This window comes from Podarcis filfolensis, assembly GCF_964270895.1.
Source record: "Podarcis filfolensis genome assembly, chromosome: Z".
Classification (NCBI taxonomy): Eukaryota; Metazoa; Chordata; class Lepidosauria; order Squamata; family Lacertidae; genus Podarcis; species Podarcis filfolensis.
The window spans coordinates 47578923-47711426 of NC_139617.1; the positions used below are offsets into that span (position 1 = coordinate 47578923).

The 132504-nt window shown below is 47.3% G+C and overlaps 5 protein-coding genes across 7 annotated transcripts; 3 read left to right on the plus strand and 2 right to left on the minus strand.

Moving 5' to 3' along the window:
* Nucleotides 1-18362: 18362 nt before the first annotated feature.
* SAPCD2 (suppressor APC domain containing 2) lies at nucleotides 18363-32123 on the minus strand. The gene is made up of 7 exons (XM_083597398.1): nucleotides 31604-32123; nucleotides 29925-30076; nucleotides 26101-26247; nucleotides 25113-25208; nucleotides 23117-23239; nucleotides 20651-22108; nucleotides 18363-19823 (listed from the first exon to the last, which is right to left on the minus strand). Exons 1-6 carry the CDS (start codon nucleotides 32064-32066, stop codon nucleotides 21980-21982), a joined length of 1110 nt encoding a protein of 369 aa, XP_083453524.1. The 5' UTR covers nucleotides 32067-32123; the 3' UTR covers nucleotides 18363-19823; nucleotides 20651-21979.
* A 5582-nt stretch (nucleotides 32124-37705) lies between these two features.
* Nucleotides 37706-56701, plus strand: UAP1L1 (UDP-N-acetylglucosamine pyrophosphorylase 1 like 1). The gene is made up of 9 exons (XM_083597352.1): nucleotides 37706-38434; nucleotides 40365-40569; nucleotides 43499-43674; nucleotides 44786-44958; nucleotides 47501-47694; nucleotides 50021-50161; nucleotides 52022-52207; nucleotides 54083-54149; nucleotides 55540-56701. The coding sequence occupies exons 1-9, from the start codon at nucleotides 38140-38142 to the stop codon at nucleotides 55624-55626; spliced, it is 1524 nt and encodes a 507-aa protein (XP_083453478.1). The 5' UTR covers nucleotides 37706-38139; the 3' UTR covers nucleotides 55627-56701.
* Nucleotides 56702-60146: 3445 nt separating this feature from the next.
* Nucleotides 60147-88334, plus strand: MAN1B1 (mannosidase alpha class 1B member 1). 3 transcript variants are annotated; one of them, XM_083597304.1, is made up of 13 exons: nucleotides 60147-60557; nucleotides 64386-64494; nucleotides 66789-66916; nucleotides 70949-71109; nucleotides 71524-71633; nucleotides 73430-73615; nucleotides 74691-74839; nucleotides 79636-79824; nucleotides 80582-80772; nucleotides 81374-81494; nucleotides 82400-82597; nucleotides 83445-83576; nucleotides 84384-88334. In XM_083597304.1, the coding sequence occupies exons 1-13, from the start codon at nucleotides 60396-60398 to the stop codon at nucleotides 84585-84587; spliced, it is 2040 nt and encodes a 679-aa protein (XP_083453430.1). In that variant the 5' UTR covers nucleotides 60147-60395; the 3' UTR covers nucleotides 84588-88334. The 3 variants fall into 3 exon arrangements, with proteins under 3 accessions (XP_083453430.1, XP_083453432.1, XP_083453431.1); XM_083597305.1 differs by lacking the exon at nucleotides 60147-60557 and adding an exon at nucleotides 62410-62760; XM_083597306.1 differs by lacking the exons at nucleotides 80582-80772; nucleotides 81374-81494 and having other exon boundaries at nucleotides 60273-60557.
* Nucleotides 88335-89058: 724 nt separating this feature from the next.
* Nucleotides 89059-116056, minus strand: DPP7 (dipeptidyl peptidase 7). The gene is made up of 13 exons (XM_083597362.1): nucleotides 115902-116056; nucleotides 114371-114484; nucleotides 113022-113161; nucleotides 112748-112911; nucleotides 111491-111626; nucleotides 111233-111314; nucleotides 110604-110770; nucleotides 109305-109365; nucleotides 94986-95104; nucleotides 91521-91677; nucleotides 90873-90937; nucleotides 90698-90768; nucleotides 89059-89340 (listed from the first exon to the last, which is right to left on the minus strand). Exons 1-13 carry the CDS (start codon nucleotides 115966-115968, stop codon nucleotides 89205-89207), a joined length of 1479 nt encoding a protein of 492 aa, XP_083453488.1. The 5' UTR covers nucleotides 115969-116056; the 3' UTR covers nucleotides 89059-89204.
* On the plus strand, nucleotides 97227-109521 carry LOC310754859 (kelch-like protein 9). Its single transcript, XM_083597321.1, has 4 exons — nucleotides 97227-98812; nucleotides 104087-104339; nucleotides 106431-106591; nucleotides 108368-109521. Exons 1-4 carry the CDS (start codon nucleotides 97757-97759, stop codon nucleotides 108803-108805), a joined length of 1908 nt encoding a protein of 635 aa, XP_083453447.1. The 5' UTR covers nucleotides 97227-97756; the 3' UTR covers nucleotides 108806-109521.
* Nucleotides 116057-132504: the final 16448 nt, after the last annotated feature.

Below are 132504 nucleotides of genomic sequence, written 5' to 3' on the forward strand. Positions count from 1 at the left end.
GCAGTGGTTGAGCACCCTGGGATGGCTAGTACGAGTGGGGTGAGGATCTCGTTCCTCAGGTCTTTGTAGAGAGTGCAAGACAGGAGGACATGTGCTGCTGTTTCGGTGCTACCGTCTCCACAGGGGCAAAGACGTTTCTCAGGCGGGATCTTTTGGAATCGAACCTCCAGTACCACAGATGGCGATACATCCAGTCTTGCAAGTGTAAAAGCACGTCTGTATTTTGGGATAATAAGTTTGTGCCAATATGGGGCCAGAGAATCAAAATGGAGAGGTGGAAAATGAACATACCAAGGGCAGAATTTCCTTATAGTGGCCAGGTTGTTCTGATGCTTGATATCTTTTAGACGTTGACCAGTTAGACTGTTTGCTTTAGTAGGGTCCATAGTGAGTAGGTGTTGTGGGGATACGTGAGTTGAATGTATAAGTGGAGAGATGCCTGTACTGTACATAGTGTGGTTCATGCTAGACTGTACATACAGGTTAACTATTATAGATCTGTTTAACATCCTTGCCACGGATTTTTGGACACATTCAAACCATACATTTAAAGTGCTATGATAACACTTTAAACAGGCATGGTTTCACTAAAGAATTCTGGGAGCCATAGTTTAAGGATGCTCAGAGCTGCTTGGAGGAGAGAGACTTCATCAGGCAAGGCCTTCTTCCACCTGCCTTGACCCACCTTCCAGTCGCCGCTTCTTAATTTTTATTTTATTATTTTATGCACTGTGGCTTGCCATTGTTTCATTGCTTGTACAGTCATACCTCATGTTACGTTTGCTTCATGATATGTTTTTTCAGGTTGCGTCCCACGGCAACCTGGAAGTACTGGAAAGGGTTACTTCCGGGTTTCACCACTCGCGCATGCGCACAAGCGCCAAATCGTGCCACTCACCTGCGCAGATATGGCGCTTCAGGTTGTGGGCTTTTCATGTTGCGAACAGGCCTCCGGAACAGATCCCGTTCGCAACCAGAGGTACCACTGTAGTTTCGAAATTATTTATTGCAATTGTTAAGAGTGGGTTTCTGTTTAATTTTTATGTGATGATATTAGTATTCTACACTATTCTAATGATTGCTGAATGTTACTTTATTTGATGTAGCTTACTTATTTTAAAGCCATGTTTTATTATCACATTTTTGTATTGCATTAGATTGTTATAAGGTGTACATTCTTTGTCTCTTCAGCTTGTAAACCGCCTGGAGTATTGTAAGATAGAAAGGCGGTATACAAATTAAAAGTGATGGTGATTCCCCTCTCAGAGCTACAATTCCCAGAGTTTCCTGGGAAGAGGGAGTGATTGTTGAAGCACCCTGGGAGCTGGTGCTCTGGGAGGAGAATGCGGGGGTGTGTGTGTGTGTGTCTCCTAATAACTCACAGCAGCCTTAGCAAACTACAGCTCCCATAATTATTTTGGGGAAGCCATGACTGCTAAAGTGGTACTGTGGTGCTTTAAATGCATAGTGTGAATGTGGCCTTTTATTTGTATTTCTGAAGCATTTCAGCTGGAACAAATGACGCATGCCCAAGGGTATATCAAGGAGTCGGCCATCACCCCCCAAAACAAGGACAGAGAACAGAAAAGCCTTTGTCACACTAAATATCCCTCCCTGTGTGGGGCGGTGGGGGGTGGTGGATAACAGACTCACTAATTATAGCCATTTCCTCCTAGAATCTTCCTTTGTTTTACTTCTCTTCCACAATTAGCCTGACAAACACATGGCCTCCGCAATTCATTGAAAGTGGCCTTCGTGGAAATAACTTGCTAGAGGAAGGAGGAGGAATTCCCTGGCCCACCCCCCACCAGATTGTACAGGCTGCCCTTCGGTTGGCATTTTAAAAGGTCCCCGAAGGCCAGTCCGTTGGGGCTGGAAGATGACAGTTCTTAATGTCCCAACCACACAAGACAGAGAAGGGGACGTCTGGCAAAGTATGCCCAGCGGCAAAGATGGCAGAAACTGAGAAATATTTGTTTGAAGAGGATCAGAAGGCTTTTCACTCACCACCTCCCGCCATCACCATACGAGCACAGAACAAAATGTCCACTAGACAGAACCACTGGTACTCTGCTCCCACATTTTGTTCTCAATGGGTCTTCGCTAGAAGCTTCCAAGAAACCCAGAAGATGGGCTCATTGGAGCTTTTCCCAACCGGGTACCCTCCAAACATTTGAACCAAGCACTTCCAGTGACCTTATACAGCTGTGCTGGCTGGTGAACATGGTGGTCTGGAACATCTGGAGGGCAGCCCAAGTTGGGGAAGGCTGGCTTAATGGTATGTCCCCAGAATCTGACACTCTGGGATCACCCACACTTCTGCTTCACTCAATGCTCCCCACCAGCCAGAAAACCTGTAGCACTGATGATTTAGCAAATACTCTGATTCAGCATTTAAGAGCAGGTTTTCTGAGGGAATGCAGTGAGGCAAAGGCAAAACTTGTGCTTAGAAAGTGCTCTTTTCTACACTTGAGGTTTGGCCCCATGTGTTTCCGCTGACTGAAGTTCAGCATGTGGCTATCACGTGACAGTATGTGCCAATATGGACCTTTTAAGTGGTTTACTGCTGTAGATCAGTGCTTCCTGAACTTTTTCTGCTCACCACCCCCTGCTTCCATGAACTCATCTTCAGTGCCTGCTACCCTACAAAAGATAGTAAAGGGACCCCTGACCATTAGGTCCAGTCGTGACTGACTCTGGGGTTGCGCCACTCATCTTGCTTTATTGGCCAAGGGAGCCGGCGTACAGCTTCCGGGTCATGTGGCCAGCATGACTAAGCCGCTTCTGGTGAACTAGAGCAGCACACGGAAACGCCGTTTACCTTCCCGCCAGAGCGGTACCTATTTATCTACTTGCACTTTGACGTGCTTTTGAACTGCTAGGTTGGCAGGAGCAGGGACTGAGCAATGGGAGCTCACTCCGTCACGGGGATTCAAACCGCCGACCTTCTAATCAGCAAGTCCTAGGCTTTGTGGTTTAACCCACAGCACCACCCGCGTTTGTACGAACAACAAAATTGAAAACAGCAATAATTAATAGCACATTTATTCAAAATCCAATTAAAACTAACAAAATTCAACAAAATTGATTAACTTTATCCAGTGATACCAGCTTTTCAAAGTCTGATAGTTCTTTGGGGTCCTTTCCAATGCTACATCCAGCACCCCTTGCCCCCTACTTACCCCTTAGCATCCCCCCTAGTAATTCCACTGCCCCCCCAAGGTGTAGATCATGGCATCCATACAGCTGCATAACGTGTGTGTGTGTATACACACACACGTCAGGCACCAGGCCCACTGGCAGACCAACTGTGCCCTACAAACTTTGGCAATGGTGATGGATGCTCTTTGCAGCCTTTGAGAGTTATTGGTTTAGACTTTAGAGAAAAGGAGAGGAAGAGAGGAGGTGATAGATGGGTATGCATGGTTCAAGGAGAAGGGAGTTTTTGTCCTGCATTGTTTTAGAACTCCTTGAAGACATCTGGAGAAGATGAATGCCGGAAGATGCAGGACAGACAAAATGAAACAGATTACAGAACCATAGGAATTTTAGATTTGGAAGTAGTCTAAAGGAAAGGGTTATCTAGTAAAAAAACCCCTGCTTTGCAGGAATGCTAAAGAATATCCAGCTAAAATCTTCTCATTGAAATTAATGAACCCAAGTTCATGGATGTAAACTTCAATGGCTTAAGTAGGGCCAACATTGGATACAACCCAAAGCACTTCTTCATACAGCACGTATTTAAGCTATGGAATTTGTTCCCATTTGATGTTGAGATGGCCACCATCTTGGATGGAGCAGACCCGCCAATCGTCCCTATTTTCCAGGGACATCCCTGATCTAGAGAAGCTGTCCCAGTTCCTGATTCAGTCCTGGAATGTCCCACTTTTCCTTAGGATGTCCCTATTTTCGTTGGAGAAATGTTGGAGGGTATGGAGTTATCTGACCCCCGAGCCGTCTGAAGGCAATTCTGTATAGGGAAGGTTTTTTTTTAATGTTTAATGTTTTATTATGTTTTTATATATGTTGGAAGCTGCCCAGAGTGTCTGGGGCAACCCAGTAAGATGTGCAGGGTATAAACAGCAAAATTATCATTATGGAATGGGACGTCCCTATTTTCATTGGAGAAATGTTGGAGGATATGGATGGAGACTCCATGATCACTGCAAAAGGCGACAGCATTCACGAAATTAAAAGACGCCTGCTTCTTGGGAGAAAAGCAATGACAAACCTAGACAGCATCTTAAAAAGCAGAGACATCACCTTGCCAACAAAGGTCCGTATAGTTAAAGCCATGGTTTTCCCAGTAGTGATGTATGGAAGTGGGAGCTGGACCATAAAGAAGGCTGATCGCCAAAGAATTGATGCTTTTGAATTCTGATGCTGGAGGAGACTCTTGAGAGTCCCATGGACTGCAAGAAGATCAAAAGTATCCACTCTTAAGGAAATCAGTCCTGAGTGCTCACTGGAAGGACAGATCCTGAAGCTGAGGCTCCAATACTTTGGCCACCTCATGAGAAGAGAAGACTCCCTGGAAAAGACCCTGATGTTGGGAAAGATGGAGGGCACAAGGAGAAGGGGACGACAGAGGACGCGATGGTTGGACAGTGTTCTGGAAGCTACCAGCATGAGTTTGACCAAACTGCGGGAGGCAGTGGAAGACAGGAGTGCCTGGCGTGCTCTGGTCCAGGGGGTCACAAAGAGTCGGACACGACTAAATGACTAAACAAACATGGATGGAGGAGGCTATCAGTGGCCCCTAGCCATGATCACTATGTTCTACATCCACTGTTAGAGACAGTAGGCTTCCAAATACCAGATGTTGGGAATCACAGGTGGGGAGACAGCTGTTGTGCTAGGGTCCTGCTTGCAGGCTTCTCATTGGGTCACCTGGTTGGCCACTGTAAGAACAGGTGGCTTGACCAGATAGGCCTTTGGCCTGATCCAGCTGCAGAGTTCTTCTGGTATTCTTTAACAACTAGCAAAATGTGTTCCTTGATGCCAGGACTTCAGCTGATTTATCCTCCCAGCAAACATATGAAAAGATTTCAGCGCTAACTAAAACAAATGAAATGAAACACAAATTGTCCTTGTTGCTTTTGCAAACAAGATTAGACACTCCAGACACCAGTGCAGCCGAGCAGGGAACAAACACACAGAGGTTCAGCTGTGGCATACCTACTTTCCTGGAAGGACAAAATGATCTGTTCTTCCAAGGCAGGCAAGGCTGTTGTGTTTATTTGAGCACTTTGTGGAGAAGAGGGCAGGATCCTGGAAATCTTACAAAGGCAATGTCCCTTCCTCCAAACACACCCATAACATGTTGATTCTCACAGTTGGGAAGGAAGGATAAAGAAAAGACAACAAAATGAAATGAAAGAAGCTATTGACAGGACAGCTTTGTTCATCTTTTACATTCATTGGACTGTTTTGGGATTAACCAGATCTTTTTTTTATGACTGGCGCTGAAGACACAAAGAGGGAAAGGTCACCAGGCAGCAGACTTCATGGAAAGTGAACAAAAAGGGTGAACTACAGGTTGAAGTGGCCTCAGTTAGGTTAGAGTTTCCGTTTTTTAAAATAACTATTGATCTTTGAAAGTAACAAACAAAAACACTAGTTTACAGTTATTCATATAATTAAGAACGTAAGAAAAGCCCTCCTGCTGGATCAGGCCAGTGGCCCATCTGTTCCAGCATCCTGTTCTCACAGTGACTAACTAGATGCCCACTGTGGGAAACCTGCAAGCAGGACTTGAGTGCAAGAGAACGCTCCCCTCCTGTGGTATTCAGAAGCATTGGTGCCTCCAACCGCGGAGACAGAGCAGAGCCATCATAGCTAGTAGCTATTGGTATTCTCCATGAATTCGTCCAATTTTCTTTTAAAGGCATCTAAGCTGGTGATAAGGGACACGGGTGACGCTGTGGGTTAAACCACAGAGCCTAGGGCTTGCAGATCAGAAGGTCGGCAGTTCGAATCCCCGTGATGGGGTGAGCTCCCGTTGCTAAGCCCCAGCTCCTGCCAACCTAGCAGTTCGAAAGCACATCAGAGTAAAGGTAAAGGGACGCCTGACCATTAGGTCCATTCGTGGCCGACTCTGGGGTTGCGGCACTCATCTCGCTTTATTGGCCGAGGGAGCCAGCGTGCAGCTTCTGGGTTATGTGGCCAGCATGACTAAGCTGCTTCTGGGAAACCAGAGCAGCGCACAGAAAACCATTTACCTTCCCGCTGGAGCGGTACCTGTTTATCTACTTGCACTTTGACGTGCTTTCGAACTGCTAGGTTGGCAGAAGCAGGGACCGAGTAACTGGAGCTCACCCCGATGCGTCAGAGTACAAGTAGATAAATAGGTACTGTTCCAGCGGGAAGGTAAACGGCGTTTCCGTGCTCTGCGCTGGTTCACACACACACACACACACAGAGCTTTTTTTCTGGGGGGACACAGGGGTACGCATACCCCTAAACATTTTGTGAATCTAAGTTTAGCCTCATTGAGAGGCAGTATTACAATAAGAGTAGGAAAATGAGAGTACCCCTAAACATTCTTTTTAGAAAAAAAGCACTGTATATATGTGTGGGGTGTCTGTGTGTCTATACACAGTGCTCCCCATATATATATATGGGGTACGTTTCGTACCTGGCCATGCCTACCACTGGCTTGGGACCAGTGCCGGATTTACGTATCAGATAAACAAGCTATAGCTTAGGGCCCCACTCTCTTGGGGGGCCCCCAAAAAATTAAAGGGGAAAAAACTGGATGTACATTTCCAAAATATAAGGAAAAAAAATAAAATAAAACCTACATACTGCAACAGTGACAAATGGCTTTAGATACCTATTAGGTCCATAAATTACCATATAGCATATATTCAACACACAAAAAAGTGACAATTTGTTGTTGACAAAGGACAGCTGGACGTATAAAGGACCCCATTACCTTCAGTAGCTTAGGGCCACATCAAACCTAAATCCGGCCCTGCCTGGGACTACACCTCCCCTCAATGATGGGGGGCAGGCGGGTGGAATTCACTGGAAACTATGGGATAACTGTGGACTGGTGTGCAGTCATCTAACAATCTTGCAAACAAATCAGAACCAATACACTGTGAAAACTTTGTGCAAATAAAGCAGGATATAAATAATCAGAAGGTGACTAGGCAGGGCTGCAAGTGGGATTGTAAAATATACGGTTTATATATATATATATAGGGAAAAGAAACTTAAACGGTTGGGAAGCAGATTCTAGGGAGGATTTCTGGAGGCTTTTGTTTCCCATATGTGTTTGTGCTGAAGTGCACAGCTGCCAGTTCTAGTAAGGCATTCCAGTCTTGCCTACAGGGAAGGATCGAAAATCCTGGCTGCTGCGAGAGGCTGGTGTGAGTCACACTTACAGGGAACTTCTGGTGGTTAAAACCAAAAGGGCATAAGGGCATCCACAGAGGAAGTGGAACGGTGTGGGGTGGAGAGACCCATAATTCTGGATGGAGAAGTGGAGAACCAGCTCAGAGAGAGAGAGAGAGATTCTTTGCCATTGGAGTGAACTAAAAACTGGGGAGATCCATCGTGCAGGAAACGATTCTCAAGATTTTGCTGACTTGCGTTTTCCATCACAGGGTTCCTGCAGTTTCAGGGAGTGATTTATATCAGAAAAATAATACAAAAGGGAAGGACGAATTGCTCTTCTCCTCTCTGCCCCTGCCCTGATCCAGTTCTCTGCCACCTGCTACAGCCACTTCTGGTTCGAATGAAAACACTTGCAAGCCTTCATGCAAGGAGCAGTGGTCAACCACCTGACCAATGGCTTTTGCTTAAAAAATACATTTTATTGGTTTTAAATAATACATGTTATTGTTTTTTCAAAGAGGCACAGAAATAAGTTTTATAATAATAATATAATAATAATTTATTATTTATACCCCGCCCATCTGGCTGGGTTTCCCCAGCCACTCTGGGCGGCTTCCAACAAAACACTAAAATACAGTAACCTATTAAACATTAAAAGCTTCCCTAAACAGGGCTGCCTTCAGATGTCTTCTAAAAGTTTGGTAGTTATTTTTCTCTTTGACATCTGGTGGGAGGGCGTTCCACAGGGCGGGGGCCACTACCGAGAAGGCCCTCTGTTTTCACAAAACACAGCAAATGTCTCCTACCGGAACAATTATTGACCAATTACTTAGAGCAGGGGTAGGCAAACTAAGGCCCGGGGGCCAGATCCGGCCCAATCGCCTTCTCAATCCGGCCCGCGGACGGTCCTGGAATCAGCGTGTTTTTACGCGAGTAGAATGTGTCCTTTTATTTCAAATGTATCTCTGGGTTGTTTGTGGAGCTTGCCTGGTGTTTTTACATGAGTAGAATGTGTGCTTTTATTTCAAATGCATCTCTGAGTTATTTTGGGGGCATAGAAATTCGTTCATTCCTCCCCCAAAAAATATACTCCGGCCCCTCCACATGGCCTGAGGGACAGTGGACCGTCCCCCTGCTGGAAAAGTTTGCTGACCCTTGACTTAGAGCAAAGGACTCCCCATGCTCTAAGCTTTCAATTTCCTGCATGGAGTAAGGGCTTGCACCAAGAGGTGGCCCACCAGCCTCCCCCAAATTGAAGCTTCTGATTCGGCTGGTTTTGCTGCCAACTGAGCCTGAGGCCACAGGCATGCCTGGGCTACCATCAAGCCCCCTTGAGCAGCGCCCATTTCATGGACTGGCTGGATGCAGAGGAACGGTGGGAGGCAACAGCTGGGGAACCCCCAAGGGAGGCAGGCTCAGAGCCAGGGGTTGGTGGTGGGATGATGATGAGTGGTCACAGGGGCAAGAGGCAGCAGACTGGGAGGAGGCGGAGGTGTGGGAAGCTGAAGAGGCAACAGGGTTTAGTGAGTGTGGGGAGTTTGTGACAGACAGTAGTCCAGAACCAGAGGCAAATGGGGAGGCTAGAGAGGAGGGAGGCCAAGTGGGAAGATAGGAGTCAGGCTGCTGAAGACGTCAGGGTGTCCCCCCTTCTGCTGCAACAAGCTCTCCTCACTCAGAACCAGAAGAAGAATGAAGAGGCCAGAGCAGAGACAGACAAGATGTCAGAGGAGGAGGAGACTTAGGGAGCTGTGGGAAGGTCCCCACAACTGCCACATAAGGGCAAGATCTACTGAAACACATTGCTATGCTCACTAGACCTGGCCTCCTGAGCTGGCCTTGTTTCCTTGAATAAAGGGTTAACTTCACTGAGGCTGGCCTTCTCCAGGCAACTGCTCCAAACAACCATAGCCCTGGGCAAAACCCACCTTGATCAGCACCCAACAGTATCAGGGAACCCACAGAACAACCTGTGTGGCCCAGAGCTTGGGCAGCAAGCAGCCTTTCCCAGACAAAAGTAAGGGTCCCATCCTCCTAGCATGCCCTTTCATGGCTTGTAAAGCAGCTGCACTTGCTTGATGCCAGGAAGGGCGGAGGTGTGCGTGTGCAGGGGCTCAGGACCAGAGCACCTGCTTTGCATGAAGCTGATCCAAGGTTTGATCCCCAATGGCACTTCCATGGTAGGGCTGGGAAAGGCCAGTGCAGGGGATCCTGGAGAGCCACTGCCAGTCAGTGCCATGAACTGGCAGGACAACAGAGAGGAGGAAGAGGATCTTGGTGAAGGGTGCAGCCACGACTGGGACCCACTGGGGCAAGCTGTGGCTAGGAGAGTGGAGTGTGGGGTTGTGGAAAGTACACATGGGATGGCAGAGGACGGTGAGGGGGGTGAGGGGTTAGTGTGCAGGGACCAGAAGATCAGGGCCCTTCATCAGAGCCACAGAGGCCCCCATCTCCGTGCTCAAGGTGGGCTCTGAGACATAGGGAGCAGCAGGAGGTTACACTCCGGGAGACTGAGGCAGGCAAGGGCCCACAGCCCAAGTGGGGCTCATTAGCTCAGGGAGGCAGTGTGTGATTCCCCAGCTGGAGCGGGCTCACAACCAGTGAGGGTCACCTGCCTCGCCAAGCCCAGATGCTGCAATCAACAGGCAAGGTATAAAAGGCGCTTGGTCTGCTCAACTGCCCATGTTAATGGAACTTGGCTTGGCTGCTCCAGGACTTATGGTATACGGGACTGTGCTTTGGGTTTGACTCTGGACTGCATTTCCTAACCATTAAACTGTTGACTTGACATACTGTTAGGGTTGCAGAGACATCACCTTGCCAACAAAGGTCCATATAGTTACAGCTATGGTTTTCCCAGTAGTGATGTATGGAAGTGCGAGCTGGACCATAAAGAAGGCTGATCGCCGAAGAAATGATGCTTTTGAATTCTGGTGCTGGAGGAGACTCTTGAGAGTCCCATGGACTGCAAGACAATCAAACCTCTCCATTCTGAAGGAAATCAGCCCTGAGTGCTCACTGGAAGGACAGATCCTGAAGCTGAGGCTCCAATACTTTGGCCACCTCATGAGAAGAGAAGACTCCCTGGAAAAGACCCTGATGTTGGGAAAGATAGAGGGCACAAGGAGAAGGGGACGACAGAGGACGAGATGGTTGGACAGTGTTCTCGAAGCTACCAGCATGAGTTTGACCAAACTGCGGGAGGCAGTGGAAGACAGGAGTGCCTGGCGTGCTCTGGTCCAGGGGGTCACGAAGAGTCGGACATGACTAAACGACTAAACAACAACAACAACAAAATTTGAAGAGCAAAAAAGAGGACAGCCCGAGCTGCTGCCAGCCCGAGCTGGGGAAAGAGGTGCATGGGCATGCACTTGTGGGGCTACCGCCACAGCACCTGCACACTTCCATCTCCGGCTTGGCCTGACAGCAGCTGTGGCGTGCAGAGCAGTCCACACCCTAGCCTGTGCCTGAGCCTCCTGCGCCCGAGCCAAAAGACCCAACCCCTCACCCCAAATCCCGGACATTTCCTTTAAAATGTAAAAATCCCCTCGGATGGGCCTGTTGGCCCCCCAAAAGAGGACATGTCTGGGATTTCCCAGACATATAGCAGCCCTACATACTGTGTAGACCAGCAGTACTTGCCACCAGGGGGTACAAGACAGTCAGAGTAGACCAATCTATGCTAGACAGATGTCCCCAAAGTAGATCTTCACTCCCCACTTGTTCCCGATGTAGATCTTCACTCCACCCCCTTCTTCACTGGCAGGTGAGGCACCATTCTGTGGTTCTCCTCAGGTGCCAAAATGTCCTGGGCCAGCCCTGAGCGGCAACAACAGCAAAAACTTTTACTGCCTGCATAGGCCGTTATGAGTAATGGCAGAGAACAGATATGCTTTCCCCAGCCCCTTCAATTAAAGGGGAGAACACCCCATGGATCCTAAAAGGCAAAACTGGGCAGGGAGTTTAACAGGGATGGACACAAAAAATGGGCCTGTCTATGGTAAAAAGGGATGGATGGGTTGTGGGCCAGGTGTTTGTTGGGGCAAGGGAGCTGTCTGGCAAGCAACTCAGCTGTACGTGACCTACAGCAGAGCAGGAGGAGAAGAAAGGTTTGGATTTCATATCCTGCTTTATCACTACCCGAAGGAGTCTCAAAGCAGCTCACAATCTCCTTTCCCTCCCTCCCCAACAACAAACACTCTGTGAGGCGACTGGCGCTGAGAGACTTCAAAGAAGTGTGACTGGCCCAAGGTTACCCAGCCGCTGCATGTGGAGGAGCAGAGACACAAACCCTGTTCCCTAGATTACAAGACTACCCCTCCTAACCACTACACCACACTGGCCTGATGCAGCAGTTTCACAGGACCACCCAGATGCCTCTAAAACCACTTTCCTCCATTGCTGACCCTGTCTACCCACGTTGCAATGTGTATGTTGAACCCACAAGCCATGCACACTCCCAAGAGGCGAAGGATCTTTTGCTGGAGTTAAAAAAGGGCACCTGTTATGAATATGTGTCCCCATGTTCAACATTCCACCCCCCCCCAAGGAATTCACATACCACAGAAATAAAGGAAGCATAGTTTCCTGAAAACTTGCATGAAATGAAAGTGACAGAGTAACTGGTGCTGCCTTCAGACAGCAATATCACAATATAAGCAGGCAGCACATCACACAGCACAAGCACACCTTAAGGCAAAGAGTGAAAAAGGATCCCTAACCATCTCAGGAACCTAGAGAGCAAATGTGACCATTTGCCATTCTTCCCTACCAGAGATGTTAGCTTAACTTTGCCAGCAATGCAAGATTTGTGTACTGACCTTTGTTTTAGGCATTAGGAACCCAGGAATTTCCCCACACCACCTTTTATTTATTTATAGACTGCTGTTTCATAAACTGCAGTTTCCTTGTCCCTCTATGGGTTGCCCCCTTTCAGAAATGGACCAATTGCATTTCTAAGCTTCTTCCCACTCAAAATAATCCCCAAACAGCTGAGAGACATCACACATAGCATTGGAATATCACAACATAACACAAAACTTCTTAATTACAATGCCTGGGCCACTAAGAGCAGAGCCTACCGTGTCTTCAGAATAGGCTTGGAATAAGTTCGGAATAGAGTAGTTGCTCTGGAAGATAATCATCAGGCATCCGCACAACATGACCAGTTAATGTTGAAGAATCATTGCTTCAACACTGGTGATCTTTGCTTCTTCCAGTATGCTGGTATTAGTTTGTCTGTCTTTCCAAGTGATGTGTAAAATTTTTCGGAGACACGGTGATGGAATCTTGGTTGGAGAGTTGGAGATGGCATTTATAAGTGGTCCATGTTTCACAAGCATACAGTAAGGTTGGTAGTACAATAGCTTTGTAAACAAGCATTTTGGTTTTCCTGCGACTGTCATGGTCCTCAAACACTCTGCACTTCAATCGGGAGAAAGCCGCACTCACAGAGCTCAGGCGATGCTGGATTTCGGCATCAATGTTGGCCCTTGTGGGAAGATAACTGCCCAGGTAGGAGAAGTGATTGACATTTTCCAGCATTACACCATTGAGTTGGATTTGTGGCGCTGCAGAAGGGTTATTTTGTACTTGCTGGTGCAGCACTTTGGTTTTTTGAATGTTGAGTGATGGGCCAAGCTTTTCATAAGCTTCTGCAAAGATATTTAAGATGGTCTGGAGGTCATCCTCTGAACGCGTGAACGCTACGTTGTCATCAGCATACTGAAGCTCTATGACAGAAGTTATGGTAACCTTACTCTTTGCTTTCAGCCTGTTCAGAATGAAGAGCTTTCCATCTGTTCAATATATTTTTTCTATATATATATATCTGTTCGATAAACAGTGGTACCTCGGGTTAAGTACTTAATTCGTTCTGGAGGTCCGTTCTTAACCTGAAACTGTTCTTAACCTGAAGCACCACTTTAGCTAATGGGGCCTCCTGCTGCAAAGTTCTTAACCTGAGGTACTATTTCTGGGTTAGCGGAGTCTGTTACCTGAAGCGTATGTAACCTGAAGCGTATGTAACCTGAGGTACCACTGTATATTTGCTGTGTTCGACACAGCAAAAATAAAACAGCATCTATGAATGTAAACGTTATTAACATACCAAGTTCCTCAGTAACCATTCACTCTACCCAATTCATTGAAATGCAGAGCCCAAGACACAGAAGGTGACCCTGACCCAAGAATAGGGATGCAGACAACCAGAAGCTGACCAGGATGTACACAGTTTCCTATACAGGGCCTAAACCTCACCCAGGGCAGCCCTTTCCATAATTGTGCTGTTTTCCGATCTTGTGAGGGAAATCCAGGATGGCAGGGCGACTACAGTCCAGACAATATCTGTGGCATCCACCTTTTATACCATTTATTCCCCTTTCAGACTGTGCGCCTCTTAAAGTGATTTCTAATGGTTTCAGGGGATGGGGCTGTAGCTCAGTACTGGGGCATCTGCTTTGCATGCAGAAGGTTCCAGGTTCAATCCGCAGTGGCATGGACGTAGCCGGGGGGGGGGGCAGGGAGGAGCAGCTGCTCCCCCCTAGATCAAGTAAAACAATAGAAACACTTAACTAACTGGCCAATCACATCAGTTCTGCCTGCCTAACAAAAGTCCTGCCCCACCCCCAACAAAGTCCTGGGTGCAAGTGGGAAATGGACTGGATCCCAAAGTGTTGTGGGTCTGGCAGAGACATCCTGGCGGAATTGGTCATGAGTGCTAAGCCAAAGCAGACTGACATGTCCCTAGTAGCACCTCCTAGCAGTGAAGAGGTGTCTGGGATTCCATCACACGGTGAGCTGGCCCTATCAACTCTGTCTCCCATCACCAAGGATGTGGACACAGCTGTGCTGGTGCAAACAGACTTGGCAAACTCAGCCTGCTCAGAGGAGTGCCTGCTTGCTTGCTTTCTCAAGTTCTGTGGGTGCCAACCATTTCAGGAGCAAAGATTTCGGGGAATGTCTTGGCTTAAAGGTAAAGGGACCCCTGACCATTAGGTCCAGTCATGACTGACTCTGGGGTTGCGGCACTCATCTCGCTTTACTGGCCGAGGGAGCCGGCGTGCAGCTTCCGGGTCATGTGGCCAGCATGACTAAGCCACTTCTGGCGAACCAGAGCAGTGCACGGAAATGCCGTTTACCTTCCCACCAGAGTGGTACCTATTTATCTACTTGCACTTTGACGTGCTTTCAAACTGCTAGGTTGGCAGGAGCAGGGACAGAGCAAGGGGAGCTCACCCTGTCGTGGGGATTCGAAGTGCCAGCCTTCTGATCAGCAAGTCCTAGGCTCTGTAGTTTAACCCACAGTGCCACCCGTGTCCCTTGTCTTGGCTTACTCCTGGCCATGGGTAGTTGCTGCACCCATTGACCTGAGAGCTTTGTCACCTGACTTATGTACCCAAGTGACTTATGCATTAAAAGAGGGGTCAGCAAACTTTTTTCCAGCAGGGGACCGGTCCACTGTCCCTCAGACCTGGGGGTGGGGGGTGGACTGGACTATATTTTGAAGGGGAAAAATGAAGAAATTCCTATGCCCCACAAATAACCCAGAACAGATAGGTAGCCGTGTTGGTCTGCCACAGTCAAAACAAAAAATTTTTTTTCCTTCCAGTAGCACCTTAAAGACCAACTAAGTTAGTTCTTGGTATGAGCTTTCGTGTGCATGCACACTTCTTCAGATATCTGAAGAAGTGTGCATGCACACGAAAGCTCATACCAAGAACTAACTTAGTTGGTCTTTAAGGTGCTACTGGAAGGAAAAAATTTTTTTTGAAATAACCCAGAAATGCATTTTAAATAAAAGGACACATTTTACTCATGTAAAAACAGCAGGCAGGCTCCACAAATAACCCAGAGATGTATTTTAAATAAAAGCACATATTCTATTTATGTAAAAACACAGTGATTCCCGGACCGTCCACGGGCCGGATTTGGAAGGTGATTTGGCCGGATCCCGCCCCCGGGCCTTAGTTTGCATACCTCTGCAAACTAAATTGGGGTGTGTGTGTGTCCCAATATACGTGGGGATACAGGGCATAGCCCATAAATGGCTGTGCTCTTTTATCTCTGGTCGGGGACAGAGGGCGGCACTAGGGAGGGAGATGTCGTCGCATCACTCCTTGGTGTGTGGAGTGCCGCAGGGCGCAATTCTCTCCCCGATGCTTTTTAACATCTTTATGCACCCCCTTGCCCAGATTGTCCGGAGCTTTGGGCTGGGCTGTCACCAATATGCTGATGACACTCAGCTCTATCTGCTGATGGATGGCCACACCGACTCGGCCCCGAACACACTGACCAGATGCTTGGAAGCTGTGGCTGGATGGTTTCATGGCAGCCGATTGAAACTAAATCCTTCGAAGACAGAGGTCCTATGGCTGGGTTGGGATGGCATGGGGATGAGGGACCAACTCCCTTCTCTTGCAGGGGCCCAATTAGTGCCATTGCCTACCGTTAAGAGTTTGGGTGTAATCCTTGACGCCTCCCTTTCCATGGAGGTTCAGGTCACAGCAACAGCCAAGGCGACATTTTCCCACCTTCGCCGCATCAAGCAGTTGGTCCCTTACCTTTCCCGCCCCGACCTGGCCACAGTGATCCATGCGACAGTCACCTCCAGGCTTGACTACTGTAATTCGCTCTACGCGGGGCTGCCCTTGAAGCTGTCCCAGAAACTCCAGCGGGTGCAGAATGCTGCAGTGAGGCTCCTCACGGGGTCTCTGCCATGGGAGCATATTCACCCAGTGCTTTTCCAGCTGCACTGGCTCCCGGTGGAGTACAGGGTCAGAGTTAAGGTGCTGGATTTGATCTTTAAAGCCCTTCACGGCCTAGGACCCTCGTACCTGCGGGACCACCTCTCCTGGTATGCCCCATGGAGAGCTTCAAGCAACACCCTAGTGGTCCCGGGCCCTAAGGAAGTCAGATTAGCCTCAACCAGAGCCAGGGCCTTTTCAACACTGGCCCCGGCCTGGTGGAACGCTCTGCCTCATGAGACCAGGGCCCTGCAGGATCTGATTTCTTTCCGCAGGGCCTGTAAGACAGAGTTCTTCTGCCTGGCCTTTGGCTTGGAGCCAATTTGATTCCCTCCCCCTCTTTCCTTTTTCTTTTTCCTTTCTCCTCCTGTGATGAGGCTGTATTGTAATATTTTAATGTTTCAATATTTTAATTGTTGTATTTTAATCTTGTTTTTAAGTTGTATTCATTCAGCTTGTTTTTATTATTGCTTATTAGCTGCCCTGAGCCCGGCCTTGGCTGGGGAGGGCGGGGTATAAATAAAAATTATTATTATTATTATTATCTGATTCCATCTTGCATGGGGTGGGGTATGTTCCAGGGATGGCACATAAATGTGTTTACTCAAACGGCTCCCATGCTTGCTTCATTCCAGAGCTTGCACACAAGTGAGCAAGGCACAGTGAGGGGGCTTTGCTGGGAAAACCTGGCACACACAAAAAAAACCCCAAACCTTTTACACTCTCCAACTTGCATACATTTAATTTGCTCAATTTCAACAGGCTATCTTCCAACCTGTCTGAAAGAATGCAAGCTAACTGCACACAAGATGTGATCTTACTGTACTGTGTCCTCCTGGGAGGCCAAGGACTGACTCAGAGGTGGATCTGTAAAATTCATTGCCTCCATCTCCACCTAGGGAATCTCCCCCACCCCCTCATGTTTATATTGTTGTACACTGCTTCAATGGCTTCAGTCTGTGAATCAGTTTATAAATATGTGAAATAAATCTAAAAAGATTAATCAATCCCATGTGGCCTGTGTGCTAATGCTGCTCTTTAAAACCTAATGTATTCTAAGTGGGACAGCAGGGCCCTCTTGTGGACCAAAGCAGGACATTTCTACAGAAACTTTGGTTGTCCCGAGTGAAAGCCACATCAAAGCAGGTGCCCTCTGTACCAAGTTTTAAAAGCCCGATGAAATTTTTTTTAATTCCACCAGGCTTATGCAGGCAAAACCACTCCCAAAATGGCTGACTGATGTGTGTTTTTAACGCACATTTTTGCTTCAAAATGGCTTTTACTTTTTCCCTAAAGCTTTTATTGTGTGTGGTTTTAATCTTTTCAATGTTGTAAACCACTTTGATATGTTTTGTGATTTAAGGTAAAGGGTAAAGGGACCCCTGACCATTAGGTCCAGTCGTGGCTGACTCTGGGGTTGCGGCGCTCACCTCGCTTTATTGGCCGAGGGAGCCGGCGTACAGCTTCCGGGTCATGTGGCCAGCGTGACTAAGCCACTTCTGGCAAACCAGAGCAGTGCACAGAAACACCGTTTACCTTCCCGCCGGAGCGGTACCTACTATTTATCTACTTGCACTTTGACATGCTTTCGAACTGTTAGGTTGGCAGGAGCAGGGACCGAGCAACGGGAGCTCACCCCATCGCGGGGATTCGAACCGCCGACCTTCTGATCAGCAAGTCCTAGGCTCTGTGGTTTAACCCACAGCACCACCTGTGTTTTGTGATTTAGCAGTATATAAATACTTTTATTAATAAATAATAATGAATGCTCTTAGGTGAGAAGTCACACAGCCCACTCTTGCTGCCTTGGGACCATCTGTAGATTTGTAAGGCCCTTGGGATAGAGACCTGCCCTATCATTATTTGTAAAGCACCCTGCATGTGATTTTTGTTATTTAGTCGTTTAGTGAACGCCGGGCACTCCTGTCTTCCACTGCCTCCCGCAGTTTGGTCAAACTCATGCTGGTAGCTTCGAGAACACTGTCCAACCATCTCGTCCTCTGTCATCCCCTTCTCCTTGTGCCCTCCATCTTTCCCAACATCAGGGTCTTTTCCAGGGAGTCTTCTCTTCACATGAGGTGGCCAAAGTACTGGAGCCTCAGCTTCACGATTTGTCCTTCCAGTGAGCACTCAGGGCTGATTTCCCTAAGAATGGAGTGGTTGGATCTTCTTGCAGTCCATGGGACTCTCAAGAGTCTCCTCCAGCACCAGAATTCAAAAGCATCAATTAGCATGATAAATAACAGTAACAACATCAGTCACAACAACAACAGCAGTAATGGTTTCAGGCTCATTTCAGCTTTTATTTGGGAGGAAAAAGGAACCAACAATCCTCCATGGTCACAGAACATTTAAACAAGTATACATGTACATACATGAAGAACTTCAGACAAGTTACCAGTACAAAAATGCTACATACAAAATGGCATACAAGTGTTCAGATGTAAACCTATTTGGGGAGGGTAAACATATTTAAAGATGGGAGTCAGCTGGAGAGAGGAGAGGGAGTCACATACCATCTTAACCACAGCCTGGATAGCTCAGTTGCTTAGAACATGGTGGTGATAATGCCAAGGTTACAGGTTTGATCCCCGTATGAGACAACTGCATATTCCTGCATTGCGGGGGGCTGGATTAGAAGATCCTCAGGGTCCCTTCCAACTCTACAATTCTGATTACGGCGGGGGGGTATGCTCTTTGCAGAGACATCCCAAGTCAAAACAGCAGTGGTGAAAAGTGGACGGGATTCCCCCAGCGTTAGTAAAGGGACCCCTGACCATTAGGGATTGCGGTGCTCATATCGCTTTATTGGCCGAGGGAGCCAGCATTTGTCCGCAGACAGCTTCCAGGTCATGTGGCCAGCATGACTAAGCCGCTTCTGGCGAACCAGAGCAGCGCACGGAAACGCAGTTTACCTTCCCGCCAGAATGGTACCTATTTATCTACTTGCCCTTTGACGTGCTTTTGAACTGCTAGGTTGGCAGGAGCAGGAACCGAGCAACGGGAGCTCACCGCGTTACGGGGATTCGAACCGCCAACCTTCTGATCGGCAAGTCCTAGGCTCTGTGGTTTAACCCACAGCGCCACCCACATCCCTTCCCCAGTGTTACATGTCCACAGAACCCACTGTAGCTGCCATTGGTTTTCTGCCATTGGTGGTTGATCAGTGATGTCACAGCGTGTCTGTGAACATTCTATTTGGAGTGTGATGGATACTGGCTAAGTCTGCCCATATTCAGCTTCTTGTTTTGCCAGGCTTCCATTCCACATTAGCTAGCAATTTAAAGAAAATGTTATCATGGAAATTCACCTGCCTTTCAGTTTGAGTGCCTCCCGCTATTGATTCGAATGACAAGAAATGAGATTCTGACTCAACATCAGGAATAACTTTTTGACGGAAAGAGCTGTTTGACAGTGGAACAGACTCCCACAAGAACTGGTGGGCTCTCCTTCTTCGGAGGTTTTTAAGCAGAGGTTGGATGACCCTCTAACCTGGACGCTTCAGTTGAGATTCTTGCATTGCAGGGGGTTGAGCTAGATGACCTTTGGGATCCCTCCCAACCCTTAGGATTCTATAGATGCTCTTATGCAATTTTACTTAATATCCACATCTTTTTGCAGAGCAATTTGCCCCCAATATAATGCATCTTTTGTATGTTATTTTCACTAATGTGCATTTCTATGTACACTTATTCTCGCTGTGCGCATCTTTGTGGGCAGTCCTCAGCTGGAGAACTGCTGTCAGGGGCTCGGGAGCAAGAGCACAGGGGAGAGAGGAAATGGAGACGAAGGGGAAGAATCCGAGGGCAGCGTAGGGGAGTATGACAGCGACCCGAGAGATTCCATGAGCTTCTCCAGCGAATCAGAAGATTCCCAGAAGGGGGCGCCGATGGTCAGAGCAAGGGGGGTCCCAGGGGGGACGCACCAGAAACAAGGAGCCAGAGGGGAACCCCAAAGCAGCAGCGAGGGATCGGGACCAGTTTCCCCACCAGAGCGTAGTGGGGGGGAAGAGTCACATGTGTCAGGGCCAGCGTCTCCTCCAGCGGGGAGAGAAGGTGAGTCAGGGCTGACCACGCCTCCATCGGAGAGTGGGGGAACGGAGGGGAGGTCAGTTGCAGCTAGTCTCCCCGAGGGGGGAAGCAGTGACAGCAGCAGTGAAACGGTCAGGAGGAAAGTTGCTGGCTGGGCGCGCGCGCCAAGTTCAAATGTACAGGCGCGAGGGACAGCAGGAGACCCGGATTGGGAACCAGCTCCTAAAGCCCGCCAGAGGGAGGGGGAAGGCTCAGGGGATTCAGCGTCAGAAGAGTCTAGAAAGGGCGAGACCCCGACGGACAGGCGGAACCAGAGGCGGAAAGAGCAGAGGAAAAGGTGGAGCAAGGCTAGAGTCTTAAACTGGTGTCTGGGGGGAGGAGACTCAGACGGAGCATCAGCGGTCTGAAGTTTGAGACGTAGAGCTGCACGCTGCGGCTCTGGAAGTGAAACTGAACTTCAATAAAGACTTCCTTACTTAACAACGAAGTGGCGTTGGTCCTTTGTGAGCTGGGACCTCGGGCAGCTCTGACAACTGCGCTTTGCAAAATTGAGAGAATTTAAGAGTTTCGAAAGATGGCTGTGTTTTCTTCACAAAATTATAGAGTCATTTGGTCCAACCCCCTGCAAACAGTTGGTTAAAATAACTAGCAACATAAAATAAGCCTACTCCATCTATGCCCTGGAGAAATCCAGGCTTGCTTGAAAACCTCCAACCACCTGATATGAAATGAGAAGTCTATTAGCTGCAACAGCTCAAACAATCCTCCTGTATAAGAGGCAGTATAATCCCCAATGTCGTCTGCTTGGCCTTTGCTGTGACTCTTACGAAAACAGGCACAGATTTAGGAAGGGGGTTCAGGTTTGCCCAAAGCCCAGCCACAGCAAAGGAGGAAACAGCACTCTGCATGAACTCAGAAGTACTCTCCTCTTGAGCCAAAGAGAAATATCACTCCTGACAACTGAGCCAAAAAGAGGGACTTCATTTCTGGGCCTGAATCTCACTTTTGGAACAGTTTCCAGGGTTCAGCCACTGGCATGGTGGTGGTGGGGCTGCTTCCTCAGGGACATTTTGGGGAGAGGGCATGACCAGGTGCCCCCACAACAGGCTCCCACTGGAGCCTGGCTCCAGTGTGCAGCCAGCTTGAAGCTCTGCTCCCGGGTCAGGACTGACCCGGGGGTGGAGTGGAGAAGAATTGGCAAGCCGCAGCAGGCTTCCTTCATCCCAGGCCCCCTTGGGGGGGTGCCCCACACAAACACCCTGGGGTGTGTGTGAATGCATACATTCTGCCGCTGGGTCCAGCATGGAGTACATGCCGTTCCCCCAATGTGGAATGCTTGTCAATGAGTTGCAGATATCCTAAAGATAATCGAGTTGCAGATATCCTAAAAATAAATAACATTAATCTCCTTTCTCATGTCAAGGAAGAGACTTCTAACCATGGGAAACGGGTCGGACCATCAATACTGGAGTGACAGCCCCAATTCCACATCCACACTCAGTGGAATGGCGTCGTAGGGCAGGAGTTAAAATAAAAACACCAAACACCACCGGCATTTCCGGGGGGGGTGGGGTGGGGTGGAACAGCAGCTAATCCAAATCTGGATCCTGGAATGGTTTGGGCTGGAGCAATGCAGGCCTGGACATCAATGCTCCTTTCCCCAACCGTCAGGAGAGTAAATTGCACCCAATGTCATGATTTCAGACCTCGGCCACAAGGTAAAAGGGATCCAAGGCCAGATGGTGCAGGGGTGAGGGCAAGGTGCAAGTCGCCACCTTGTTTGCAGCTGCACAGGATCCTGCAAGATGCTTGCAGCCAGGGCTGGTGTCCCCCTGCAGCCCTGCACAATGTCCAAAGATGGTCTTAGATGAAGGTGGAGTCCAGCAGGTTGCTTTCGTGGTGGCTGTGGGCACGCGCTTCAAACAGCTGCTTGATCAGAGCAGACTTCTCCAGCTCCAGCTGGGTGATCCGCTCGCTTTTGTCTGTCACCTCCTGCGGGGTAAAGGCAGAGTTAAGACCACCACATGGACAGGTGAAATCTGTAATGATTGAATGGGCCAGGGATGAGGGGCACAATATTATGATGGTGGACTGGGAGAAATTGTGGGGAAAAGGAATTAAATTCACAGCATGTGGTGTATTAAGAGAAAATTTGATGAAAATGATGTATAGATGGTACTTAACACCAGTGAAGTTAGCAAAAATGTATCATATTCATGATAATAAATGCTGGAAATGGTAAAAGAAGGAACCTTTTACCACATGTGGTGGACGTGCCCCAAGGTAAAAGACTTCTGGGAAAGGATTTATAATGAATTGAAAAAAGTGTTGAAAAACACATTTATTAAGAAACCAGAAGCCTTTTTACTTGGTATAGTGTGTGGGGGGGGTTGAAATCCCCAAAAGGAATGTTACTTTTTTTCTGTATGCCACAACAGCTGCGAGAATATTACTAGCGAAGAATTGGAAGAAACAAGATTTACCAACTATCGAAAATGGCAGATGAAGATGATGGACTATATGGAACTTGCTGAACTGACTGGCAGACTCCAAGACCAGAGAGAAGAGACGGTGGAAGAAGTTTAAGGAATATTTGAAAAAATATGTTAATATTTAAATCTCAGAATAGCTTTGGAAGTTGATATAGGCTGTAAGGTTAGAAGTAGAAGATGGTGTATTTTAAAATAGTATTATATGTAAGGGATAAAATGTGAAGATTTTTATGGTAAAAGTAACTGTGATAAAAAATGGTTAAAAATTATTATATAGGTAAACTGCTAAAGATGAGGTAAAGTGAAAATCAGATAGGGGGGACTTGGGGAAGCTCACCTAACAATGTTTAGAAAAAATAAGGATAAGATAAGAATTTGTTTGTATTGTTTGTTTGTGTTGTTTATTTGTGTTATAAAAGAAATAAAAAATTTTGAAGAAAAAAAACATGGCTGGGGACAGGTGGGCTGGCAGTGACTCAAACGGACTGGCACTTAATAGCAGACTCACCATGGTGAGCAGACGGTTCTGCTCCTTCAACATGTTGAAGGCCTGCTGACATCCGACGAGAGGAGGGGAGGTCGTGAGCGCAGAGGGTGGAGCATGCCCCATTGCAAAACTGGGGTTCAGTGGCTAGAGACAAATAAAAGGGGTTTGTTCCAGGACTGCATTTGCCTCACACTCTCTCTCAAAAAGACAAACCATCATCTTCTTAATGCACTTCATCCCTCATTCTCACACACAAGAAAGTCTTTCGGTGACTCCTTGATCTGTCAGGGATTATTTAGCTGTGATTCCTGCATTGTAGAGGGTTGGACTACATGTCCTCTTGGGTACCTTCCAACTGTACAATTCTATGACTGACACCTGACCAAAGGACTCCTGACCATTAGGTCCAGTCGTGACCGACTCTGGGGTTGCGGCGCTCATCTTGCTTTATTGGCGTACAGCTTGCGGGTCGTGTGGCCAGCATGACTAAGCCACTTCTGGCGAACCAGAGCAGCGCACAGAAACGCCGTTTACCTTCCTGCCGGAGTGGTACCTATATATCTACTTGCACTTTGACGTGCTTTTGAACTGCTAGGTTGGCAGGAGCAGGGACTGAGCAATGGGAGCTCACCCCGTCGCAGGGATTCGAACTGCCAACCTTCTGATCGGCAAGTCCTAGGCTCTGTGGTTTAACCCACAGCGCCACCCGTGTCTAACTAACACAGAGCACAGTTGAACTGTGGAACTCCCTCCCACATGAGGCAGTGATGGCTACCAACCTAGATAGCTTTAAAAGAGGATTGGACAAATGCATGGATGAGACTGAGCTATCGATGGCTACTAACCATGGCAGCTCTGCTCCACAGTTACTGGAAGCCACAGGGCCCTGAGGGTGCTCTTATGCTTGGGTCCAGACTGAGGGTTCCCACAACAGAAAAGGCCCTCTCCTTTGTTGTCGCCTGGTGGGGAACACTCTGAATGCCACCAATGATGTTTGCTAGCACATTAATCCGCCAATGAATTTGGGATGTGGAACTGCAATGCCACGTGAGCAAGATGAATAAACACCCAGCAATAAAAGATAATGGCAGAGGATTTACCCCAGCCAATCATTTGTCAAAATTACAAATACCCAAATATAGACGGTCTTTTACCCTCGCTTGACCTATCTCGCTTTGCATGTCATGAGTCTATCTCATATATTAGTTTCACCTTTGAAGTTGAATTAGTGAAAGAAAGGAACTTTTCCACGATATTCTAATTTTTTGAGTTTCACCTGTATACCACCAATGGTTCAGGACCTGCTCTCAGACAGGAATGATCAAATTACTTTAATAGTGGCTGGATTTTTGAGTGCTGCCCATGTAGAAAGACTGGGCCTTTATAAAGAGATTTAATGGTTCTTAATTGATCGGTGATGTGGTAGTGTTACATTGTATTATTTGTGCAAATTGATTCTCTTTCAGTGGCGTAGCGTGGGTTGTCAGCACCCGGGGCAAGGCAAGTAATTTGCACCCCCTAACCCGTGGATTTGCGCCCCCTAACCCTAACCCCCAGATGTTGCGCCCGGTGCGGCTGGCCCCCCCTGCACCCCCCACGCTACGTCACTGTTCTCTCTGGAGTTAAAGATCTGACTGGAACAAACCTTGTTATGTTGAGCTTGTATTTTGCACAATTTGTATACGGTGTCTGTTTGATAATGTGTGGTTTGCTATGCCTAATAAAGGATATTAATTAATTAAAGAGCCCTGCTGTGTCAGGCCAATGGCCCATCTGGTCCAGCACCGTGTTCTCACAGTGGCCAACCAGATGCGCCCCCCCCCCCATGGGAAACCTGCAAGGAGGAACTGAGCAAAAGAGCCTTCTCCTCTCCTGCAGCTTCTGGTGTTCAGAAGCATTGCGGCCTCAGAGTATGAAGGCAGAGTATAGCCCTCATGGTTAGTAGCCTCTGCTAGCCCACTCAGGACCGAACAACTCCCACCACTCCCTTGGCCCTTGTCTGTACCGCAGCTCTCACCTTTGCTGAAAGAGACAATAGCTCACTGAGGTAGTGATTCAGCGCTTGCAGTTTGAGCAGGAGATGGTGGCTCAGAGTGCCCTCTGCGAACAAGTCCTGTGTGAGAGAAAGCCGGGGGGGCGGGGAGGAGAAAGCAATATTAGAGAGCAGCCAGGCCAGCTGTCAATCTACAGGAGCACTCCACCATAGCTCCTGCATGCCTGCAGCCAGCACCCCCAGATAGCAAATAATAATAATCAAGTAATAATAATAAAATGTATTTATACCCCGCCCTTCCCGGTTCAGAAAACCGGGCTCAGGGTGGCTAACAACAAATTTAAAACACTTAATTATAAAAGCAGCATAAAATACAGTATAAAAACATAAATAGCAATAAAATTCAAAATTCAATTTAGGGAGAATAAGCATTAGATAGTCACCAGGGCTAGCTGGCTGAATTAGTCCTACTTGGGCCAGCGAGGAGGCCAGGGGAGAATTACCTGTGGGGTCTCACAGCGAGTGATCTTCATAAAAGGGGTGGGGGAGGGAAGAGAAGGGAAATAAAAGATCAGGCTGAATTTAAATTGAAGGCCAGGCGGAATAGCTCTGTCTTACAGGCCCGATGGAAGGAGGTTAAATCCTGAAGGGCCCTAGTCTCCTGGGACAGAGCATTCCACCAGGTCGAAGCCATCACTGAGAAGGCCCTGGCCCTGGTTGAGGCTAGTCTGACTTCCTTAGGGCCTGGGACCTCTAAACTATGGTTATTCACGGACCTTAAGGTCCTCTGCGGGGCAGACAAGGAGAGGCGGTCCGTAAATATGAGGGCCCTATGCCACAATGGGAAATGCAAGAAAGGATACACCGACTCGTCATCAGGAAGAATTTTCTGACGGTAAGAGCTGTGTGACCGTTCCAAACGGTCTGGAAGTTGTGCTCTCCTTCTTTGGAGAGTAAGCGAGGAAACTCGCTTAAAAAAACAAAAACAACCCAGCGTCAACCTGTTACTCACGATGTGAACTCTGCCGCTGCCCAGCTGCTTCTGGCGTTCCTGGAGAGCATGGATCTGCTGGTGGTACCACTCGCGCACCTTCTCCACCAGCTCCAGCCCCTGCAGCAGTAAGTCCTTCTCCTTCTCCAGCTCCTTCAGCTGCTTCAGCTGCCAAGAAACAAACCCCAGGCACAGTCAGTGAGTCCTCGCACACAGGGTTGTTGCGGGGATTAAATGAGGAGGGGAGGGGGAAGAACCACGATACAATACGATAATCTTTATTGTCCTTGTCCCATACAGAACAACGAAATTGAAAAAATCTACATCACACTTTCAAAGACCAACAAGCCTTCTATCCCAGCTATCCCAGCCTGGTTAACCCCCTAAAAACTCTTATACCCCATAATTAAATACAATGTACTCCCACGGAGACTACCTTATACTGCGTTTAAAACCAAAATCGCATTTGGATAAAAACTGTTTCTCAGGTGGCTAGTCCTTGTCCACGCATGCTGCCTTGAGCTCCTTGGAAAAAAAGTTGGGATATAAATGCATTAAAATAAAAATTAATTAAAAGAGGTTCATTTCCGATTTCTCTTTCCCGTCTTATTCCCGTTCCAGAATAATTTCCAAGGTGGATTCTAAGCCACACATCTCAGAACTTGGTAACAAGTCCTGGTTTGTTACTTCTGGGGGTTTTCCTGCACCAGCAAGCACCCCACCGTGACCCCTAGCCTTTTCATGTCTTGTTTTCCTCGTTGAGTTTCCATTCTGGAGGAAAGAGAAATGGAAAGACACACAAACAGCAGCTGCCACTCCAAGTCCCATCTTTTTCAGCTGAAAGCTCTGTGGGGCCATGGGTTCCACATTTCACAGCCCCTACTCTTGACTTCCAATCATGTTCCAAAGACTCAAGTTGAGCAGAGCCTGTGTCTAGCGCAGGAAAACCATACCTCCGAACTTGCTCTAAAGTGCTTTTCTCCCAACACTCACTGTCACCTGCCTTCCACATATTCAGCTTGAAACAAATTTACAAACATGAGGACCACAAGCTTGGTTTTTAAATGAAAACAAGAAAGCCGACTCCCCCCCACCCCTTGAAGTGCTGCCTTGAACAATGTGCTGCTCTGTTCCCTCACATCACATGCATGCATACACCATGATATCTAGCAGCCTCTATTTTTAGAGGTTACCTACACCCTTTGCCTTTGCCAATGTAGATGCTGTAATCCAAAACACCTGGAGGGAGTCATTCCAAAGTCCTTCAGGAGAGGTAGACCACACCCTTCGGCCTGCAGGACTTTCCAGGTTCAATTCTGGTTGAAGAAGATCTAGTAGAAATTGATGGCAAAGCCTGGAACCCTGGAAAGCCGGTGCCAGCAAGGGCGCCCAGAGCTGGGTGGCTGAATGGTGCATGACTCGCATAATGCAGATCATAAAGGGGCTCAGGGGTGGAGTGTCTGCCTTGCATGCAAGAGACTGCAGTTTCAGATCTGCTGCCAGTCAGTGTAGGTAATACTGAGGTAGGTGGACCAATAGCCTGACTCGGAATAAGGCAGCCTCCTGCGCTCCTGATCCTTTATCCATAAACCCCCTCCCTCCCTCCTTCTGCCATCCTGTCCCCCAAATCCAGAACCGAGACCAGAAATCCCTCAAGGCAGCAACCCCCTATTACAATGATTTTCAAATGAAAAGCACATGATTTGCATGCACCTAGGGTGAAGCACCCGCCTTCCCAAGCCCACGTGAGGTAGGACATACCCACAGGAAAAAGTCCAGAGCTTTGGGACTGTGGAGGCTGCTGGCCAGAGGCACGACGAGGGTGCTGTACGCAGCCAGAGCCCTCATCCAGCTCGGTCAGCCACCGGCAGCAGAATGGCCTCCGTGGGTGGAGGTGGGGGTGATTGCCATGGCGACCGGGGGAGGGGGGTAGAAAAGGCCAGCATCCCCAAAGCTGGCAAGGGAGCATCGAGCCTGCAGCTGATCGAAGGTTCCCTGGGGGGGTGGAAGGGAAGAGAAGATGGGGGCAGGGAAGGAGAACCAGCCACCTAAACAAGCCAGCAAGCGAAGCTGTCTCCCCCCACCCCCACCCAATCAGCCTAGCTGCAATGAGCTATGAGGGACCCCACGAGGGAGATCAATGCGGATCAGAGCAAGGGATGTGTATGTATGCCTCCTGCTCCTTGGAAGCAAACAGGCAGCCATTAAACACGCAGGAGGCACTCTCCAGATGGGGCGATTTGATGGAAGAGGGGTGAGAGGGCACTCCCCTCAGATTCTGAGGCCAAGACGGGTCTCCAATCTTATTTTCATTCCCAGCCCTCCTCATGGGGTCAATATTGCCCCCTTTTAAAATCCACACACATATTCAGCCAGAGAGCAAAGAGAGAAACAGAGAGAGATTTGAACAGAAAACCCTATAACTGAGATTATCTCCCACTCCAGTTTATATGTCAGCCCCAAACAAATCCTTAGTTCAAAGCCCAGGTTCTGACAATTCTCCAGTGGAAGAGAGTTCCACAGATCTGAGGCTGCCATGAGGTTTGTTGACCAGGGGGCTCAGCATACCAGTGAGAAGGACAAGGCTTTATGCCAAAAGGTTGGGGTGGTGGGAGGGGGAGACCTTTTGCAGCCAGCAGCCTCATTATCTTTCTGCAGTAGATTTCATTCTCGCCAGTCAGCACAGCTATCTCTAATTGAAGTCAGCAGTAAGATAAAAACCAGGCCTCAAGCCATTTAGGACTTTATATGCTTGCACTAAATTTTGAATTGGGTGTGGTAGCTCACTGGAAGCAAACACGGTACTTTCAGGACCAGTTACGCACAGCGCCATCAGGGGGTCCAACTTACCAGCCTAGCAACTGCATTCTGCACAAGCTGCAGCTTCTGGACTGTCTTCAAAGGCAGCCCCCCAGCATACAGCACAGTGCAGTAGTCCAGACAGGAGCGGTCAGGCTATCCCATCCCAGGAACAGCCACAGCTGGCAAGTCAGCCTAAGCCGGGCACAAGCACTCCTAGTCAAAGATACCACTTGAGACTCTAGGGACAAGATGGAATCCAAAGGCATTCTCAGACTGTGAATGTGTTCTTCCAGGGTGCTGCAACCCTTCCCAGAACAGGCCATGCGCCTAATTTCAGGACATAGGAACCTCCCACCTACAGCACTTCCATCTTATCAGGATTCAGTCTCAATGTACTGGCCCCCATCTGGTAAGTCACTGCTTCCACCATTTTCAGAGCTCCTCCAGGTGACAAGAGCGAGCCGGCAGTAATCACATCATTCAAACTGGAGTTGCCAAAAACACAAGCTTCACAGACATGGCAGAGTGTCAGGCGTAACAAGCAGAGCATCTCATCCCCTGTAGGTCCTGCCCCCTGGATCAGGTGCCATGTCCCCACCTCCCCACAGCCATCTGAGTCCCCTCCTCTCAGGGGCTTCCCCCCAGCAATCTGAGATTGCACCTGTGTGCAGCCAACCTCTGCAATGCCCTTTTCATGTCTCTTCTGGTTCTAGGAGACCAGAGGGGAGGGGAGCTTGTCACAGCAGGAGGGGGAGACCCCCTGGCTTCTTCACCCACCTGGGTTCTTGGCTTCCCTCCTCTCCAGCCTCTGCTTCTAGACTTCCCTCTGCCACAGACTCTCCCTGCTCACTAAACCCTGTTACCTCTTCAGCTTCCAACACCTTCTACTCCCAGTCTCCTTCTTCCTGTCCCTGTGACCACTCGTCATTGTCCCACCAACAACCTCCAGGCCCTGAGCCTTCTTTCCTTGGGGGTTTCCCAGCTGGTGCCTCCCACCATACTTCTGCGTCCAACCAATGCGTGACAAGAAAGGGCTCTCTTACCATGCTGTAGTCCACCCCATTGGTGATGGTGTGTCTTCTGTGCTCACCATGGCCTCTTGGCTGCCTCCGCACTTCTGCTACCAGCTTGGAGGTGCTTTCATACTGAGCCTGTCCTGTCAGCTTTCGGATACCACCACTGCCACCTTTAGTTGCTGTAGATTGGAGAGAAGTGTGGAAGGGGAAGTGATCCAATTAAAGCCATCCTGGGTCTCCCCTCCCCTGCTCCCCAGACCAGGAAGAGAGAGGGGTGAATTATCAAGGACAAACTGCTTCTAGTGTATTTCTGCCTCCCTCAAACCTCCTCTAAAATTTAGGAAAGTATGCCTGCAACCCTATACAGTAGCTACTTTTTATCATTTATTTCTCTCTATACAGTGGTACCTCGGGTTACATATGCTACAGGTTACATACGCTTCAGGTTACAGACTCCGCTAACCCAGAAATAGTGCTTCAGGTTAAGAACTTTGCTTCAGGATAAGAACAGAAATTGGGCTCCGGTGCCGCAACAGCAGCAGGAGGCCCCATTAGCTAAAGTGGTGCTTCAGGTTAAGAACAGTTTCAGGTTAAGAACTGACCTCTGGAATGAATTTACTTAACCCAAGGTACCACTGTACTGTATTTTCCAACAGTATGGCCACAGTAACCACAGCATGAGGATGGAGCAGCAGGCAGGTGAGGAAGGAATGCAGGTGGCAGGCAGCCTAGGTGAGCAGCTGAAATAGGTGTGATGCTTAAAGGAAGGTGCTACAGAGAGCAGTTTGGTAAATGTGTGGGGAGGGGGCTTAGACTGCAAACCCATACCCACTAACCCAGGGGTCAGCAAACATTTTCAGCAGGGGGCTGGTTCATTGTCCCTCAGACCTTGTGGGGGCCGTACTATATTTTGGGGGGAAAAAGACTGAACGAATTCCTATGCCCCACAAATAACCCAGAGATGCATTTTAAATAAAAGCACACATTCTACTCATGTAAAAACATGCTGATTCCCGGACCGTCTGCGGGCTGGATTGAGAAGGCGATTGGGCCTTAGTTTGCCTACCCATGCACTAACCTCAAAGTAGCCCACTTTGGGGCAAATCACTATCTCTCCACCTAGCTCACCTCACAGGGCTTTTGTGAATATAAAAGTAGGTAGTAGTCTAGTAGGTAGTCTAGTAGGTAGACTGTGCCTTAGGCTGTGCCAGGAAATGCATTTCTCAGTAGGCAAGAAGCACAGGGTTGTGCAGTTAGGCTGCGATCCACCCAAAAGCTATACTAGCAAGTAAGTATCATTGGACCCATGTATACATTCTGCAAGGTAAACATGCATTATCCTCCTTTATTAATCTACATTCTTCTCCCATCTTTCCTCTACGGAGCCCAAAGTGGCACACAGAACTCTCCCTTCTACCTCAATCCTACCCGCCTCACAACAGCCCTGCAGGGTAAGCTAGGCTGAGATATCGCGCCCGCCACAGAGTCACCCATAGCCAACTGGGGATTTGAACTGGGCTCTTCTCCATGGCCCGTCTGTTACCACCGCAACACCCACACCGGCTCTCTGTTAGGGCAGTTACTCAACGCGAAGAGGGAAAGGGATTCCTCACATGCTCAGAGGCACTTCTGTGCCCGCGAATTAAAAGTCATGGGTTCTCAGTCTTCGCGGGGCGGGCGAGAACCTTTAGCCTCCTGCGCCTTACCTGCTCTCTTGCATTCCGCCGGCGCGCTGGCGATCTTCTCCTGGGACCGAGAGGCGCACTCGCCGGCGCCGCGTCCGCACCCCCTCTCCGCTTCTCCTCTGCTTTTCGGAGCAGGGGCGCCGGGGCGCCCGGGGCCTTTGTTGGCGGGGCCCGGTGAGGTGCCTCCTTTGTCTGGGCTGAGGAGCGAGGATCTCAAGCCCAGCACGAACCGCTCGAAGGTGAGGTAGCCGCTGGCCGGGGCGGCTCGCCGCAGCCCTTCCAAGACGCCCCGGGGCAACTCCCCAGCTTCGCTCCCTTGCTGCAGCCACCGGGACTCGATCTCCCGCAAGTGCACGTAGCCTCGACGGCGGTCGTCCAAGATGTCGAAGAGGGTCCGCAGGCTGTGCAAGAAAGCCTGAGGCAGACCCTCGGTAGCGCTGCCGCCGGGCTGCGAGCGCCCATCACTTCCGCGCTCAAGCGCCATCGCTGCTCCCGAAATTGCTACACAAAGTTCCGAAGGAACACGAAAGTTATCTTCCGAACGTTCCAAAGAGTTGGCTGGGACTCCGGTCTGTGACGTCAACACCACTGGCATCAAATCTTCCCGCTCATTGGCCGGCGGCTCAGCGCCCTGGAAGGGGATTGGCTGAGGCGCTTCGCGAGCTGGTTTGATTTCTTTGCCTCCACGCGTTCGATGCCCCCCCTTCTTCAAGCAGCTTTAAAACGATACTTTTCTCCCTTTTTCTACATTCTCTACAAAGAAGCAGAAATGGCCCCTTAGCTCCCCCAGGACTAGCCCCGGCTGAGTGATCGGGACACTTAGACGCATGGCTTAAGAAACCTCTCCTGCTCCCGATCCTCAAAGCGACTGCTAAGAGATCATTTAAAAATACTGACTTACGTATCAAACATTTAAGAATCGGATGCATAGAACAAGCACATAATAAAACATAAAATGTGTTCATACAAGAAGAATGAAAAAAACAAGCCCTGCCCCACAAATGAGGGTCCCAGAGTTCTCTCTGCAAAAGGGGGTGGTTAGTTGTTGCGCCACTGCTGGGTGGGAAAGGGCTCCCAAAGTACCTAAAGAAGAGTCTTCTGGATCAGGCCAGTGGCCCATCTAGCCCACATCCTGTTCTCACAGTAGCGGATCAGACGCCCGTGGGAAACCTGCAATCTGAATGGAACACAACAAGAGCCCTCTGTCCCTGCGGCTTCCAGCACTGGCATTCTGAAGCGTTGCTGCCTCCAGCTGTGGAGCCCGAGCACAGTTGTTATGACTGGCAGCCACTGATAAGCCTCTCCTCCTCCATGAATGTGTCCAGCTCACTTTTAAAGCCATTCAGGTTGGAGGCCATTACTATCACTTGGGTGAATGAGTTCTGGAGTATATCTATGTGTGAAGAAATGCTTTTATCTGTGCTAAATTTTCCAACCTTCAGCTTCATTGGAGATCCACAAGAGAGAGTGAGAAAAACCTTTTTTATTTCCACTTTCTCCACACTACGCATAATTTTATATGCCTCTTTCACACCACCGCTTACTTGCCTTTTGTCGGATCAAAGAAGTCCCTAGCAATGCTACATTTCCTCATTGGGGAGTCACTCCACCCGCTTGACCATTCCAGTTGCCCTTTTCTGACCATTTCCCAACTCTACAATACAGTGGTACCTCGGGTTACATATGCTTCAGGTTATAGACTCCAGTAACCCAAAAATAGTACCTCAGGTTAAGAATTTTGCTTCAGCATGAGAACAGAAATCGTGCTCCGGTGGCACAGCAGCAGCGGGAGGCCACATTAGCTAAAGTGGTGCTTCAGGTCAAGCATGCTGTTGTTATTTAGTCGTTTAGTTCGTGTCCGCCTCTTCGTGACCCCCTGGACCAGAGCACGCCAGGCACTCCTGTCTTCCACTGCCTCCCGCAGTTCGGTCAAACTCATGCTGGTAGCTTCGAGAACACTGTCCAACCATCTCGTCCTCTGCCGTCCCCTTCTCCTTGTGCCCTCCATCTTTCCCAACATCAGGGTCTTTTCCAGGGAGTCTTCTCTTCTCATGAGGTGGCCAAAGTCTTGGAGCCACAGCTTCAGGATCTGTCCTTCCAGTGAGCACTCAGGGCTGATTTCCTTAAGAATGGATAGGCTTGATCTTCTTGCAGTCCGTGGGACTCTCAAGAGTCTCCTCCAGCACCAGAATTCAAAAGCATCAATTCTTCGGCGTTCAGCCTTCTTTATGGTCCAGCTCTCACTTTCATACATCACTACTGGGAAAACCATAGCTTTAACTATTAAGAATAGTTTCAGGTTAAGAACAGACCTCCAGAACAAATTAAGTTCTTATCCTGAGGTACCACTGTATTCTTTTTGCAGTGAGGCCACCAGAACTGTACATGCAAGGAAGCAGGGTTCAACTGTGGTCCACTAAAGTTTACGCTATCATAGATGTGCTAGTCTTTAAGGTGTTAGCATAATTTTTTGCCAGAGACTTGTGTTGTGCTGGAAATCTAACCAAGGGATGTCGGTCATGCCAGTTCGCTCTTCACTGCTCCACCCTGGAATCTCTTGCCTGTGAGACAGGGTGCACCTTACTGAGACCCAAGGCAGCCATCCTGGGGAAACTGTCACCAAAAAGGTCACCTCCCGGCAGTTCCCTGCTCAGGGGAGGCTGGTCCACTAGGCAAATGGGGCCCTGTCCCACCAACGTCAATCCAGGGGAAGACCCTGGCTACCACCTTCCTCCTCCCTGATCTCAGAGTGGCCCTTGCAGAACTCAGCAGGAAGCAAAATGGTTTGAAAAGCAGACTTTGGCTATACCTGCCATTGGTTCTAGCCCACCTACTGTTGACCTCCTCTCTTATACCTTTCCAATTTCGATGTATGGTAGCCATTACTGGACACTCCTACCCTGGCTGTCCAATTTCACTGTGTTGGTGGTTGCATTGGTTCTAGAAAATGGTGGAGGTGGGGGGTAATTACAGAAAAAAACACAGCTGTGGAAATTTTTTTTCCCTACCTCTCTCCCTCCTCATCACTCTTAATGAGGCACCATGCAGTTGTGTAAGCTCCTAAAGGGACCTGGTTTTTGTTTTGCCTCTGTTGACTCCTGCAAAGCAATTTATCTCCTGCATTGATGCTGCTGTATAAACAATAATTACCATTTGTAATAATTATTATTTTATGCCCTTTTAAACTGGGGGGGTATTGGTTTGGGGGGTTGTTTTTTTATGATGTATTTTGTGGTTTTGTATTCTGATTTTATTCTGTTTTCGGCCCTGAGACCTCTAGGTATAGCTAGGATGGTATATAAATTTAATAAATAATTTAAAATAATAAAATTATTTTTATTAGGTTACTGAACTAACTTTCTGCCAGTGCAACCAAACAGCAACTTACAATTCAACAGGCACATAAGAAGAGCTTGTTCAGGCAAGGCAATGGCCGATTTAGTCCAGCATCCTGTTCTCACAGTGGCCAACCAGATGCCCCACTGCAAAATCCTCAAGCAGGATCTGAACCAGTGTTTAAAATTCCCCATGCACCAGGCGCATTTTGCTACTGGTTTTGTGACTATGCTGAGATTTCTGGGCATCATGTTGTTGACCACAGTTTAAAAACATCCGTCTTAGTCTAGGGTTACCAGACATCCCTGGTTCCCGGGGACAGTCCCCAGATCTGCAAATCTGTTCCCGGGAAATGTGGCAGCGGCAGCCTCAGCAGCCCGGAGCCAGCCTGTTAGTATAGTTGGCTCTGGCTGGCTTCAGGAGCTGCTCACTGCTGTGGCGCCCACCATTTTTCCTCTCTGGAAGTCCCCATATGATGTGTCTTGTGCGCAACCCATCATACAGGGACTTCTGGAGAGGAAAAATGGTGGGCGCCACGGCAGGAAGCAGCTCCTGAAGCCAGCCAGAGCCAACTGCCAGAGCCAACTGCACCACCAGGCTGGCTCCAGGCTGCTGACTGCCAAGGGGGAAATGGGGACGTCTGGTGGTACGGATCTCTTGCCCCTTTCCCCCTTTGTTTTGACTGATCAGGGGAGGCTTGGGAGTTGCGGGCGGACGGCCATTGCCCAGTTTTTTAAAAAAACTCTGCGCATTTATGTTTCACAGGGTGCGAAAGAAAGGCTTTGCACCTTTATACAATATGCATGTGTACTTCAGCCCAGGGTCTTTGGTCTCACCATCCCCACTACTGACTCCCTGTTGCTACTCAGCTTCAAAAAAAAAAGAAAAAAGTGTCCCCAGATTCATTTGAAAAAATCTGGTAACCATATCTTAGTCCATGGTTTATTCCATTTCCACTGTGTGTGTTTCTCCTTCTGGCATACTGGAACAAGTGATTTGTTGCAAGAGCAAGATACAGTCAAGCAATGTAGCTGAGATTATAGAGTCATAGAATTGTAGCGCTGGAAGGGACCCTGAGGGTCCTCTAGTCCAACCCCCTGGTAAACTGCAACCTGGAGCTAAGGTGCCATTTTGCACTTAGCTGATATATCTTGAGTTTCTAGCACTGAGAGAACCAGAGTCCTCTCCCCTCCTCTGGCTTCAAACAACTGGTATTCAGAAGCATTCCTGCCTCCGACTTCCTCCAAAATCTTTTCTCTGTCCACTTTCTCCAGTCCATACCATCCAAAAACTTCTATCATGTCTCCTGTTTACTTGCCTTTTCTCTACACTTCTCTCTCTCTTTTTAAAATAATTTTTTATTAATTTTCCAACAAAATTATACAATTTTATCCAAATTTTAACAAATAAAAAACATTTTAGACTTCCTTCAGCTTCTCTGGTAATCATCCATAGTTATTCTTCAGTACGCATTCCCTTCATTGTATTGCCATTTATCTTCCCTCCCCCTTCTATTTCTTTTTGACAATACATCTTAACTTTTACAGTGCTTCTTGAAACCCCACTAGCGTTGTTTGCACATCACACACATTTTTCAGATATTCCACAAACTTTTCCCAGTCTTCGGTAAACTTTTCTCTACACTTCTCTTTTCTGTGAACCGCCCTGAGACCTCCGGATTTGGGGTGGTATAAAAAGTATTAGTAGTAGTAGTAATAATAATAATACACCAAAAAGTCCCAAACAATGCAACATTTCCTCAAAGAGGAGTTGCTCCACCCCTTTGATCATTTTGGTTGCCCTTCTCTGAACTTTTCCAATACCCAAACCTACAATATCCTTTGTACCAGTGGCATAGCGTGGGGGGTGCAGGGGGGGCCGGCCGCACTGGGCGCAACATCTGGGGTTAGGGCAAATCCAGGGGTTAGGGGGCGCAAATCCACGGGTTAGGGGGCGCAAATTACTTGCCTTGCCCCGGGTGCTGACAACCCACGCTACGCCACTGCTTTGTACAGTAATGTAAACTACATAGCAGGAAGAGGCATTGGGGTCAATTCAGGGAACAGATTTTTTCTTTCGGGCCCATTATACCTGGTAAACAAGCATAAAGGTATCTAAAAGACAAACGTGAAATAGTGCCGTTTCCATAGACGGCGGCTTTGGAAGACAGTGTTGCTTTGCTATGAAAGAGGACAACCTGCTCGAATAAGGCCGTTTTCTTGCACAGTACACGCCGTGCTGTGTTTGAACATCCTGTGGTGGAGCCCGCAGGTGAGTCTGCCAGGGAAGGGCGGGGATTGGCGTTACTAAGACCATTCCGTTAGGGCCTCCGGTTTCTGCAGGAGGTTAAAGGAGAGAGTCACGGATATTCACCGCGTTGGGGCAGGCGTGGAATCATAGATTGGTAGAGAAGAGGCTCTCAAGGGTGGTCTACTCTAGTCCATCTCCCCGCAATGCAGGATTCACAACTAAAGCATCCCTGACAGATGGCAGAAAACGTTCCGGGAACTTCCAGCGGGCAGAGCGGGCGTTTTGCCTCCAAGGACTTCAGGATCAATCCTTGGCATCTTCGGCTAAAAGGATCCGGCTGCAAGCCTGGAAGTATCCCCAACCCGCTTCGAGCTGAAGGACGACTTATGCATAAACATGCACAGCGTTACGCTGCAAGTAAGCGGAATCGCTTCAGCTCAAACAAGTTCGAAGCGAGCGGCCAGTATAGACAGCTAACAGTTATGCCTCCTCGCGGGAAACAGGACGTAGAAGCGGGGGCGTTCCTTATGCCTGGGGGCGGGACTGAGTGCTTGCTGCAATTTCCTCCAGCCTTTCCTCTCCTTCCTCCTGAGGCCTGACTCCCACCAGTTGCTTTTTTAAAGTTTGACCAGTTGCAATTTTGTTTTATTCCCCGCCCCCTCTTGCTAATGGAAGGGGAACCCAGCCTGGTTGGACGAGCGCACGCCTGAAATCACTCAGGCGAAGGGGGGCGGGGCGGGAATTTGGAAGTGACCCGGGTTTCCGTGCTGTGGTTGCAAGAGAGGATCTTGCAAGTAACCGACCTTCACAGGGGGAACGAGGTGGAGGCGACGTTCCGTTTCTTCCCTGGGAACGTTCCACAAACTTTGGCGCGCGCTCCCCAGGGACAGTTTTGTAGCTGTTGCAAATTGCAAAAAAGACTCTCTTTCCCCTTTGCAAAAGCTCAGCAAGCAGCGCAGAGAGAGGAGGTGATGGCGTGCCTGGAAGAGGAGATCCGGGCGCGGCTGGAGCGTGCCGGCCAGTCCCACTTGCTGCGCTTCTGGGACGAGCTGGACCCGGCGCAGCGAGACTCGCTCCTGGAGTCGCTGGCGAAGCTGGACGCCGAGGAGCTGGGCGAGCATTGCCGGAGGGCGGCGGAGGCCTGCGCGCGGGAGGAAGAGCCGCGCCAGGAGAGACTGGGCTGCCGGATAGAGCCCGTCCCTCCAGAGTTCTTCGGCAGCGTCTGCAGGAGCGACCCGCGGACTTTGGAGCAGTGGGAGGAAGAGGGTAAGGCCAGGAGAGACCTGGCTTTTGGTAGCCCTTTTGACCTCTGGGGGTTGCAGGTGGAGGGTGAACAAGCAGTTGGAACGTTGTGGGTTACTGTGTTAACTTTTCGCTGTAGAACCTCGGCGCAAAGGTAGTCTACCTGAGCTACCTGAGACTGCCGGAGGTCGGGTGCATGTGGTTGTATCTGCCTGCCTACGTGCGCTTGCCAGAGGCACCTGGTTGGATAATGATGGACCTTTGGTCCGATCCATTAGTGCTTTAATTTTCGGAGAGTGGGCGTGTGGAGAACGGACTACTGTACAGTATTGGTTCTGTTCTTGTAGCCCCGCCTTTCCTTGTTTGGTCACGCCCACTTAATCAGACACACCCACAGACACACCCACCGGCCCCTTTGGCTGCACCTTCCTCGGCAAAGGCCGTTTTGGAATACAGTACTGTAGTGGACGACATATAAACAGGCATATTTTTCTTCTTCATAGTTCCATGTAGAAACAACCTGAATGAAGAAAGGAAGATTGCACAACTTTCGCACACAGTAAAATAAGTTTTGTGCCACCAAATATTGTACATTTAGACACCAGGAAACTGTTCCCTTGCATTGTCTGTGGCCCAAAATGCTGTTGTTGGGTAAAACATTTCAAGGAGTGATGCCCCCGTAAGCCAGCCTTCTTCCTCCAGCTTGACAATCTCCCGTTGCCATTGGTGGCAATACTTGGCTAGGGCTGTTGGGAGTTGTAGTCCACCTGTTTATGAAGGGCGCCATGTTGGCAAAGCCTTCAGTAAGGGTTGTGTTTGCAAAATACAGTTTGGCATGCCTGGGTGTCCGTATGCTGTGTGCTTTGGGGTGGGCCAAAACTTGCCTTGGGTTCTATGCAAACACCAGTTCTGCGTTCAGAGTACTTGTGCACCTGTGTTACATAATTTTAATACCTTTAACAAAATTTATATACTGTACTGATTATTGGACAGAAAACCTCTGAGCAGTTTACAAAGAGACTTGGGACTGAGGATTCCAACCAACTGCCTACAAGACCTAAGAACCTCTGGGCATGTGTAGATAGAGCTGAAGTAAAGCACACTCTGACATCATCAGGACCTAGGGCTACTAGAGGCTTTGTCCCCTGCCTCTAAGTACTAAGTACAGTGGTACCTCAGGTTACATACGCTTCAGGTTACAGACGCTTCAGATTACAGACTTCGCTAACCCAGAAATATTACCTCGGGTTAAGAACTTTGCTTTAGGATGAGAACAGAAATCGTGCTCCTGCAGCGCGGTGGCAGCAGGAGGCCCCATTAGCTAAAGTGGTGCTTCAGGTGAAGAACAGTTTCAGGTTAAGAACGGACCTCCGGAATGAATTAATTACTTAACCCGAGGTACCACAGTAGTACTGTCTGGGATTGCTTTTTACCTTCTCCTTCCCTTTTCCTTTTGTGTTGTATATTTTTGGTGGAAAGTCTGAGGGAAGAAACCGACTTAACTGTCATCATAAGCTGCTCTGGGCGCTTACGAGTTGGAGTAAAAGTACTTCAAATAATTTAAATTCCTAGGCATTGCCTCAGTTTTTAAAGCTTCTCTGGAGCTGTCAGACCTGTTCAGCGATGAGGGGAAAGAAGGCAGCTGGGTCCACAGAAATTGCACTATCACCCCTGTGCCCCTTTCAGATGATTCTTGCTTGGGGTGTGGGTAGGGGGCTTCCAGGCCCCCAAAGGAGCCTCTCACCCTGTGCACTGTCTCCAAGGGCAGCCACCTGGACTGCAGTTGATAATCTCTTAATCTCAGGGTCTTAATCTCAGGGTCGTGGGTTTGACAAAAGATTGGGCAAAAGATTCCTGCATTGCACTTGACTCGACGGCCCTCGTGGTCCTTTCGAACCGTGATTTGAGCGAGATATATATTTCCTCCGGTGATCTTTCTCTTGTCTCCTTCAAGGGCTCCGTAAGATCTCCCAGAACAAGGTGGCCGTGCTCCTTCTGGCTGGAGGGCAAGGGACACGCCTCGGGGTGCCTTACCCGAAGGGCATGTATGATGTGGGGCTGCCGAGCCATAAGACCCTCTATCAGATCCAGGCGGAGCGGATCCGCAGAGTGGAGCAGCTGGCTGGTGATAAGTTTGGAACTCGCTGCACAGTCCCTTGGTGGGTAGCTGGCTCCTGGGGTCTTAAGGCACTGGCCAGTGGCTCTTGTGGTCACATGGTGTCCCAAAATTCTTTGCTGTTGTTCCTTTTGCTGAGTGGCAGGGTGGTTTTACGCCAATCTGATGCCCTCTTCTTGGAGCCAGTGTGGTGTAGTGGTTAAGAGCGGTAGATCGGTAATCTGGGGAACCGGGTTCGTGTCTCCGCTCCTCCACATGCAGCTGCTGGGTGACCTTGGGCCAGTCAAACTTCTCCGAAGTCTCTCAGCCCCACTCACCTCACAGAGTGTTTGTTGTGGGGGAGGAAGGGAGAGGAGATTGTGAGCCGCTTTGAGACTCCTTAGGGTAGTGATAAAGCAGGATATCGAATCCAAACTCTTCTTCTTCTTCTTCTTGGTTTGCAGTGTGACTCACATTGGCAAAGTCAGTTTAGACCAGGGGTTGGCAACCTTTGACCCATGGGCCACAAGCAGCCCATGGGGGTCATTTAACTGGCCCCTGAGCCGCCCCCGAGCTGAGCCGGCCACTTGGCGAGTCCCTGCCTGCTGTGCTAAACCAGTGCAGGACCCAGCTGGGACTCACTTCTGTAACGCTGGAAATGACATCTGCACATGCGCAGACGCCGAAAATTGCGGGCGGGCGATCCGGCCCACGGAGGGATCTCCGCTGGAGTCAACTGGCCCAGGCGAGGTAAACCTTGCTGGCCCCTGGTTAAACATTTAACTAGGATATTTCCAAAGCTCCAAAAATATCAGGACTGTCCCCTGAAATCTTTGTCAGATAATCAGCTGAATGTTAACCAGTTGGTTAAACCTACATAAATTTGCATGTAACTGAAACAGTACCTCCAGAGAGGGGGAGAAGCATATTCGGGACTTTTCACTTTAAGAGGTGAGTAAGGGGTGACACAGGACGCGGGTGGCGCTGTGGGTTAAACCACAGAGCCTAGGACTTGCCAATCAGAGGGTCGGCGGTTCGAATCCCCGTGACGGGGTGAGCTCCCGTTGCTCGGTCCCTGCTCCTGCCAACCAAGCAGTTCGAAAGCACGTAAAAGTGCAAGTAGATAAAAAGGTACCACTCCGGCGGGAAGGTAAACGGCGTTTCCGTGCGCTGCTCTGGTTCGCCAGAAGTGGCTTAGTCCTGCTGGCCACATGACCCGCAAGCTGTACGCCGGCTCCCTCGGCCAATAAAGCGAGATGAGCGCCGCAACCCCAGAGTCGTCCACAACTTTGCCTTTAAGGGGTGACACAATATAAGTTTATAAAATGACATATTCATGGTGTGGGGAAAGTTTCCCTCCCTCCCTCATAATACTAGAATTCATGGACATCCAATGAACCTGAATGCTGGAATGACTTCTTCACTCAGCGCATAGTTAAACTGTGGAACTCCCTCCCACAGGAGGCAGTGATGGTCACCAACCTGGGTGGCTTTAAAAGGGGACTGGACAAATTCGTGTTAGAGGAGAGAGCCATCAGTGGCTCCTAGCCCCAGTGGCTCTGCTCTGCCTCCACAGTCAGAGGCAGCAACGGTTCTGAACCAGTTGCTGGAAGCTACAAGAGGGGAGAGGGCTATTGGGCTCTCAGTCCTGTTTGGGGTTTTCCCACAGGCATCTGGCTGGGCCCTGTGAAAACAGGGCTCTGTTTGGGGCTGGGCGATACCTGGTTTTTAGCATGGTCATATATCACCACCTAAACATCACAATGTGTAAATACCGTATTTTTTGCTCTATAAGACTCAATTTTCCCTCCCAAAAAGTAAGGGGAAATGTGTGTGCGTCTTATGGAGTGAATGCAGGCTGCGCAGCTATCCCAGAAGCCGGAACAGCAAGAGGGATTGCTGCTTTCACTGCGCAGGGATCCCTCTTGCTGTTCTGGCTTCTGAGATTCAGAATATTTTTTTCCTTGTTTTCCTCCTCCAAAAACTTGGTGCGTCTTGTGGTCTGGTGCGTCTTATAGAGCGAAAAATACGGTATATCACAATAGCTGAAATAAAGATAGAGCTATGTAGAAGCATTGGTTGGCTTCACAGATTCCCCCCCTCCCCCTGCGTTGTGATCTTTGCATGGCATTCTGTTCACTTCTGTGTTTTTGAATCTTCAAAAGAAAGGCATGTGCCTGTTCTTGTCATGCTCCCTTGTCATGCCCTGGGTGTGCCCAATTGCAAAAATACTACAACTACTACTACTACTAATAATAATAATTTTTTATTTATATCCCGCCCTCCCCAGCCAAAGCCAGGCCCAGAGCGGCTAACAACAGTAAAAGTAACACAGTTTACATAAATCACAATGTATTAATTGAAATACATTCTAAAATCAATTCGTTCTAAAATCAATTCAGAATCAAATTAATGGCAACCATTGGGCTAGAGTTCTGTGAGGATTACCAAAGGAGGGGGTCAGACTGGGCCTTGGCCAAAGGCCTGGTGGAACAGCTCTGTCTTGCAGGCCCTGCGGAAAGATGTCAAGTCCCGCAGGGCCCTAGTCTCTTGTGACAGAGCGTTCCACCAGATCGGGGCCAGTGCTGAAAAGGCCCTGGCTCTGGTTGAGGCCAGCCTAACCTCTCTGTGGCCCGGGACCTCCAAGATGTTTTTGTTTGCAGACCGTAAGGTCCTCTGTGGGACATACCAGGAGAGGCGGTCCCGTAGGTACGTGGGTCCTAGGCCACATAGGGCTTTAAAGGTCAAAACCAGCACCTTAAACCTGACCCTGTACTCCACCGGGAGCCAGTGCAGCTGGTAAAGCACCGGGTGAATGTGATCCTGCAGAGAGGACCCCGTAAGGAGTCTCGCCGCAGCATTCTGCATCCGCTGGAGTTTCTGGGTCAGTCTCAAAGAAACGTTCTCTGCTTGCTTTGGTTGTGTGAATCCAACCCTGCTGGTTTCTTTGTCCAGTGCTTCTAACTGCAGTGCCCTGTTTGCCTCCCCGGCAGGTACATTATGACCAGTGAGTTCACTTTGGGACCGACAGAGAAATTCTTCCAGGAGCACAACTACTTTAACCTGGAGAAGTCCAGCATCATCATGTTTGAGCAGAGGATGCTCCCAGCCGTGGCATTTGATGGGAAAGCAATCTTGGAAGAGAAAGGGAAGATTGCCATGGCTCCAGGTATACAGCAGCTTTCCTAAAGTTGGGAAAGTGTTACATCTTGCTTGGGAGCTTCTGAAGGCCTCTCACTGGCACCGTTTTGAATATTTGAGTGAAAAGGGGCATTGTATGTAGCAAATCCTTCACATGTGGCAGGTGCAGAGCTTTCTCGTAGCAGCACAGCTATATCATTTTTCTTTTTCAGAATTGATTTATTATTTTTTAAAATGCAACCACAACAAAAGGAAAGGGAACAATAGATCGAAAGCGCCATACCCTGGAAGGACAAAAGTACAGAGTTAAAGTACAGGTCCGAAGGGTTGATACAGTATTAACTCAAACAAAGATTCCCTGTACAAATAATGAAGATTTAGAAAAATAAAAGTATTCTCTGCCTGTGAGTTGCATTGTTATTGAGAGTAAAGGTTCTATATAGCTTTAAGTGAGCAAAACATTTGCATATGCTGATTGCACTGAGTGACCCTCAATATTTGTATAGGAAATACAATCATGCCATATAATACATACTATTATAATTATTTATTAGGTCTCTTACCCATCCTTCATTGTGAAGAGCTCTAGGATGGGTTTCATGTATTTATTTATTTTGAAAAATTGTTTGTTTATAGTATTTGTACCCTGCTCCTCAGCCTTAAAGACTCCCAGAGCTGGTTACCTACAGTCAAAACAATATAGTCCCTACCCGCAGGCTTACAATCCAAAAATAAAAGACACAGAAGGAAAAGGGAACAGGGAGGGAAGAGGAAAATTTAAAAAAAAATCAGACACCAATGTTATTAAAAACAATCAGAATATTACAATCAAGAGGATAGGATGTGTCCTAAGAAGCTTTCAAAAGCCAGGGTAAGGCCATATTTTACCAGCCTGAAAGATCAGGGAACCATCTTCCCCTTTGACCTGCACCCCTGAAGGTGGGCTGCCTATATTTTTAAAATTGCAAGTGCCACATGTGCATTTGTTTGGTTATACATTCCTCCGCCACCATTTACAAGCAGTGGTAAAACTGGTTACAGAGATTGCAGGTGAGAGGCAAAGGTGGGTGGTTGATAGCATGGGTGCTGGCCAGTTGGTGCTGGTCCTAACCCAGTTTCTCATTCCTTGTGTGTTGCAGATGGCAATGGCGGTTTGTACCGTGCCCTGATGGACAACAAGATCCTGGAGCACATGGAGCGGTGTGGCGTTCAGTACGTCCATGTCTACTGTGTGGACAACATCCTTGTCAAAATGGCAGATCCCGTCTTCATTGGTTTCTGTGTCTCGAAAGGAGCTGATTGTGGTGCTAAGGTGACAGAGACCAAAACATTGGGCAGGGAGGATCACACAATTCCCTTGTGTGCAGGGCGGAGGGCTGTCATAGTTAAGGATGAGCAAGTGTGTGTGTGTGAGAGAAGTGACTCATGTTCTGATGGTCCTTTCAACATCCATATGACAATTACATTGCTCATCATGGTTATGCCCTGTGGTACCCCAGGCCCCAAAGCTGGGGTGTAAGTAAAGGACAATTGCATCTTACGCTTGATTAAGTTGTGCAGTTTTAAGCTTACGTGGTTGAAAGCCAGCTGGCTGAAATCCCACAAATTAATCACACGCAAGGCTTAAAAGAGTTTAAAAGTTGAATTTGCATCGGGGGTACAGAAAGAGCTTTTAAGTACTTTCTTACTGGGTTCCGGAAGGCTCTTGTGAGGTTTTGTAGGATTTCGCAGGAGCATCCCTGGGTCCAGTATGCAAGGCAGGGATCTTCAAAGCTGTTTTCCTTGCTTGGATGGCAATGATGGTTGTGCAGTGGTGATTCCAAGGGGGCGCTTCGGGTATACACATTTTTGTGCATATGCGCCATCCCCAGAATGTACCCCCAACACAAGATGCAGTCGTACTGCTTGTTAAACTACCATATTTTTCCGTGTATAAGACATGCCCATGTATAAGACAACCCTCCCTTTTTTTAAACCCAAAATAAAGAAATTAAGTTGTTTAGCTGTGGGGGAAGGGGGAGGTCACTTCTGCCAATCGCTCACCTGCCTGCCCGCCACTGCCGATCACTTGCCACAGCCACTGCCAATCTTGCAACCAATTGTCTGTCTGCTTGCCACCACCAACAGCCCACCTGCCCACTTCCCACAGCCGCCAATCGCCTGCCCAATTGCCTCAGCCACAGCCAATCGCCAGCAGGCCTTGCCGCAGCCACCAATCACCCGCCCAATCGCCACTGCCAATCTCCTGCTTGCTGTTGCCATTAATCACACGTCCCCCCTCTGCATTCACTATCCGTGTATAAGACAACACCCAATTTTTGCCTAATTTTTTTGTTTAGCAAAAAGCATTGACTTATGCATGGAAAAATATGGTAATAAAACTGTTGTGGATTGGGGGCGGGGAGTGCAATTTGGTCCTTCCACATGTCCCCCCCCCCACATTTCTTTTTTTAAAGCCCAAAGCATTGCTTGTGTCTGGCAGGTTGCAGATGGAATCTGATTAATAATAATAATAATAAATTTTTATTTATACCCTGTCCTTCCTGGTTCAGAAAACCGGGCTCAGGGCAGCTAATAACAAATTTAAAACACTTAATTGATGCTACAAAAAGCAGCATAAAATATGATATAAAGTGTAAATAACAATAAAATCAAAAATCAATTTAGGGAGGAAATCCATCCAATAAACATTAGATGATCACCAGGGCTAGCTGGCTAAATTAGTCCCACTTGGGCCAGCGAGGAGACCAGGGGAGAATCAGCTGTGGGATCCCAGAGCGGGGAATCCCTCCCTGCTCAAATGAACCTTCTTCCTCATTTGTTGTTGCATTTTTTTAAAGTAGAGCATCTCTCATCTAGATCTGCTTTTGCCTCCGTGTAATTGTGTTGCGTGTCTTCCGGCTACCTCCAAACCATAGACATGTTGAATATAGATAGCGTCTGAGATGGACAGTATATGGAACTTTAAGTACCCTTAAAGCAAAATGAAACAAAACATGAAAAGTGAGTTTCTTAGATGAACTTGGAACACCTATGGGCAGTGCCTAAGTAAAATCTTAGAAGGGTGTTGGGGGGTGACTGGCAGTGATCCTTCGCCCCCACTCCCTGGGCCTGCAACAGTTGAGTAATCTCATTCTAAACAGGCAAACATATGCACCCAATTAATTGACCTTGTGAATTTCTGAATCCAGCATCCTCTGAGCGGAATTGGATTTGATCTATAGAATCAAGAATTACCTGGACACAGGTATAGCAAGAGAAGATCAGAAAATATTCCTCTATGCCACAGGAGCGGCAAGGATCCTAATTGCTAAAACCTGGAAAAAAGAAACTGTGCCAACAAAAACGGAATGGCAGGACAAACTGTTAGAGTATATTGAACTGGCTAAATTAACAGAGGCAATGAGAGATCACACTAGACAAGAGTTTCAAAAAGCATGGGGGAAATGCAGAGAATACTTCCCAAAACAGTGCCCTAAAATACATACCTGGACTTTGTGGATATTTAAGCTATAATTAGAAAAATTTTAATAATTATTCATAAAGGAAACGGTTTATAAGAAGTAAATAAGGAGGCCAGATACAGGATAAAGGAAGTATTTTATTTCGTTGTTTGTATTGTATGTTATGCTTACTGTATGTTATGTTCACGTTTAATGAGGGTGGATTTTTGTATTGGGGTGGGGTGGGGTGGGGGGTTTATGTTATGTTGTAAATAAAATTCCAATAAAAAATATTTTTAAAAAAGAATTACTTTAGCCCCTCCACCTGCTTGATCCACTCTTTGCGGTTATTTTACTTCCTATCTGACTCTGGCCCAAAAATTATATATATATTTTTGTTTGTTTGTTAAGGTAGTGGAAAAAGCCTACCCCACAGAGCCCGTTGGGGTGGTTTGCTCTGTGGACGGAGTATATCAGGTGGTGGAATACAGCGAGATCTCCTTGGAAACAGCACAGAGGAGAAACGCGGATGGCCGATTGACATACAGTGCTGGGAATATCTGCAATCACTTCTTTAGTCTTGACTTCCTGAAGGCTGTCACAGAGTAAGTCCTGCAGTTGTGCATGCTCACTTTCCCATGACCTGTTCCAGAGTTTATGAGTGTGGGATCTGCATCCTGGAAATCAGTGGGGTGGGAAGGGATGCATATATTTCTGCGCATTGTATCAGGATTGTGACAAACTGAGCTCCTAGTTGTTGTAAACACAATCTGCCCTTTTTCCCTAATGGGGTATCCAAGAGCCCATATAGAGTCCTTATGTAGGTTCCCTATTGGTAGGAGAAAATAGCAGAGGCCAACCAGAAAATATTGAGAAGCAAAGCAGCTACTAAGCCTGAAATTTATTAAAGCTGTTGCAACAGGGTGCTCCCCTCACACGCAGGAGGACAGAGGAGGACCCTGAACAAAGGTGTGCCTGCCCTTATATTTACATTTTAAATTGCCTTCCCTGGAGCTGAAGACCACCCCTCCATACATCATACATACAGCACAGAAGGGATGTAACCCAAGACCACCCCCACACAAACATCGTACCTACATCACAGAAAAGGTGGTCTACAACAGAAATTTGAATGTTGTTGTTTTTCCTGTCTGCCAGGTTATCTGATAATGCCTTATCTGATTGCCTTTCCTGGTAGTCTGGCCATTCCTTTGAGATGGTGAATTCCCAATTCCTGAGACAATGGGAAGGTTCCCTCACCCCCTCCCTCCATGCAGAGAAAATATTTGGTCAGTCTGGGAGTCAAAATGGTTTCAGGGAGTCAAATTGGTTTCAGGAAGGTCTTCCTGTGCTGCTCCAGACATATATATATACATATGACCTTAAAATTCTATTGCATAGTTTTCTGGTTAGAAGCTGTAGAATCATAGTGCTTTAGACTTGGTAGAGGACTCCCAAGGGTCATCTAGTCCAACCCCCTGCAATGCAGGAATCAGAGCTAAGGAATCCCTGACAGATGGCCATCCAAACTCTGTGTGGAAACCTCCAGCGAAGGAGCATCTACCACCTTCAGAGGTTCTATAGCTCTTAAAGCTATGTGTTTCCATTTTTATAGCAGGCAGCTTCAGTAGGCTTTTAAACTCACTTTATTCAGCAATACTGCATGCAGAAGATAAAATCTATAATGAACACTATTTCATGGAGGATAAAGCTTGGAACGGCTGCCAGCCACAATGACTATGCTCTGCCTCCACATTAATGTTTCTGAATATCAGTTGCTGGAAAATACACAGCAGTGGACACTGCTCAGATCCTGCACTTTTCCACAGGCATCTGGTCGGCCACTGTGAGAACAGGACTGGAGGAGCCATCGGCCTGATCCAGCAGGGCTCTTCTTAGGTTCTTATTTTGAAGAAACTCTAATGCAAAGGAATTGCAGTGGACGCTCAGGTTGCAAATGTGATCTGTGCGGGATGCACATTCGCAACCTGCAGCGTTTGCAACCTGCAGCTGCACGTCTGTGCACGCACGAGTTGCGATTCGGTGCTTCTGCGCATGCACAAAGCGCAATTTAGCACTTCTGCGTATGCGCGGCCACTGAAACCCGGAAATAACCCATTCTGGTACTTCTGGGTTTCAGCGGTCCGTAACTTGAAAAAACGCAACCTGAAGTGCCTGTAACCCAACGTATGACTGTAGTCCTGTAATTGGAAAAACAGGAGAACTCAAAAACTTGGTTGCTATCATCCAGGCAGCCAAAAAAAAGACGGCTTACCTGCACGCTCTTCTAAACTGTGGCCTCTGTCGTATAGCTCTTAAACTACAGTCCTAGGACAAATCTTTGCCTTCTGTTTGAAAGGCAGGTTTCAGAAAACCCACAGAAACAACTCCAATATACCAGTGAATCATTATCCAAAGATTTCCAGGAAGTGTCCGGCGAATTGCCAAAAATAACTTATGCAGAGTCCCCCCCCCCCCGCCCTTTCTCCATGAAAACAGCTCAGGAGAAAGGTCCCCACCAGCAGTTTGTCAAACACACCACCCCTCCTGCAGAAAAGTGGGGGAACAAAATAATCAGGGGGATGAAGCTTTCCTCCCACTTCCCCCCCCCATTTAAATTAAACTTGTCCATAGAATCATAGAATTGTAAAGTTGGGAGGGTCACCAGGTCCAACCCTTTGAAATGCAGAAAGAAGCATGGAGATAGTTTGATGGAACACTGAAACCCTGGATCATCAAACTGATTGTGGCAGTAGATTTCAGGCAGGTGAAAAGGCAGAAGGTGCCGCTCCTTCCCCTTACAGCTGTGCAGTGCAAGGAATGACCTGGGGCAGCCCTGAGCGATCTTGCTGCACAACAACATTTTTTAGCAGAGCAGAGTTTGAGGAAGTCTCCTGTGTGCTTATGTGTCTGTCCTTTCCTGTCCGCCAGGAAGTTTGAGCCCCGCTTAAAACGCCATGTGGCTGTCAAGAAAGTCCCTTTCGTCGACCAGGAGGGCAATCGGGTGACGCCGCTAAAACCCAACGGGATAAAGCTGGAGAAGTTTGTGTTCGATGTGTTCCAGTTTTCTAAGTTAGTACCAAATGTGTCTCTTTTCTCTTTCAGTGTATCCTGTTCTTTGGGGCAGGAGTTGGGGAGACTCAATAAACTGGCCTTGGCCAAACTGGTGCCTGCCAAACATTTTGGACTACACCTCCTATCAGCCTTTGCTGGGCCTGATGGGGGGCACAGTCCAAAACATTTGGAGCGCACCAGGTTGCTAAATGATAATGGAACCAGCTGCTATGGGGTAAGGAGTTGTGACAACACAGGGTGTCTCCCAAACTTCTGATAGCTTCTGGTTTTGTTTTCTGAATCAAAATGGCAGGCACACTTACCTGCTGCACCCTAGAGCATTTTCTTTTTTTGAGGGATTGATTATTGCAGTCAGTAGATGAGAACATTACATGTGCAGCTATAGCTGCTGTAACAGGGCAGAATGGTGTGCCCTGGTAGCCTCTAGATTACTACCATGAGTTATATGTGGGGCTGCCTATGAAAACCGTTCGGAATTTATATGCCTGGCTGCATTAAGGTAAAGGGACCCCTGACCATTAGGTCCAGTCGTGGCCGACTCTGGGGTTGCGGCGCTCATCTTGCTTTATTGGCAGAGGGAGCTGGCGTACAGCTTCCGGGTCATGTGGCCAGCAGGACTAAGCTGCTTCTGGCGAACCAGAGCAGTGCACGGAAATGCGGTTTACCTTCCCGCCGGAGCGGTACCTATTGATCTACTTGCACTTTGACGTACTTTCGAACTGCTAGGTTGGCAGGAGCTGGGACCGAGCAACAGGAGCTCACCCCGTCGCGGGGATTTGAACCACTGACCTTCTGATCGGCAAGTCCTAGGCTCTGTGGTTTAACCCACAGCGCCACCCGCACCCCACCTGTGCTCCTAATAACAATGATGGCTCCACCAACAACAGTGAAATTTTAAGCTTCTTTATTAGAAGCTGTCTGAGCAGTGCTTTACACCAAATGTGCTGTACAGGTATGTGTGTAGACAGATAGATAGATAGATAGATAGATAGATAGATAGATAGATAGATGATAGATATTGATTGCATTCTGCTAGAATCCAGAGACCCAGCTTGAATGCATCATGTTTTTCAGATCACCTATCTAGAAATATTTAGTTCACATCCACACCATAAATTAAAAGCACCCTTATATTGTTCTGCTTTAACAATCATGGGGACTGTATTTTGTTAAGAGTGCTGGGAATTATAGGCCTGTGAAGTCAGCAGCCTTAGACAACTTTTGGGGTGTGGAAGGCATGGTGGCTAAATTATCTGTTTATTAATTAAATTTATTAGTCACATGGGGGGGGACATGGCAACTTTAAAAGTCCACACCGTACATACATTAAAACCGGAGGAGGGGGGAAGAAGAAATACATTAAAACATCCTACCCACTCTAAAAGGCCATAGGTGGTTAAAAGCCAAAGCCCCGGTTAAAAAGGAAGGTTTTTGCCTGGTGCCTGAAGATACGTAACGATGGCACCAGGTGAGCCTTGCTGGGGAGAGCTTTCTACAAGCGGAAAGCCACCACAGAAAAGTCCCTGTTCTCCTTTTGCCCCTCTCCAGACCTCCTGGGCCTCGGATGATGACCGCAGGGTGCAGACTGGTTCCTGTGGTATACGAGTGCTTTTAAATGCCTGGTGTGGATGTGGCTTTAGTTTGCTTTTGCAGTCAAGTCCAACTGGAATTGGCAGCTTGGAGAACAGCTGCAAGGTCTCCCTGCTTGCCTCCAAATGCATTCCTTTCATGGATATGGCAAGTTACGTTTTCCTGGATTCTGGAATGTGCCGTGGCCTCAAGGGCTCCATGCTGCACATACAGGACTGCAACTGAAACTCCCATTTTAAGCCTCCAGTTTCTCCCTTCTGTTAACAGGAAGTTCGTAGCCTTTGAGGTCCCGAGGGAAGAGGAGTTCTCGCCTTTGAAGAACTCCGATGCGGCCGACAAAGACACTCCCATCACAGCTCGCCGGTCACTCCTCTTCCAACACTACCGTTGGGCTGTGAAGGCAGGAGCTAGATTTGTCAATGGCAATGGCCAGAGGATACCTGAAGAACCAAGGTCTGTGAAGGCTTCTCCCATTTATCCTCCCCAAGGGATTGTGGGAACTGTAGTTTACCCCAAGGGGCCAGGGAGCACTAGATGAAATTGTGACCTGGAATGCTGCCACAGTGAAACACTCTGTGTGTGTGTGTGTGTGTGTGTGTGTGTGTGTGTGTGTGAACCCGTGTCCCCATTGGCACTACAGTGGTACCTCGGGTTACAGATGCTTCAGGTTACAGACTCCGCTAACCCAGAAATAGTACCTCGGTTTAAGAACTTTGCTTCAGGATGAGAACAGAAATTGCGCGGCGGCAGCAGGAGGCCCCATTAGCTAAAGTGGTACCTCAGGTTAAGAACTGTTTCAGGTTAAGAACAGACCTCCAGAATGAATTAAGTTATTAACCAGAGGTACCACTGTATGAGTAAAGCGGTATCACACCACTTTAAGCAGTCATGGCTTCCTGCAAAGGATCCTGGGAATTATTTAAGGGTCCCTAGAGTTGTTAGAAGACCCCCTACTCCTCTTACAGGGCTACAATTCGTGGAGTGGTTTAGCAGTCAAGCCCTCTTCCCAGGAAACTCTGGGAGCTGTAGTTCTGAGTGGGGAATAGCTGGGGGTCTGGTCAGGACTAACCGTTAAGTATCTGTTTAACATCCTTGCAACAGATTTTTGGCCTCATCCACACCATACACTTGAAGCACTATGATACTACTTTAATCAGGTGTGGCTTCTCCCAAAGGATTCTGGGAGCTGTAGTTTGTTAGGGATTCTCAGAGAAGACCCTCCCTGCTCCCAGAGCTACAATTCCCAGAGTTCCCTGGCGATTGCTAAACCACTCTGGGAATTGGTGCTTTTGGAGGGGAATTGGGGTGGGGGGTTGTCTCCTAACACCTCTCGGCAGCTTCAGCAAACCACAGCTCCCAGGTTTCATGGCTGTTCAAAGTACAGTGGTACCTCGGGTTACAGACGCTTCACGTTACAAACTCTGCTAACCCAGAAATAGTACCTTGGGTTAAGAACTTTACCTCAGGATGAGGCGGCAGCGGGAGGCCCCATTAGCTAAAGTGGTACCTCAGGTTAAGAACAGTTTCAGGTTAAGAACGGACCTCCGGAACGAATTAAGTTCTTAACCCGAGGTATCACTGTAGTGTGATAGTGCCTTAAGTGTATAGCGCAGATGAGATCTTCTTGTGGAGATAAATTGTGCCCTCTGGGGTTTATACCAGAGAGGGGAAGAGTGCAATAGAGCAGCTTTCTCCAAGATGGGGCTGGATTCCAGCCACCTGCTGCAGCCACCAAGATGGATGTTGTATTCCTGCAGCATTTGGAAGGCACTAGATTAGGAGAAGTTGTGTTAACATCACGTGTTGTGACCAAACTCTTAATATGGCGCAGGTTTTATTTTGTTCTATTTTAAAGGGGGGGTATAATAATAAAACACAGGGTTCATGAATCAAAGCTTATTGGGGTCATCCTCTCTGATCTGGGGTGCCTTTCTCCCCGTCCCAGGTGTGTGAGGCCATAAAATAATAGAATTGTATGGTTGGAAGGGACCCAAAGCGTCATCTAGTCCAATCTCCTGCATATAGAAGTACATTGCAGTTATGCATTCTGGTTGCAGTTATTCGGGTGGCAAGGGAAAAACACTCGGCTAATGCTCTGGTGCTTCTGTTTATTGTTTACTTCATTTATATATGACTTGTCTTCCAAGCACCCATGGTAGATTACAGTTTTAAAATACCAAAACCAAACAGATGAAATAAAATGTGAAGTTAGCCTCGGGCTGCATTGAGCAATTTCTGTTGTTGCCTGGGCTGCCTGCCTGGCTCTCTTTTCTGTGGCTTGTCATATGTTTGCAGAGAGACATTATTTTCATTTTTCTCTCTTTTCAGTTTATCAGGAGATGACGAACCACCCGCTGTATGTGAGATTTCACCTCTAGTCTCTTACTTTGGGGAGGTGAGGGCAACATTTTATGTGAACTCCTGTTAAGGATTCGGTATCTGCTTCTAAGGAAATAAGTTCTTGTTTCTGAGCCAGTGCAAAGAATATTGGAGATGTTGTAGAGCAGGCATAGGCAAACTCTGGCCCTCCATATGTTTTGGAACTACAATTTCCATCATCCCTAGGTAACAGGACCAGTGGTCAGGGATGATGGGAACTGTAGTCTCAAAACATCTGGAGGGCCGGAGCTTGCCTATGCCTGTTGAAGAGCCCTGAGATTGAAGAATGTTCAGCCAACATCGCAAATATGGGATAAAACTCCACATGAGCAAACTCTCCCTTCATAAGGGATCAGGCAATAGCGTCTTTCAACTGTGGCAGAGTCCATAGCCTGGAACCGCAGAGCTATATAGGCTTTCCTCCATTTGGAATTTGTGATGCTGGTTACATATAATTACAAAAAACACAAAATACTGTTGTGTCAGAATAATAAAAAAGAAAAGCAGCTAAGAATAGTTTCTTCCCTATTATTATTAAAATCTTTTTGATTGTTTTGTAAGTGTATGTGTGTCACTTTTAGAGTTAACAACCTAGCAGGTCCTTGTCTACAGAGGTTTAAAATCCAGAATAGGCAGGAGGGACTTAAGGGAGAATCAGTATGTGACAGGAAATAAAGGCTGAAAGATGGGTTACAGCAGGGGTCAGCAAACGTTTTCAGCAGGGGGCCGGTCCACTGTCCCTCAGACCTTGTGGGACTATATTTTGAAAAAAATAATGAACGAATTCCTATGCCCCACAAATAACCCAGAGGTGCATTTTAAATAAAAGGACACATTCTACTCATGTAAAAACACGCTGATTCCTGGACTGTCCGCAGGCCGGATTTAAAAGGCGATTGGGCCGGATCCAGTCCCCGGGACTTAGTTTGCCTACCCATGGGTTACAGCAGCAAGAGGAAACCTCTGGCTCTCCAGCAGCAATTCACCTCATACTTGCAACATCTCCAACCATTGGCTGAGGTTGCTGGGAGTTGGCTTCTGACATCTAGAGGGCCACAGATACCCCATACCCCTGACTTAGGGGCAAAAGTCGTGGTTAGATTTTAAAATGGGTGGAGAACCTCAGGCCTGGGAATTTAATGTGGCCCTTGAGGCTTTTCTGGCGGTTAGGACTCTCTGCAAGCTACTTGCCCCACTGCTGTGAGTGCTTTGCCTTGGCTTGAATGTATGCTGAACTGTGTTGATGCCTCTAGACATATTCCACGGAAGTAAGCTACAAAAGTAAGAGCCGCATTGGTTATTCCACCCACTTTCATCTCTGGTCCTGACCATCACTGTCATGCAAACTCTGAAAGCTTGCCCATAAGGGAAAGTGGCCTTTGGCTCAAAATTGTTTTCTTTTGCAGGGACTAGAGAAGTACCTGAAAGCCAAAGACCTCCAGTCACCTTTTCTTCTCGATGAAACCAAAGCAGAAACATTAACAAGAGCTTGAATGAAGACCCAACTTGGAAGATTGTCCTCTGCGACCATCTTTTTGCTTGACTGTTGCTTTGTAATTAAGAAAAGAATAATTTTGAGAAACTAACAGTGTTTATGATACTATAAAGCCAAAATCTTCTAACTTTTCTGCTTCTGGGGTGGGGTTGTTAGGTCACACTGCCTGGAGAGTGATGGTTTCTGCCCTTGATTGTCCCAATAGCATTCTCTGCAACTTTCAAAGAGCTGTCTGAAATAAGACCCACCATCCTTACTATGGCTGAGAGGCCCCTTGTGTGTAATGCTGAAATTGGAGGCAGCCCTGGGGGACGGGATTCTTTGCTGGTGTCAACGCTCAAAGGAACCAGAGAGGCAGCAGATAGCTGAGAGGAACCTCTAAATAGTGCTGCACATATTCCATAGATATTATTTACCAATGCTGGGTGAAGGGGCTCTGTATTATCTTGGAGGAGCATGACTCAGTGGCAGAACAAACAGGAGGACCCATGTTTGATTATGGACAACTCCACTTAAAAGGATGTTAGGTGGTAGGTCTGGAGAAAGCTCTGGGCTTCAGACCTTGGAGATAAGCTTCCAGTGAGGAGCAAACAGTGCTTACCTAAATCTGTGTCTGCAAGAACTTTATACACTCAAAGTTAAAGGCACTGTCTGTGTCCAGAATCTTTTGCCTCATCTTGGAAGTACTGCCCTGACTGCGGAAGAGACAGGATCTGAATTGCATCTATTTTGGCAGTGCCATTTTGAATCTGGTGTTTTCAGCTTGAGCTGAAAGCTTCCCTCTCCGCAAATCTTTGTGCAGCAGAGTGCATTGTTTTCTTTCTCCTTTTTAATTATCCCCAAACCGTCTTTTGATACTGATAATGCCCTCCCTGAACTGGGACCCTCTAGTTGTTTTAGGACACTAGTTTCTCTAATCTGTGACCATGCTGACTGGGGCTGATGGGAATCCAACCATAGCCGAAGCCACCACATTGGGGAAAGCTGCTTTATACATGTTCTGGAAGAAAGTGATGAAAACCCTATATTGCCCGTTTTGTAATTTTCACATATTAAAAGTGCTTTAAAAAGTCTAGCTTGCCTTTTGTGTTTTTTTTTAAAGTTGGCCCTACTCCCGAGACCTGGCACACAGACAGAGAACGCAACAAGAGGAGTTGCAATGCCTAGGCATAACAACCCCCAAATCAGTTGCCCTTCCATAGTTTACTAGTTTCCTTCCCTAGACATGGATGCAGGGTGGGTGGGTGGAAGCTATATATACACAGGACCACTTGCCTTCTGCACTAAAAACCAGCAAGCACACAGGCAACCCAGATTGGATGGCAAGGAAAGGCTCAGCTGTGTAAAAGACACAAATCATGACAGCTTGCATAATGTATTTGTTTTTTTGCGCAACTTATTCTCTTCCTGCTAGCCAACAGAAGGGCAAGGCTTCTGATGGTTCTTGCCCACTGAAAATCTTACTCTGCCACTTCTGTCTTCACATATCAGCTGATACTGCCCACATTTATAGAACTTTTTTTTTAAAAAAAGTTTGCAGCCATAATTACTTTTTAAAGTTTAAAATTTTAGTTGCCAAAATAAAAGCTTTAAAATGTGAGCAATATCAGAAGATCTGCAAATGGAAAACTAAGGTCCTTTAAAGGCCATACACTGCAGTGCCATATGAAGAGTTGAGGAGTTACCGATTTGTAACACGGATCCAGAGCCCTTCCTGTCCATTAGTGGTCCGATTTCTTTTGCAGTATGTTTTCCATGAGCCAATTAGCGGCATTCTGCTAATTAGCAGCATTCCACCATAGTGCCAAAGATGAAAAGAAATTCTGGGCATAAGTATGCCTGTGCTTTCTGGTCAACATAAGGCTACTTGACGGAATGGGCAATAATAACATACTTTAGGTCAGGATTAACGTGTGACCCTCCAGATGTTATATACAGTTCTTTTCAACCCTGACGGGTCAGGCTGGGCTGAGGCTGATGAGCACTGTAGTCCAACATGTGGAGGGCCACAAATAAGTCACTCCTGGTTTATGATGAAAGACCGGGTATAGATAAGTGTCTTAACAGATATTAAACATAAAGTGCTGAGTGTCATATTAAAGCAAGCAGTGTGATCCAAAATCCCATTTTGAGGTTTGCAGTTCTATCAACATGGTAAATTCCCATGTTGTGGGAAGTTTTCTGATATATATATATATATATATATATATATATATATATATATATATAAAAGCACTTTCATATTGCAAGTTGCCTCAGACAATTAGTAGCAGGTGTAAACAAAATCTGCCCTTATTCGCTTATGGGGTATACAAGAGCCCTTATAGAGTCCTTTGTAGGTTCTCCATCGGTAGGAGAAAATAACAGAGGCCAACTAGAGAATATTGAGAAGCAAAGCAGCTAGTGAGACTGATCTTTATTAAAGCTGTTGCAACAGGGTGCTATTTTGTTTACAACACAATAGCTGAGATTGCAGGGTGTGGGACTGGATGACCCCCAGGATCCCTTCCAACACTACAATTCCATGAAATAAAAGTTGCAAAAGACAAACAGATGAATCTCTGTTGCATTTATTTTTATTTTAAAAATATTCCCGCCTCTTTCATCTCTCTATAAGCCAGTTTGGTGCAGTGGTCAGAGTGAGCTGCAGAGACCTGGGAGAGACCAGGGCTCTGCTCCCCACTCAGGCCAGAATCTCTCGGCGTAGTATACCTCACAGGGTTGTTGTGAGGACAAAGCCTCGAGAAGGATGTTAACGGAGAAATCTGAGGGCTCCCTTGGACAAAAAACAAGGACACCCCCCAAGAATACCAGAGCAAAACAGCAGCCAGTAGGCTTGGTCTTTATTGAAGACTGTCGCGACAGGACTCCCACCTGCCACAAGGTGAAACAAGATGGAAGCCGCGAACAAAAGAGCCCCCAAACTTTTATTAGCTGCTAATCCCCACGTTACATCCCCCCAAACTACATCACAGTTACATCATGAAAGGGGAGGTCTGGTGGCAGTAATCTGAGCATCCTTGACCCTGCCCCATGGTTCCCCTTTCCCTCCACCAAACACCCATCAAGTGTGTTGTTGTTGTTGTTTAGTCATTTAGTCGTGCCTGATTCTTCATGACCCCCTGGACCAGAGCACGCCAGGCACTCCTGTCTTCCACTGCCTCCCGCAGTTTGGTCAAACTCATGCTGGTAGCTTCGAGAACACTATCCAACCATCGCGTCCTCTGTCGTCCCCTTCTCCTTGTGCCCTCCATCTGTCCCAACATCAGGGTCTTCTCCATGGAGTCTTCTCTTCTCATGAGGTGGCCAAAGTATTGGAGCCTCAGCTTCACGATCTGTCCTTCCAGTGAGCACTCAGGGCTGATTTCCTTCAGAATGGATAGTGTTGTAAATAAAAATATGCCCATTCTTCTTGCAGTCCATGGGACTCTCAAGAGTCTCCACCAGCACCATAATTCAAAAGCATCAATTCTTCGGCGATCAGCCTTCTTTATGGTCCAGCTCTCACTTCCATACATCACTACTCTGAAAACCATAGCTTTTACTATACGGACCTTTGTTGGCAAGGTGATGTCTCTACTTTTTAAGATGCTGTCTAGGTTTGTCATTGCTTTTCTCCCAAGAAGCAAGCGTCTTTTAATTTCGTGGCTGTTGTCACCATCTGCAGTAATCATGGATCCCAAGAAAGTAAAATCTCTCACTGCCTCCATTTCTTCCCCTTCTATTTGCCAGGAGGTGATGGGACTAGTGGCCATGATCTTCGTTTTTTTTATGTTGAGCTTCAGACCATATTTTGCGCTCTCCTCTTTCACCCTCAATAAAAGGTTCTTTAATTCCTCCTCACTTTCTGCCATCAAGGTTGTGTCATCTGCATATCTGAGGTTGCTGATATTTCTTCCGGCAAACTTAATTCCGGCTAGGGAACAAAAGAGATATTTAAATTTTCCCGTTTCCCAGCCAAGTTAATCACACCCTTTTGTCTTCATCTGGGTTTGTTATTTCTGGAATCCTTACCTGTCTGGCACTCAGGTATCAGGATGCCAGGAATTATCACTCAGGCAGAGGGGCTGCTGAGTGAGCTCACGTCTATATGAATTTCTGAAGTTTTCCCAGTGAGCCAGTACATAGATACATTGATCACTGAATTGTTACATTTAGTATCGTGCAGCAGAGGCCCTTGGGATAGATAGGAAGAAACCGTGATGAAGTGTTTTGTGGGGACAAATCACAAAAGTCACAAAAGTGATTGTGCTGATTTTGATAATGGGCTGCATGTGCATGATATCTGCTGGAGGGGCAAACCCCCCCAACCTATATATAAATTCCTGCAACAGGGAGACCCATGCCCCACACCATTGAGATCCTTTGGAGCGGAGGGCGGTTTATAAAATGGCAATAAATAAAACAAGGCCTCTAGCGGGCATGGCGCAAAACAGCAATGTCCTTTTAAGAAGGCGCTTGTGATTTATTGGCTATGGCAAACAGTCTTTTGCTGGCGGGGCCGCTTTTAACCCTTTCACCACAGGGGAATAGAGAAAGGCTCCGCGGCCTTGTTCCCAGGCGCTCCCTGGGCGCTGTTGCTAAGGTGATAACCATAGAGCTTTCCTCCCCACCCACCCGCGGACGAGGGAGGGAGAGCGCAGACGCGGAAGCGGCCGCTCTGCGCCGTCATCTCTACGGGCTCGGCGGACGCGAGGAAAAAAAAAAAACATGGCAGCCGGCGGAGGAGCGGCTCGCGGATCCTGAGGGGCCATTGCCCGCGCCGCCATGTACTCCTCCGCCGCCTCCTCTTCGACGCCGCTGCCACCCTCCACCAGGCGGGACTTCATCACCGTGACCCTCAGCCCCGGCGGAGCCCTCGACGCAGCGGCGGCCGCCGTCGGCGGCTACAACAACAGCAAGGCCTGGCGGAGGCGCTCCTGCTGGCGGGTGAGGGGAGAAGCCATAGAGTCGGGGCTGGTGGTGGGGTGCGCGGAGAGGCAATAAGGGCCGCAGCGCTCTGCCCTCCTCAGGCCGGGGTGGGAAGTGCCGCGCAGGGCGCATGCGTCAAGCCTTGGAAAGCCGGGAAGCCCCCAGGGTGGGCATTGCATAGCCAGAGTCCTTAGGGTGGTTACGACTCTCCCCCTCCGACTTCACCAGTCCAACCCAAATGGAGCAGCTAAGAGTCATAGAAGGGACCCCTAGGGTTATCCAGCCGGGCCCCCTGCAGCGCAGGAATCTCGGCTAAAGCATCCAGGACAGATGACCACCCAGAGTCCACCACCTCCCGAGGGAGACAGTTCCACTGTGGAACAGCTGTTACTGTCACGGAAAGTTCTTCCTGATTTTTGGTCGGAATCTCCCTTTTTGTAACGAATCCATGGGTTCAAGTACTCCCCTCTGGAGCTGGAAAACAAGTTTGCTCCCTCTTCCATATGACAGCCCTTTAGATTTAGTTGTAGGGCCAGGTGAGAAATGCAGGAACTTCCTCTGACCCCTTCCCTGCAGTCAGAAATGGTTGCATTGGCTGCACTGGTTGGATTTCTGTCTCACTTTTCTGAATCATATGTACTGTTGTAGAATGACTGAATGATTGATTGCTTTCATATCCCACCTTCTCCTCCAAGGAGCTCAAGGTACATGGTTCTGAGTGCCATAATAAAGCATGCAGTGTGATCCACTTCCTCATTTAATCCCCACAGCAACCCTGTGGGGTAGGTTAGGCCAAGATGCAGTGACTGTCCCAAAGCCACCCAGTGAGCTTCATGAGTGAGTGTGGATTTGAACCTTGGTCTCTGAGGTCCTAGCTTGATCTCCTAATCACTACATCAGCACCAGCTGTCAATCACCTTGTGGGGAAAGGGTGTGGGAGAGTGCAGCTGGAATTGGTGCTGGGGTGGATTCTGCTTGCTCTCTTTCCCGTTGTTGTTGTTGTTGTTGTTACAGTCATACGTTGGGTTGAAGCAGCTTCGGGTTGAGCATTTTCGGGTTCCGCTCCGCGGCAACCCAGAAGTAACGGAATGCATTACTTCCGGGTTTCACCACTCATGCATGCGCAGACGCTCAAAATGATGTTATGCGCAGAAGCGGCAAATCACAACCCGCGCACACGCAGATGTGGGTTGTGTTCGCTTCAGGATGTGAACGGGGCTCCGGAATGGATCCCATTCGCATCCAGAGGTACCACTGTATTGTAATGGTTGATTGAATGGGGTTTTTTTTAAGGGTAATATTATGGATAGTAAATGTTGGTGTGTTTACCTTTGTTCCTTCAAAGGGTAGGGTTATAAAAAGAACAGGAAGAGTCCCATAGGTGCAGGAAACTGGACTATTAGTAACAATTTCTAAGAATATCAATTCCAACATGTTTTGAAAACAAACCTGGAGTTTTCATTTTAGATTAATAGACTCCTGCCCCTGCTGGGTTCCTTCCAGCTTTTAAAGATAGGTATATGAACAAATGTCCATGGAGTCCAGGATCCTGCTCCCCTCAGTGGTCAACCAGAAGCCTTGGAGGAAGCCTTAAAGGCACGTCCCCCCCCCAAGTTTGATGCTGCTAGTATCTAGTATTCTGAACACAAGTGTTCCAGCCCAGCTGCTCCTATGTTCTTCTGATAATTCAATCAGTCCAGAGGGGGCCTGTCAGGTCAAGCATCCTCTTCCCCCAGTAGCCAGCCACTTACCCAAGTCCACATGTGAGGCATAAATACAACTCCCCTCTCCCATTGTTGCTTCCTAGCAACTGATACTCAGAGCCATGCTGCCTCTGAAATCTGGTGGCTCAATACAGCCATCACAATTGGTAGTCATTGATTGGCTTTTCTCCTATTTATTCTCCCCCCTCCCCTTGATTTTCAGACCAACATTTATTCTCCAAAGCAACTTGCATCAGTTCATGATGCTGGCAGCAGGTGCTGTACCTTCAAGGTGTAGGCAGGGTGCCTTTCTCTCCCCACTGAATCATCACAACAACAAAAGACAGACCTCTGGGGTGCGACAGGAAACAGAGAGGTGGCATTAGCCCTGGCAGCTTCCTTTTCGAGAAAGAAACTTTGAACAGAGAACTGGCTCTGTGTTTTCCTCAGACAGCTGTTGCTGTTAAGCCATGAAAAAGTCAAGAAGCGGCCTTGATCCAGATCTCATGAGCTGTGCTGTACGTAAGAGGAATCTCTGGCATTTTTTGTTTTTTGTTTTAGGCAAGATGCTGACAAGAGAGGGAGGTGCCCAAGTGCAGTGAAATCAGGGCAGTTGTGGAGGCTTGTGGGACAAGGAAGGTTCATGTTGCTCCCCTTTATAAACTCTCCTTTCTAATTCCTCCGTAGCGGAATAGCTATGGTGGCTGCATAGAACCTCCATGTTCAGAGGCAGTGTGCATCTTGAGTGCCAGAGGGAAGGGGGTTCTTGCCCTCCTGCCCTGCTTGTGGGCTTTCTGGAAATATCTGGCTGGCCGCTGTTGGAAGCAGGATGTCGCACTAGGTGGACCTTTCGTGTCATTCAGCTGGATTCCTCTTACTTCTTTATGGAACTATACCAGTGGTTTTTATTTAGGATCTGTGTTCAGAAGCTGGAGGAGATGCTGGAGGCATACAACAGAGAGAGGCCAGGGAGGCTGTTTTATTTCCTGTTTCGGACTTTCCAGGAGGCTTCTGGCTGGCCTCTGTTGGAACCGAGTCTTGGATTGGTCAGTCTGAGCCAGCAGCTCTAACTTTTTCTCCACAGTCACAGCACAATTTAAGTTGTTTAACTGTTTTTGCTTGCAGTTTGTTCCTTTCCCCTTCCCTCCTCCCTCCCAACAGTTAAATTTCAGATTTTAAGTCCTTCTAGAAGGGTGTGTGTGTATGTACTGTATTATACTATAGAGCAGAGTGGGGCAGAAAATAGGTCAGGATCTGTAGGTAGATTGGGATCCACTGCTAGATCTCTGGGTAATCTGAAGAACACCAAGAATGATTTCTCACTCCCAGTTGCTTAAAATTTACTGCATACAGTTCTGGTTGCCTTACCACAAAAATGTTATTGTAGAGTTGGAGGGCAACCAAAATTATCAGTTTGGGGGATTGGGGGTGGAGTGACTTTCCGATGAGGGAAGTTTGCAGCATTTGGGACTTTTTAATTTAGAAAAAAAGCCAATAAGAGGTGGCAAGATAGGAGTTTATAAAATGATACTTGGTATGAAGAAAGTGGATAGAGAAAAGTTTTTCTTCCTTTATTATAATACTCACTAAATGTTGCAAGATCCTGTGTTCCTAACAATGGCATCAACAAATTTACCCCAAATGTTGCTGAAATACTGAAAACTGGGGAGGCGGGAACCCAGAGTGGATATTTTATGTAGAAGGGCTGTGTGCTCTGCTCAGTTCTGGTGCTCATAAGAAGTTCCTGGGCTCAGAAGTCTTTCATTCTAAGATTTTGTTTTTTGATATGGTCGATCTTGGGGTTCCAGTAAAAAAGCAAAGTGGATCCAGCAAAGCTGAAGTCTGCCCACCCTTATTGTAAAGTTTCATATGTGGTAAAGGAACACTGTCTACATAATTGCTTCAGAGATTCATCCTTGCTTTTCTGTGTAGAGTGAAAAGGGAGATACAAACTGGGAAGTGTTTAGTGCAGCTTGTGAAAACTCACATGGAGACCTGTGGTGTCAATGCATTCATGTCATGAGCTAGGGTTCTTTTCTGATTTAGACTCGTGAGTTTTTGGCATTATTTATTTATTGCTATATAAATAGCACAGTTATTATATTTGCATTTCTGATTTCTCCCTCTATTGTTCCAATCTCAGAAATGGAAGCAGCTGTCCCGCCTCCAGCGGAGCTTGATCCTCTTCCTGTTTGCCTTTCTGGCTGTCTGCGGAGTCATCACTTACGCAAACATGTCCGAACCCTGGAAAAGTAGGTCTATTTAAGTTACTTAGCTTTTCTGCAGCTTAGCAAGGTTGCAGATTTGTAATTTGTAATTTTTAAAAAGCAACTAAAGCTTTCATCCCAAACTCAGGACAGGTTTGGAAAGTTCTATACAAAGAGAGGGTCCTGTATGCAAAAGGAAGAGGCCCTTAATTGGTGGGAGGCCAGTTTTAAAGCAGCAACCACTGGAGAAAGATTAAGGGGATCTTTGCTTATTTTCAGAGGCTGTTTTGCTTTTTTTGTGTTACTGTAATCAGCGGTGCTGAATGCAAGTTTAGACCACGGTGAAAATCCCCACCCCACCCCAGGCCTCCCTAATCAGGGGCTTATTGGCTCAAAAGTATTTACATGGGATGTAAAACAAATTCATGATCTCATTTGGGTGTCAATAATAAATGTGATGTTTTGTACCTGCTGAGAATGTTAAGATCCTAATGACTTATATCAGTAGTATAAGCATATAAGCATCTACACGATCATTGCTGAACTAGTCAAACACTTGAAACATTCAACTTGTACTTCATTGTACAGTGGTACCTCTGGTTGCAAACGGGATCCGTTCCGGAGGCCTGTTCGCAACCTGAAAAGAACGCAACCCGCGTCTGCACGTCTGCGCACATGCGGGTCGTGATTTGCTGCTTCTGTGCATGCGCATGATGTTATTTTGCATGCATGCGCGAGCAGCGAAACCTGGAAGTAACCCTTTCCAGTACTTCCGGGTTGCCGCGGGACACAACCTGAAGAAACGTATCATGAAGCAAACGTAACATGAGGTATGACTGTATTCGCATGGTGTTCACTTACGAAAACCCACATCGTAAGATGAGACTGTGCTATCATATTGTCAAAGCGTAGAAGTGAATGTTCGTAGACGGTTGGAAATACTCAGAAATCATAGAATCATAGAGTTGGCGTAACATGGAAGGACACTGGGCAACTTATAGAGAACTCTTGGACTTTTCAGAAGTAGTAAGATTTTAAAAAGGAGGGACTTGGACAAGTGGTGATGGATTGGTTACAGTATCATCAAATAAATGATGTGTTAAAACTGGACAAAAGAAGGGGTTTTTCGACCCAAAGTTCACAATTTGAAAGAGAGATTATTGATAGTAAAGAAAAATAATTTCTAAAATGTATAAACTACTATTAGAATGGGAGACAAAAGATGAATTGGTAAAATTCGTTGGGTAAATGAATTGGTAAAATGGGTTTAAAAATATATGATCCATTGGGTAAGGGATAAAGGGCATGATATAGAAATGAGTGCCTGGGAGAAATTATGGAAAAAAGATCTAAAATTTACTGCATGTTACACACTGAAGGAAAACCATATGAAAATGATCTATAGGTGGTATTTAACGCCAAGTAAATTAGCTAAGATGTATAAAACTGAAACTGATAGTTGTTGGAAATGTAAAGAAAAAAGAAGGCACATTTTATCATATATGGTGGACATGCAAAAAGGTTAAAAACTTCTGGGAAATGATGAATTGAAAAAAATGTTTAAAACCCCAATAGCTTTTCTTTTAGGCATAACAGATGAAAATATACCCAGGGACCACAAATCTCTTTTTATGTATGCTTACTACAGCTGCATGGATGGTATATGCTCAGAGATAGAGGGAAGATAAAATACCAACGAAGTAAGAATGGCAGACAAAGTTAATAGAATATATAGAAATGGCAATGGGGGGGGGGGAATCGTAGAGTTGGAAGGGGCCACAAGGGTCATCTAGTCCAGCCCCCTGCAGTGCAGGCTTGAACTCACAACCATTAGATTAAGAGTCTCTTGCTCTGCTGACAGAGCTAACTTGCTGTTGATGCATAGTTCACAGCAAAAGTTTGCAAGCTATTATTTTGGAATTGTGCGTGCATTGAAGATGAAATACATATTTTGTTAATATGTTACATAAAACATGTTCAAGTTAGTGAGTACCCCCTCTGGCCTGCCGGGCCCCAGCTGCACCTGCTGCCCTGTCATCAGCCCTGACTGCAATAATGAATGAATCGAAAGATCAAACCCAGTCTCAGCTCTTTGGGCTAATTTGTAAGGAAAAAAGAAATTATGCTAGTTCTTCTTGGTGGGTGATTTTTGTTGTGGGAGCAAGATACATTGGACAGGGCACAATGATTTGGTTTCCATGGTTTTGTTTATTGTTCTGGTAAGCCTGAAGCCAGCATGTAAACATGTTTAACTGGATGAGATCTTACCAGGAGTCTTGGACGTTCATTTCATTATGTTGCATCAGGTGGCATTCACTGCAGCTAATTTCTCTTTCCAGGTCTAACCAGCAGAGCTTCAGAGGAACAAAAGACTTATATGGAGGTCCCTGGGTTGAAGCCAGCAAATCAGGCAGTTCTTCCAATTCCACAAAATGCTGATGCCAATCAGGGGGATTTTTCACTTCAAGTAATTCTCTCCCCAATGTCTTTTTTGGAATTTAGAGGGTTGTGGGGTGGCAGCCTAACACACAGCAGGCACCCTCTGTATCTAAGCGTATGATATTATTTTATTATTTGGCTAATTGTGCTGTTTAAAATGTGTATTTTATATCGGACTTCCTTTAGTAATGCTCCCTTTTGAAAAGGTGAGTAAGAGGTGACATGATGAACATTTATAAAACGATGCATGGCATGGAGAAAGGGGATACAGAAAAGTTTTAATTTCTCCCATACTGCTGGAACTCATGGACATCTAGTGAAACTGAATGTTGGAAGATTGAGGAAGAGAAAATAAATAATGATGATGATGATAATAATAATAATAATAATAATAATAATAATAATAATAATAATAATGTATTATTTGTACCCTGCCCATCTGGCTGGGTTTCCCCAGCCACTCTGGGCCGCTTCCAACAAAGACCAAAAATACACTAAAATGTCACACACTAAAAACTTCCCTGAACAGGGCTGCCTTCAGATGTCTTCTGAATGTCAGGTAGTTGTTCTTCTCTTTGACATCTGATGGGAGGGCGTTCCACAGGGTGGGCGCCACCACCGAGAAGGCCCTCTGCCTGGTTCCCTGTAGCTTTGCTTCTCACAATGTGGGAACCGCCAGAAGTCCCTCGGCACTGGACCTCAGTGTCCGGGCAGAACCATGGGGGTGGAGACGCTCCTTCAGATATACTGGACCGAGGCCATTTAGGACTTTAAAGGTCAGCACCAACACTTTGAATTGTGCTCAGAAACGTACTGGCAGCCAATGTAGGTCTTTCAAGACCGGTGTTATGTGGTCTCGGCAGCCGCTCCCAGTCACCAGTCTAGCTGCCGCATTCTGAATTAGTTGTAGTTTCCGGGTCACCTTCAAAGGTAGCCCCACATAGAGTGCATTGCAGTAGACCAAGCAGGAGATAACTAGAGCATGCACCACTGGCAGTTAAACTTTGGAACTATCTCCCACGGGAGGAAGTGCTTCCCGCGAGCTTGTATGGATTAAAAAGAGGATTAGACAAATTCATGGAGGATAAGGCTATCATTAGCTACTAGCCGCAACAGCTAAGCTCTGCCTCCACAGTTGGATACAACAGTTTTTCTAAATGCTGGTTGCTGCAAGCTACAAGGGTGGAGGAGGGTGGAGGTGACACGACAGACGTTTACAAAATCATGCACAGATATAGAGAAGTTTTTCTCCCTTTTCTCATGACACTAGAATTCGAGGGTCATCCAGTGAAGCAGTAATTCTTCTGAATACCAGTTGCTAGATGCCGCAGAAGGGGAGAGTTCTCTTGCGCCCAGATCCTGCATGTTGGTTTCCCTTTAGGTCACCTGCTTGGCCACTGTAAGAACAGGATGCTGGACTAGATGGGCAATTGGCTTGATCCAGCGGGCTCTTCTTAGGTTCTTATGAGTACCTAAAATACAACAACCCTACCACAAAGGAAAGGGACGCGGGTGGCACTGTGGGTTAAACCACAGAGCCTAGGACTTGCCGATCAGAAGGTCGGCGGTTTGAATCCCCGCATCGGGGTGAGCTCCTGTTGCTTGGTCCCTGCTTCTGCCCACCTAGCAGTTCGAAAGCATGTCAAAGTGCAAGTAGATAAATAGGTACCGCTCCGGCAGGAAGGTAAACAGCATTTCCGTCCGCTGCTCTGGTTTGCCAGAAGCTGCTTAGTCATGCTGGCCACATGACCCGGAAGCTGTACGCCGGCTCCCTCGGCCAGTAAAGTGAGATGAGCGCCGCAACCCCAGAGTCAGCCACGACTGGACCTAATGGTCAGGGGTCCCTTTACCTTTACCACAAAGGAAGAACAGGAGAGGGTGGCTTTCATTTGTGTTTTCTACCATTGCCTATCTTCTCAAGGCTGTCTGGAACACAACTTGATTAACCATTAATCTGAGGAAATGCCAGACTCGTGACTAGGCTTCTTTGCCAGCACCTTTCTCAGAAAGGAGATTGAGGTTTACGGAGGGCCCTGTATGATTGCTTCACATCTTTAATCTTTGACTCCCAGCCCAGGACTCCACCTTGTGTCTTTTGCAGGCTGCTGACGAAGTCTTGCATGCTTACCACTCATGTAAGCAAGACTCTTTGGGTGACAGCCCTGTCCCTCAAGCCCTGGGCCACTGGTGTGTCACCTAGTGTGGTCAGAGGTTGCTGCTGAAGGAAGCTCAGGTCCACTTGGGATACAACTTCTCTGGCAAAGTGGGCGAGAGAAGTGGTCTATGCCCTGAATTTTCCCTGTGTCTGAAGTTTGGCAGGATTGCTTGGGCGGGGGCAAGCACCCTATCCTGTCTCATTGGGTGGTGCAATTATGACTCTCTTTTGCTTTGGAAGCAGGGCTGTGCAAATGGCTTCATGCTCCATCCCTTTTTATAGGAGGCACATTCCATTTTCCAGTCTTGCCAGTATTTCCAGGCAAGGGGGACCCTCACAGAGCTTCAGATCCTTTTCATGGTAGTAGGTGGTGTTAATGGAGAAATCTGAGGGCTCCCTTGGACAAAAAACAAGGACACCAGCCAGGAATACCAGATCAAAACAGCAGCCAGTAGGCTTGGTCTTTATTGAAGACTGTCGCGGCAGGACTCCCACCTGCCACAAGGTGGAACAAGATGGATGCCCCGAACAAAAGAGAACCCAAACTTTTATTAGCTGCTAATCCCCATGTTACACCCCCCCAAACTACATCACTAATACATCCCGGTTACATCATGAAAGGGGAGGTCTGGTGGCAGTAATCTGAGCATCCTGGACCCTGCCCCATGGTTCCCCTTGCCCTCCACCAAACACCCATCAAGTGTAACAATAAAAAATATTTACATTTCCCTCTTTCCCAGCCAAGTGAATCACACCCTTTTGTCTTCATCTGGGTTTGTTATTTCTGGAACGGCTACCTGTCTGCTGAGTAGCTGAGCTCACGTGTCTATATGAATTTCTGAAGTTTTCCCAGTGAACCAGTACATAGATACATTTATCAGTGCATTGTTACATTTGGTATTGTGCAGCAGAGGCCCTTTGAACAGATAGGAAGAAACTGTGATGAAGTGTTTTGTGGGGACAAATCACAAAAGCCACAAAAGTTATTGTGCTGGTTTTGGTAGTGGGCTGCATGTGCATGATATCTGCTGGAGGGGCAACCCCCCCCAACCTATACATAAATTCCTGCAACAGTGGCATCACTATGCCCCACGGAGAGCCTCAGGGTCCATAAATAACAACACCCTAGTGGTCCCAGGCCCTAAGGAAGTTAGATTGGCCTCAACCAGAGCCAGGGCCTTTTCAACACTAGCTACGGCCTGGTGGAACGCTCTGCCTCATGAGACCAGGGCCCTGCAGGATCTGATTTCTTTCTGCAGGGCCTGTAAGACAGAGTTGTTCCGCCTGGCCTTTGGCTTGGAGCCAATTTGATTCCCTCCCTCTCTTTCTTTTTTCTTTTCCTTCTCCTCCTGCGATGAGGCTACATTTTAATATTTTAATGTTCCATTATTTTAATGTTGTTTTTTATTTTTGTTTTTAAGTTGTAATCATTCATCTTGTTTTTATTATTGCTTGTAAGCCGCTCTGAGCCCGGCCTTGGCTGGGGAGGGCGGGGTATAAATAAAAATATATTATTATTATTATTATTATTATTATTATTATTATTATTATTATTACTGGCCTGTTTTCTTCTGACCTGATGAGAGAAGCCTCTCATCTTAAAGAAGCAAATGGAGGCTAGTAATGAGGCCAGGACTCAGTGTGGCTTCCTGTCCTGAGAAACTAGGAAATAGCTGGATTCAGTTCCCTGTTAACAGATGAAAGGGGAAGGGAAAGGTAGGGGCAGTTTTAGTTTATCCCAGCCCTGCAGATATGGTCACAGACATGGGCATAGAGCCAAGTCTCCCCTTACTTCCCTGCCAGTCTTGCCAAAGGTGACAAAGCAAGTGGCTTTTTACAGGTATGTGTGGGTGTGTATGGGATGGTGGGAAGTCATTGTTTTCTTCCTCTGCTCCATTTCCTTAGAAACCTCCGAAGCAGCTTCCTGTCCGGCGGGGACCTCCTAACCTGCAGATCAGGCCACCATGGAGAGACTCAAGGTTGAACTTCCCAGATGAAGCAGCCAAGGAGGAGGGAGAAGCTGGCCAGGCTGGTAAAGAACAAAAAACAGAGAAGTCCGTCATCAGGTAGTTGGCTGGAGGAGCATTGCTTGGTTGCAAGAAAGTTATAACACACATTTCGACCCTTTAGGAGAGACAACCGCAGGAGCAGCAGGAATGGAGATGTGAAGCTAACATGGAAAACATCTAGTGACAGATGCCTGGGCTTCAGTTCAGCTGGGGGTTAAGTTCTGAGACTAAGGAGAAGCTACACGCTGGCACCACAGAGGACCTGGGAGTGTTCTGGGCATAAGGGGCAGTAAGGGAGAACCATTTAAGAGACTTTTGTGCGGAGAAATCTGCACCCCCGGGAAAAGAGGAGCATCTATATTTGGGTATGCAGCACCCCAATCCTTGATTGAGCCTTTGTTGTGCATCTTTCTGACGTTGCTGTGACAGCAGAACCCAGACAGTTTTCCTTGAATAGTTCTCTTTTTGCAGCTGGAGAGGAGCAGTTATTGAGCCGGACCAGGGCACAGAACCTCCTTCCAACAAAATAAAGGAACCAGACAGGCCCTTGCCTGTGGAATCCGAAGATACTAAAGAGCCAGGTAATGAGTCAAGGGGAACCCCCATCTCTGGTGAGGTCAAAGCTTATTCCTGCCATGCAGGCAGTTGCTGGTTACTGCTACACAAAACAGACAGGTCTGAAACAGACATGTCTGTTGGGTACAGAGACTGTTGGGGAAATATCCAGGTTCAAGCCTGATACCCTGGGCTGCTTGGAACGGCCAATAGAATCCAGATGCCAGTCATCAGTAAAATAGGATGTTTATTTAGGTGTTGCAGGGCCGATGCATCACAGTCTCATCCAGCAAGTAGTATGGGGGGGGCGGCACACCAAATATGAAAAAAGCACAAGCAGGTATATACAGTTACAAAGGGTCAGGTCTGTCCATATATGGCAATAACTTCCACCTTCTAACTTCTATCGGCTTCTACAAGAGATGGCAACAGGCTTCTAACTTCCTTATCTCTTCTCCTACAACAGTTTATAGTAACAAGTGTGGTGTAGTGGATAACTCGTAATCTGGTGAACCGGGTTCGTGTCTCCGCTCCTCCACTTGCAGCTGCTGGGTGACCTTGGCCTAGTCACACTTCAGTCTCTCAGCCCCACTCACCTCAAAGAGTGTTTGTTGGGGGGGGGAGGGAAAGGAGAATGTTAGCTGCTTTGAGACTCCTTCGGGTAGTGATAAAGCGGGATATCAAATCCAAACTACTCTTCTTCTTCAAGTTCCTGCTTATGTGCTACTTTGTTCTTCTCTCACGGTTTTGTTGTGAACACAGCCTTCACATTCCAACCTTCACTAGCTCAGTCCTTCTCAAACACTTTTCAATTTCCATTCTTTAATTTATCTGACATATTAGTGAAGATGTGGGCCCAAGCTTTCTTCCTGCCATTTCCCCTTTGTTTCAGACAGTATGGCTGCATGTAACATTCAAATGTTGTTTATTTTAACCTTTTTTAATGCTCATGGCGCTGTGGGTTAAACCACAGAGCCTAGGACTTGCCGATCAGAAGGTTGGTGGTTCGAATCCCCGCGAAGGGGTGAGCTCCCGTTGCTCGGTCCCTGCTCCTGCCAACCTAGCAGTTCGAAAGCACATCAAAGTGCAAGTAGATAAATAGGTACCGCTCCAGCAGGAAGGTAAACGGCGTCTCCATGCGCTGCTCTCGTTCGCCAGAAACGGCTTAGTCATGCTGGCCACATGACCCAGAAGCTGTATACCGGCTCCTTCGGCCAATAAAGCGAGATGAGCGCCGCAACCCCAGAGTCGGCCACGACTGGACCTAATGGTCAGGGATCCCTTTACCTTTATGGTTTTGTTTTAGCCGTGGTTTGTTGGAACAAACTAGGATCAGTCTTGTGGATAAACAAAGCAACCATGCCTAATTTTGCCTAATGCTGATTTCACTTTTCTAATGGCTCTTGCCTCACATCTCTGGCCATGTGAGCGTCTGGGGAGGGGTGCTGGAAAAAAACCAGGTTCATGCCAGTACATTGCATTCAAAAAGTAATGGGAAATGGGAACCTCAAAAATGGGAAAGGGAAGGGGGGGGAAAAATAAGGGGGTTGTATAATATATTAATATATTGTCTAATGAAACACTTATGAAAAAGCAAAAAAATTAAATTGTCTTATAAATAATAACAGTGTTAACTATACGATTAACTATACGATTAACTAATAAGTTTGATAAATGGGGAAAAAATGGTTTGGTAGTTGACTAGAGTAGGCGAATCATGCAATGTCAGAGGGGGCCCTTGCCTAAACAGAATCCAGAGAGCTGGTCCCAGCAGCTAAGTTCCTGTGTCCTACAGCTGAGTTCTTTTGCTTTCTGATTTTAGTACCTCTCAATGAGCGCCAGATGGCAGTGATAGAAGCATTCCGCCACGCTTGGAAAGGCTACAAGGAGTTTGCCTGGGGCCACGACGAGCTGAAGCCCATCTCTAAGTCGTTCAGTGAATGGTTTGGCCTTGGCCTAACACTCATTGATGCCCTGGACACCATGTGGATCATGGGCTTGAAAGAAGGTCTGCCCCATTTCTCCCATGTCAGCTTTTTCACCTGGCCTCGTTTACTTGATTTATTTTACCAAATGTCTATACCACTTCATCGTAGCAGAACCTCTTGAGTGGTTTATGGGAAGTGTTGAAATCACCACTAAGACAATTAAAAGCAAATAATGAAAAGCATTTATAAAAGCAAAGTCAGTAAACGAAAAGAAGAGATTTAAACCATGCCTGCTTTTATGTGTCTTCATAGGCTTGCTCAAACAAAAATGTTTTAAGCAGAAAAAATACAGTGAAGGCACTTGCCCGATGCCAATAGACAGGGAGTTCCAAAGAGCAGGTATTGCTGTGCCAGAAGAATGATTTATTGCAGCTGCAGAACAGGTATTACGTGGCATCTGCAACAGTGGCAGATCTGCAGATCAGAGTGGTCAAATGGGCACATGCGGAGCGAGGCAATGCCCTCCTTTCCATTGTTTCTCTTGCTCTTGCCAGTGTTATCTGAGGTGCCAGAACCTTTCTGCCAGAGCTGGCACATTACCTTGAATATTAGCAGACTTTGCTGTAGCTGCAGAAGATTTTCTTTTTTGTCTTTTGTGTGTGAGTTCGGGGGAAGGGGTTTAGTTTGGGCCCCCAACCTCAGGTTGACTGTGCTTCACCTGCCCCCTACCCCCACCCACTTCCACATGCATGAATGGTAGAGAGCTATATTGGGCAGGAGCCATAGCTGCCGCAGAGCACTGGCATTATCTCCAGTTAAAAGGGTCCAGGTGACAAGTGATGGCAAATACACTTTTCTGCATGAAAAGCTGGACAGCTGTTGCCAGTTAGAGTAGGCAGCACTGGAATAGATGGACCCATTTCCTAAATGGGCTAAAGGCAGCTTCTCCTGCTCCTAGGCCAACAAAGCAAACCTGTGTTCAGCAGCTTGGGAGGCTGCTCTTTTACCTGGCATCGAGGTGGGCAGGAGCCACTCCCAGATGTGGCCTTAAGAATGAGGGAGGGGGATTTCCCGAGTCTTCCCTTCCCCAGCAGCCCAGAAAACCTTGGTGCAGGGTTTCCGTTGACAATCTCTTGACTCCCTTCCCCAATGCAGAGTTCAAAGAAGCAAGGAAGTGGGTTGCCACTGACCTCAACTTCAACAAGAATGTGGACGTCAACCTATTTGAGAGCGCCATTCGGATCCTTGGGGGCCTGTTGAGCACTTACCACCTCACGGGGGACAACCTCTTCCTAGAAAAAGCTGTAAGTAGCCCTGCGATCTTGCAGTCCAACAACAACCAACGTCCCCCACCCCACCGCTGCCGCCGCCAAATTCCCACAATAATGTCTGAACGTTTCTGGCACTCTTGAGAAAGTAGCAGCCCTGTGGAACTGAAAACTGAGGGAAGCCAGTTTAAAACCAGTGTCTGTTTACAGTGGGTAGTTGGATGTTTTCCATACCCACCTCTGCCACCTTGTCATGAGTCCCATAGAGAAATTGTAGAGAGAGCGGTCAGACCAGGAGAGGGTTGGGGTGTTGGAGGAGCTGCCTGCTGGTGACCCTGGGGAGGCAGGCTGTGCCTGGGCCTTGAGAGGCTGGAATCCAATCTTGGGGAGAGTCCCGGTGGTGTAGCCTCCCAGCACTCTGCTCTGTCACCTTCCCGCGTCACCTGGGAGTGCTGCGTCCACTCCACAACCCCCAGCTCCAGTGCCAGTCTCACCTCTGATCCTGACACCTCTGCTGCACCACCAGAGTCCACTCCAGCTCATCCTCTTAGGAGAGGTTAGGCACTCATCAGGAAGAAAGGGAATTCAAGGAAGACTGGAAAACGTTTATTGAATATATGAAGAAACATTGTAAACAAATTCAAACATTAGCAGGATTAGAGTAAATTTCAGCAATATAAATTACGTTGAGATAAAATGGATAAAATAGGATACAGAGTAAATAGAATATGAAACAGCAAGGGAAAGTTAAAAGGAGCCATGGAAAGCGGGGAAGGGAAGTCAATGTTTATTGTATTGTATTTGGTGTATGTTAATGGGGAAAAAACACGTAACAATGAAAATCCCACATAACGGGACCCAGGTTGTGTTTGTGCTTGTCTTCATTTGCTTAGCCAGACACAGCACCTGTTGTTTCTTTGAACCCTGTTTTGTACCACACTGATTTGAGCATTGAAGATGTTGGCAGAGACTGCACTCCGAGTTCGAGTTCTCAATCCAGTGAGAGCCAGGAGGACACTTGCTGATAAAGGGCTCTGCAAATCCAAGGATTGGGGAAACCCTTTTGTGTGCTGTGGATGTCATGAGGGAGACCCTCAAGGGCAGCCTCCCCCAACCTGGTGCCCTCCAGATGTTGTGGACTGAAACGGCCAGTGGTCAGGCACGATGGGAGCTGCAGTCCAGTACCTGAGTCTGGGGAATACTGCTTTGCCTGTTCTCCTCTCAGTGACACTTCAGAGCAGTCCACCCGTGGCAGATCTAGCTGTCAAGCAAATGATGAGCATTAGTGGCATTCTGTTTGGTTGCTGAGCTTGGATGCAGCAAACCACTTAGCTTTTTTGATATTCCTGAAAGAGTTGTTGATTTTGCTTCTTGAATGGCTACCCTCTCTGCCCCGCTCTATGTTTAAAGGCAAGCTGTGTTTGAAACTGAGGGAAATGTCAAGAGCCCTTGGTAACATTGCGTAATATAGCTGGGGTGTGGGTCTGTTCTAAAATGTCAGGCATGAGCCCTTAGGCCCTTCTGAAGTAGCTCTTTGGACCCCAGCAAGTCAGTACTGGCTTTGGCAGCCCCAGAATGCCCCTGCCCCCTTCAGAAAACAGGCCTCGTGATGGAGGGCCCGACCTCTAAGGCTGGCTAGCTCAGTAGTTCTGAAATGGCATGACAGGGATTGTGGGGGATTCTCCAGGGCAAGACAGGAGATGGTAGATAGCTTTCCATGAAAGGCAGAGAGCACATAGCCGCTGACCGCATTATAGAATTGTAGAGTTGGAAGAGACCCCTAGGGTCATCTAGCCAACCCCCTGCAATGCAGGAATCTCATCTAAAGCATCCATGAAAGATGGCCATCCGACCTCCTTAGAAGCCATTGGTTCGAGTCCTACTCTCCAGATCAGGAAAAAACAAGCTTGTTCCCTCTTCCATGTGACAGCCCTTAAGATATTTGAAGATGGCTATTGTATCTCTTCTCAGTCTCCTATTTTCCAGGCTAAACCTACCCAGCTCCTTCAACTGTTCCTCATAAGGTTTGGTTTCCAGACCCTTGATCATCTTGGTTGCCCTCCTCTGCACATGTTCCAGCTTGTCAACATCCTCCTTAAATTTGGTGCCCAGAACTGGACACAGTATTCGAGGTGTGGTCTGACCAAGGCAGAATGGAGTGGGACTAGTACTTCCCTTCATCTGAACACTACCTCTGTTGATGCAGCCTAGAATTGTGATGGCTTCTTTTGCTGCTGCATCATGCTGTTGACTCACATTAAATTTATGATCCCTAGGTCATTTTCACGTGTACTGCTAGCAAGCCAGGTGTCCCGTCTTATATTAGTGCAGCTTGTTCTTCCTGCCTAAGTGCAGAACCTTTCATTTGTCTTTATTGAAATTCGCTTTGTTAGTTTGGGCCCAGTTCTCCAATCTGTTATAAGGTCATTTGAATCACAATTCTGTATTCTGCAGAATTAGCTACCCCTCCCAGCTTGGTGTCCTCTGCAGATTTGATTAGCATCCCCTCAATTCCTTAGTCCTAGTCATTGTTAATAAAGACACTGAACAACAATGAGCCCAGGACAGAACCCTGCAGCACCCTTCCTGTCCCTGTTCTTCAGGATGACGAGGAAGCACTAATGAGAACTCTTTGGATTCAGTCAGTCAACCAGATACAAATTCACCTCACAGTTACCTCATTCAACCCACATTTTATCAGCATGCTCGCAAGAATATCATGGGGAACTTTGTCAACACTCTTACTGAAATCAAGATACACTATGTCCACAGCGTTCCTCTGATCCATCAAGCTTGTGACTCTCATCAAATAAATGTGATTCATCTAGCATGACTTGTTTTGAGAAACCCATGCAAAATCTTAGTAATCACTGCATTCTTTTCTACATGCTCACAGACCAACTGTTGAATTATCTGTTATAGGACCTTTCCTGGTATCATTGTCAAGCTCACCGGTCGGTAGTTTTGTTTTGTTTAGTCGTGCCCGACTCTTCGTGATCCCATGGACCAGAGCACACCAGGCCCTCCTGTCTTCCACTGCCTCCCGCAGTTTTGTCAAACTCATGCTGGTAGCTTCAAGAACACTGTCCAACCATCTCGTCCTCTGCCGTCCCCTTCTCCTTGTGCCCTCCATCTTTCCCAGCATCAGGGTCTTTTCCAGGGAGTCTTCTCTTCTCATGAGGTGGCCAAAGTATTGGAGTCTCAGCTTCAGGATCTGTCCTTCCAGTGAGCACTCAGGGCTGATTTCCTTCAGAATGGATAGGTTTGATCTTCTTGGTCTGTAGTTACCCCATTTTTGAAGATGGAGACATTTGCCTTCCTCCACTCTGTAGGGACCTCACCTGTTCTCCAAGATTTCTCAAAGATCATAAACAAAGGCTCTGAATTTACATCCGCAATCTCCTTTAGTTCCCTTGGGTGCAACTCATCAGGCCTTGGAGATTTGAAATCAATTGAAGTACCTAGGTGTTCTCTTACTACCTCTTTTCCTATCTTGGGCTGCAGCTCTCTACTTGCATCATTTATTCTGTTATCACCTGGTTGGGCATCACTTTCCTTTTGGGTGAAGACAGAGGCAAAGTAGGTACTGAGTAGTTCCGCCTTCTCTTTGTCACCCAGTAGCATTTCTCCACCTTCCCTACGTAGAGGACCTACAATTTGCTTCTTTTCCTCTGGCTTCAGACATAGCAGAATAAACATTCATCATCATCATCATCATCATCATCATCATCATCATCATCATCTCTCTCACAAGCCTGAGCTCATTCTGAGCTTTAGCCAGCCTGACCTTCACCCTGCAACTGTTGGCTACTCTTGTTTACCCCTCCTTTGTGATTGCCCAATTCTTCCATTTCTTAACTCTCAGCTCATCTGTAAGCTCCTTGTGCAACCACACTGCTTTCCTTAGATTCCTCCCACTTTTCTTTCTTGTTGGTATTGTCTGCATTTGGGCCTTCAATATTTCTCCGTTTAGAAACTCCTATCCATCTTGGTCTCCCTTCTCTTTGAGTATTTCTGACCATGGGATCTCACCCAGTAGCTCCTTCAGCTTTTCGAAACTGGTCTTCTTAAAGTCCAGAGTGCATGTCCAACTACACTCAACTTTCCCTTGCCTCTGTATCATGAAACCCAAGAGGACATGATCACTTCCTCCCAAGTTTCCCAGTACTTCCACTTTGTTGATCAGTTCCTTCCTGTTGGTGAGGACCGGGTCTATCTAGAACAGATGATCCCTTTGTTGCTTCTTCCACCTTCTGGGAAATGAAATTGTCAGTGAGGCAATGGAGGAATTTGTTGAATCTTTCATTTGTGGCAGAATTTGAGTTCCAACAGATATCAGGGAAGTTGAAGTCTCCCATGACTACTATCTCTCTCTAGTTCTGTATTGCATTAGGTGCCTTCCTTGTGAGGTGTGATAGTGAGGTCCAGTGGGCCTGGCTGATGACAGCCCTATTAACTGAATGCATGACTGGAAATATTCCCCTTTGGTACATACAGCAAACCAACTCAGGTGGCTTGTAGAATAGCAAGTTTGAACCTGCACAAGGCAAACAAACTCAGTGAAGCACTCGGATCCAGGTGGCAATCCCAAGTCCAATAGCAACATGGCACTGCCTTGCAAGACTGATTTAGCTGCCAATTTAGCTTATTCCTCCATTGCATGGGGTTGGGCTAGATGACCCTTTGGGGCCCTTCCAACCCTACAGTTCTGTGATTCATCAAAGTGGTTTTTGCTCACGGTGAATAATAAAATGATATTGGCTGTTCTCTCTCCTCCTCCTGTCTCTTCCCCCACCCCACCCTGCCAATATCACATATTCTCGACTGTTCAGAAAGATATTGGGAGCAGGCTCATGCCCGCCTTCAACACCCCATCTAAGATTCCATTTTCGGATGTCAACATTGGTCGGGGCACAGCGCATCCTCCTCGCTGGACATCGGATAGCACCGTAGCAGAGGTGACCAGCATCCAGCTGGAGTTCAGGGAGCTTTCGCGCCTTACTGGGGAAGAGAAATTTCAGGTATAGCTGTTGGTGAGCTCTTCTCTCCTTCCTTTTCTGATGGCATGCAGAGGGGGACCGTTGGCCATCTAGTCCCACCCCCTTCCATCTCTTGCCAGAAAATGGGAATGTCAATCCATGCCATCCTGACTTTTGTAGGCCAGAAGTGGGAATAAATAGCTTCTGGGACATATATCATTCCTGTGCTATATAGACCCGGGCACTTAAGCTAAGACACCCAGAATGGAACAGGTGGGAGGGAGGGGTTGGAGAGACAATTGTCTGATATGATCCCAACGATTCCAAACCACCCCCAGTACTTCCAGTAACCAATGCAGCAGGATTTAAGGTTCTATTAAAATGCAGTGTAAAGTAGTTTCTCTTTTGGCAGGGTAATAGTTACTGCTTATGCCAGGAAAATAAATGAGCATGGAGAACAGGCTTGTCCATGCCTATTAGCTCAGCTAGCAAATGCAGGCCTTCTTGTTTAGATCTGGTATACCTCTAACTATTGGATTCTGAGAACGGGCAACCGGAGGCAACTGTTGCCTAGGAAGTCTTGCGGCCACTGAGAGAGAGGCACTTGGCTGGCCACTATTGGAAGCAAGGTGCTGGGCTGCATGGATACTTGGCCTGGTCCAGCAAGGCTGTTCTTGCATTTTTGCTTGCCTCTGAGAAATCAAAATTTGAAATTCAGTCCATCTGTTTTTATACTTTTCCCTGGGGGGGTGGGGGTTGTGCAAGCGTACAAATGAGTCTCCCTTGTTTGTACATGTAGAAAGCAGTGGATGGGGTGATGAAACATGTCCACACCCTTGCTGGCAAGAACGACGGCTTGGTGCCTATGTTCATCAACACCAACAGTGGGCAGTTTACCCACTTGGGGGTCTATACTCTTGGAGCCCGAGCAGACAGCTACTATGAGTACCTGCTCAAGCAATGGATCCAGGGAGGGAAGAAAGAAAATGAGTAAGTCCTTTTTACTTTCCCCCATCGCCTCCTTTCTTTTTTTTAAACTCTAAATTACATTGAACCTTGCTGGAAGTGGGGAATAGGTGGGCATCAAGGGGCCTGTTGAAGATCTGTGCCCTCTGTATGGAGGCAGACTATTCAGTGACCTGGATGGAAATGCAACAGCATGTTGGAAATCTGTCCACTCCCCCAGGCATTTCATAATCCTCCTAAACCAGACTTCCCTAGCTTAGTGCCCTTCAGATGCTTTGGACTACAGCTCCCATCACTCCCAGCCAGCATGACTGTATGATGCTAGAGCTGGTGGTAGTGCAGCTGGGGCTGATGGGAGTTGTGGTCCAAAGCATCTGGAAGGGTGCCAGTTTGCATAAGGCTGTCTTAAACTAAAAAAAAAAAAATCTGTTCTGGAAAAGCCTTTTTGCTCTATGACCTGTGACAGTTCATTCACAGATTGACACACACAAGGTAAATGTGAATGTCACACAGGCTGGAAGTGTGAAAGAGCTCTGGGTGGTATCTTGTCTGCCTCTGCTGACAGCAGGCACAGTGCTTAAAAAACCAAGCCCTCCTGATGTGTGTGTGTGTTTATAATTGTCAGGCTTTTGGAAGATTACGTGAAGGGTGTCGAGGGGGTGAAGATGCACCTTCTCCGGAAATCGCAACCAAGGAGACTGACTTTTGTTGGTGAACTTGCTCATGGCCGCTTCAGCGCTAAAATGGTGGGCTTGCTTTCTATGGCTGGGAGAGCTATTTGTTAACATTGTTTTCTCTTGACCGCTCTGTTCTGTAAAGAGGTCCGATTCTTTTTTCCATTTTGCTCCTCCCTGAACCACCAGACTTAACCCGTTTTTATCTGTAAGGGTGTCCTGGTCTTTGACTTTGTAAAAGGCTTGCACCTCTCCTCCTTTTTCATGAAAGTTAGGCAGCAATCCTGTACATCCTTTCTTGACTGTGATCTCCACTGAATACAGTGGGATACAGTTCTGAGTGTATGTGGACTGCTAGCCAAATTTTTCCTTTCTATTCCCCAAACAAAATCTTAATTCCACTGGATAAAACGAGCCGAATTTGTCAATGCACTATCACATTTTGGTGGGTACCCTCTTAGTGTTGTAGATCTGTCTTTTTCTGGGCTCTGGGGCACCTCACAAACTTTTCACCGGTTGATTCAAAGAGTAGCTCCCATGAAAACGGTTGGGCTTTTACTCCTCAGTCGTCCATTGCACAGCCACAGGGAACTGCCGGCTGTGTCCTAGGGTACAATCTTCAGCTCATGTCTGGCAGCATTCTTCCTCTTCCCTCCCTATCCTCGTTTCATTCTGGGTTGTCTCTATTAAGATCATAAGCCTTTATTTTTAATTTCTACCCCCAAGTGCACTGTCAGGAAAGCAGTATACATAGTAAAAAAAAAACCCACCTTGAAATGCAGGGACCCGGTCGACCTGTCCGTTACCCCATCCAAATGGAGCACGTGCCCAAGAACCCTTTTCAACATCCTCTGGTTCTGTATCAGGGCTCCTTGCAGATAGATTGCCAGAGAAGTCCCCCCACCCCAGCATAGACTTTGAAAACTCATAGAGAGATTTGGTTCTTCCTTAACTCTTTCCATGTGTTTCCTGAGCAGGATCACCTGGTCTGCTTCTTGCCCGGAGCCCTGGCTCTTGGTGCCCACAATGGGCTCCCCGCGGACCACATGGCCTTGGCAGTGGAGCTGGCAGAAACCTGCTACCAGATGTATGCGCAAGTGGAGACGGGCCTGAGCCCAGAGATTGTCCACTTCAACATGCATGCACAAAAGGACCGGAAGGATGTGGAGATAAAGGTGAGCAACTCAGCAGGTGTGGGGTGTTCCATCTGTCCTTCTTACAACTGTATTACTCCGATATTGGGTTTTTTTTTGGGGGGGGTGGTCTAAAACTGAGAGGTTCTGCTTTATTAAAGACCATCTAGAGAGAAGATACAGTGGACGCTCGGGTTGCAAACGTGATCTGTGTGGGAGGTGCGTTCGCAACCTGCAGTGTTCACAACAGCTCCTCTTCCTCTGCTAGTGACATGAGAGTCCCAGTTTGTAGCTTTGGGTCTCTTAGCAACTGTGCAACTTCATGGTAAGTACCAGTGAGAGGACCTTTGGAAGAGTCTTCCCTGTGCAGCTTGCCTGGCACCATCTTTGTGGTGTTTTAACACCATGAGAAACTTTCTATTCAACTGGGGCCTATTAAATGGCTAGCTGGTGTCACCCGGGCCTTGTGATTCTTGGCTCCATGTCGGGTGCAAGTGAGTTTTGCTTTTGTGGTTTCCTGACTTCTTTGCATTCATGTTGTTTTCTTATTTATTAAAAGACCAGCTAAGAGAACAATGTTATGAGACAACAAATGCAATAAAATGTATAACTTAAGAAAATAAATAAGCAAGCTACTAGCTTTTGTGTGCTACAAGCACCTATTAGGGATGTATACTCTGGCATGCATATATACATTTTAAAAACAGACGTGCTCAGTGGGTATATTGCAAACATTTTGGATCAAGAAAAGTAAGGATTATGGTAAAATGGAGGAAGGAGAGGCCAGTACACACACACACATACACACACCCCTCAGGGCTGAGGGATATGGGGCTACAAAGGGCCTCTTTCTTCTTCTATAATTCTTTATTTGTTTCCCCTACCCCAGGCAGCGGACAGGCACAATCTTCTGCGCCCTGAGACAGTGGAGAGCCTTTTCTACCTGTATCGATTCACTGGTGATAAGAAGTACCAGGATTGGGGCTGGGAGATACTGCAGAGCTTCAATAAATACACACGGGTAAAGCGGATCTCTGGGGTGCGCTTTGGAAGCTCTTGGGCAGCCTTGGTCCATATCTTCACATGATGCACAGCTGATTTGTGGAATTTGCTGCCACAAAATGTGAAGGCCTTGAGCTTAATTAACTTTAGAGGGGGGGGTGTGCATGAGAAATCCAGTGGCTATTAGTCCTAGTGGCTAAATGAAGCCTCCATGTTCAGAAGCAGCATAGCTCTGAAGACCACTTGCTGAGGAGCAACAGCAGGGGAAACCCGTTGTCTTTATGCCCTGCTTGAGGACTTTACCTAGAGGCAACTGGCTGACCCCTGTTGGAAGCAAGTGGCTGGCCTTGGTGTGTTCTTTGGTATGATCCAGTAGGGATGCTCTTAAGGTGCTTGTTTTTAAAGATTATCATCTCACTTTTCCAGCTTGTGTTAGCTGTCCAGGCCAGCCTCTGCCAACCTGGTGTCCTTCAGACGTTTTGGGCTGCGACTCCCATCAGCCTCCAGCACAATGAGTTGTAGTTTGGAACACCTGGAGGACACCAGGTTGAAGAAGGCTGGCTTAGAACATTCAAGGCAGTCATATGCATGACACCAGGCAATGCAGGAAAGACGACATTCTTGGAGGCGGTCCTCCTGTGCACAACCCTCCCCCACTTTTCCTCATGACGTAGAAAACATGGGATTTGGAAACCTAACGTGGAGGGGGTGGGGAATGGCTGGTGCAGATGTGTGTGTCATTACACTTGCCAAGCAATAACCAAATGGCTCTAGGCAGGGAGCAGTTCCATGCTCAGGTTTGTTTTCTTGGGATCCTTCTGCGCAGGTCCCCACTGGTGGCTACACGTCCATCAACAACGTCCAGAGCACCAGCAACCCAGAGCCAAGAGACAAGATGGAAAGCTTTTTCCTCGGGGAAACACTCAAGTATCTTTTCTTGCTCTTCTCTGACGATGTGGACTTGATAAACCTCGATAAGTATGTCTTCAACACAGAAGCTCACCCTCTTCCAATTTGGCCATCAGCATAAAATGAAAGATGAGGCACCAACCATTCCCGGTCTTGATCGTGTCCCAGCTTGTTGGGGTCTGAAGGGAGGTGTGCAGAGTTTTGTGGGTTCATTTTTTTGCTGGCAGCACGTCAGAAAGGTTTACGGAAGGGAAGCTCCAGACATACACCCCCTCCCCCCACCACACTACCCTTGCGTCTTATCTCTCCGTCCACAAAGACTTGGTTGGGCAAGCAATGAAGTGCAATGCTGAATCCTGCCTGGAGCACGAGACATTTGAGAGGAGAAACAGGGATCACATTTATTTGACCTGGTGAGATCCACCAAGCCTTAGATTTCGTATTGGTGTCCGAATGAACGTCCTGGTGAGAGGAGACTCATTTGGGAACGCCAAGCTGCTCTCACTTTACAGCATCGTTCCACTGTATGAGCCTGTGCCATGTCTGTATGGTAGAGGGAACAGAAAGAGATAGGCATCCTCATCCCAGATTTAGAATCCTTGTTGCTGGTGCAGTTTGCTGATTTTCCACTTACATTCCAAGCCAGAGGGCTCTACCGCTGGCCACACACAAAAAAGCTGACCCTTTTTAGCAGTGTTACCAGTGGCAACATCTTCATGGCACTCTGAATAATCTTGTGATGCTCGTACCGTTGTGAACTGTGGGGCAGCTTAAGCGCAGAGGCTGCTGGTTTGGGTGGAGGGTTGTGTACACTTCTAGGTGTGTCACTCTATATATTTCTTAACTTATCTGCATAAATGCAGGAAGACAATGTGAAAAAGAAATTTTACATTCTAAAAAAAAAAGGGTTATCTGTGCAGAAGTTTATATATGTATAGTTAATGTTTCAGCTCAGGTATTCCAACTGAAAGCTGCTTCCTGAAGCTCCAGGAGTCCTGAATAAATGTGCGAGGTTGTTGCCATTTCCTCCCGTGGATTGGAACCCATGCCTGAAATAAGCAGGCTTGCTGTTCTTTCCTTCGCTGTGTGCTGGCTCAGCTGGGCCTTTGCTGGAAAAGAGGGTTCTTGTTTGGTGTACACAGCTAGAAAGCAGTTGCTTCCAGGGTCCAGTTTCTATGGTGAAGTCAAAGAGAATGGTAATGATTGTGACTGTTAGGAAATGGGTTAGCACAGAGGGTGTATTGATTTGTATTGATTCTCCTGAAACAGTAGGCTTGATAAGAAAATGCTGTGGTGGCTTTTTAAATACAGGTCAAGGAGTAAACCTAATGTATTAAGTGCAAATGTATTAAATAACCTAATGGGGTTTTGAGGTCTTGAAAGCTCTTGCTAAGGGGAAAGCTTAGTTTGAGGCAGTAGGGGGCTCTTTGGCAGTATTCTGGCTCTGACGCTCCTGCTTCCTGTTCTTCGTCTTGCTGGCCACCTCCAGGGTTAGCTCAGGGTGGTGAAGGGCCTTGTGCAATAACCTGAGTTTGGGTCAACTAAGGAGCGGGGGCATTTCTCCTTTTCCTGGGTCTGTTGCATGTGCTACCCTTTCATTTGCCCTTCCTATGGCTTCGTGTGGAATTCAGGGTATATGTTTCAGAAATGTCTTGTCTGTAGTTCTCTTTTTTTCTTTTTGCCTATGCTTGCACAGCACCACCTCTCCCTTATAGTTTGTTAGCCATTATTTCTTCCATCTCCTCCTGCTTCCACTGAATCCCAAACTCCAGAAGAGGAATCCCAGACTGGAGGGGTGGAGAGGGTGCTGGAGACCATCCTCTCTAGTTTGGGGGCTGACCAGTCACCCAGCAATTTTCATTGCCTGCCGTGGAATTCCCAGCCTCTGTTGCTTCCTGCTTTTCTCAGTAGTACGTTCTGTCAGGCCTGTCTTGTAACCGCTTAGTTGCTGTTTTTGAGCTGGAACAAATTATTTAAATATCAAGGGTAACAAATTAGTGGGAAGATGCCCTGTGGCTTCCACGTCGGAATGAATAAGAGAGCAGAGCTTGGACTGGCACGAGAATTTCCTGCAATGAATTATGTTCTTGGTAGATCCTACTTGTCTTTTATTTTTTAGAATTGTGACAGAATTTCAGAGTGTATTTTGCGAGCTGTATCAAATCTGGCACATACGGTGTTGGTGGTGGACTCTCTTTGCCCAGAACAAGAGCTGAACAACAACAACTTGTCATAAGACTTTCCAATTAAAAAGCAAGTTTTCAGAGACTGAGGTTTGAGTGCTGACTTAATAGCTGGAGCAACGCACTGGACAAGACCCTGCGGGTGGTGATCCAGTTCAAGTCTCACCACTGCTAGTTATAGTCTCAGCCTCAAGCTTCCCTGCAAAAGTGCATGGATTGCAGCAGCCCTACCTTGCAGGATGGTGGTTAGGCTCTCAGAGATAAAAAGTGCAATATAATTGCTAAGGATTAATAATTCCAAATTTTGCTGCTGTAACCATGGATTTTCAGAGGAAGGCACTGGATGCCAGTTGTTTTACACGAAGCCTGTCTTCCCGGTTGTAGGGCAGTGTCTCCTGAGTGGCAGCAGAAAAGCAGCCACAAGCCACATGACCCTGCCTGCCCTGGGCAGTACTGGAACATTCGTCCAAGAAAGATTTATGTGTGCGTGTTTGTGTGTGTCATTTATAAGACTGTGGTGTTCCTGTTCCCCACTCTCCTCACCCAAGTGCACCCTGGAATTTAAAAGCCATACTCTAAAGCTGAACAGTTGCCCCATCTTGGGAAGGCCAACGCTTAAACTTTGCACTGGGGCCTTCTACACCCAAGGGAAAAGGGGGCATGAGTGGGTGTAGGGGCTGGAGGCGAGTGCTTTCCCTAGGAAGGAGGCAGAAGCTGGTAGACAGGTGATGATGTATCCCTTGGTAACATGCAGCTAGCCAGGCACAAGGTGGAGTCTTTTTGGCACTGAGCAACCTACTGTGCTGGAACACGCTCTCTAACTCCTGGGCCCCCACCCAGAGACTAACAGCAGAACAAATGAGCTGCACCTGCAGAATGTGGCTTTTGTTGGTGCAGAATCCTGAATTCTCACTCCCCTCACATGCAGAATATTCACAGCTCTCCACAAAAGCCAAATCCTCTTCATTCTCTCTTCTTTCAAAGCACTTCCAAAAAAGAAAAAGAAAACCTGTATTGTCATTTTTCTTGCTCTGCAGTGCCACAGGTCTGCAGACATTCCGTGTTTGATCTTCCATGGTTATGTGTAGGCAGGTGGGTTATGGGTACAGTGTTGTGAATAGGAACATGTCTTACTGTGAAATGCTGCCTATGAAGATTGCCAGTTCTTTCTCCAATGTCTTAAAGGAGGGGAAACAGGAGTTTCCCATCCTCTTCCTCCGAGCAACAGAAACAACAACCAGGAGTCTAGTTGGCAACTTGCTGCAAAGTGATGGGAAGCGAAGGCCAGATCTTCCAACCACCAAACCTCATGCCTAGATGCTGAGTTGCTGCTGCGTTTACTCCTCCGTTTGGTACAGGAGCTGCAGGGTGGAGGAGCTTCCAAGGCTTAGCCTATTCCCTTTCCCCATGCAGCTGCTCTAAAGCTGACTGCCTTCCTTCTCTTCCCCTGCCAAAGAAGAAAAAAGAATGAAGCCTTGCTGTGTTTGTTATCTGGTCCACCATATTTGTTACATAGATGAGCCCATCCCATTGTGAATGTGCAAATGATTTTTGGTGTACTTCACCTTTTTAAGAGGTGGAAGAAATATATCTTAAATAAGATTTAAATAAAAAATCCCATTGTATTTAGTCAAGCTAATCCACAGAATTCTATTCCACTTTAATAAACTTGTAATTTATTTTGAGACGCTGTTTTTTTCTGTGTTCTGGTTTACTGCTTATGCATCCTCACACCCTCCGGGCTGCTCAGCACCTGACTTTGCTTGATCTTGCACTGAACTAAACGGGGCACGGGTGCCACATTTCAGTCAAGCTGCAGGCAGTGACCAAAACAAACAAACTCATTGACACTAGTGGTCCGCAGAACAGCTAGAGAGCAATGCCCATCCATGTGTTCCTTTAAGGCTGACTGGGAACACCCTTGGGGGGGGCGTAGCTCTGTCGCAGGACACCTGCTTTACATGCAGAAGTCCCCAGGTGCAACCCTTGGTGTCTCCAGTTAAAAGGAGCAGGGGGCAGGTAACGGGCCCGAGATGGGGGGGAACAACTGAGTACTGGGCTAGACAGGCCAACGCTCTGACTTGGTGTGCGGGAGCCTGAGCTTATTCCAAGTGATTTCAACGAGAGGGTAGAATAATCAACATACTTGCCTCCAACACTTGGGATTGGTTATAAGCTCCAATAAGACACAGGCTGTTCTTCTTGTTCTCAGCAATGGCAATTTGCCTGCTTTGAAACAACACAGGAGACGAGTGAGCTTGAAAGCCTCAGCTAGCGGGATCAGTTAATGGCAGAAGTCCCTGTTCCTTTCTCCGGAGAGAGCTGGCTGTCTCACTATAGGAAATAATGCGTGTCATGTATACCTGGACCCGATCCAATGTTCAGGAAACACAAAGCAGGATAGAGCTGCTGAGGGAATCTCCAGTTTTATTCTTGTTTTTACAATCCTGTTGCAGAGAAGTGTCATTGACTCAGCAGCCCAACAACCAACTGGCAAACTGTAGGCAGGACTTCTAGCTGGTTTTGGTACCCAAATGCTGCCTTGACGACTCCTGCTAAAGTCTGGCTGGATGGTGGTTGGGAGTGAGCTGCTTCAAGGCCCCAGCTGCTGCCTTGACCCAGTCACGGATGATGTTTGCTTCTTGGAGACGAGCCTCTCTGGCTGAAGGTGGATCGGCTGGGTTGGAACCCCTGTTGGAACACATAAAGCCCACAGGAAGCAGATGCCAAATCCAGGGAACCACAGCTGGCAGTTTTTCAATTTGGCTATTTTGGAGCTCTTTTGGGGATGAAATGACCCCTCTGGTTTATGCCTGCTCCTCTGGGGTAAACTGCCTCTAAACACAGAGACTCTATTTATCACAGGTTTTGGTCCTATCTTCTGTGAATTTATTCAAGTGGCTGCTAAGATACTAGCAAGGGCTAGTCTTGCACTGGAGAAGAGAGAATGAGGAACTGGGCGTCTTAACATACCTGCACTGAAATAGCCCAGGTTGAATTGCTTAATGCAATCTACTAACCTGGTGCCCTCCTGATGTTTTGGATGTTAATGGCTGTTGTAGTTCAAAACATCTGGAGGGTGCCCAGTTGGCAAAGGCTGGCTGAATGGCATAAAATAAGTGAAGAGTTAAAAATGTATTTACCACATTTTTCACTCCATAAGACACACTTTTTTCTTCCTAAAAAGTAAGGGGAAATGTCTGTGCGTCTTACGGAGCAAATGCGTGGACCCTGGAGCCAAATTGCCCAGGGGCGAAAAGCAGATCATGCTCATTTTTTTGAAAAAGGGAAATGGGTGTTGAAACAAAGCCGCTGATTGGCAAGCGATCAGGGAGGGACATAAGGGACGCTAGCAATAAAGGAGGCTGCCTGGGAGGGGGGAGGTAAAAACAGCGAACTTGCAAGGAGAGGAGACAGAAAGACTAAAGCAATGAGGAGAGAAATTGGAAGAAAAGGAGGCGCAAAAAACTGCTCCAGCTAAGGAAACGACACTAACGCAAATGAGGGAAGCGAGTGTTGAAAGGAAGCAGCTGATTGGTAAGCGAGAGAAGGGACGCTAGTGATAAAGGAGGCTGCCTGGGAGGGGGGAGGTAAAAGCCCATAGATCCTCAGGATTTTTGCATTGGGTCACCCCAAATTCACCATCAGATCACATAGCATGTCCATGGCTACAGCCTGCACCAAAACCCCCACACACATCCACTGTTTCGTGGGGCTGCAATGGTGCAAAAGTGTGGCTACAAAGCACGGATCCACATGAATTCCCAGGATTTTTGTATTGGGCTACCCCAAACTCACCGTCAAATCACATGTCTGTGGCCACAGCATGAACCACAAAAATCATACATTCACTGTTTCATTCAGAATATTTTTTTTCTTGTTTTCCTCCTCTAAAAACTAGGTGCATCTTATGGAGTGAAAAATACGGTACTTCTAGGTTTTTAAAAGGACTTCCTGTCTGAAGGAGGATCTTGAAGGATTCATTAAACCTTCAGTGGTGGCACCCATGTTGGTTACACAGCTCCTGACAATTTCTGCAAACACATACCTGAGATCTAGATGATGGGCACCTCCCTTGATAAATATCGCTATCAATGAGGAGCTCAGGTTCTTTCTAACCTGCAATGACAATGAACGGAAGTCAGACCTTTCTGGGGCCGGCAAAGTCTTCAAGCTGACAGCTATAAAAGAGCAGGCAGAATTTGGAGAGGGTGATAACTTACTCCACCACTGGCCCAGGGATCCAAGTCTCCGTTTGAGAAGATGATGTTGCTTGCAGCAGTCAGATCTGAGGGTATTAAGCAAGATACTAAATATGACTATTCGCTTGCCTGGTAGAAACTCTTTAAATTGCACCAAAGCAGCTGCATGATGAGCTGAGTCCCAATGGCAGAGCTCCTGCTTTGCATGCAGAAGGTTCCAGGTTCAACCCCTGGTACAGCTGGGAGAAGCCCCAGCTGGAAACCTGGAGAGCCCCTGCCAGTCAGTGTGGACAATACTAAGCTAGATGAGGCAATAGTCTGACCCAGTAGAAAGCAGTATGGTGACAACTCATGAAATAGACTCCCAAATGTAATGCTCGAAGTCTTTCATGGGCTAGCTGAAATTCAAGGGGAGTTCTGCATTCAAGGCAGTCAAGGAAAAGGACATGCTCTAGACTGGGGAGGGGAGGGAGCTGCCTTGTTACAGAGTTGGACCATCTGTACCTCAAACCAATATTGGCTACTCTGGCTGGCAGCAGCTCTCCCATCAGGGCACCCATCGGGAGTTGACAAGGTCTGCCGAATAGGATTTCTGGTTGCCGATCTCACCAGTGAGGTACAATCCCAAGCCAAAGGGAGAGGGAATGAAGAAAAAACCTGTCTACTTACCACCACCCCAGAAGCTGGTCTGTAGCCATGACGGCCGAGGGCGGACCCCCCATTTCTGAAAGCAGTACTGTTCCCTGGCAGAATCTGTGAAGGGGATCTCTGGGAACATGTCGGTCACGTTGTTGCTGTTGAAGGTTAAGTTGATTTCAGTGCAGGCCTGAAGAAAGAACTGATATTTCAGCAGCTGTACTGGTCCCAAAGAGGGCAAAAATGGCAATGAAGTGTGGGCATGTGTGTTTCATTCTGCACCAGAGGTGACTTTCTTGGAAAAGTACATGCTGGGCCAGAAGGCGGCTTCCCTTAGTGAGGATGCTTGAGATTCTCAGTGCAGTATGATCACATATTACCTGCACTGAACTTGCACAATTTCAGCCATATGCTGCTGAAGGGCACTGGATGGAATCCCCAAAGTTAAATGCAAGCAAGCTGGCTCTTTTTGCACTGGGAAAACCTAGCACAAAATAGCTTTTAAGCTCTCTGCCTTGCAAGGCCCTCTCCATGTGTTGCGTCTGGGATGCTCCCACAAGATTTTGTGGGAAATCGGAAGGCCCCACGAAATGTTGCAAGAGCATTCGGAGTCTGGTACACAGAGAGAACCTTGCTCCCTAAGCAAGGCAAATATCTTAAAAGCTCTTTTTTGCACTGGGAAAAACTTGTTTGGGAGAGGGGAGGCAAACCCCTATCCATGCCCTGGCTCTGAAGCCTTGAGATGCTTGAAAAGTACCTCCCGGTACTAACGCCTCCCAACACTACCATCCTGAACGGGGGGCACCAGCTTGGGGAGGTAGTGCCTCCCAGCACCCCGTTCAGGGTGGTAGTGTTGGGAGGCGGTCATGCAGTGCTCGGTTCTGAATATAAGCTGCACTTTAACTTTTCACAGTCAGAATTTTTTGGGGGAGTGCAGCTTATATTTGGGCCAATATGGTATCATGCAATCATATGCTTGTGTAAAATCAGTGTGAAATGAAGATATCATGATTTCATGATTGTGTGATACCATTTCATGATTGCGCAATGTGATTTCATGATTGTGCGCTATGACTTAATGAAATCATAGCGCGATATCAAGGTGTCATGATTCCATGAGTGTGTGCTACGGTTTCATGAAATCACAGCGCGAGATCAATGTATCATGATTCCATGATTATGCTGATTTCATGAAATCATAGCACGAGATCAATGTGCCATGATTCCATGATTACGCTGATTTCATGAAATCACAGCGCGAGATCAAGGTGTCATGATTCCATGATTGCGCTGATTTCATGAAATCAGCGCGAGATCAAGGTGTCACGATTCCATGATTACGCTGATTTCATGAAATCACAGCGCGAGATCAAGGTGTCACGATTCCATGATTACGCTGATTTCATGAAATCACAGCGTGAGATCAAGGTGTCACGATTCCATGATTACGCTGATTTCATGAAATCACAGCGTGAGATCAAGGTGTCACGATTCCATGATTACGCTGATTTCATGAAATCACAGCGCGAGATCAAGGTGTCATGATTCCATGATTATGCTGATTTCATGAAATCACAGCGCGAGATCAAGGTGTCATGATTCCATGATTACGCTGATTTCATGAAATCACAGCGCGAGATCAAGGTGTCATGATTCCATGATTACGCTGATTTCATGAAATCACAGCGCGAGATCAAGGTGTCATGATTCCATGATTACGCTGATTTCATGAATCACAGCGCGAGATCAAGGTGTCATGATTCCATGATTACGCTGATTTCATGAAATCACAGCGCGAGATCAAGGTGTCATGATTCCATGATTACGCTGATTTCATGAAATCACAGCGCGAGATCAAGGTGTCATGATTCCATGATTACGCTGATTTCATGAAATCACAGCGCGAGATCAAGGTGTCACGATTCCATGATTACGCTGATTTCATGAAATCACAGCATGAGATCAAGGTGTCACGATTCCATGATTACGCTGATTTCATGAAATCACAGCGCAAGATCAAGGTGTCATGATTCCATGATTACGCTGATTTCATGAAATCATAGCGCAGGATCAAGATATGATTCCATGACTGCGCTATGATTTCATGAAATCATAGCGTGAGATCAAGGTATCGTGATTCCATGATTGTGTGGTATCATGATTCCATGGTATCGTACGTGAAATGCAATCGTATACAAGGGGTGGTATGTGGTGTTATGGGAGAGGGACCGTATTGGCCCGAATATAAGCTGCACCTGCAAATAAGCTGCACCTTTAAGATTGAAGACTTATTTGTGGGCTCTACCTCCCTGAACAGGGGGAGGGGGTGGCGGCACTCAGTTCCGAGCACACTGCATGCCCATCTCCTGGCACTACCTCCCCAAGCTGGCATCGGCCTCCCTCCCCGTTCCCTATTTACCAGGGGTTTGAGTACCTGCGTTTTTGCATATATGCAGAACCCTTTGAACCAAACCCCTGCATAAGATGCAAACATACTGAACAGAGACACTGAAGTCTACACTGCAATTAAAGTGGCGGGGATTAAGAAGACTTGCTCAAAGTAGCAAAGTGGAAAGGGCTATGGATTGAACAGCTGTTTAGACACACTCCCATCTGCAGACTGTAAATGCTTTTGTATAATCTCTGGTGGAGGTGCATTTGGGAGGCTCTGTGATGGTCTGGCTACCCCATCTCAAAAAGAATTAGCGTAGATCTTGGGAAAGCACAGGAAAGGGCAACCAAAATAATCAGCCTAGAGCAGGGGTCCCCAACTTGGAAGCAGCCCACGGAGGCCGTTTAACCGGCCTCCGAGCTGCCCCCGAACCGAGCTGCCCACTCAGCAATAATGGAATACTCCTGCAGGCCCCATGGCCTGGAACAGCTGCGCAGCATTCCCAGGAAGGGGTCCTGGTGTTCTGGAACTCACAGCTGCTCTCTTGTAAGCACCCGGTCTTAGCACAGTAAAGCAGCACAGACGGAGGTGAGGAGGTATCTGGGCATACCTACTTTTTTCCTACTAATTACAGATTAAAGAACAAACATGTATGAGAGGAGCAGCCCTCATACAGACATCCTGTCTCATTGTTAAAATATATTCATTTATATTGAGTCCCTCCCTCACAGGGACTCAAAGCAGCTTGCTGATAAAAATAAGAACAATTAAAAATGTGGGGGAGGGGGTTTCCATTAAAAAACAAACACTGATATAATTAAAACACACAATCTGTTAAAACCATACAGCACAGTACCAGGCCTTTCATTAAAAGCAGGGATTTCCCCAAAAGCCTGCTGGAAAAAATAAAAAATCTTCACCTGCTGGTGGATGGACAAGGAGGACGGAGCCAGTCTGGCTTCTCTAGGGAGGGGATTCCAAAATCTGGGAGAAGCCCATCATCCAGCAGGGCTGGTGGTAGTCAGAGTCCACACAGCATCTGGCGGGCACCACATTGGTGAAGGTGACGCTCTTGTTAAATTTCACTCCTCTTCCCCCAGGCATACCTGATAGTCCCATGCAGCAGCATCTGGTCCTGTTCCACAACCTGTGGGGTCAGCGCATTTCTGGTACAGCTTGTAAATATCGAAACATGGAACTATCCCAGTGGAGTTATAGAGCAGCCCTAGTGAGTAAAGGAAAGGAGGTTATGACGCTGCTCATTTCAAGGGGCCGGATTAGATGGCTTATTATCATCAATAACATCAGTATGTTTAATTATAATAATAATAATAATAATGATGATGATGATGATGTTTTATTTATTTAATATGTGTACAGTCGTACCTCCGATTGTGAATGTGATCCACCCGTGCAGGAGGCACGTTCACAACCAGCAGCGCTCGTAGCTTGAAGTGCCACGTCTGTGCACGAGCGTGACGCGGTTCGGCGCTTCTGCACATGCGCGTGACATCATTTTGCGCTTCTGTGCATGCGCAAGTGCCGAAACCCGGAAGTAAATCGTTCCAGTACTTCCGGGTTTGGTGCGGTCCGCAACCTGAAAACGCACAACCCGCAGCGTTCATAACCCAAGGTATGACTGCATTTTGCTTTTTTCCAGCAACATAAATTGAGATCAAAGTGGCTGACAATAATCACAATAGCACTGTGAGGGGAAAGGGGGGAACCCCATTGTAAACACTATAATAACAACTACAGTAACATTAATAATAATAATAATAATAATAATAATAATAATAGCAGCAATTAATTTGTTGTTGTTGTTGTTGTTGCTGCTGCTGTTGTTTTTGTTGTTATATGCCACCCATCTGACTTGGATGCCCAAGCCATTCTGGGCGTGAAACAAAGCAAACCACAACAATAAATCATTGAAACCCTTAATACAATTTAGTAAAATCATAGTCATTCAACAGTAATAATTAAATTTACATCCTGCCCTTCCTCCCCAATGGAGCCCAGGACATCAGACAACAATAAGCTAACAATAAGAACACTTGAGAATGTAAGAATAGCCTGTTGGATCTGGCCAGTGGCACATCTAGTCTGGCATCCTGTTTTCATGGTGGTCAAGCAGATTCTTCAATGGGAAACCCGTGAGCAAAACATGAGCACAATAACCTTCTCCCTCCCCTCCTGTGGTTTCCAGAAACTGGGATTCAGAAGTATTTATTGCCTCAGACCATGGAAGCAGAGGAGGGCCACTGTGGCTAGTAGTCATTCATAGCATTGCCCTCCTCCATGAATTCATCCAATCCTCTTTTAAGGCCATCCAAATCAGCAGCCATTGCTACTTCCTCTGGGAGTGAATGCCATTGTTTAACTTTGCCCTGCAATAAGAAGTCCTTTCTTTTCTCTGTCCTGAATCTTCCAACATTCAGCTTCACTGGATTCCCATGAGGTCTTGTGCTGCCGGGAGCCGGGGAGGGACTTTTCTGTCCCCTCTGTCCATGTCATGCGTGATTTTATAAACTTCTATTATGTCACCTCTTAGTTGCCTTTCCTCCAAACAAAATAGTCCCAAATGCTGCATCTTTTCTTTGTAGGGGAATCTCTCCACCCCCTTAATCTTAAAAACACCTTGAAAGCAATTTTAATATAGATACCATCTGGGAAAGATCTGAACTTGTGGGAAGACAGAAGTCTTCAGTTGGTGTAAAAAAAAAGGATAATTCTATTGAATATTCTTTCCAGGGCAGGGGAGATTCCAAAAGGGTAGGTGCCACAACCCAAGAGGATTGCACAGAAAGGACCTGTTAAATTAGGACCTGCAGAACACAGTATACAAGGGGTGAGACAATCTCTCAGGTGTCCTGGTCCCAGTGCTTTGTTTCTGGGGGGATGGGGACGCAGGGGCACGCATACCCCTAAACATTTTGTGAATCTCAATTTGGCCTTATTGAGGGGTAGTATTTCAATATGGGATGCGGGTGGCGCTGTGGGTTAAACCACAGAGCCTAGGACTTGCCGATCAGAAGGTCAGCGGTTTGAATCCCCGTGACGGAGTGAGCTCCCGTTGCTCAGTCCCTGCTCCTGCCAACCTAGCAGTTCAAAAGCACGTCAAAGTGCAAGTAGATCAATAGGTACCACTCCAGTGGGAAGGTAAATGGCATTTCTGTGCGCTGCTCTGGTTCGCCAGAAGCGGCTTAGTCCTGCTGGCCACGTGACCCGGAAGCTGTACGCTTGCTCCCTCGGCCAGTAAAGCAAGATGAGCACCACAACCCCAGAGACATCTGCGACTGGACCTAAAGGTCAGGGGTACCTTTACCTTTTTATTTCAAAACACACTGCCTGATCCCAAGCTATACATCAAAACCAACACCTTGAACTTAGACAGGTATCTAACTGGTAGATGCTCGAGAAACAGCTGGAAGCAGAGTTTTCCTCTGTCTATGCTGCCACCTAGCAAACATTCACATGCAAGGCCAGTGGGTGCAGCAGCCTGATCCTAGGCAAGGACTCAAAAAAAGCTGCAGGCAGGTCTGGACTTGCTTGCCTGGTGCGCTGCAAGCCACCTCAGGCATGACCAGGAAGCTGAGTAGATACTGCACCTTTGTGGACATGAATAGGCTCGTGGAGGTGGGGGTAAGGAAATGGTGTTCTTGGAAATGACATGTCAGCTGACCTGCTCTCATAGTAGCCCAAACAAAAACTTCAGGCAGCCCCACTTCTAGAGTAAGCACCAGCTGGAGTTCTCTGTTCAAGAGGCATGCCTTTAGATTTTAAGGAGAGGCCCTGAACTCTCTTTCCATTAGAGGGTGCCTGGGGAGATCTTCTAAGGCTACCGCCAGTGGATTACCAGACTGCAGCTTTGGGAGGGATGTATCTTGCCAGCCCAGTCAGGGCCAAGAGCCAGAGTCTTTGCTCAGACACCTACCTGTCCAAACTTCTAGAGGGCCTCAGGAATCTGCGCACGAAGAACATCTTGTGCGATGTCACACTGGAGGCAGAGGGAGTCTCTTTCTCTGCGCACAAAGTCATTCTGGCTGCAGCCAGCAACTACTGCAAGATGCATTTTTCCAGAGATGCTGCAAGTCACAACAGTCGCATCAAGCTGCCACGCGTCACTGCCCAGGGCCTGCAAAACATCCTGTCCTTTGTCTACTCCAACAAGCTGGAGCTGACGCTCCAGAACGTCGAGGAGACCTTCCAGGCAGCAGAGGTGCTGCTGGTGCGCGATGTGATGTGCTTGTGCTTCCGGTTTCTGGATGAGGGCTTGGATCAGAACACCTGCCTAGCAGTCCTCGAGATTGCAAAGAGGCTTGGCCCGAAAGAGTTGAGGCAGAAAGCCATGAGCTGCGTGAGCCGGCACTGCAGCAACATTTTGGCAGATCCGGCGCAGCTGCAGGAGCTGGACGCAGCTACTCTGTGTGAGATCTTAGACACCGCAGACACAGAGGACCTCAGTGAGCTGGAACTGTTCCATGCAGCTGAATGCTGGCTGCACCACAACAACACACACCTGAAAGATGCAGCTGAGATTTTGCAGCACATTCGGTTTCCCCTCATACCTCTCCACGACCTGCAGAGGTTCGTCCAGGACGTGCCCTTCATGAAGACAGAACCCACCTGCCGGCAGTACCTCCAGGAGGCCTTGGAGTATCACTCCCGGCTGCATGCTCAGCCGACTCTGCAGAACGAGCGAACCAAGGTCCGTGCCAGCGTTGACATGCTGGTTGTCCTTGGTGGCAGATCTGCGGACAACACCATCTGTGGCAGCATGTGGGCTGCTGATCGGAACTGCCTTTTGTGGAAAAAGGTTGGGCAACTTCACAGGCCCCTGTACAACCACTGTGTTGCTGTGATCCAAGGCTTTGTCTTTGTGATGGGGGGCCAGGACAGGTTTGACCCTACAGGACAATGTCCTTCGAACCAGGTAAGCACAAAGCTTAAAACGAAGGGAAGCCTACAGCAGCTCATTCACACACAACTTAAGTCTAGAAAAGGACAAAGGTAGATAGCCCAAATACCTATCATTGTTCCCTATCTGTTCCTATAAGGGTCTCTGCTTCTAGGTCACTCATTGTGAAAGCGAGTTCCTCAGAAAGCCAACACTAACCCTCTTATGATGCTTTTTTGTTTGTTTGTACGAATGCTTTGGAATAGCCTTTGTTCCAGATGCTGTCCCACACCTCCCATTCTGCTCTCAGAGGTTGATTTTTTAAAAAGACAAACTTAATCTGTGTTTGTGCATCTCCACCTAATTCCTTGCTTCCTTTATATGTGCGTGTGTGCACAGTTTGCTCTAAACCTTGCACAATCATTGGTGGCAGCACAGCCCCAGAGATACGAGGGGGTCCACCCTCCAAACCCACGTCGCAGCAAAGTTATGAGTGCCCATAGGTGTTGTTGTTGTTTAGTCGATTAGTCGTGTCCGACTCTTTGTGACCCCATGGACCAGAGCACGCCAGGCACTCCTGTCTTCCACTGCCTCCCGCAGTTTGGTCAAACTCAGTTAGTAGCTTCGAGAACACTGTCCAACCATCTCGTCCTCTGTCGTCCCCTTCTCCTTGTGCCCTCCATCTTTCCCAACATCAGGGTCTTTTCTAGGGCGTCTTCTCTTCTCATGAGGTGGCCAAAGTCTTGGAGCCTCAGCTTCAGGATCTGTCCGTCCAGGGAGCACTCAGGGCTGATTTCCTTCAGGATGGATAGGTTTGATCTTCTTGCAGTCCATGGGACTCTCAAGAGTCTCCTCCAGCACCAGAATTCAAAAGCATCAATTCAAAAACGTGATCCACCTGGATCAGGAACTGGCAAGCCACTCCAGTATCCCTGCCAAGAAAACTCCATGGACAAAGGCAACAGGCCCATAGGTGTATGTGCAAGCAAAAGGCAGCCCAGTCCCCAAGGAATGAGCCCTTTAATCCCCAGAGGAGGAAGCACCGAAGGCAGCAGTCTTAGTACATAAAGGGACAAAGAGTGACTTAATAATCAGGCTGCAATAAAGGGGTACAGGTGGGAATCACAACAAGCATGATCATCTGAGCAAGTGGAGAGCTTACCCAGTTGGGCACATAACGAGTCTCATCTCTGACATGGTAGTTCCATACTCTGGTAGCTTCCAGGCTGGATTACCACAATGTGCTCTGCATGGGGCTACCCTTGAAGACGACTTGGAAACTTCAATTGGCCCAAATGCAGCAGCCAGATTACTGGTTGGGGTTCAATTTATAATTTATATAATTCCCATTTAAAACAATTGCATTCATTTTCCAGGTTCAATTTAGGGTGCTCATGCTAGCTTTTAAAGCCTTAAACAACTTGGGATGCAAATACGTGAAAGACCGCCTCCTTCCCTATAGACCCTCTTGGGTGCAGAGAAGGCCTTCAGAATAATTGCTCCACCATCAGAAATATGGGTGGCGCTGGTGGCCTGGGGGGCAGGCCTGAGCACCTTCATTATGCAGCTTTCATGGTGCTGATGACGCACCTCTCTACCCTGGCCTTTGACACCTGAGATAAATATTTTTAGGACCCACTCTGATTGTAATTTGCTTTAAACTGTTTCTTACATTGTACAGTGGACGCTCAGGTTGCGAACGTGATCCATGCAGGAGGAACGTTCGCAACCCGTAGCGGTCGCGATTTGGCCCTTCTGCGCATGTGCAAAGTGTGATTTAGTGCTTCTGTCAAGCGCCAAAACCCGGAAGTAACCCGTTCCGGTACTTCCGGGTTCAGTGTGGTGCGCAACCTGAAATTGCGCAACCCGAAGCGCCTGTAACCCGAGGTATGACTGTATCTTACATTACTGTCACCCTTCCTGGGACCTTCTGGTGAAGGGTGGATAACAGTAATAGAATTCTTAGTTCTGGGCTTTCTGAAGCAACAGCATTCAGTCTGCAAAGCAGACCTTCCCAGGGACAAGTAGGCAGTTTCCAAGGGCCAGAGCACTTAGCAATACCTCTTTTTCCCAGTTAAGGGAGCAAACTGCATGGATTTCACAAGCTCTGCCCATGTTGATAGGTCCACACTCTCTGTGTTCTTCATAACCTCAGTCCTCCTTTGATCTATCTGGGAGGCCTCTCTTGTGTGGGTGTGTATTCCTTGTCTACCTACTATCAAGGGGAGACTTACAACAAAATGCTATAGTGTCTCCCCAGTTACCCATTGGGAGTTTTCCTGCTCAGGACTTTGCTTAACCTGGAGCCTTTTGAAGCACTGTTTGGGGCTTGCAGAAGGCCGCACATTCTTCTGGAATGAGAGTAAACACCTCTAGCTGAGTCACATCATTTTGGTTACACTTGCAAACGCTCAAACATTTTCCCTTTCAACAGATGGAACTCCAGCCTAATAACATTTAAGAGTTGCTGCCCCCCAACGCCCCACCCAAGGTCCTATGCAAGAATGATGCCCAAAAAACTTGGTGCTAGTAACTTTTTTGTATTTCCCCCGCCAACCCCAGAATGCAAAAGGGAGAAGGAAAGACTTGATGGTACTGATTCTTTATTTTATTTTTGCATCTCCTCCCCACCCCCAACCTGGAATGCAGGAAGGGAAAGGCTGAAAGAGTAAGGCTGGGCTGGTGGCTGAAGCAAGGGCAAATATTTCAGATGGGCACAGTATAAATTGGTGTGGCATCTGAGGGGCAAGATGGGTTCTGCAGCCCACAACAGAGCCATCCTATGTGGAATGCCACATTCCTACGGCAGTCACAGGAACCGGCGGGGATGTAAAAGATCTGGGGTCCACAGGCACAATTTTGCAGAGTTTACATGTGCTAATACAGTCATACAGTCAGTTGGGGACACAAGTGGCGCTGTGGGTTAAACCACAGAGCCTAGGACTTGCCGATCAGAAGGTCAGCGGTTTGAATCCCCACGACGGGGTGAGCTCCCGTTGCTCGGTCCCAGCTCCTGCCAACCTAGCAGGTCAAAGTGCAAGTAGATAAATAGGTACTGCTCCGGCGGGAAGGTAAATGGCGTTTCCGTGCACTGCTCTGGTTCGCCAGAAGCGGTTTAGTCCTGCTGGCCACATGACCCGGAAGCTGTCTACGGACAAACACCGGCTCCCCCGGCCTATAGAGCGAGACAAGCGCGCAACCCCCGAGTCAGTCACGACTGGACCTAACGGTCAGGGGTACCTTTACCTTTAATACAGTCATACCTTGGGTTAAAGACGCTTTGGGTTAAATGTTTTCAGGTTGCGTCCCACTGCGACCCAGAGGTACCAGAAAGGGTTACTTCCAGGTTTTGCTGCTCGCACACGCGCAGACGCTCAAAATGACATCACGTGCATGTGCACAAGTGGCGAATCACAACCCACACAGATGCGGGTTGCATTCTGCTCAGGTTGCGAACGGGCTCCAGAACGGATTCCATTCGCAACCAGAGGTACCACTGTAATTTATATGTACAGATGCAGGTTTAGAATTGAAACGTCACAGAAGGCATGTTGGCTAATTTCCCAAACTGCCATATAAAAGTCCTTCAACTGATTTGCCCCCCCACTCCACCCCAGATCATCTCAGATCAGTTCCTCTACACTTGCAGCCAAACCATTTCCCAACGATCCCGTTCCCTTTCACCTGCCCCCATTCTGTTGTCCTCCACATCGCTTCTACATAATGAGGACATCTTAATCTGGGGAGCTATTTAGTCTCCTACCTAGTAACTCAGGTCACACTCCAGTTCCAGTTCCCTGTCATCCATCACACACCCCAGAAACACTAGGGGAACTTTGGAAAGGGCCTGGGGCAAGGAAGGCATGCCCTATGGACTCGAATCTGTGCCCCACAGAATCCTTGTCAAGCTGCTGCAGGATTCCACAGCCAAGTTGCTCAAAGAGGCAAAACTGTTTGAGAATATTACACTGGTCCTGACCCGACTGCACTGGCTGCCAATCCGTTTCAGGACCAACCTGGTTTTGTCCTATAAAGCCTTTAATGGCTGAGGACCGCAATACCAGACCACCATGTGAACTGACCCGGACCCTGAGATCATCCTCTGAGGCCCTTCTTTGTGTGCCTCCTTCCCAAGAGGTCCAGAGGGTGGCAACATGAGAACAGGGCTTTCTCTGCAGTGGCTCTCCATTTGTGTAATGCTCTCCTCAGGGAGGTTCGGCTGGCGCCTTCATTATACACCTTTAGGTGCCAAGTGAAAACGTTCCTCTATAAGGCTTTTAATTATATGTGGCCTTTGAGAAGTGGGTGGGTTGTGTTTTTTTGTATTTCTTTCCCCCGCTTGGTTTTAATGTATCTACATGGGGGTTTTGTGTGTGTTTACGTGGTTGTAAGTTGCTTTGGGTTGCCCTGGGCAAGAGAAAGCAATTTATGAATTTAGTAAATGATCATGATCATCCTCATTCACAAGCTTGGAATAAGATCAGCTCAGCATTAACCCTAGCAATACAAACCTGCCATGCAGCAGAGAGGAAAATGAGCATGGCCTGTAAGACAGAGTTGTTCTGCCTGGCCTTTGGCTTGGAATCAATTTGATTCCCTCCCCCTATTTCTTTTTTCCTTTCTCCTTCTGTGTTGCAACTCCTATTTGGGGACTTCCCTGGCTTTTTTCTGGCCTATGTGGGACCAGTCTGGCTAGTTAGCCTTGGTGAAGACTTGACGTTTTTATCCCCCAAAAAGTTTTTGATTGAGTTCCACTGAAACGAAGCTGCATTTTAATGTTTTAATGCTGTATTTTAATGTTGTTTTTAAAACTGTATTCTAATCAACTTTTTATATTTGGTGTTAGCCACCCTGAGCCCGGTCTTAGCTGGGGAGGACGGGGTATATAAATTTTTTTATTATTATTATTCTCACTGAAGGGGTCTCCTTGCCTGCTTCTGACCTGGCTACTAGCTGCTGCAGGAGAGCCCTTAAAGGCTTCTCCCCCGCCCTGACTGCTGAATGATTCCCAGCCTGCCAGCTGGAGAACAAGTCCAGCAGGGCCCTATAATCCCTTTCCCAGGGGCGTACAAAGTGGGGGGCGAAGGGGGCAGGATGTACCACTGGGGGGGGGGTTGACAAGATGGCCCCTGCCTCCCCGCAGCTGTAGAGTGGCAGAGGGTGCGTGCAGTCCATTAAGGGTGCCATTCTTGCTGCCTCTTGCACAGCGGCCATGTGGGCTGCTGCACATGTGCACTTTGTACGGGCTGCCCCGCCCCGGGTGCCAGAGGGGGTTCCTCTGCCACTGCCCTTTCCTCCTTCCGGCTCCAGGTGTTCAGGTTTGACCCACGGCACGGCAGCTGGCTCCAGGTGGCGAGCATGCTGGGACGGCGGACTCGCTTCCACGCAGGGGTGCTGAACGACTGCCTCGTGGCTGTGGGCGGGGGAGCCTTGCTGGGGACGCTCACCGACACAGCAGAGGAGTACCAGCCAGCTGAGAACAAGTGGCAGCCCATCACGCCCTTCCCAATGCCCGTGGCAGACCACGCAGGGGCCACCCACAAGGGGATCCTCTACGTCTCAGGTGAGAGACCACTGATGGCTTGACCGAGGGGGGCCACCATCAGAAGTCTTGGCTTGGGGTGGAGGGAGGGGGTGGGAGGCTGGATGTTGGCCATTCTAGAATGCAGACCACTATCAAGCATAGCTGTCAATGTTTCCCTTTTTTTAAGGGAAATTCCCTTATTCCAAATAGGATTGCTCGCAAGAAAAGGGGATAGTTGACAGCTATGCTATCAAGGGTTGCTGATTTTAAGGGGGCATACAGGCAAAGCATAAAGGGATGGTTCCTGGTGATGTGGCTGTGATCTGTGTTCCTGTAAACTCCAGCTTAGACTGCTATAATATGCTCTACTAGGGGCTGCCCCTGAAGAGGATCTGGAAAGCACCATTAGCTCAGAATGCAGGTGCTGGGGTTGCAAATTAGCTTCATGTATTCATCCTTTGCACTTCTAAGTTTGTCCTTTATCAAATGGACCCAGGGCAGGGTGCAAAAGTATCTCACTTGAAGTATAAGGTAAAGATAAAGGGACTCCTGACCATTAGGTCCAGTTGTGACCGACTCTGGGGTTGTGGCGCTCATCTCGCTTTACAGGCCGAGGGAGCCGACGTTTGTCCGCAGACAGTTTTTCCGGGTCATGTGGCCAGCATGACTAAGCCGCTTCTGGCGAACCAGACAGAGCAGCGCACGGAAACACCGTTTACCTTCCTGCCGGAGCGGTACCTATTTATCTACCTGCACTTTGACATGCTTCCGAACTTCTAGGTTTGGCAGGAGCAGGGTCCGAACAATGGGAGCTCACCCCGTCACGGGGATTCGAACCGCCAACCTTCTGATCGGCAAGTCCTAGGCTCTGTGATCTAACCCACAGCGCCGTCCGCGTCCCACCACTTGAAGTATACTGTACATTAATTAAGAGCATAAAATAAAGACCTCAAGAACAATGGCAGATGGATTGCACTGGCTCAATTCAAAGTGCTGGTTCTGACCTTTAAATCCCTTTCCAGCATTAGACCGACATACTTGAAGTATGTTAAGCTCTTCTGTAGGCAGGTTCCCCCACTCCTCAGGTGAGGTTGAGTTGCGTGGCCAGCTGGAAGAGAGAGAGGTCCTTTTCGGTGGTGGTGCTCCAATGATGGAATGCCCACCCCGGAGAAGGCCAGCAGGCACTTTGTTCGCCTTTCAGTGCCAGGCAAAAGCCATAAAGTTTTCCCAGGCTTTTTAGACTTATAAGCAATCTAGCTTTAAAAATCTTGTTCCCTCTTGTTCCCTAATTTTGTTTGGATATGTATTATTTGCATTTTAATTATTTTTGTATCTTCTGCTTCTTATGGAAACTGCCCTAGGGATTTATTAAAATTGAAGGGCGGTATTGAAAAAAAAAATGTGTACAGTGGTACCTCTGGATGTGAACGGGATTCGTTCTGGAGCCCCGTTTGCATCCTGAAGTGAACGCAACCCGCGTCTGCATGTGCGCGGGTCACAATTCACCGCTTCCGCGCATGACGTCATTTTGAGCATCTGCACATGTGTGAGCGGCGAAACCCGGAAGTAACACGCTCTGTTACTTCCGGGTTGCCGTGGAGCGTAACCTGAAAACTCTCAACCTGAAGCACATTTAACCCGAGGTATGACTGTACTGAATTTGCAGCATCCCAGTGCATGAACGAGAAAAAGAGGGGCAGGAGCAGGTATATGAGCAAGGGAAAGGAAGGGTCCCACAGTGGAGTGCCTGAGAAAAGGGTTGAATAGACTCCCTTCCTTTCGTGCTCAACCGACTGCCAGGGGCAGGAGGGGAGGGCCAAGAGTAGAGGAGAGGAGACAGCAATGATGGGGCAGCCAACCAGTGGAGAACAGCGTTCAATATAGTGGGATGCTACAGACACAGACAGAAGGGAGGCTCTCAGCGCTGTGAACACACTTTGCACCCACTTTTACGACCCAGTCTCTTAAGGCTTGGGAGAGGCCTTGGCTAAGCGGTAGGCAACACGCTCCGCAGGGACACTTCAACTCCACAGGACCTTGAGGAGGATCGGGACAGGAAAAGGCTACTGTGCAACCCAAAGGGAAAACTGCAGCCACCCAACCCAATCTTCTCTCGCCCGTTTCCACCAGGGGGATTCGCCGCTGGCAAACCTTTACGCGACACATACAGCTATCTCTCCCGCCTGCGTCGCTGGGTCAGGAACCAGCCAATGACTTTTGCCCGGTGTGACCACGGAATGGCAATTGCTGGAGACAGAATCTTCTGCGTAGGAGGAAGGGCCCTGGCAAACGTATGTTGAGCTTCATTTATTTAACGAGTTGCAGTGGGGCCAAGCGCCAGCCCCAGGCTCTCCATGTCTGGTGTTGCCCTGAGCTACACAATGTGCTCTCATTTCTCCCTTCCTGGGTCCTTGTGGCCAGGCTCCCTTCCCAGAATGGGGAGCATCCTCTTCTGTGCAGTCTGACAATGGGAGCAATGGCTCTAGTCCAGCCTTTCTCAACCTGTGGGTCCCCAGATGTTGTTGAACTACAACTCCCATCACCCCTAGCTAGCAAGGCCAGAGCTCAGGGATGATGGGAGTTGTAGTCCAACAACATCTGGGGACCCACAGGTGGAGAACCGCTGCTCTAGAGAGAAAGCGGAGTCTCTCTCCTAAGGCAGCATCTGGCAGGTACTGACCTGTCAATATTCACACGTGGGGAAGAGTTGCTGTTGCACTTAGGTCCTGCTTGTGGGTTCCCACAGGACTCTGGGTGCCTACTTTGAGAGCAGGATGCTGGACCAGAAGGGACCCCCTCTGGCCTGACTCAGCCACAGGGCTCTTCTTGGCAGCCTTCCTCAACCTGGTGACCTCCAGATGTTTCAGACTCCCACCTCCCATCACCAATGACCACCAGTCATTTTGGCTGAGACTGATGGGAGACACGGTCCAATATATGTGGGGGAGGGTACCTGGTTGGAAGAGGCTGCTCTCTACACCACAATATTCTAGGTTTCCTGACAGGGGCATTGAAACATTTCTTACGACACACAAACACACCAGTCACATGGAACTAGCAAGCCCTTTAAAAAATAGAAACTCTTCACGCCCTTTCCAAATTTTCAATTTTATGTAGCTGGATCATGTGGCAAGCCTAATATATTTTACTACCTGGGGCTGAAAGGCCAGGTGGCTCCCCCTTATTTGCTAATTAACAAGGCTGCCAAGTTTAATCAAACAGATTAATATATTTTTTAAAGGTGCTGCCAACTAACTGGCCAGCAGGTTTTTAAAAGAGAGGAATATCTGAAAAAAGGCCTGTCCATTACGTGACTGATTCCCTATTTGACCCATACTCTTAAGGTTTGTTTAACCAAGTAGCATCTCAGAGTTAGACAGATTGGGTTCCATGACTGAGAAGCAGATCCCTGTCAGTTTTAGATGTTTTATTTAAAGGGTTGGCGTTTTGCAGATAATAAACCTAACACGTGGACAGAAAATGCAATCATTTGGGGAAAACGCACCTACATGGTCTGTCTCCTGATGAAGTCAAAAAGTCTTCATTGCAATCTTGGTCTTTAAAAATTGTTGGAAGCCACCCAGAGTGATTGGGGCAACCCAGTCAGATGGGGGGCATATAAATCATCATCATCATCATCATCATCATCATCATCATCATCATTCCTCTGCATATACTCAGGTGTTCCCTTGAACTAAAGCCAGAGCAGATTGGTGGCATTCCTACTAACTGATTAACACTGGTGGTGGGGGTGGGAGCATTGTGAAGGTCTCCTGTGCAATTAGTGGGAACTGCACACCAGCACAGCTTCTACACCAACTGACAAGAGCTGCTCTGTGAGGTCTTTAAAGCCAGCGGTGGTTCACATGCAACCTTCCCAATGTTTCTGGAATACTGGCTAGGCGGGTCTGGTGGGAGTTGCATTCTGAAACATCTACAGGGAACCAGCCCGGTGGTCTGTCTGAACAACTGGCAGGCCATGCAGTCTGCTGGAGCCACAGCATACCTCCCTCACCCTCCACTGAACAGGGACTGGGTCCACCCTTCTGATATTTGGTTCTTTACAGGCTCAGGAATGGGTTCCCGTGAACGAGACAGAATACTACTGCCCGGTTAGTGATCAGTGGACCCTACTCAGGCTCTCGCCCTTCGACCTTTGTCAGTTTGGTCTCGCTGTGCATGAGCAGCAATTGTACATCACGGGTGGTGGGTCAGTGAGACAGAAGAGGAAAGAGGATGGCGTCTATGTCTGCAACCCTGGAGGGAAAGTGTGGGAAAAGGCGGGCTCCTTGCCCAAGCCTTTGGTGGATCATGCCTCTTTCTTTGTTCAGCTGCCGCGTCACCTGGTCACAGGTGAGCAGCAGCAGAATGGAGAGGGGCCTTCAGCTGCTGGCAGGAAGAAATCCACCCTCAACCTGTTCATCACTAGCAAGACTTCATCCCAGCCAGCTCTTCAGGCAGAGAAAGAGGCTTTGGGCAAAATCCAGGGGGAAGATCTCTGGTAGAAGCTCCACTGATATGAATGGAAGTGGCACATGATTTTTTCCAAGCCTGCAGCCACATTCAGATGGCCTCCCGGTCCATGGCCTGGACGATTGGGAATGAGCTTCAGGCTTGTGTACTCCATCCTCCACATATGAGGGGAGGAGATTAGAATCTCCCAGTAGCTTACCAGTCTGTCTAAATGATAGTTTGAGCAAACCGTAGTTTGCCTGTAAGACAGAATCCAGAGACATGCTTTTATCCTGCTTTATGTGCAAACCAGAAGCAGAAATGTTCTAACCTTCCTTTGTGCACTGAAGAAAGACTGGAGGGGGGTGAGAGGAGAGAGAAGGGAGCAAGCAAGCTCAAGGCTTGCCCCTGCTCCCCTCAAAAGTGTGGCTTAGGGGACTGTCTGAATGCAGCCTAAATAACATGCACATTTTCAGGCCTGACACAACCTGAGAGAAAGCACAGTGCTCATGTACACTTTGGAAGGAAGTCAGGTGTCTTACAGTCACTCACCACTAAGAGCTGCCAAGCCCCTGATCCGCTCCTTGTTCTCCAGCATCAGCTCACAGCCAATCTGAGTTAAACACACAAACACACACACCAAATTAGGTTTTCCGAGAGCCAAAGAGAAATTGGAAGAAAGTTACAGGAACTTAGCTGAAACTAACAAAATACATTGGTCACTCCCCAAAAATTTTTTTTTTAATGAAATAAAACAATGATGGAAAAAGCTGCTTACAAAGGCTAGATATGGCTAAGGTGAAATTTCAAAAGACGGACAGAATAACTTCTGGGTTTCCAGTTCATTTTCAGCCTACCAGACCTAGAGTCAAAGGGGAGTTCCAGCATTAACATCCTGCAATTTCACCCTAGCAGATAGTCATAAAATGATCCCAATGCTATGTAAACAGTATACTTCTTATATTATGTACCTATACAGTGGTACCTCTGGTTGCAAATGGGAACCGTTCCTGGGGCCCGTTTGCAATGTGAAAAGCCCACAACCTGAAATGCTGTATCTGCGCAGGTGCGCGGCGTGATTTGGCACTTGTGCGCATGCGCGCATGCATGCAGTGTGGTTTAGCGCTACTGCGCATACGCGGGTAGCAAAACCTGGAAGTAACCCTTTCCAGTACTTCCGGGTCACCGCAGGACGCAACCTGAAAAAACGTAACATGAAGCAACGTAACACGAGGTATGACTGTATTATATTAGGACTCTCCTTCCTTGGAGGTTTCTAAACAGAGTGTGGATGGCTATCTGTCATGGGTGTTTTAGTTGAGATTCCTGCTTAGCAGGGGGTTGGACTAGATGACCCTTGTGGTCCCTTCCAACTCTACATTTCTATGATTCTATGCTTATCATCTGTAACATGGCAATAAACACCCTTCTCTTCTGTAATGCCCGCTCAGTTTCCTCCCTGTTGAGCAGAGTGTGGACAGACCAGACCAGAAATACTTTGGTGCGGCCTTTGTTTGAGGGGGCACCTGCAAACACTTGCAACATTAACCAGGGTCTCTTTGCAAGAAAGAATGAGGAACCCAAGTTTATAACCATGCTAACCTGTGTCAGGTATAAATCAGCACCAGGCAGGGAAGCTCCACAAAAGGTGGTTGGCGGTAGTGTGGTTTGAGATTTTTTAAAATAAGCAAACATTCAAACGACTACTATAGGTAGGTATGCGTTAATTTTGTAAGCCTGGCCTTATAGACATGCTGCGAGAGCTTTAGCCCAGCCCAGTGGCAACCTGTGGAGGTGGAGGAGTCGAGTGTTCTCTGGTTCATGAAGTTGCCTGATCTGTGCAGGCCTCACCTTGACAGGATTTGCTGGAAAGTGGCCCATAAAGTCCGTCTCGTAAGGGTAGTCCATCATGGCGATCATGGTGAAGGCATTCCGGGCAAATCCAAAGAGCTGGTAGATATCATCCTTAGACGAAAGCTTTTTGCATGTAGACATCCCGCGGCTGATCCTCTCGTAAGCTGAATGTGGAGAAGAGAGGTGTGTAGTGTGTTACATGATTAAGCACATCTCACCACATTCATAGAGGCTAGTATACCTTATGACAGCAGCCTAACTTTAGTGTTTGGGCTATGCAGTGCTTGGATGAGTGAGGTTTTCTGCTTTCATTCAAAAGAAAAATGAAGTGCCTAGACCTCATGGTTTTAAACTGCGGTGCTTAGTCAACTGACTGCTTACACTGGGGTGGGATGGGGTGGACGGACCATTTGCATTAGCTATAGAAGTGCTGCCCAATTAAAGTGGGCACATTTCCTTCAAAAATTGTTTATTTTCTTATGCACACACAAGACGGGAGCGGTACTGCTTTCCTAAAACCATTTTAAAGCAATTTGTTTATTCTACAGCTGCTCCAGAGGTCTCGTAGCTTAAAAGTCCTCTCTCCCAAGGGGCTGTTCCTTGTCTGACAGGTGAGCTCACTTTACCTCCAGCCAGGTACAGGTCTTTGATTTCCCTAAATGCTTCTCGTACAGCCGTGGCACAGTCCGGACTGTAGTTCTGAAAGTCCTGGGGGAAAAGAGAGACAAAATGCCTTTTCTGATTTAAGTGAATTGCATCTTTGAGGGAGCCTGAGACTTTCATATGGCTTCACAGGTTCAGGCACAGCATTTTACGATGAAGATTGGGAGGTTTGCCTAGTAAGAGGAAATGAGCCCACTCAAAAGTTTCCATCTAAAACTTACCGCTGTGACATCCTTGAAGAACTGATTGGAGTCTCCAATCCCAGCCACAGACAACACAGGGGCACTGGCAGCGAGTGCGCCAGACACTATGTTGGGATATTTCATTCTCATGTAGGCACTCAGCATCCCTCCATAACTGGGAGAGAAAAAGAAGCAAGTTATGTTCTTTGACACCATGAGACATTCAGGTGGACTGCTCGCTCACTGGAAAGGGACAGAAGTCTCTTCAAATTGTTGGCCTGAATTAGCGGGTGCAGATTTGCCACCCTCAAAGAGTCAGAATACAAGAGGCACAGGTATGAGGCAAGAGGAAGTGGACAAAATGGCTGAACTTTGGCTTCTTCCCTTCCCTAGTAGCTCATGCCAAACTCAGACCCCATTGCTCAGAAGGAAAGGGTATTACAGTGGTACCTTGGGTTACAGACGCTTCAGGTTACAGACGCTTCAGGTTACAGACTCCACTAACCCAAGTTAAGAACTTTACCTCAGATGAGAACAGAAATCATGCTCTGGTGGGGCGGCAGCAGCAAGAGGTCCCATTAGCTAAAGTGGTGCTTCAGGTTAAGAGCAGTTTCAGGTTAAGAACAGACTTCCAGAATTAATTAAGTTCTTAACCCGAGGTACCATTGTGTTGGTGAAGAAAAGTGTGCCCCCTGCTCAGTGTGGTTCTTGGGGCAAAGGATCTTTTTACTTCAGACAAGGGACAGCTATTATCCTAGGGGAGGGGCTATAATTTCCCTGCAGACTTTAGAGTGTTTCCAGTTGGAGTGCTGTAGAGAACAAGCACATGACAAGATCCACCAAGGCATCCTTGTGTCCAGGGTGCCCCACTAAGCATGCCATGAAGCATACCCCAGAGAGAATACAATTCAGGGCACTCAACTTCCAACCTAAACAGTCCCAGAGTAAATACCGATTCAAGCAACCCACAGTTTGGGGGGAAAGCTAGCATTGCCCTCACCAAACATACTGGGGTACAACCTTTTCATACTTCAACTCCTCTTGACCCATGAGCTCTCCTCACCTTCCTTGGCCATAGTTAAGTCAACCCTTTGGAGAAATCCTGGTTACTATGAAGTTTAGATGGTGGTGCCTAAACATTTGAAATATCTGCCTCATTCCCTGCTCAGAACAGACCCCCTCCCAAAGGCAGCTGGCACACAGCAACTTGGAAATATTTTGCCAGCCCTGCAAGAAGATCATTGTGCACATCAGATGCAGGTAACTGCTGGGAGGAACAAGCGAGTGAGCCCTCACCTGCCTCCGAATGCAATGACAGGTGAGTCCGGTGCTGCGTACTGCTTCTTTAGTGCCATGATGAGAACTGCATAGTCAGCGAGGGCTTGCTCCACACTCAGCAGGCCAGCGTTTTCCCTCTGCAGCGACGCTGCCCCAAATGGAAGCGACTTCCCATAGTATCTCTGAAAAGCCAGCAGAGGAGCACAAGAGACATCTCAGACAGCAAGGTCACCATAATCCCCATCAAGCACACTGCCTCAGGCAATAGGGACATCTTTGCAAAAACACTCACATGCTCCGCAAAGACCACCAGGGCGTTCTGCTGCTCAGCTAGCTCCAGGATGAAGCCGCTGTTCTGAGCAAAGGCCCAGACATCTCCCTCATTCCCAGTGTAGAAGAAGATGGGTCCAGCTCTCCTCTTCCAGTATTTATCTGTGTGAGGCAGCAGAAGTACATTGAGGCAACTAAGAAGAGTCCCGTTTAAGAACAGAGAGACCTCTAAGAAACTTGCAAGAAGGACAGTGCCTGTATTAGGATTGCCATATTCTTTCCCCCTCTATGACAGCACAATCCTCAACTTTCTGACTGCTCTTCAGCAATGTAACTGGCACTACTTGCAACTTTGGGTGCTGCCAGAGCAAAAATGGAGAGGCTGGGGCCCAGCCGCTGGGCCCTTCATATATTGTTAGGACTACCATAATCCCTGTCATCAGCTATGCTGGCTGAGGCAGAGAGCAGGAGCCCCACAAGATATGGAGGGCCACACATTCCCACATCTGTGTGCCACAGCAATTAGCCCTGAGGGGAAGTAGGCTCTTTGCAGCACTGCTTTTTCCCATAGATTGTTAAGTGGACACCTCTTCAAATTAACTAAGGAATGGACATATTTGATATTAAGGGGCTGTCCACATCAGGGAAGCCCCCATAGCTCAACAGTAAAGTTCATGTATTTCCAAAAGAAGGCCCCAAGTTTGATCTCTGGCATCTCCAGTAAACAAAAGGATTTTAAGTAGTGGGACTAGGAAAGGGCAACCTCTGCCTGAGGCCTTGAGGAACCGCTCCGGTCAGAGGTGGCAACATGGGACGAGATGGGCCAGAGTTCTAACTTGGTACGAGACAGAATAGGTCATTAACACACAATTAATTTATGGAATGTGCTGGTGACACTAGCTCTTGGATTCCCATAGAATTTATTTATTTCGTACACATATAATAGGAAAGTAAGGCTGTCGTCATGGTGCAATTTGCTTGGCCACCACAAGAGCTGCTTTGCCATCACAGCAGTGTTGGACTCTTAAGCAGAAAGGAAGCAGAGGAGGCAGGCCCAGGCTGAGGCAGGTGGCCCAGGCAAGCCCCTGAGGAACTGTCAGCACAGGACACAGGAGAGGGGAGATCTAATAATACCTCTGAGCCATGGTTACAATATAGAACCTCCATGTTCAGATGCAGTATACCCATCCTTCTCTGTTGCTGCAGAACAACACTGGGAGAGGACTATTGGTCCCATGTCCTGCTTGTGGGCCTCCCAGAGGATCTGGCTGGTCATTGTGGTGAGACAGGACACTGAACTAGATAAATGCTTGCTCCAATCTAGAAGCGACGTTTTCATGTTTTTATATATTTTCATCACCAAAAGCATACCTGTGATGAGGTATCTCTGGGCAAAGGTTTTGTTGCTGTAGGTTTCGAAGTTGAAGTGATCTATCCACTGCTCAAAATATTTCTCTTTGAAGTCAAGCTGGGGGTTTCTGTAACCTTAAAAGAAACAAACCGCGTCACTTTCGGATAGAAGGGGAATAAAAATGGCAGTGTCAGTCTACTGACCATGGAAAAGAGGTCAACTACCCCAATATATGCTCCGTGAAATCTGCTCTGCTGTGGATTCTATTGTACAAGAACAGCTAGGCTTTACAGTCATACCTCGGGTTACAGACGCTTCAGGTTGCGTTTTTTTGGGTTACAGACTGCGGAAACCCGGAAGTACTGGAATGGGTTACTTCCAGGTTTCGGTGGTCGCACATGCACAGAAACACTAAATCACGCTTTGCGTATGTGCATAAGCGCCGAATTGCAACCCGCATGTGCGCAGATACGGCGCTGCGGGTTGCAAACTTGCATCCCACACAGATCACGTTCGCAACCCGAGTGTCCACTGTACTTTCTTTCCTCTGCCACTCCAAAATGCTGGCTGTATTTCTCTGCTACTGTCAAACAATTATTCAAGGCTGCAAATTTGGTGAAGCACATGCTGCAGAAATTAAATCATTTTTAAAGTAAAAAACATGGCATTTCTGGTCAGGACTGGACATTAAGAAATGTAAACAGAAGGTGAGGAGGATTGAAGTAGGGCTGGAACTGTTCTTTGTTGGTGGGGCTAAACCCTGCAACATGCAAAGTAACTAAGTGAGCCTCACTAGTATAATGAGATGAATTGGGGTGGGGAGACAGAGGAAATACTTACAAAGCACAGAAAGTTATATTTCCACCCCAGAACCTCCATTAAGTAACCACACCCTGCTAGAAAGGGACTGATAGCTTTGTAACGAATCTGATAACTGAAACAAGGAAAAGATGGCGTGTAATTTCTAAAACATGAAGTTGTGGAGCTCAAATCTTCCCAGAAAGCGTGTCCACTAGCTCTTTGACACACAACCCATGGCTAATATTGCTCTAAACTGTGGAAGTGGCATGATGGTCCAAGTGATATATTGCTTTATTTCCAATATTCCTATTGCAAGACAGAATTACAAATTGCAACCAGCTGATTTGAATGAGAGGGGTGGTACTCTCTGCAAATGCTCAGAAGCACTCTTACTCAAAACAGCCGCAGAAAACACTAGCAAAGCAGCTTTATATGTTCTCTAAGTGGATCGGGATGGGGCGGGGGCTCTGAGTTCTGGGGATTAATTATAAAGGAATTGCTCCTGAGCCTGTGAAGACTGTACTTCCCCATCACATGCTTTCCGCCTCACAAACCAACTCCAGCCAGGAAGACCCTGAAATATGGAATTAACGAAGAACGAATAAATGCATTCACAAAGGAGAGAGCATCTATTCATGTGCGGTCTTGCATCCCTTCCCTCTGGTGCGCCTGAGCATGTGCAGAGTTGCATCCCTTCCCTGCAATCACCACCACCGATTTCCGCTGACCCGAGGCCCGCCGCCGCCTCACCTGCAAGGACCCCCAGCAGCAACGCCAGAGAGACGAGGCGCAGGTAGAGCGCGGGTCGCGTAGCCATGACCACGGGCGCGGCGGTCCCTTCTTCTGCAGCGTGGGCACGGGTGGCGGTGGTGTCACGTGAGAGGAGCCCAGAGCATCACGTGAAAGACCTGCCGGCAGAGGGGCGGGGCGAAGGGAGGGCCATGTGGTTTCCCCCGAAGGGGCGGGGAAGGAGAAAGGGGCGCGGCTCGCCTCTCGTCGCCCTGCCGCCATCTTGGACACGAAAGGGCACTGGCCCCGCTCCCTCTCCACTGCACTCTGCACATGCTCAAGGGCACGCCTTTCTTATAAAAAAGGGGCAGCCTGAAGGGCGGACGCGTATTTAAATTGCTTTCCTGGACCCTGCAATAAATCGTTTGCTTATGTAAATACAATTTACTTGTTTTGTTTATTTATATTACATTTATTTTCTTGGGTTTTTTTCTTGATCTTTATTCTTATTTTCTTGTTTTGTAAAATTTTTGTGCCACTTGCTTGTAACACACGCGAACACTTCAGACACTTCAAAAGCAGCTTGCAAAGAGAATAACATTAACAAACTTTACAGAACAGTAGTAGACTGAAAACACAGCAGCATTCTGAATTTATATCCCACCTGCCTTCCCGGGAGCTCATGGTGGCCTGTGTGGTTCTTCCTTTCCCCATATTATTCTCACAACAAGCTTCATTAACTATGAACCCTGAAATTTGGGTTCCCCTCCAAACCAGTGCCAAAGTTTTGTGGTGGTTTTGCAGCACACACCCAAACTAAATAATTGATACTCAAACTGGAGGTGATGGGTTTCACCCCAAAACCCAGCCTTGGTTGATGGCTATGACCCCTGATTTATGTATCAGTTATTCAGGCTGGAGGCCACTGCAGAACATGGGGTTTTCATTGCAAAATGATTGCAAAACTTTGGGAGCAGTTTGGAGGGAGCCCCACATTTTGGGGTTCATAGTTAATAAAGCTCCCACAACAACCCTGTGAAGCAGGATAGGCTGATTATTCCCCAAGGCCACAGCTAGTAAGCTTCATGGTTCAGTGTGGGATTTGAACCCTGGTCTCCCCGATGTCCAGCACTCTAACCACTACCCCACCACTGGCTCCCATATATAATATATTTTGGAGGTGTATAATCCTTTCAAACTGCTTTTAATGATTTTTGTTTTGTTATTAACTGTTTTTATGTGTTTTATTTTTGGGGAGGGCAGTATTCGGCTGTTTCTGTTTACATTTTATATATTTTGTGGTTTTATATTGGGATTTTATCTTGTGAACCGCCCTGAGACCTGTGGGTATAGAGCGGTATATAAATAAAAATAAATAAATAAAAATAAATTTGACAGTTTATTAAATCCCAGCATGTAGCCATTAGGACTAATGTGCTGCCCTGACAAGGGTGTCCTGGGTGCATGTTTTACTCCTGGAAGGGCAGACCTATGATTTTGATTGTGGTTTTTGTGGATGTTCTTGATGGAAATGACGAGGTTCCATAAAGATCTACGCTCAGAACCATGTTTCTGTGCATGACAATGCCGCAAACAGGATTTGCAGGATTTGCCATTTTGCTGTTTGAGGCAACAGTGCATTCCCCATTCCGTGTGCAAAATCTGACTAGACTGGTAATTGAGTCTTACCCCAGCTCTGGTGATAGACCCTAGGGTGCTAGGGCAGCAAGCTAGCTTAGAGCTAATAATAATAATAATAATAATTTTTATTTATATCTCGCCCATCTGGCTGGGCTTCCCCAGCCACGCTGGGCGGCTTCCAACAAAATATTAAAATACAGTAACGCATCAAACATTAAAAGCTTCCCTAAGCAGGGCTTCCTTCAGATGTCTTCTTGTAGGGCAGGCCACATAACCCACATTTCTAGCCCCTTCCCACCCTTCAGAATTTGTCACCCAAGGCAGCTGTCTCACTTTGTCTCATGGAAGGGTCGGCCCTCACTGCAAAGCACCAGATCCATGATGTTTAACGTTCAGTCAGTTGTGAGCTGGGATGGTAATGAAAAAACTGAAATCTCAAGAGGATGTGTTTTACAGGATCCAAATTTCTGCACATATTCTCTCTCTCTCTCTCTCAACTCATTTTTTTCTCCTTCCTACACCCTCTGCCCCCATTTTACAGTTGTTATAGAAATAATAGGGGGTTTGGCTTTTGCTCCCCAACTCCCCAAGGGACTGAGCCCTCTAAGTCCATGATTGGTCAGAGATGAATGGATGGAGGCAAGATCCATAGAAAGCAAGGCATAGTTCCCTCTCCTCCTTGCAAGGAGGTAGGAGAGACACAGAACAATGATGCGCAAGCCCTTATAAAGACTTTTGAAATTGCCCACCCTATAGCCCAAGGCTACCCCCCAAAACACCATACATACATCACAGAAGGAGGTGGTCTCCAGTAGAAATTTTAGAGTGTTGCTTCTCTCCTGTCTGCCAGGATACCTGATAATAATGCCTTAAAGGTAAAGGGACCCCTAACCATTAGTCGTGGCTGACTCGGGTTGCGGCTCTCATCTCGCTTTATGGGCCCAGGGAGCCGGCGTACAGCTTGCGGGTCATGTGGCCAGCGTGACTAAGCCGCTTCTGGCGAACCAGAGCAGTGCACGGAAATGCTGTTTACCTTCCCGCCGGAGCGGTACCTATTTATCTACTTGCACTTTGTTGTGCTTTTGAACTGCTGGGTTGGTAGGAGCAGGGACCGAGCAACGGGAGCTCACCCTGTCGCCGGGATTCGAACCGCCGACCTTCTGATTGGCAAATCATAGGCTCTGTGGTTTAACCCACAGTGCCACCCGCGTCCCAATGATTGGATGCGTCCTAATAATGCCTTACTTGATAGCATTTTCTGGGTAGCCTGGCCATTCCTTGGAGATGGTAAATACTTTAGTTTCTGGATCTCTTACACATATTGATAGTTTGCTCAGCTTAACAGATACTTCTCAGACTGCTTTTGAAAAGGAAGGTGTAAGCCCCTACAGTCCAAAGACAGCTGGAAAGCTTTCCCCATTTCCTTCCTCCTTGCAGAGAAATATTTGAGGTCAATTTGGGAGAGTCAAAATGGCTTCAGGATTGCTCTCCTTACTATTTCAGACACGTGGTTTAGACACTTACGTATGTGTTTGCCTTGTACATTTATTATGTATTTGATACCTTATAATTCTTATAACACAGATCACTATCCTTTAACTCCTACTCTCTGAGGTACTCCACTTTCTGGTCAGCTTCTGGATCTTGAAAATCACATAGAACTGTACATGCAGAACAAGGATAACATGGCATCTATCCAGGTGAGATGGGAACAGACTCCCCCATTTGTCTCTATGGCAACAGAGCTCACTCTTTTAAGATACAGCTGATAGTACAACAGAACCTCTGCTTACTTCGGGTTGTGAAGGCGGCAAACCTGGAAGTATTTTGCCAGGTTTCTCCACTCTATCATGCTGCATGCATGCGCAGAAGAGACACCTCTGGTTGCGGAAAGCTCGGGATCCAACCGGAGCTCCGGAACAGATCCCATCCACAACAAGAAGTACCACTGTACCTAGCCCCACTCAGCTATAAGGCCACTATCCTAGACAAAGGAAGTGTTCTGATGGGTTTCCTCTTATATACCCTACCCTTGCAGCTACAGGATCAAAGGTTTGGAAGGAACCCAAAAATGTCACCCAAACTGAGTCCTCAAACCTTTTTGGCATTTGTCTCAGGAGACAATAGAGTGCACCATCCACCCATCTTACATACTCCACTCTGGATTTGTGTAGAGTTTACTCCCTAGTCTTTTCTTCTCCTGAAGACATCCCACAAGGCAGTGGAGGTGTAGAATCAGAGCTTTCCTAGATGGGCTACCTTCCCAGGTGGATGGGCCCCACGGGCCCCTCTACACCATGTGCAGATACCACCTTCTTGACTGTTGGACCCACTCTTGGTCTTGTCTCCTCAATCCTTCGGAGACTGTCTTCGCACACAGAGTCCCAAACTCACTGAGGGTTTGTGACCCATTGGCTACCCTCACCAGATGCTGCTGGCCACTCGAAGCCAGTGTTAGGAGAGAGAAATTCTGAGGACTGTGGCTGCTATCACATGCTGGCAGCTTCTAGGAGCCACAGGTGAGAGCTGAGTGCAGGGTGGGGACCAAAGGGGGATGAACTACCTGAGAAGGAGCACAACATGCCCCCCACCAGAAGTACTGCCCCTCCCCTAACACCCCAGACACCCAGCCCCAAACCTATACCAGTACTTTTCAAGGGAAGTAGGAATGCTGGTGGCGCTGTGGGTTAAACCACAGAGCCTAGGACTTGCCGATCAGAAGATCGGCGGTTCGAATCCCCGCGACGGGGTGAGCTCCCGTTGCTCGGTCCCTGCTCCTGCCAACCTAGCAGTTCGAAAGCATGTCAAAGTGCAAGTAGATAAATAGGTACCGCTCCGGCGGGAAGGTAAACGGCGTTTCCGTGCGCTGCTCTGGTTTGTCAGAAGCAGCTTAGTCATGCTGGCCACATGACCCGGAAGCTGTATGCCAGCTTCCTCGGCCAATAAGGCTAGGTGAGCGCCGCAACCCCAGAGGAGTCTGTGACTGGACCTAATGGACAGGGGTCCCTTTACCTTTAGGAAGTAATGACCTTCATCACCTCATAATGAAAGAAGCAATGAGTTAGAGGTGCTCAGGGGCTTGCACAGGCAGCAGATGACATCTCCAAAGGTCTCCTTGCACTCTCAGATACCACGCTGGCAAGCCCTGAAGGCTCACAGTGCCTTTAGCTCTTCACTGAGACAGTCTTTCCCTCTATAGCTGTGAGGGGGCACCAGACAGCAGGGCCCATGGGCAGCTGCCCACAGTCTTGTCTCCCTTCCCCACCCCTGACTGCTGCTCAACCAGACTGGACTTAACAGTCCCTGACATGGGCTTCCTGGGAAAGCCTCTGTCTGACTGCCTTTGCTTCTCTCGTAAGCCTCAATGGAACAAAAAATGCATGTATTTAGGATGACAGGACACAGAGCCAGGGAGAATACGACAGCCCTCAGCTGTGCGCTCCTTTTCATGCAGCTGCCTCAAACTGCTGGAGAGGCAAGTTTCAAACTGAAGTTAAAAATGGTGTTGTCTCTTCAACATGTAATGAGAGAGACGGGATGTTTTATAGTCATAGCTGTCAACTTACAGATTTGAAAATAAGGGACCAGCAGCCTCGAAAATAAGGGATCAGCAGCCAAAATAAGGGATCAACAATTACTTTGATAAAATACATATTTTGTTGCGTGCAAATGGCTTTAGATAACTATTAGGTCCATAAATTACCATATAGCATATATTCAACACAAAAAACTGCAACAATTTGTTGCTGACAAAGCACAGATAGACATAGAAAGGGCCCCATTACCTTCAGTAGCTTATATAAGGGACATCATCAATAAGGGACAGCAGCAGGACGTGGCGCTGGGATAAGGGACTGTCCCGCCAAATAAGGGACACTTGACAGCTATGTTTATAGTGGGATACCCTGGAAACACTGTATTTGCCCACCTGGTCTGTTTTGGGCTACAACTCCCATAAGGCCTTGCTTCATACAGCCATGCTGGGTAGGGCTGGTGGGAGTTCTAGTACTAAATATCTAGAGGGCACCTGGTCAGGGAAGGCTGCTCTCTGGGAAGCAGTCCTATATACCAGAGGTGAATGGCCTGGGGCCTTTCAGATGTTGCTGGACACCAACTTCCACCATCTCTGCCCACTGGCCATGCTTGTTGGGGCTGACAGCAGCTGGACTCTAATCATCTCTGAAGGGCCACAGGTTAGCCATGCCTGCCTTACCAACTGATGTTCAGAGATAGACTGTCTTTGGACATGCAGGTTCCATCCTCAGCTAGGAAGATATGAGGATAAGAACTTTATCTCATTGTTGCTCTGTAGCCTCTGATATTCAGAAGCAAATTGTTCTGGAATATGGAGGCTGGTGTACTAAACAAGCTTTAATGCACAGCCATGTCAAGGTCAAATGTCCTCCAAGCAACCTCTGGCAAAGGACTGAACTTGATTGCTATAAAACAGCCTTAAAGTTAATTATTTCCCCCCCACTTCATGCACTGAAGTAGCTTGAAGTGGTGGACAGCGACATGCTGGAAAGCCAACTCGTAATTGCAGAGTTGAGTTTCCACTTGAAGGGCTAAAAATAGTCTTAATAATCAATTTGGGGGCAGGAGATCTCAGAGAATTGGATTGTTGCACAAGAAAAGGTCAGTTCCAGGTTGGGAGAGAGAAAGTTCAATGTGCATTCAATGAATGTTGTTCAATGTACTGTAGATAACATTCAGGATCCTCAACCTCCCCCATCAAGAGAAAACAGCAGGAGAATTTAATGCTCCAAAGCACATTGCAATTCATATGGTAACTATTGTTGTTGTTGTATCTTTAATACTAAGAAACTGAGAATACTGAGAAACAAGACATGGGTTCAAATTTCTGCTCAACTCATCACCATCTCCCAGCTCCTCTATCCCACTCTACCTTGCAGTGCTGCTGTGTGAATAAAATGGGGTGGGGGATACCACAAACATCACTGGAGAACATAAATGTAATGAATATAAGTAAATAAATGTTCCTGTGTCTGACAGATGGATGCTGCTTTTTAGCGCTTTTCCTCAGCATGGATTAATCACAACCTTTGTGGGTTAATGATGTAAAAACCACCACATTCCTTTCTATTAAAGAAAATTATGGATTCAAAGAAGCCATTTAATGTAGCCTGGAATCATCAGCAAGCTTACTAGGAAGTAGGCCCCATGCACAAACATGATTACTTCTGAGTAAACAAGCAAGGGATCGCAGTTAGAAACTAAACACAGTATCCCTCACTCCTTGTTCCTGAAGTTAAGGGAAGATATTAGGACTGCCAGTGGCTCTGTTCTGGCTAGGCTCCTGTGTGTTTAATATTTATTATTTTATTTTATTGAATTCATATCCTGCCCTTTCTCTCAAAGTAGTCTGGCAACATTTAAAAGATTATTTTAAAAGATTATTTTAAAACAACATTTAAAAGATTATTTTAGCACCCCCTTTTATCTTCTAGGAGCTGGCCTCCCTCTCCCGAGGGAAAATCCGCTTGCTTCCACTTTGCAATCAGACCGGAAGCCCTGGCATTCCAACATGGAATAAGATCAAAAGGGACTTAGAGGTGTGGGGAAGAATGAAATTGTCATTTTGGGGAAGAATTGCAACGATAAAAATGAATGTGCTACCGAAGATGTTATTCTTGTTTCAAACAGTTCCAGTAATCAAAGGGGCAGCGATTTTTAAAAATTGGCAACGAGAAATTTCAAGGTATATCTGGCAGGGTAAGAAGCCGAGGATAAAATTTAAGATATTGACGGACGCAAAAGAAAGAGGAGGCTTCGCCCTGCCAGACTTGAAATTGTATTATGAAGCATCTTGCCTCTGTTGGTTGAAGGAATGGATGAAATTAGAAGACACGGATGTGTTAGATCTTGAAGGTTTTGATAATAGATTTGGGTGGCATGCGTATTTGTGGTATGACAAGAGACGAGTACATAAAGGTTTTGGAAATCACATGATAAGAAGGTCTTTGATTGAAGTGTGGGTAAGATATAAAAACTTGCTGGAACAAAAAACCCATATTGGTTGTCGCCGTTGGAGGCGATAAGTGTGAAGAAAGTCAATATGACAGGGGGTTGGGTGACATATGAGAAGTTAATGTGTAAAAGTGTAGGAAAATGGAAAATGAGACCATTTGAAGAAGTTAAGGACTATGTGAATGACTGGCTGCACTATTTTCAAATTAATGAGATGTTTAGAAAAGATTTAAATCAGAGGGGTTTTGCTGACAAAGAATCAAAATTTCAGACAGAAATATTGAATAATGATTATAAGAATTTAGCAAAAATGTATAAGATATTACTGGAATGGTGTACGAAGGATGAAGAGGTAAAATCAGTTATGATTGACTGGGCCAAAGATATAGGGCATAATATACAAATGGAGGATTGGGAAAGACTTTGGAAAGAAGGTTTAAGATTCACTGCATGCACAGTTATAAAAGAAAATGTTATGAAAATGATGTACCGATGGTATGTAACACCTGTGAAGTTAGCAAAAATGTATAGATAAGTAACAAATGTTGGAAATGTAAAGAAAAAGAAGGTACCTTTTTTCATATGTGGTGGGAATGTAAGAAGGTAAAATGCTTTTGGGAAATGATTTATAATGAATTGAATAAAATGTTGAAATGTACATTTGTTAAGAAACCAGAAGCATTTTTACTAGGCATTACAGATAATGAGATAAATAAGAAAGAAAAGAAGTTATTTTTATATGCAGTGACAGCAGCAAGAATATTGATGGCCCAGAAATGGAAACAGGAGGAATTACCTACGATAGAAGAATGGAGAACTAAAATGATGGACTAGGCAGAATTGGACAGAATGACAGGAAGGATCCGGAATCGACGAGATCAAAGATTTACAGAAGACTGGGAAAAGTTTATCTAATATATGCAAAAACTGAGTGATAATAAAATTACGTTTGTAAGCTTTAAGGAAGCTCTGTGAGGGGAAAGAGTTAAAAGGGCAGAAATGTGTAAAAGGTAACAAAAGGAAGGAATGGCAGACAAATTGAGGGAAGTCAAAAAAAGAGAAGTAAGATGTAATTAAGATGTATGGAATGTATAAATTTGTTTTTGTATTTGAAAACTAGTAAAAATATAATATAAAAAAATAAAAGATTATTTTAAAAGATTATTTTAAAACAACATTTAAAAGATTATTTTTAAACAAAGACAAAAACAAATGGATTATATTAAAAAGTGAAAACCTTCTAAGAGAATTGCAGCAAAAACATTCTAAAAGCAGTTATAGGTAAAAACATTATTCAACACCTCAGATGGAAATCTCATTGGCGGTGTTTTCCAGTCATCGCACCTGAATGCCAGAAAACCGGCTTCCACTGTTGGATACAGGCAGCCAACAATGCAATTTTTCGGTATTTCTTTAAAAGTGCATGCAAGGATAAATTGGGAAATTTAAGGCTCCAGCTGATTAACCGGGTAGGGTTGTGCTTTAGTTTCTTTATTATTTTAAGCATTTGGTTGCCAATGTGCGAGTATAACAGGCATGTAAAAATCACTGTCTAACGAATTATCTCTTGAAATCTACTAAAAACTAACAAGAAAACACTTGTATGGCGATTTTGGTGTCACATGCACAATGATTTATATGCAATTATGAGACACGTTTATACTGAAGACAGAATACCGCTGAATTTGGAGGCTCCATGTAAGCGTCATTCTTCGCAACCCACTGAAAGTTTTCGCGTAGCGCTCCGCGGCCGTCAAAGAGCGCGTCGGATGCAATCCATTCTCCGCTGCTTGTGAAGTGCCCGATGGCACCGAGCTCCTGTTTGTCCAGAGGGCGGCGCTGAACCCGACTGCCTGGCTTTTCTCCCCCAGACTTGAGCTGCCGGGAGCTAAACGCGGCGGAGCGCGCCTTGGAGAGCTCATCGGAAACCGGCGCCCGCTGTGCCTTTACGCACGGCGCGCCTCCGCTTCGCCGGAAAGAGGCAGTACTTCAGCCGGCAAGAGAAGGCGGCAGCAGCAAGCCGCCTTCCAGCAGAAGCTGTGCGCGCCTCGGGGGCCCCAGCAGGTGAGTTCGCTGCTCCTCGGGCCCATTAGCCCTTCTGGCCAGCGCGTAAAGTTCTTTCTCCTCCAAGACGTAGGAAGAGACGACCCAAACCGGTGACTTGTCCTACAGACAGGAGAAGAGCGGTTTCATCTGAGCCCCGAGACCCGTTTGGTGGAGCAGGTGAAGAAATCCCCTAAATCGATTTCCTCCGAGCGCGGGTAAAGCGCCTTCTATTCCCTCCGAGGATTACCCTAAGCTCATCGTCTAGGCTTAGGGAGGAAGGGCAGAGAACGATGGGTGAGCCCCGGTGCTTGTCTAGCAGCGAGAAGGGAGGGCAGAGACGAAGGAAGGCTCCTGGGCGTGCTCAGCGCAGCTGCCCGATCCGCCTTTGCAGACCCCAGCAGTGATGGGTCTGAGCGCGCTTTCCCTCTCTCTCCGCCTCATTACAGATTTTTCTCTCCTACCCATAAGGGTTTTATTAAGGTAGAAAAATTCCCGACGTTTTAAAACAAAAATCCAGTTTCGTTGAAGGTATCACATAACAGAAGCGAGATCAGTTGCAAGTAATGGCCCAGCTTCGTAATGGGACTTCCGTTAAGAGCCATTGGGGTAATTCCCTAACCCCCAGGGGTGGGCTGGGCTGGGTACGGTTTTTACTCCCTTCTCAAACTCATCCTTTTCCCAGAACTGGATTTGCCGGCCGTTTGCAGCCTTTAACAATAGCAGTAATAATAGTGATAGGTTGTGGCCAACGAAGTTCTACTCAGAGTAGGTCCACTGAAAGAATTGAACCTGAGTTTGACTGCCTGCCATCAGATGAAGACCTTGTTCCAAGTGGCTTTTGGGAACTGACTGCTTTTAATGAATGGGGTGGGGCTGTGCTGTTTTTATTGTAATTATTTTTATATTTTAAACAGATGTTATATATGTATATAACTTTAATTCTATTTAATTGTTTTATAATGATTTATTTTTTTAATAGTAATTATTATTTTTATTTGTAAGCTGCCTTGAGTCCTGTCAGGTGAAAAATAATAATTTATACCTGTGAGGTATAAATAAATATGTAAGAAGTAGTAGTAGTTACTCATGTCCATTAACTTCAGTGCTTTGGATACAACCTTGTGCCTCTGAGCGCATTCATTTAACCATAACCACCATTCTCATGTGCTTGCAAGTTTGGGAGCTGAGGTTCTGAGGCAAGCAAAGTCTGAACCCCCACACCCCATTTTTTAAATAAAAAAATTAGCAAGTTGCTATAAGTGTTGTGGGGAAATCCCTGCTTGATGGTTTCAGCTGCTTTTTAATTTATTTTCCTTGGTTCCCCAGTCACTGAAGCTGTGTGTGTTACAGCTTGCTTTTTAAAGCACAACAGAGATGTTGGCACGTCTGGTCTCATATTGCCTTGTTCTGAGTGGCAGAAGCTTTCCAGGGTCTGTCATGGAGATAGGCTTTCCCCAGCCAAGTGAAGAGTCTTGCTGCAATTTATTCAAATGCTGCAGATTTATTCACATGGACGAAGTTGTAAATTAATGCAAGGACCTTGACCTTGGCCTCGTCATGGGCATCTTGTGCAAGTTTTTCAGCACCAGAGTTATGTGCTGGCTGTAGTCTGTCCCAATCAACAGTCCAGCCTCATCAATTTGCACCAGCTCAAGGGTATCCACACAGAGAGCACTTTGAAATAACCAAGTCTTGCGGTTACAGATTATTTTTACATTATTATTGCTTAATGTATATAAATCCTGCCTTTCTCCCAAATTGGGATACCAGGTGGCGTACAACATTTAGGAACATTATTATAAAATACAAGAAAAATGAGTTGGTTGTTAAAACTCAGCCATTAAAATTTATACAAAATGCAGTTAAAATGCAACAACATGGGATAAAGAGTATACGTCTTCATGCTTTTTATTTTATGCAGTGTACATACTTACATTTGCAGCCTACTTATATTTCTATTCTTCTAACACCCATTCATCAGTTAATGCTCATGAAAGTGCACAGTCAGGAGAGCAGTGACTTCTGTCCCAGAGGGTTAGCATTTGCAAGCTTAAGTTGCGGGAAGCAATAGTTTGAATACTATTCTTAATAGTAAGAGGCTGTCTGTCAAATGTGCCCATCGGGATGCCAAACTACCCATCCTCGCCCCCACCATGTAACCAGCATCACAAATGCCAGTTGGAGAAAAGCCTTTATAGCTCTGCGGTTCACAGTCGAAAGACGCTATTGCCCGATCCCTTATGAAGAGAGAGTTTGCCCACTTAGGAGTTCGTGTGCCTGAAAATTTACCACACTACTTACTGGTTTGTCCAATCCATGAGGAATTAAGAACAGCCTTGTTCAAAGATTTAAATCTCCCAATTGGGAGATTGATTTGGTATCAAATTAACTTTTTATTAGGGGACAGGACCCCCTACACCTCTGAAAATGCAGCTTATTCTGCCTTTAGAGCAGCAATTTGAAGGAGAAAAGTTGGTGGGGATGATAAGCTAAATTCTTCAGGGCAGCGAACTCCTATCTAACAGGATGCCTGGTTTTAATCATTATTTTAACTGTGTTCCGTTTTATGCATTTTGATTTGTAATGGTTTTCGCTACACAAACACTTGTAATTTGTAATGGTAATAGCGGTCTGACAAATGGAAGCAGGGATGTGAAATAGCTGGGCAAGAATAGGTGGGCCGGATGAAAGGGTTGCCACCCAACGCGCCACCTCTACCTACTGTTAACTAGACCCTAGGGAGGTGTTACAGCAACAAGTTGGCATGACTTTTACCCCTCCTGCTGCCCTCCCCGCCTCAGTTGTCTTCCACTGTGTTGAATGATGGATTGTAAGCTCCTTGGGGCAGAGACTCTCCTTTTGCACTTCTTGCAGAGTGCCATGCCACATCCACAGCACTATACAAATACGGTTGTGCTTCGTTTTGCTTGCCTTGGAATTCCGGTAAATCTGCATAAAATGCAACCAGGTGATTTATTCTTCGTGGCTTCTGCTGTTTTTTGGTACAAATGCTAAATATAATCCAACCTATATTTGCTGCTGCTGCTGCTTTTTTTTTTGCAAATGTCACAGAGGTGGGGCGGGGCATTTGGCAAAGATGCTTCTGGCCTGGGGCAGGATTCAGTTTTCACTGGGTGCTAAGCTTCCTCCTGGCCTGCCAGCGGCCTGTTCAGTTTTGCTGCGCCAACTGGAGGAGAGCTTGACTTGTAAATCGCATCTAGGGATGGATGGATGCCCTTTTGACTTGACCACTCCCCTGTGTTGGGAAATGAGAAGGGAGTTTACTCCTAATGCAGCCTTCTTCAGCCTGGTGCCCTCCAGATGTTTTGGGAATACAAATTCCAGCAGTTGTAGCCAGAGTGGATCCAAATCTAAGGTGCCAGTGTAGTGTACTGGTTAGAGCTTTGGACTGGGATGTGGGAGACCATGATTTGAATCCCCACTTGGCCAAGGAGCTTACCAGGTAGCCTCTCAGCCTAACCCAGGGGTCAGCAAACTTTTTCAGCAGGGGGCCGGTCCACTGTCCCTCAGACCTTGTGGGGGGCCAGACTATATTTGGGGGGGGATGAATGAATTTCTGTGCCCCACAAATAACCCAGAGATGCATTTTAAATAAAAGGACACATTCTACTCATGTAAAAACACACTGATTCCCAGACTGTCCGCGAGCTGGATTTAGTAGGCGATTGGGCCGGATCCAGCCCCCGGGCCTTAGTTTGCCTACCCATGGCCTAACCCACCTCACAAGGTTGTGGGGATTAAATGAGGTAGGGAGAACCATGAGCTCCTTGGAGAAAAGGTGGGCTTTAAATGCAACAAATAAATACAAATAAACATTGAAACTCCGGACTGGAACCTCAAGGACTTTGAACGGGATGTGGAGCCTACAGAAGGGAGGTGCAGCATCAACCCTCAAAATTGTCTGGCAGTGTGAATCCTGGCCTTTTGCTGGGTTAACAGAGCAGGACCCCAGGCTCTCCAGCCCGGACTGTGGAAAGCTCAGGACAGTGGGTTCACCCTCCAGGTGTCTCCAAAGCCCCAGCCATGACTGAGGGCAAGTTGCCTCCCCCTGGGTCACGTGGCTTGGCCTCCTTGTGTGAGTTATTCTCTGTAGCTATGTTATTTGCACCACATGCCATTGCGGCATATGTGTGAATACACACACATGGATCTGGATTGTGGTGACTAGTAGTTAGACATCTCTGCCTGTCAGTCAGTAGTGTGAACTACCGTATATGATCTCTGGGCTTCTGCCTTAGGACTCAACAGTAGCAGCCCTGGCGTGAATACATACTGTTTCCTAGCAACCAGACACAACCTCCTGTGCTGATTCCAGAAAGCGTTGGAAACATTTTGGTTCTTTCCTTAAAAACAGAAAAGAAAAGCTGTCCCTCAGGTAGTTCTTTGTGCTTTCTCATAGTGCAGGGAGGGAGGAGGGAAAGATGCAATGTGCAGTGATGAGTCTCCCACCGGCTGTTTTTGCAAAGAGGTGTGGTAGCTCAAATTTCACCAGGTGACCTGTGTGCTAATGGAGTTGGCACCCAGCTTCTGCTGTGGATGGACTTTTCCCAGGCAGATCCTCCTCTGCGGGTCTCTTAGGTCCCACACAATGTGTTTTTTCCTTTTGGATGTGATTTGCAGGGTGCGAGTTTGTATGTGTGCATGCCTACTCAGCATACATGGGAGCAGACTGATTAAGACTACAGTGGTACCTTCGGTTACAGACGCTTAAGGTTACAGACTCTACTAACCCAGAAATAGTACCTCGGGTTAAGAACTTTGCTTCAGGATGAGAACAGAAATCATGCGGTGACGGCGGGAGGCCCCATTAGCTAAAGTGGTACCTCAGGTTAAGAACAGTTTCAGGTTAAGAACGGACCTCCAGAACGAATTAAGTTCTTAACCCAAGGTACCACTGTGTTCTATTAATTTTGATGATCACGTTACTGAACCTTGTTTGATTGGGTATAATTTTGCTTTTACAGTGGTACCTCGGGTTACAGACGCTTCAGGTTACAGACTCTGCTAACCCAGAAATAGTACCTCAGGTTAAGAACTTTGCTTCAGGATGAGAACAGAAATTGCATGGCAGCGGCACGGCAGCAGCGGGAGGCCCCATTAGCTAAAGTGGTACCTCAGGTTAAGAACAGTTTCAGGTTAAGAACAAACCTCCGGAACAAATTAAGCTCTTAACCCGAGGTACCACTGCATTATGACTGAAGTGCCAGATATGGAAATTGAAATAGCTGTAAGAATAATTGCATAAATAATTGTACAGAGTCTGTCACAAGGAAAATGGAAAGTCTGTGGCGGCTATGAATTTAGAAAATGTGCATGCCTTGGCTCCTTTCAGGAGGAGGAGAATCCATAATGCATTCATGGGGGGGCCGGGGAAGAGAAAGCATTGATGCCTTTTCCCCTGGCCACAAGCTTCAAACTCAGCCCCACAAGATCAATTAGTCTTTGCCAACATGCTTCCAATTTTTTTCTGTGTTAACGCTTTTTACCCAGACATTTCAACACGACTTCTGTTTCTTCTTTAGCAAGGCTGAGAGGCTAAAAAGTGTTGCATTCTCATCAATCTTTCTCCATACTGCTTTATTTACCAACCTCTGGTGCCCTCCAGATGCTTTGGACTACAGCTTGCATCAACACAGCCCTATCTGTGGTGTAGGGATTGGTGGGAGTCATAGTCAAAAACATCTGGACTGAGTCTGTAGAAGCAGAGGCTGCCTTATGCTAGAGTGTGGGTTCATCTGGACCAGCGTTGTCTGCTTTGACTGCCAGCAGTGGCTTTCCGGCTCTCAGCCAGAGAGAGAGAGAAGCCACCTCCATCAGCTCCCGGAGGTTATTTCCACTGGACATGCCAGGATTTGAACCTGAGGCCTTCTGCCTGCAAAGCAAGGGGCGTTATGCCACCGAGCTCTCCCTCAGAGGCACATGGAGATTCTTGAACATGGGTAGGCAACCTAAGGCCCGGGGGCCGGATCTGGCCCAATCGCCTTCTAAATCCGGCCCACGGATGGTCCGGGACTCAGCGTGTTTTTACATGAGTGGAATGCATCCTTTTATTTAAAATGCATCTTTGGGTTATTTGTGGGGCATAGGAATTCGTTCATCCCCCCCGCTTCAAAATATAGTCCGGCCCCCCACAAGGTCTGAGGGACAGTGGACCGGCCCCCTGCTGAAAAAGTTTGCTGACCGCCCCCTTCTTGAAAGTTCACAGAAAGGTTATTTCCCTTTTCCTTTGTTCATTCCCTATTCACTCTCCCACTACCCTGCTCATTTCCCTCCCTCTCTCTCCCCCAGTGGCGTAGCGTGGGTTGTCAGCACCCGGGGCAAGGCAAGTAGTTTGCGCCCCCTAGCCCGTGGATTTGCGCCCCCTAACCCGTGGATTTGCGCCCCCTAACCCGTGGATTTGCCCTAACCCCAGATGTTGCGCCCGGTGCGGCCGGCCCCCCCTGCACCCCCACGCTACGCCACTGCTTTCCCCCACCCCTGCCATATGTATTACTTAGTTGGAACAAGGGATTGGGTGGGGGGAAAGAGGATTTCATTTGATTCACATTTATAGGTGAACTTGGCTAATTGCCACTTTCTGAAACAACATGAGAGCTGAAAAACCACCACCATCAAATAGTCACATGTCTCTGAGTTTTGCGATGCTGTTCTCCAACCAAGTTCATCAGGTGTACAAAAGGCATATTACAGGGGTTAAGTGCAACATGCAAAATGCATTATATTAGGGGAAATCGTTTTGCCAATATATTAGGAGAATTTCTGGTGTTGATTCTGCATCCATGTCTTTAGTTTACCTGGTCAAAAAAAGCCCCCACTATCTGAACAATATAAATTCCAGGCTCTTAGCTAATTCTGCTGAGAGAAACCAAACCAAGGGCCAGTTTTTTCTTTATGCGTATTTGGACCCAGAGGGGGAAAAGACTGATGC

Excerpts from the sequence above, each read along its gene's own strand:
- LOC310754859 (XM_083597321.1), top strand. The coding sequence starts at position 97,757 with ATGTATCTTGCCAGCCCAGTCAGGGCCAAGAGCCAGAGTCTTTGCTCA. Across the intron at positions 98,813-104,086 it reads GACAATGTCCTTCGAACCAG|GTGTTCAGGTTTGACCCACG; the intron begins GTAAGCACAAAG and ends TTCCGGCTCCAG. Across the intron at positions 106,592-108,367 it reads GAGGAAGGGCCCTGGCAAAC|GCTCAGGAATGGGTTCCCGT; the intron begins GTATGTTGAGCT and ends GGTTCTTTACAG.
- SAPCD2 (XM_083597398.1), bottom strand. The coding sequence starts at position 32,066 with ATGGCGCTTGAGCGCGGAAGTGATGGGCGCTCGCAGCCCGGCGGCAGC. Across the intron at positions 25,209-26,100 it reads GCAGCGGCAGAGTTCACATC|GACTTGTTCGCAGAGGGCAC; the intron begins GTGAGTAACAGG and ends TCTCTCACACAG. Across the intron at positions 22,109-23,116 it reads AGAACCGTCTGCTCACCATG|GAGGTGACAGACAAAAGCGA; the intron begins GTGAGTCTGCTA and ends TTTACCCCGCAG.
- MAN1B1 (XM_083597304.1), top strand. The coding sequence starts at position 60,396 with ATGTACTCCTCCGCCGCCTCCTCTTCGACGCCGCTGCCACCCTCCACC. Across the intron at positions 73,616-74,690 it reads GATCATGGGCTTGAAAGAAG|AGTTCAAAGAAGCAAGGAAG; the intron begins GTCTGCCCCATT and ends TCCCCAATGCAG. Across the intron at positions 80,773-81,373 it reads GGAGGGAAGAAAGAAAATGA|GCTTTTGGAAGATTACGTGA; the intron begins GTAAGTCCTTTT and ends TATAATTGTCAG.
- DPP7 (XM_083597362.1), bottom strand. The coding sequence starts at position 115,968 with ATGGCTACGCGACCCGCGCTCTACCTGCGCCTCGTCTCTCTGGCGTTG. Across the intron at positions 114,485-115,901 it reads GCTGCTGGGGGTCCTTGCAG|GTTACAGAAACCCCCAGCTT; the intron begins GTGAGGCGGCGG and ends GTTTCTTTTAAG. Across the intron at positions 111,627-112,747 it reads GTCATTGCATTCGGAGGCAG|TTATGGAGGGATGCTGAGTG; the intron begins GTGAGGGCTCAC and ends TTTCTCTCCCAG.
- UAP1L1 (XM_083597352.1), top strand. The coding sequence starts at position 38,140 with ATGGCGTGCCTGGAAGAGGAGATCCGGGCGCGGCTGGAGCGTGCCGGC. Across the intron at positions 40,570-43,498 it reads ACTCGCTGCACAGTCCCTTG|GTACATTATGACCAGTGAGT; the intron begins GTGGGTAGCTGG and ends CCTCCCCGGCAG. Across the intron at positions 47,695-50,020 it reads TTCCTGAAGGCTGTCACAGA|GAAGTTTGAGCCCCGCTTAA; the intron begins GTAAGTCCTGCA and ends CCTGTCCGCCAG.